The following is a 144,179-nucleotide window of genomic DNA, read 5'->3' as shown; positions in this document are numbered from 1 at the left end:
GAGAGGGAGAAAAAGAAGAGACGATGAGAATTGGACAGAACACTACAGAAACTACATCAGATGACTATTATCATGAATTAATATTACATTAATAAATCACACAGGGATTTGAACAGGGCAGCCAGCCCTGCAATGCATTGATATTCCCTGGCTGAGTCTGCAACCGAGACGCTGTCTATTTCTTTGAAAGCAAAGCAAAGCAAAGTTCTTTGTTTAAAGCTCGAGATGCTTGTTTACAGCCAGACCCTGCTCATAGAACATTTCATGGTAGGGGTTCAATGCCTTGCTCAAGGGCACTTCAGCGGTGGTAATTTGAACGTGCCGGTCCGGGGATTCGAACTGGCGACCTTCCGATAACAAGACCGCTCCGCAAACCGTTCGGCCACCGCTGCCCGCGTAAAGATGTTGAGATGTCTCTCCTGTGAAGCCCTGTAACGACTCACTGAGTCTAGGATGGTTATTTTAAATAAGGCAAGGTGTTTGATGCCAAAAGTTGTGTTTTATTATAGTTTTTTTCTTTAGTGAAACCGTGTTAAATGTTTAGTGCTACAATTAAGTGCTGTTACAGTGAGCAGGGCTGCAGGAACCTAAATCAAAGTAATAAGCAAAATATCCTAAATCTTTAACCTAACTGACTACCTATAACTGTTATTAGCAAAATATAGTGTTAGTGACTAACAGTGAAAATAGAGGAATACCTGCTATACTACCTGCCCTGGAGTGAAGTCTTCAGGGTGGTCAGGTGGACTCAGGTGGAGGAGCCGGTTGGAGAAGCAGGATGAGGAGCAGGCGACCAATGGCGGAGCATCGGGAACGCTTCCCACCAATGGCCGGGCTGACGGATCTGCAGGGACGAATAGACAACGGGGCACGCACATACAACACAGACACATAGCAGACCCACATACCTACAGCCGTAACATAAGCCCTCTGGTTTTATCAATGAGTAGGCTAAACCCTAATGCTCCTCTCTACATAACAAGTACCGGTTTCACCGTCCCTAATGCTCGATTCTCTCTTCAGAACAACTACTCTGGTTTTAACAATGCAAACCCTAATGCTCTCTCTCTTCAAGTACAATTTTTCAATTCAATTCAATTCAAAGGGCTTTATTGGCATGAGAAAACATACGTTTACATTGCCAAAGCAGAAAGCACAATACAAACTATGGTCACTGACTGTCGGGTGCATGGAAACCTTGTATGTCGGATACTTTTCAGGAAGTGGAAAAAAGGAGAACCATGCAGGCCTAGTGTTCCAATGGCTCCACACGATCTTGTTAATACAGATGTTCCGTTTGAGAACTTCACATGTCCTGCCATTGGCAATTCAGTAGATTGTCAGTACATTGTCAGAACATTAATTGTCAGTGTGAAAGTGGGTGGGCATTTGCCAAGGTGTTATATTGTGTTATTCTATTCAGATTCCCTAGATAGAGTTCCTCTGCTGGAAGTATCGAGGAGTGACACTTCTTTTCAGCAGCAAAGCAGTAGCTATAATTAGCAAGGCTAATCAGTGAATGAAACCTGGGGAAAACATGCATCAGAGAGAGAGAGATGACATTCATTTGAACTGCAGCTTGGTGACAGAGGAATCCCTCTCACTCTGCAGAACCTGAGATTCTGAGAGCTGAGAGCGAAATATCACACTCAGCCTGTACTATAACCAAATGTATTAGGCCTACACAGCTTGGTTGAATGCTTGATTCTGATTGGTCAATCGCTGAATTGATCTGTGTGTTATTTGTTGATAATGACCGCTCCTCTGCTCTATAACAGACCGCTGTCTAATCAAAGCCTCAGAGCACCTGGCTGCGCCGCTGCTTGGATTTTATGCCGCATCCAACATGACAGCCATGTAAACAAACACGCCATCGTAGTTGTAAACACGTCATTTACAACTAAGGATGTTTTTGAAAGCATTTGAAGCGAGAAATACGATGCAGTAACCGAAAATGTATTCTATTTGATCAACTCACTTCCTTGTTTTTCCGAGGCGACTGTGCTGCAGCTGGGCAGGCGGCCAGCGCGACACTTACAGTATGGAATACTTTCAAATCATTACCGTAAGCAAGGAAATACCACATGTTGTTGTTACTTTTGGATCAATTTATGCATTTATTAATAAAGTAGCCGTGTAATAAACAAGATAATGTATGATGTGGCGCTAGTTCAGGATGATTAAACACCTCGACTTCGTCTCTGTGTTTAAACATCCTGTCGGTCATTATTTTTCATACATATTGTCATGCATTATCACTTGCATAACAAAGCAGACAGGATGGATGAGGCAGGAGATGGTAACTGAAGACAAATGGACGGTAATACGGAAGGATGGATGTACCGATGTACCGAAGTCTGGTGTGGTGTCAGTATAGCGATGGTGTAGTCTCTGTGTGCTCTCTCTCTACTTTAGACTTTTACCCCTAGCTCATGCTAGTCTTCGGTTCTCTCTCTCTCTCTCTCTCCCTCTCTCCTCTATTCATCTTCCCCTCGTTTCACGTTTCTAACGCTCCCTTGCTCTCCACAAGTCACTGGAGTCACATTTAAAAGCTAGCCTAACTGCAGGAATGGATGCTCTTATGCCCAGAGGAAAGGGAAGTGCTTTCTCTGTGTGTGTGTGTGTGTGTGTGTGTGTGTGTGTGTGTGTGTGTGTGTGTGTGTGTGTGTGTGTGTGTGTGTGTGTGTGTGTGTGTGTGTGCGTGCGTGCGTGCGTGCGTGTCAGAGTGAGTGTGAACAGAGAGACTGAAGAGGACAGGCATCCATGCTGACAGACCGTGCTGAATTGAGCGTGGGTGTACTGTCAAACAAGCTGCAGATATTTAAGACATTTTCATTGCAGGTCGCTGAATGAAGCATATAGATTCCCAACCTGCGGGCCAGGGCCCACTGGTAGGCCATGAGTATAGATTGCAAGTGGGCTCCCAAAATAATTGGCCAAAAGCACGAACATTTTAAAGATAATAATAACATTAATATAACATAAATAATGTAATAAAAACAGTGATATGTATATATTTTCTTTACAACCTTGCAAAAGTGATTTTCCATTGTTATACCGATAAATAGGAGTAAAGTGTACTACTTTAATCGATTTCATCCCAGCCGGAACACAATCGATTGATCATTAAAATAAACATGCTCTGAAACACATAACGCAACACTTGCTATTGATGTGTGAAGCCAGTGGTGTAAAGTAACTAAGTACATTTACTTATAAGTACAATTTTGAGGTATTTGTACTTGAGTATTTCCAATTTCCAATACCTTTACTTCTACTCCACTACATCTCAGATCCAAATATTGTACTTTAATTTACTCCACTACATTCAGTTACTTTGTAGATTTGGATTATTATTACAAAACATAGTACATTACCCACTTCAGCCCTACATTTCGACTTGTATACATTTGAAAACTTGAAACGGGACATTCTGCATAATGAGTATACTTTTACTGTTGGTACATTAAGTACATTTTGATGCCAATACTTGTGTACTTTTAATCAAGAACATTTTGAATTCCGGACTTTTGCTCGTAACAGAGTATTTCTAGATTGCAGTATTGATACAACTCTGCACGTACAGTAACGGGAGTTGACGACAGATTCACCTGCGGAGCTCTGAATCTGTCTTGAGAGATGAGTCCCGACAGACGAGCTATCGGAGAGTGAAAACGGGTCTTCTGCTCTGCTCCAGTTCCCTTAGCAGCCAGTGGAAGAGCAACAATCCATCTGTGTTAGAATATGTATGAAGTGGCCACCAGCTACAGTATACACAGCAGCAGCCTTTAATGTTTTCTTAGCCAACTTTTATTTTTTATTTTTTTTAGCTCAGTGGTTCCCAAACTGAGGCTCGGGGTCACAGACCCCCCTGTTGAAGACCCATGTATTTTATGGGTTGATTTGTGTTCAATTGTGTGAAAAATGTGCCATAAAATACAGAGATAACTCTCAATAGTTACAAATGGATAACATCTATAAAACGTGTGCAATTTATTCTATTGCTGCTTAAAAAAGATTATATTTTTTGTAAAGGGGCACAACCAGGCACACCTCAGGCGATTGCTCCGAATGGCATTGCCATTTTGGAAAAGCATTAGATTATAAAGCATACAATGTAAGCATTAATATTTAATAGGAGGTGATGTCTCTCCCCCCTTGGCTGTTGGCATACTGCCTATGAAAGAGTCAAGCCTGTGTCAAGCGGCCTGCACAAAGGCCAGTCAGTGTAAAAACACATATTTACACACACCGCCCCACACACATTATTCAAGTAGTCATTGGGGAAAGTAGCCTACTAAACAGTTCTACAGTAAGTACTGTGATCTGTTACCCGAGATGTAACTTTGTATGACTTTGTCAAGCCTGTGTTTTCTCTACTACTCTATACTCACCCGCTATTGAAGAGGCTGTGCTACGTAATGCAATTAACAGGTTGTGAGCTTGTAGATCTGCTATCCTATATACAATGCATCTTTAAAAACACACCCGTGTGAAGTGAGGGGCACTCTTATCATCATACATCATAATAGATCATCTAATTCTGGCCAATCATTTTGTGTCCTCACATTTGTCTTGTTTACGCTTGTCAGGCATGCCCAAATATGGAGTCTATGCAGATGTCAGAATTATGTCAGAACAGGCCAGCTCCATATATGGACACTGGGCAGGGGCCCTGTCCAGAACCTGGGCAGAGGCCTTTTTGGGGTGGTTCTGGACAACCGTGGGTCCGGCCGACTCGACACCGGGCACTGCACTCCCTGTGGTGGGGTGGAATGCGTGTGTCGAATTTACGTGGATTACAAATGTACAGACGTACACACAGAGACTTGGTGCATAGTTAGATGTACACTTGACCAATGCCCAAACATGGAGCTCTACACTGAAGTCATCAACAGTCGACGAAGATATAGGCAAGTGATGTATTTTCTTGCTAAACATTGGCCTCATGCCTCTGCCAGGAGCTGTGCAATGGAGAGCCAAGGAGTCGTGTTCACGTTGGCGTACATAGCATTCGCCTTCTGCTTCGTGTTCACTCCCAACGACGAGTTCCAAGTGGGTGTCGTCCAGGGCCTGCTGTCGTCCTGGCTGGGCAGCGAGGGTGCGGGTTTCGTCCAGCACCACGTCAAGAAGACCAGCCTCACCTTACTGGTGCACCATGCACTGCCGCTGCTCTACTACATGGGCATGTGCGTCGCCGCTCCCGAGAACACCCTCCATCAGGTGAGCGCCAGGTGGCGAGCCTTCCTCCTCCTCTCCCTCTGCCTCCTGGCGACCGGCCTGGCACGTGTCGTCCACTGGTCCCGGCACCGCTGGTCCAACCATCCAATCAGTCGGGCACTGCAGGCCCATGCCGCAACCCCCCACTCCGACTGGGGTGGTGTGGCGGCAAGCATCGACGCTGAGTTCAGGCGTGTCGACAAGTTCGCCGCCGGGCCCCCCGGATCGAGGGTCATCATCACCGACACCTGGCTTTTGAAGGCAACGACCTACCACGTCCACGTGGCCCTGCAGAGCGACAGCCACCTGACAGTGACCGAGTCCCGGCGATGCCCGCCGAGCCCGGACCCAGCCTCCCCCACGCAGATGCTGACTCTAAGAGTAGCCAGTAGCAACCCCGCTGTCAAGCCCTTCGACATCCGGCTGAGCTCGACAGAATATGTGGAGGCGCGGGAGAGGCTCCGCGCTCCCGTCAGCAACGCAGCCGACGTGGCGATCCACCAGACCATCAGTGACCTCTTCCTGGAGACCTTCAGGGTCGAGGTGGAGCTCAACCGGCCCTACAGGCTCCCCAGCGGCCAGGAACTGGAGCCTTGCATTGGCTGCATGCAGGTTCCGGCAGCCACCAAACTGGTGAGATGCTGCCACGAGGAAGGCAGTGACAACGGTGAGTGCCAGCAGTGCTTCTGCAGGCCCACGTGGTGCGTACCCTGTCTGGGCAGGTGGTTCGCCAGCCGCCAGGACCAGCGCAGGCCCGAGACCTGGTTGGCCGGCAGAGTCTCCTGTCCCACCTGCAGAGCCAAATTCTGCATATTGGATGTCTGTCTGGTTCACTGACTACAACACGCACGCACACGGACACACACACAGACACACACACACACACACACACACACACACACACACACACACACACACACACACACACACACACACACACACACACACACACACACACACACACACACACTTTTCATTCTACTCACAAAGAAATAACCAGATGTGAAAACTGGAAACTCACCTAACACGTTAAGCTCTTCCATGCTTCGATAGAGGCCTTCCAGCTCCTGCTCAAACTCTGGCTCCTCTGACCAAGTTTCGATGGGTGGCTCTTGGCTCAGGGTCCACTACTGGCTCAGGGTCCTCTTCTTCTCCCGACGTCTTCAGATATTAGCAACTTTAAGCCCTGAACATCCTCACCACATAAATTAGCCAACTCATGCTGCTTCTTGACGGCCATTTTGCTCAACCTTTGAAAGACGGCCTTCTCTCCCCCCCCCCCCCCCCCCCCCCATGCTGTAATATGCTGTTCATAAAATATGCAAAGGATGACAGTTGGGGCTCTCTTCCTCTCAATGCCGTAGCTGGCGTAGCGGCTGCAGCACAGGTGGCAGGCACAGAACTTTTAGAGATGGTGGAGAATATGGATAGCAGGAATGGCGCTAGATTTTTCAGATCTGACTCCAAATGTTCAAAAGAAAAAAGGCTGCAGATCCTCTGTTGATGACCTATTACATCATGCAATCACTGTCATGCTTACAGAGGGTTTTACATTCACTTTCAATTACATCTAGAATCTTAATCTTGACCTCTTCTGCTAGATTGTGATTCAGATTTTTTTTAGCAGCTGTCTTCCATTGATGATTGATGATGTTGGTTACAATCCCAGCCTCTTCTGGCTGGCTAACCTTGGCAACCGTTTTAGAAGGGTATGTGGTGATTACCTGAAAAAATTAAGGAAATATTCCATCAAACATAATCCCAGTATTTCCACCACTAGGCCAGTCAATCTAAGCTAAAAAGGGTCTGACCCAAAATAAATTGCAAAAGTAATCGTTCAAGGCTTTTTATGATCCTTAGGGTCATCTTAATGACATATTAAATAATAGAGTATTATATAAATTGTGGATCATGTTAAAATTCAGGAGCTGGAGTACCATTAGAGACCTATAAGGCAAAAAAAAAACCTAACTTTAATTATGCTTTAGAAGCATGTAATGTGTCAAACTAGGGGTTATTCATGATCTGAATCCATTCCAAGTATTATTTTTGCACGATTTTTAATGATACTCCAACTTTCAACCCCTGAATTTACCATGATCCACAATTTATGTAATAGGCTAATCTATTTTTAATGTTATTTTGATACCCCTAAGGATCATAAAAACCTTGAACGATTACTTTTGCTATTTATTTTGGGTCAAATCTTAGATATTTCTGCATTTGCATTTGTCTTCTGTCTGTTGTTATGCTCTGGACCAAATTACTGTCCACAAGCAGAGCTCAGTGACACACTTTCAGAGTGTCTTTCTGAACTGAACAAAGTGCCTGCAGACTATTGTAATCGCCTGAGCGATCAAAACAGCTCAGGTGATCTCATAGCTCCGCCCTCCCTTTTAAAAGCTCTTGGCTACTAGAGGTCCCACCTCAGAACAGGCAATCGAGAAGAGGGCAGGATTAGGGCCCGGCCAATCAGAAGAGGGCGGGTTTTTGGGCCCGGCCAGAGGGCAGGTTTAGGGCCCGGCCAATCAGCAGAGGGCTGGTTTTTGGGCCCGGCCAATCAGCAGAGGGCAGGTTTTTGGGCCCGGCCAATCAGAAGAGGGAAGGTTTAGGGCCCAGCAAATCAGCAGAGGGCAGGTTTTTGGGCCCGGCCAGAGGGCAGGTCTTTGGGCCCGGCCAATCAGAAGAGGGCAGGTTTTTTGCCCGGCCAATCAGCAGAGGGCTGGTTTTTGGGCCCGGCCAATCAGAAGAGGGCAGGTTTTTGGGTCGGCCCGGCCAATCAGAAGAGGGCAGGTTTTTGGGCCCGGCCAATCAGAAGAGGGCAGGTTTGTCTTGTCTGTATCTTGAACGGTGACGTCATGGACGCAAAACAAATTTCAGTGCAAGCTGACAATAAAGTTGTATTGTATCATATGTTGTCCCTCTACAGTACACCAAACCTCATTCCCTCAGAATAGGGATGCTAGTGTTCCGGCGGAACCCTAGAAATTAAATGGGTAAACAGAACCACACAGCGAGGAAATTTGATGCTTCGCGGGCACGTGTCACTGTTCTAGCGCTCCTTCAGCAGGCTTTGCTTCTAAATGTCAGTGCTCTTGCGGTGATAATTGAGTCTTTTTTCACTTTATCCCTGCCGTTTGGTGCCCCCCAAGGTGCCCTCCTAAAGTCCTTCTGTTAAGCTGGCCCTGTACACCGTCACAGTAGCAGATCCACGAGCTTGGAACCGTGCTTTGAGCTTATCAATGATCTGATACTGTTTTTTTTATTTGAATCCTGAAAAGTAACCGTTTTGGACACCCGACAGCGACAATAATAATTCTTCCCCATTTCGTGGATTTATCTCACTGCTCAGATTCCACCTGAAGCATCACTTTCCATCTCTCCAGAGAAAGATGGAAATCTGAGGCCCCTGTTGACATGCACATGCAGGATGTGACGTGTGTGTATAGTCAGTGAACTAGACCAGGGGTCTTCAAGAGGGGGTCTGGACAGGACCCCTAGACGGTCCTTTTCGTGCAAAAACAAAGGCTTGGAATGGGTTCAGAATCATGAACACCCCCTAGTTTGACCCCTAGTTTGGCCATAGACCCCCTAGTTTGGCCACTTTCCCAAATATGCCCAAATGTGTTGACCTGGTACCCCAACTTTCAGCAGCTGTCAAAAATTCCCCTAGGGTGGTTGAATAGAAACCAATGTGGGATATGTTAGTAGACACCTTTACAAACACATTGGTGAAGAAAGTTCTTGGTAAGAAATGTATTCCCAGATTTGACATTATACTGATAATATTCCCTGACTATTTACATTCTCCGTGTATGAAACAAGTGTTGTGATTGGTCAAAAGAATATCGTATCCGGGGGAAATACATCTGACGGATGTTCCGGCCGACACTTCCGCCGATACTGTCTCTGCCTTAGGTTGTGACCAGGCTTTTCTCTTCCCAGATGAGTATAAGCTTGGGTAGGCTACACACAAACCTGGCCAATTCAATCACAAATGTGGTACACAAACACACAAAGCTGGGCATAGGAGGGGCTAGAGCCCCTCAAAATAATACCTTTGGAAACATTTCCCTGGCACAAGACATCATATCAAGGTGGGGGTCCTTGCCATGAAAATGTTTGAGAACCACTGTTCCAATCCATATATCTGTGCGGCCGCCACAGACGAGACAAGACATACACGGAACTTGACCTTTATGTACTGTAGTAGATAGTGCCTAGTCACTGTAAGAGTTATGGAGCTCAGGTGGTCTCAGGATACAGTGAGACTTCAAAGCAGCAGGCTCGCACAAAAGGTAATAAGAGATAATATCGTGTGGCCGAAAGCCAGCTCAACAAGGCATTCAGAGTTACAATACAGGGCTACTGGGAGAGTCAGACTTATATGCCATATCTCCATTATAGAAATGAGCTAATCATAAAAATGTGACATTGCCGGTGCATACACGTAAGGTCACACGGCATAAAGGCTACTTAACTAAATTGAAAACATGCACAACTGCACAGGTAGCAGCTTTTTTGAAAAAATGCCCGTGTTGGCGTGTTCAGGTCTTTTTTTTGCTGAGCATAGCAGCAATTTTAGAAAGAAATTGACTTCCTTCACAGGTGTTACCATTGATACTAATGAAGGCTCTGTTCCATTCTGGTCAAACAGAGTAAGGGTGCTGATATTGTTCATGTTGTCTCGCTAGTAACACTCTGCTATACACCACACCAGTGGGTCTCAAAGTGGTGTCCAGGGACCCTCATGGTTCCTTGAGGGTTTCCAAATGGCCCCTTACGGGTGTGTATAACTCTGAGAGAGTGCACAAATGGAACCCCTTGCCATTTTTGTATTGTGGCCCACAGGTTCAGCTATTTGAGTGTCCCTGTCTTGTACCTTTCAATCCAGGACAGCATGTGTGTCATTTTAGATGTTACATTATAGGCAACAAAGTCTCATGCACACCTGACAGGCTCTGCAACGGATGCGTAGGCAGGGCTCAATGTATTCAGAAAAAATATGCACAAGACCTGACATGGCGGCATCATGCGTTTGACCGAAACGTTTGCCTAAATAAAGTGTTCGTATTGCAAGTGCAGACGGTGTGCGGGTCTTTGTGCATTTTTTCCAGATGTTATACATTAAAAATGTGTGTGTGTGTGCGTGCGTGTGTGTGCGTGCATGTGTGTGCGTGCACATGTGCGTGCGTGCGTGCATGCATGCGTGCGTCCGTGTGTGCGTGCGTCCGTGCGTGTGTGTGTGTATAACAGTGCTTAAAGACCACTTCACGCATTTTCAACCTGTTTATAATTGGTCCTAAGATGGTACCATGTCTACTCATCTGTGACTCAGAGGAGGGCTGTGGGCAGTTCAGAATCAGAAACCTATACCAGTGACATCATCAGTAGGCTAAGACAGATTGACAGCTTGATCATCCCTTCAGTATCTGTTCCTTATTAACAACAATTCCCAACCTGTGGACTGGTGGGCCCCAGTGTCTTTTCATTGTGATACAGATAAACGTGAACTTAGTATCCTTAGTATAACATCTATCCACAGTGATCCAAGTGGGAATACATGCCATTGATTGATCATTCAAATACGCGTAGCCACTAGTCAGCCCTCATCTGCCTTTGCAATGCATATTGAGAGGGACGAGACTAAGATCCACACAGTGATATTAGCATCGCTACGCGAGGCGAGCTCCACATGATAGTGATAGCAGGGGGAGAAGTGATAGGTAATATACTGACTGAGGTGACAGCTTTCACATAAATCATCCCGTCACTCTTCAGTGTCCCTTCCTGGGGACTATGTGTGGGAGTGGCGAGCGGGGGGAGTCGGACCTCACACATTGATCCACAGTGGCTGACTGCAATATAAAGCACATTTTTAATCTCTCATGTCTCTCTCTCTCTCTCTCTGACCTTGGCTGTCAGCAGCAACTTTTCCTCTTGAACATTAGCATCCCCATGGTGGCTGACGTTCGGCAAAGAAAGCACATCTGCAAGCTCACAGCGCATTACAAGCTATTTCCACGGGAAGACATTCATTTTAGTTTAGAGCAAAGACAGAAGGTGGCATACAGTATAGTGCAGAGCCCCATGGGAATGCGGTCAACTATAGGATTTGTGTGTGTGTGTGTGTGTGTGTGTGTGTGTGTGTGTGTGTGTGTGTGTGTGTGTGTGTGTGTGACGTGTGTGTGTGTGTGTGTGTGTGTGTGTGTGTGTGTGTGTGTGTGTGTGTGTGTGTGTGTGTGTGTGTGTGTGTGTGTGTGTGCTGACATGCTGATGGCATCTGACCACACAAGACGTTCAAGCTCACATCTAGTGAAGTGAATTCATACAGTGGTTCTAAAAATATGGCATCAAAATCATTTAAACCATTTTAACCCTATATACATCTACAAGCTTGAACATCTTCTATTTTCAAAAACTCTTGAAAATAATTGGACAAAATATGTGAAAAATATTAGATTCTTTCCCCCGCACAATAAAAAAACTGTACAAAAAGGTAACATCAATAAAAGAGAAAAAGATGTGCATGTGAGAAAAGAAACCCATAAATGGCTTACGTGGTTCTCACCTAAGATAATAAACAAATAAGTAGACAAAGTAATCAAACATAGGTATGGAAAACAACAAAATACAACAACAAATACACATGGGGGTCAGTGGCCAAAAAAACTAAACATCAACTTGGGGGTCCTTGACATCAAACGTTTGAGTGAAATCAGCTGCTGAGCTGAAACTTTACAAGCAGCCAGCATAGCTGCTTGGCATGCACCGCAGCCCCTGCTACATAAGCCTCTGGGATCAGGCCTGTTAAAGGACTTCACCACCAACTTTTCCAATCACATTTCCCCCGAAATAAACTGAAGGTGATGATCATAGTGTCGCTTTCGGGCAGAAACCTCATATATTGCAACTTTTCACGTGTGTGTGTGTTTCAAGGACTCCCATAACTCTGGGTCTGAGCACACTTTAGATTCCATGCGCAGACAGAAGAAGCTGTGTTTTGCGTAATTTCCGTTTTTTTAGACAGCTGGTGGATGGAAAAGAAGCTCGGAAAAAAACGGAAATGGCGCAAAACACTGCTTCTTCTGTCCGCGCATGGAAGTTCAAGTGTGCCCAGGCTGACTGAAAGTGTACAAATGGAACCAAATGAATTGGGGGAATTAAGTAGGGAAGGGGCCCGGATGCAAGGAAGCTTTGAGAAGGAAAGGACATGGTCACGTGACTCGCCATAACACTTTCATGGATGCTTTCATAGGAGCCAAATACCCGGAAGTTCGGCAGAATGCACTGGAGTCGATGAGAGCTCAGTGACCAGCTCATGAACAAACACTATTTTCTGAATAACTGAGACCTTTTGTAAAGTAATCGCTTCTGGAAAACAACAGAAGATATAACACATTATTGTCTGCTGTGTTGCTTTTCGATGTGTACACTGTGTAATGTTTATAGAGGTATGGTAAAGAGCACAAAGTAGTACCTTTCTGAACGTACCAAGTATCGCGAGACTTCCCACCGTTTCCTGTCTGGCAGCCAAATCTCGCGATACCTCTGAGCCAGAAACGATACCGTTGTTTAGATCCTCAGATACAAATATATACTGTGCACATCGAAAAGCAAGTGATTAGAAAACAACCTGTGATGTCTTCGTTTATATTCCTGACCTGAACGGATTATAATATTTGTTATGAGCTTGTCCAGCCGGCTGCATTCTCTGCCATGTATTCATTGAACTTCCGGTGTGAGTTTGGCTCCCATGAAAGTGTCCATTTCCTTTCCTTCTCTAAGCTTCCTTGCCCGGATGTAGGGAGAGTTATTCTGTATCTACCCAGTCCGATTTGCTACGTTCGTCTTTTTCTCACTTCAATATACTCAGTCTGGCCAGGTTCCTATTTGACTCGTATTTCCATTAAGTAGGCAAGTCAGAAGTGACATGGGTTTTACATTGGACAACACTGGTCCCCCCCAGACCATACAGACCAATCAGAAGCCACGAATCGTGTCCTCTCCTTTGGGCACGGAGGCTTTCCAGACTGTGAAGCGAAGTGAGAAAAGGCTTTTGAGTTTAATTCATATTTCATTCTCAGGCATAAAGACAACAGTCTTTTGGTCTTTTGACAGAAGCACCACAGCATTCAAACAGCACAGCACACAAAACTGAATGGATACATTTTGTTCTGTTTCTCTGTTGTATTCAATCTGCCATCTGTTAACTTTACTTTATGCAGCTGAACTGAATGCTGCAGATGAATAGTTTGGGGGCTGTGGTTTAGGGGTTGCCATGTGCGGTGGTGTGGAGGTAAGGTGTCAAGGCAAGGGGGATTGGGAGGAGATGCAAGGATCGAGACATGTAGACAAACGAGTTGTGCTTTCATGTGAAATGTACCCATTCTTCAAACTGTTAATAAATACAATCAATCAATCAATTAATCGAATTGCAAATTATTTTAACATTTGTTTCACTCACTTTATTCAGGGTGAGAAGACATTACAGGCAAGCTATGTTTATGAAAAACAAAACTGTGAGTGTGTGAGTGTGCGTGTGTGTCTCTACGATGTCATAGAGATATGACTTGTTGGAGAGCCACCATCCAGACACTGATGTTGGAGGTGTGTTATTACGAGCTGCCATAAAATACCTGCAACCGTCGACAGAAGTCATAAGTCATAGCGTTGTTTTGATGTGGCTCGAAGCATAATTCGCTAGGTCTGACAGTGTGCTGTCTGTGTGAATATCATCTGTTTGGGATTTCCACCCAAAAAACATCATTTTAAAAAAAAAATTAAAGGTATATTCAGTGATTTCACTTAATTCAAATATCACTTATTTTTTTGTTTTGTTGTGACAATCCTCCCTACTATAGAGTGTGCTGACCAGGAGGAGTTCCTCCCTGTCCCCAGTTAACCCCTGGGGGTCAAAAAACCTTAGGTTTCGTTTTTGGCTAGGTGGCAAAGCCTTCATCCAATCAGGATAGAGAGGGGCCTTCCGCCAATCATGATCGAGCGGGGGCGGGCCTTGGTGTGTGTGCTGTTGGCCTGTTGTGTGTCACCCCACTGTAGTGTGTGCATGTGCACATCTTGTTAGCGGGGCGGACCGGGGGGTTTGCCAAATCACCCAAATCACTGAATGCGCCTTTAAAATATGGAAATCAAAGACATTTCCTGAATAAATAAATAAAATAAATAATAAAATAATTAGTGATAAATTGATGCGATGTACACATCCGAATATCCGGACCCCCAGGAACGCGCCCAGGGTGCCGACCAGGTTCCGACGAGCCGCCCGGTCCGAACCGGTCGAGAAATGACGGAGTTATCATGTGGGGGTCCGTGTGGGGGTCCCCGGAACATCCAGAGCCCCAGGAACAGCCCAGGGCTCCGTACTGTAGTGTACTCTGTGCCACTTTACTCTGTGCTGTACTGTACTGGCCACTTTAGGTGTTGCAGCTTTCCGTGCTCGGACATACATACAGACACAGGGACAGACATATGGACACACATAGCTCCGTAATGGGGCGGAGGCACCGCTAAAAAAAAAAAAAGGAAAAGAAAAGTGTGTTGCTCAGGTGACACGAACCGGAGATCGTCCGTTTGCCAGGTGGCTTCTCTGCCTACTCTGCAATGGATAATGGTTTTGGTTGGAGTTTCTATAAGACTGACACATACATGTTTTTGATATACTGCAAGTGTATCCTGTGAACACGCCTTGATTGTGATGTGAGGCTGTCGTAAAGTTTGAGATGCAGACCAGCCCAGGCAGGCTCAGCAATGTCAATAAAAATGATGCCTTAGTTGAGGAATACACTCAGAAGCCACATTAGCCCGAGGACTTAATGACAACACAAAATATCTGCAGCGGCATCCTTTCAAATGACAAGATACTGCAATAGAAGACACATCTGAATACAAATGTCTGAATACAAATACAAACACAAACACTGGTAATATTATGCAAACACAGATTCATCTGGGAGGATGAAGCTTATGCTGTGTTCACACAGGCAGATACAAAGATACAGTCTACCGTTATGTATAAAGATACAAAGCTACAATTAGCTTCAATAAAATAAATAATAAATACAATTAACACTGAGGATGTTTGCTCAGCCCCCTGTCTGGACTGTTGGCATCATTAGGAAGATAACAGGAGAGGAGGCCTGCTGCTTTGAAAGCACACGCTGTGGGAGCCCTTTCCTTCTGTTCTCTCTCCTGCAGATCTCAGATGAAATCAGAGATTCTGCTCACACCAGTTTGGATCACCTCTCTCTCTCTCTCTCTCTCTCTCTCTCTCTCTCTCTCTCTCTCTCTGGTGTCGACTGCAGTGACGCTCAGCCTTAGCTGCTCACCTGCAGTACCACGCACACACACACACACAAGTCAAAAGGGAGACATCGAAGAGGAAGGATGGATGGGGAAGGATCAACATATGGAATGTCAGAACCCATAGATCTCCATATATGGAGATCTATGGGTTTGATATTTGAGGTCAGATGTAGAGTTGCTGGCCAATATTGATGACATCAGGGATCTCCATATATGGGTTTAATATTGATGACATCATCCCTGATGTCATCAATATCAGACATCAGATGACATCATCCCTGATGATGTCATGTGATGTCACGAGGCATGACCATATATAGAGCGTAGCAGTCCCGCCCCCTACCAGGGACCAGGAAATGATTCCCCTTTCATTTTCATAGACATATATAAAGGCTAGATGGCTCAAAGCGGAGTCTCTGACGTAGTTCACCCGCGGCCATCTTGCTGAGGGGCTACAGTACAGTATGTTCTATGGCAGCTCAAACAAAAATACTAAATAGTCATAACTCCCTCAAATCTTGACGGATTTACAAACGGGTTAGTTTAATACAAACGTTATCAACATGGCTATGATTCAGGACGCTTATCTGCTTAATTTTATTTTTTTATTAAAATGTCATTTAAAAGCATATGCGGACGTCTCTGACGTTTATAACAAACCAAACCGTTTGAAAATCGGTTGAAAATTAAGCAAGTTATGGTTATTTAAAAAGTATATGCCCATAGACACAATGTTATGCTGCCCCTCTGTAAGATGGCCGCCACGTAGCAACGTCACTCTCATTGGCCAGCAGCGCGAGTGAGCCATCTAGCTTTCTTATATATATCTATGTTCATTTTCCTCATAGACATTTCAAAAAGTATTTATTTAAAGACCTTTTAAGCCTCGTACAAAGCCAACTCGAGTTGTGACAAATCATGACAACAAACACAATTTTTCGGGCCGAACAAATAATTAGAAAGAAGAAGAAAACGGCAGGTTACAACACTTTGTTTGTTGTTTTTCTTCTTTGTAATTATTTGTTCGGCCCAAAATGTTGATTTGTCACAACTCGAGTTGGCTTTTTCCGTGGCGTAATAGTCTTTAAATAAATACTTTTTGAAATGTCTATGGGAAAAATGAATGAGGAATTCACTTCAGCTCCTAGCGTCGTCATGAAAGGGGGCGGGACTGCGACGCTCTATAGTCATGCCTGGGGTGACCAACCAACCAACCAACACACTGACAGGAAATGCACGATTCAATAGTTAACTGCATGCGGTCGCAAAAAACTACTACTATGATTGACAATTAAAATAAATATATATAATAAAAAAGCAAATAGTGACTGCGGCAACCACACTTTGCAATTTTTCAAAATTGTGAATTTTCTAGTTATTATATGCACCCGGGTGCAGTGGTAAAGTCCCTGCCCAATACCACGGAGGTTGTGGGTTCGAATCCACCGTGGCGCATCGGACTTTGTCGAGCGTCTATGTGAACACAATTGGCCTGTGTTCGGGGGAGGCAAGGAGGGTGATATTGGTCATTGCATGTATTCCTACCAGCTGGGGCGGCACCTGTCAGCGGGGAGTGTTGGGCGGGAGGAGTAGAACATAGGCTCTACATCCTCCCGGTGGGGGCTCCTCACTGGCAGGTGAGACAGGAGTGATAAGGAAATGTGTGTGGGAAGGAATAGCAAACTGGGGATTCTTGACCTGATGAAGTTTGAGAGCCAAAGTGTTTGTTTCGTATTAAACAAAAAATAAATAAACTAATAATCGTGTGAGCGTGTTCTTAGCCACGGCTTATCCCTCTGCAGCTCAGACACTGCATTTCCAAAGTCGATAACAACAATGCTGTCTGAACACTGAAGGAAATCAATGTTTTTGTTTGTTTTTCCACAGACCCAGCCAAATTAGTTAACCTGCTGTCTCATTTTATTTTTATTTTCCCCTTCCGCTTTACCGTAGCTATACTTTATATTGTTGTTGCCGGGCAGAAACCTTCTATCACCATTATTTTCTGTGTAAATTAATGTACTGCTTCACAATACGATTACATTTGTACACAAATGTAATACAGAAGATGTTACTGTGACCTGCGATGAACAGTAACTATTAAATGTTCTTGCGTACAGCACTATGTAAGTAAATGTTTTGAGTATCTTCACTACTCCAATACATTTCAAAGACAAATATCGTACCTTTGACTCCACTACATTTACAGTAAATGTACATTGTATTCAAAAATTGGCTAGTGGAAATACTGTAGCACAAGCTCTGTAACACGTTGTGCGCTTGTAGATCTGCTATTTCTGCCACTTTAAGCTTGACACTGGTATTTGTATGATGAAATAGGGCATTAAGTGATGAAAAACACATGGAAAGTTAAAATATGGACATGAGGTTTCTGCCTGACAGCAATAAAATTGACAAATAAACTATATTAAACACAGACTACATGGATCTGTTGTGATTGCAAAACCTGGCCTGCTGTTCCATTTCACACTCTCTCTCTCGCTCTCTCTCTCTCTCTCTCTCTCATTTAGCTAAACACATACTTAGAAAGCCCTGAATCGCTACCATTAAAAAAATATCTCCTGGCGATTCAGGTCTGGTGACTCTGCCTACGGCGGCGAAAATCTGATCGCAGCAGCTGATTGGCCATCAGCCCTGGCCCCCGTCACGTACAGCGTCAAACAACAAACATGGCTGCCCCCAATGCAATGACTCGCGACCGTATCAATCTGGCTATTAAATCTATGATAAATATAGTTTCTTTACAGAAACAACAGGATTTATAAACATCATCATCCGACATATTTTACCGCTTTTGTTTACATCCTAGTAGCACTCGTTGACTGTGTTTGTTTGTTAGCCACATGATTGACAACGTCATTTTTCAACTTTTTCCTACTATTCTGATTGGTTGGTATGAACCAATCGCCGACGAATGCCGCTTTGACACCCATTCCAGAAACTGCTGCCATGGGGAGGGCTTTCAGTCTGAATAATGAAGTGAAACGAAATGAAAATTCAGACTGAGTTCCAGGCTACCTTACTACAGCTGCTGTTGACAATGAATATGTACCACCAACTTAACGATACAGTTTCTCACTGCTCCGCGTGAAACCATTTTTCTATAGCCCATTATAATGATTGTTATGACCCTTGAGTGCCAACTGCCAAGCCGGGAGGCTTTGGGTCGCATTTGATAGTCTTTGGTATGACCCAGCTAGGGAATCGAACTCTGACCTCCCAATCTCAGGGCCGACCCACTAGCCACAAGACCACTGAGCTGGTGTAATTATATATATATAATTACAATACATTATGGAATCATTATAATTAATTTACAGCCTTTGTAATTCAAATTCACTATGGTCCCTGCAACAACAAGAAAGGTGCTGCATATAAGTTATGGAAAGATGACAGCCTCTGGCCTACTGTGTGTGCTGTATGCAAATGGCGGTGATGTCTCACTAGGCAAGTTGACTGATGTCTACAGGGGCTGTGGAGCTCTGCTTCACTGCTTTTGCCGTAATCCCTGTGGTAACACACACACACACACACACACACACACACACACACACACACACACACACACACACACACACACACACACACACACACACACACACACACACACACACACACACACACACACACACACACACACACACACAGACAGTAGACAGCTTCTTGGGGCTTCTTGTGGCTTCTTGGGGCAAAGCACAAAGTCTTCCCAAAGCTCAAACTATAAAGTGCTCTCCATTTGCTCTCTTATGCCACTAAGAGACACTCAAAAGTAACGGAATAGGCTCTGTGTGCATAACTGTAGTCCCGGTCTTCAGGCATACTGTACCCGTATGCTGTACCCATTATGCTTTGTTTGATATTTGGCCCTGCAGCAGATTTGAACGGGAGACATATACGTTCCAGTTCCAGTTCAAATCTGCCGCTGAGCCAATCAAACAAAGCTGTGGGTAAATGAACTGGAATGGGAAACAACAGGTATCAATGTTGATTTTGACGGCAAGTTTTGATTTAGTTTTTGTAGGAGGTCGGACTTATGGGCAGTTCCGCTGAAAACCTGGGACTACAATGCACAGAGCATACAGTAAGACAAACAATACCAAGGCCATCTCCACTTTACTTCCCGCGTCTGTGTGATGTAGGTGGCTGCCTACCAGACCAGAAGTAGATTGTGAGTCCATTCATTTCAATGAGAGAAGAGACACGGCTTCAGACCCATTCTTTAGCATCATGGTCACTGAACTAAATATTGGACCCATTATTCACAAGCCACACATCTTCCGAACATTAAAATAACACTAAAATGACATTTTCAGAGAGCAAATCCAGGAGAAAAACAACTTTGTTATCAACCTTATGTCTACTTTTGGGTGGACTGCGTTTGGTGTAGTTTGCTACAGTATATGGTCCATCTATGCTTTCCTCGGGACGGACTCTTTGATTGATGGAATATTTCATTTACAATTTCTTTAGTACGGCTGTATGAGAAAATAAATAAATAAGTGCAAATGGATGAGACACAAAATAGCCAGAGGCTTGTTTTCACTGTGATCCATTAAACATTCAACACTCAAACAACAGTGCAACAAACAACAATACGAAATAGAAATATCAGAGTCTAACGCTCTTAGATGGCTGGCCTCTTCAGAATTATGGCATGGCGCCATACAAATGTCTTGTGGTTATGGGCAAAATCTCTCTCTCTCTCTCTCTCTCTCTCTAATGCAGGGGTATAGGCAACAACAAAGAAAACTAAACAAAAAACAAAACGAAACAAAAACAAGCTGTATCAGATTTCTGTAATTATAAGGGTTAACGTGATGAATGATGATGCTATACTGTTTCATCTTCAGGGTCTGAAAGGCGACGCAGGCACTAAGGGTGCAGTGGGACCTTTTGGAAAGAGAGGACCTGTAGGACAGACAATCAATCTTCTTGAACTTGAAACCAGTGAGAAGAAACGATCATTTATCTCCGTTAATTGGCGGTGGCGCTGTATGAAATTGTCATAATTTCTTAACAGGGAGATACCGGGGAGCCTGGCATCAACAGTGTCAAGGCAGGATTCAATCACATGCACGTGTGCATGTTCACACACGCACGCGCACACACACACACACACACACACACACACACACACACACACACACACACACACACACACACACACACACACACACACACACACACACCTCTCCCTGGTGGAGACAATAACCCTTCACGCACGCACGCACGCACGCGCACACACATTAATACCAGTAATGTACTTGCATGTGGTGTACTTGATTTGCTTTGAGGAATCAGCAAACAATAAAATGTAATATTGACAGACCAGAAAAATCACATAATTAAAGTTTGCTTTATTAAAGCAAACATATTTTGCGGCTCCAGATAGTAACAATGTTTTGGGCCAAAGATGTCTCTTTTGATAATAAAGGTTGCCTATACCCTGCTCTAATGTAACCAACATGATAATAAAGGTTGCCTATACCCTGCTCTAATGTAACCAACATGATAATAAAGGTTGCCTATACCCTGCTCTAATGTAACCAACATGATAATAAAGGTTGCCTATACAATGCTCTAATGTAACAAACATGACATCTAGAAAGAGGGTGGGGAAATGGAGACACATGAGGGAAAGGAAAAAAGAGGAGAGAGAGACTGTAAGAAAAGAGGTATTATGACAGAGTGGTATTATGAGTGCTTTCAGTCTGTCTGTGGAACACAACTCCTGGCATTTGAACAGTGTGGCCTCTGCCATTAGATACTCCATAGCAGCATGTTACTACAATTTAGCAGACATGTACTCTTAATCCAGAGCGATTTACAATTCAAGGACAATACATGGTAATACATCAAATGCATAGAAAGTCATTTAGGATCATAAGTAAACTAAGAACCTGTCATCCGTCTAACAGTATAAATATCCGTACATTGAAACATTATATAAAACATTATAGGATGCTATAGATCAATCATGACCTGGCATCTGTCTACATAACATGCTATCTAAATTACATATTTTAGCCTTTGCATACGCCTGCAAGGTCATCGAGGCTAGTAGGAAGGAGAGGGGGAAAAAAGAGTCTTGGGTGGCAGCACGAAGTTTGCTAATATCATGAGAGATGATTTCACCATATATGTGTGTGTGTGTGTGTGCGTGCGTGCGTGTAATAATACTATAGTATACTACATCACGAAAACATTGCAATATCATCACCAGACCATCACCTGTACCAGTGGTCCCCAAAACAGAATCCATCCGTCCACCTCAATCTCCATCCCCCCATCGACGCATACATTCATCTATCCACTCTAGTCAGTGATTAGCATAGAAACAAAAACAATAATGTATAAAAATGTCATGGTATTCTTTCTTAGGAGCTTGTAAAATTGGTTGATACCACGTTGTTATATCGATAAATAGGAACTTAAAAGTATACTATGTTAGTTTCAAGCCAGAACACAATCGATCGATTGATCATTAAAAGAAACATATGGTCTGAAAGTCATTTTATGTTTGGTTGCACTCGGATGTTGCGCTCTGAAAATAGCAGATCTACAAGCTCACAACACGTCACGTAGCGATGCGTTGTGAGCTTGTAGATAGACTATTTTCAGCATGCAACCAAGTGTAAAATTAGCCATTACGACACCATTAACGCCCGCCAAAATATTTTTTGTCAACCAAATCAACTGTAGATTCAGTCAACTAAAATCTTATATTTAGTCGACTAAAACTAGACTAAAACTAAAACTTTTCAGATGACAAAAATGACAAAAACTAAATGAAATGTTATTCAAAAGACTGACTAAAACTACTGTGAAAATCAACACTGGAGTGACAGCCATGCTAATGCCTTCCTGTTCTCTGGGGCCAGTTTGATCTGGGTGTCGTCTCCATGTCAGGCCACTGTAATAAAGCAGTGGTGGGAGTGGTACTCACATTTTCGAGCACACATCCACCTGGGTGACGGCAGACTGCTGGGCAAGCGCTGGCGCTTTGGCATGGGGGATTCAACATATAGAATGCATACAGAATGAATACGGGGTCAGATCAGCATATAGGCCTACTATAATTAATTCTGTATAGATACCTTTATTATCCTACGGGGGGAAATCAGTAAATACTGGCCATATATGGAGTGTGTCTTGAGTGTACAGGGTTTGATGAGGTCAGATCAACATATGGAATGTCAGAACAGGAAGGACGGGTGGGGAGGGATCAACATATGGAATGTCAGAACAGGTCTAAGGGTTTGAGGTCAGATGTAGAGTTGCTGGCCGGCTCCATATATGCAGATCTAGGTGATGATCCAGTTTTCTCCATGTATGGTTATCCAGGGTCAGTGTCGTTGAGGTCAGTGTCATGAACTTCATATATCGAGTCACGAGGCGTCATGTCACGAGGTGTGACCATATATGGAGGCGTGAGGTCTACATCACAGCATTGTGAGCTTGTAGATCGGCGTTTTTCAAATGGCCGAAATGTATATAGGGCTGAAGTGGTTAATGCACGTTTTGTAATAATAATCCAAATCTACAAAGTATAGTACATTTTCAAGTACAATATTTGGATCTTTGGAGTAGAAATAAAAGTATTGGACATTGTAAATACTAAAGTAGTTAAAAATACCTAAAAATGTAGCCTACTTAGTTACTTTCCACCACTGTAATCAAGTATTCTTTGGGCTATCGATCGGTTTGTCTGGTTGCATCATTTGAGGTCATGGAGGACAGCCTATAACAGTATCTTTGTGTGTGCGTGAAAGACTGTTTTCATGTTTGTGCCTATGTATACTGTATGTATGCATTTATGTTCACATGCGTGTGTGTGTGTGTATGCGTGCGTGCGTGCATGCATGCGTGTGTGTGTAGGCCTACGCTCACGTGCACCACATCTCCTGTAGTGTCCAGTGAAATCAGTCCTGTCTGGTTCAGTCAGTGTGATGAATGACTTTCCGCGTGTTGCCGCACTTTTTCATCATTTTGCCATCTCCTCGTTCGGCCCCCACTCACCGCTATTCTTTCATCTTTTTAAAAACGTATATCTTCCCCTCGCCCCATCTCACTTCCCATCCTTTAACACTAGTGTGTCTGTGGTCTTTCTGACCCATTTTGAGATTTTGAAGTTGATTATCTTTGCCCGTGAAGCTCTCAGAAGGTTCCGCTTCCATGACTTTTCCTAAATATTCGATTCAAATCATCGGTTATATTTTCATCTGAAACATTTTCTATATATTTAGGCATACTTATACCATCCCTGCCTATTGGTTTTAGGTCATAATGACCCCTGCCACCCTTCCTCCCCCCACGGGAGTGGACTTCACACCTCCGGACAGCTCATTGTTCAAGTTAGAAGACTTACAAAAGCCCCCCCAAGGCAAGGCATCTGGAGAAAGTAGCCAATAACATCACAGGGGGAAAAAAAAAAGTATTTTTGACCTGAATTCAGCTTGTGTGGTAGGTGGCCTTACTTCAGTCATGCATGTGTTAACTCCTGTAATGCCACATTTGTCGTTTTGCTTGTTCCTTTTTCATTTTATTACTGCCTATTAGCAAAGTAAATTATGCATCGTAATGGCATGTAACTCCATGTGCCTATTGGGCAACGTGCAGGTGTTTGTGAGTGCGGCTGTGCGTGCATGTGTGTGCCTGCCTGCTTCATGTATGCTCAGTGGTGTAACATACCTAAGTGCATGTACTCAAGTACTGTACTTGGGTACAATTTTGAGGCATTTATACTTTACTGGAGTATTTCCAATTTTCAATAACAGGCTCTACAACTTCTATACTCCACTACATCTCAGCGGCAAATATTGTACTTGTACGAGCTTGTAGATCAGCAGTTTTTGTTATTCATTTTTTAAAGATTTGTACGCATTTTGAAAAGTTGAAATGGGACGTTCTATATAATGAGTACTTTTACTGCTGTACATTTACCTCCAGTACATTTTGGCCTTTTACTTGTTTCTATACATTGTGATAATGATATCAAGTAAAAATGTTGTACTTCTTCCATCAGTGCATATATTTGAAATCCACCTTTGTCTGCCGACAGACAAAGTATAGAAAAACGTCCCTCTTGGCATCACAATACTCCAGATTTGTTTCATGTTAGTTAATAATGGGACTATTTAGGAAGGTGGACCCCCACAGCACATCAACAAGCATAACCTATTTAGCGCGTCAGTGCTATCGAGAAAGCAGCTTTACACCCTCCAGTCACCGAATAAAGATTACAGTTGAATCCGTTTGGGAAAGCAATGGGTCGGAGTGGAGAGATGAAGCTGATATTTTCAGCGGGATGCAGTATTTGGCAGCAGTGCTCGATCTCTGGCGATGGGCTTTGTGCTGAACAAACTGTGGAACAAATGAGCCTTAAATAAATAAGGTTTATGTTTGCTGAGAAAAATAAAAATAAATCTTATGTTTTACCCTTTATAGGATCTAGATTTAATTAACAAGATAGCGTCTAATAACAGCGTGCAATCTGTAGCTATGGATAGCAAGTTACTAGGTGTGCAGTTTGTGAACAAAGCAGCAGTGATGTGCTAATATGCAAATGTGCTAATGTGAACTTAGCAGGGCGATGGGAGCTGTGAATGGCGTAGCAGTGTCAATAGCCGTCACCCACCCAACAGTCTACTGTGACAGTGTCGGCGGCGCTGCAGTGTACTTCGCTGTGAAGGGTTGCCAAATGTCCCTTAAAATAAGGAATCGTCTCTTATTTGGAAACTAAAATAAGTGTTTCTGGGGTGTCAATCAACAACAAATCATTTCAAAAAAGTAATATTTTGGGTGAACTATCCCTTTAAACCCCCTAGCCTTAGTAAACTGGACCAGAATTGTCTCTATGCTAATGTTTCCCCAAGAATATGGATGGTGATGGGAATTAGCCAAGAAAATCGAAGAAATTAAGCATTAGCTGCCAGCACCTCAGTGGGCCTTAACCGCCTGTGCCCTAGCATCCCTATTCTGGGGGGAACATTTATGAAAAATATAGCTTGTAGATCTGCTATTTTCAGCAAAAAGATTTGGTGAAGAGGGAAGAAAGAGCGCACCAAGTAGGCCTACAGGTCAGTTTTGCTGAGCATAGAGGGTTTACATGTTAATGCATCATTGAATATGGAACAGAGTTGAACGTGGATATAAACTGTATTCATTGCTCATCATTTTCAAATCAACATGATTCTATTTAAGTTTTGTGTTTCATCTCGAGGCGGCCCTGTTCTAACCTGACTCCGCCAGATGGGGCAGCAGAGAGGAGTCAGGTTAGCCCTGTTCATTCAGGTGAATAGAAAAGGCTCAAGGCTTCCTAAGCGGATAAATGATTAACCATGACAAGAGAATGGAGATTTTTATTCATTCTCAATTCTCACAAGGAACCCTCTCTCACTGCAACCTACAATCCCAACCTACAATCACAACGTCAGTCAGAGCTCAGGAAGTGGCACATTTGGTGTACAATTCCACCATCTCCTGGCGGTGTGAAGAACTTCATCTCAGATGCAAATGTTAAAGTCTTCATACATGTGGTTGTAGGGATTATTTGCCCTACCTTTATATAAATGTAAATAAATGTCATAAAAAAATAAATATCCATATACATTCTGTACACGGCTAATAAAAAGCTAACGTTAACCACCAATTACAACTAAGGCTTTGGATGTTTGGCTGGCACCCACATTAAATTACATTAATGTACACTGTTATATTACCACCTTTTACTGTGCAGAATTATGTAGTACTTTGATTGCCTCATTTGTTTTTGTTTCCCTCAGCGGCGCCGCTACCCCAGTTATCTCTTGTCGAGAGTGAATAGCAAAAGCTCATTTTCCACTTGGATTACAGTGCATGCTTTGAGTTGTGGAAACTCTGGAATAGCCTACTTTTCTATTATGGGGGTCCCTGGCACAAAATCGTTTCAGATGGGAGTCTGTGGCCATAAGTGGTTCTCGACATTAAAAGACTTGAGAACCATTTCATTTCTGTTAGTTAATTAACCGTGTTGATTTCGTCGACTAAAACTATGACGAAAAATGTTCGTCGACTACCCTACTGGATCTCTTCTAAGACATGTAATTTTATTTTATGTTTATTTGTGCTCCGGTGTTGCACTCTGAAAATAGCAGATCTATCCACAAGCTTGTAGATGGGACTATTTTCAGCATGCAACAAAAGTGTAAAAAAATGGGGCATTTCGACGCCATAAAGGCCTACCAAAGTACATTTTAGTCAACTAAATCAACTGTAGATTTAGTTGACTAAAATCTTATGATATCGATTTGACTAAAACTAGACTAAAGGTAAAACATTTCAGATAACTAAAATATAACTAAAACTTAAAATAATTTTATTCAAAAGACTATGACAAAAACTAAATCAAAGTTTGCTGTCAAAATTAACACTGGAGCGTAACCACTTAAACCTGCTACTTTGTTGACCGGGGTCATCGGCCCACTCCTTTTTCCAAATGTCTTTGAATCGGAATGTTCGGATATTATGACTTTGGCACAATGATTAAATTGTTGAGAAAAAGGAGTTAAAGGAAAATTGCAGACTTATTGAAGTGTAGCCAATAGGATGTTTTTTTTTTCTTTCTTTCTTTTAATTTGCACTCGCAGAATCGTCTGATTTCCAATGTGGAGTGCTCAGTTAAACAATAAACATAATTATATATATACTTTTTTCATAAACTTATCCATTTGTAAGTCCAGCCATTCAAACCAGCAGCCATGATTAATGCTAAATAGTTAATAGTATTATTAAACGGGTGTGTCTTTTTTGTATACATTTTAGAATAAATAAATTAAAATACATTCCCTAGTCAACAATCTAGTGTAGCTTACCAAGACTTGTGAAACGTCTGTAGAGACTTGAATTAAGTGATGAATCTTTTTGTACAACTAGTCTTTGTTGCACATACTTAAAGGTGATGCTTAATAACTTTGTAAATCTGACTGAATCCAACCTTTCCCAATAGAACACAGTTATACATATGTGTGTCCCTGCATACCGATTCCCTCTAGTGTAATAATAGGCCGGGTCTCGAGTCCATAAATTAAATCCTGTGTCCTTTCTGTCATTATGTAACGAAGGAAAGGACATCTAGGTCTACAGTATTATGGAAGTAGATAACGTTGCACAATTCCCAAGGTTGGAGATTTGCACTCACATTGAAAATTTGAACCCGTTTAACGTGCAGTGTTAATTTTGACAGCAAATTCTGATTTAGTCGTAACTAAGTCTTTTGAATAACACACCATTTAGTTTTAGTTCTATTTAAGTCATCTTCAAATGTTTAGTAAACAGAAAATACATTTTCAGGTGGGTTGCCAATTTCAGCCAAGCAGGAGAGAGCACCCATTTTGTCTCCTCATTTATGCCAATCTATGACAAACCCGGGAAATCTCGGGTTTCTTTAATGTCTATTAACCCAGAATTAATAGTATTTTATTTACTATCCGTTAGCTGTTTATAGCATCCATGGCTAGGTTCTCATGGTGTGACATCATCAAATATCCCAAATCTCCGTGCACGCACACGCAGTGGCGCCATCGGGACGTAAAAGTGGGGGGACAATATTCGAGATGGAGAGTTGAGACTAGAGAGCAAATGCAGTTACTGCAGGTAGGGTAGGCTACAGTATATAGCCAGAATGGTCATTGCAGTGAGAGGCAAGCATGCATCGGCAGCCAATACACGACAATTGGTCATTCCCCAAATAGTGCGGGGACATTCAGACCCAAATGACCCCCTCTACGGCGCCTATGCGCAATTGCGCACGCGGTCTTTAGCAGTTGTAGAGCTCAGATTGAGGTAAAGGAACAATGTTGGAAGTGATGATGGAAGTGATGATGACACAAGGAAATGAGCAGAACACAAAAAGGCGCAGGAAAGTACAGTTCAATACAAGGGCTGCTAAGAGGATTTAAACCCAAGAAAGTCTATATGGCTTCCATTGGGGTCCTTCCGTCCTTCATATTCAATTAGCCCTTTGCTAAACCCCACCCCAAAAAGTGATTGTCAATGCCAATCCATATAGTTTAGCAACTGTTGCTATGCAGGACAAGCTTTCGTCACCTCATAGCTGTCGGTGTTATTTTGCATGGCTGTATTATTGAACACATGTAGGCAGCTTAACGTCAGGAAAGTTACACGACTGACCCACCCTGGTGATGCCAATAATACTAATGACCGTAGTCTTACCGTGCAACATGAAAACTCCTGTCGGGCAGTCATTAATCGTTTACCCGCCAGGAACATAGGAATTTTAAAACGTAGAATCTTGTAGCCTGCCACAAACGGAAAAGCCGTTTTAACAGCGATGTATTCATTAATGCATGTTTTAATACGATCGTATCGAAATCTACCGTCAGTTAGCTTTGTTATGCTTCTGACACAATGGGCGCGGCCATTTTGAAAATGCGCGCGCATCCACTTACATTGCCGGCTCTGGTTTCAGACGGCTTTATCTCACAGAAGCGACATTGCAGAGGACGCTTTGTCCCAGACAAGCGTTTTCAACGGCCTGTAGCAGGCGCTGTGATACTCGCGGTCCACTTTTTCCACCACCGACCGAGAGAACGAGCACCAGCTTCGTCAACACACACGGAATGGTTTCATAGTAAAATGCGATTACGGATATTTGGCTCTTCAAAGTAAGTGTCACGCGTGATTAAACCATGGCAATACGCAATCGAGGGATTAATTAATGGCGGCAGGCTAAGAGTTTTAATGGTGAATACTGTTTCTCCCTCTTAACAAAACATTTGTTTTAAAGGACCACTTCAACACATTTCAACCCACATTCATAAAATTAGTCCTCACTAATGTTCATGATAAAATGTCACAAATCTTTTTCTACTTAGTCTCCGTCTCATGGGAGGGCTGTGGGCAGTTCAGAAACCCACCCATGCAAGCCAATATAGAAACTACAGGCAGGAGAGAAATTGCAATGCGATAATGGAAGCCATCATTCTCAAGAGTTTCCACAATATTTTTAAAACTTAAAAAAAAATAGCCGATCTTGTGCTCTTGTGGTTTGGAAGTATAAAATAGGCTTAAAGTGGTTACATTAATTGTGATGCTATATGAGCATATGATATTTAGCTGGGGACCCTCTGGACCACTGTCTGAGAACCACTGTGGGTAACAACTAATGTAGAGCTGTTCATAGCCTCGGAGACTGCAGGGGTTGTGTTTTAAAAAGCCTAGACGAACGCCTCAGAAAAAGTGGTGTAGGAGCGCTAACCAATAAGTACAGCGGGCGTCGCTCCAAATTTGGTGCTGTCAGTGTTCTCTGCTGTGTTCTACAGGGGAGGGGATGGGGAGGGGGGGCGGGCACATAGGTTGGTGAACCAATAGGGAGCCGGCGTCTGGTTTTAGCGCTAGTTTGTTCCGCCCCTCTATGTCCAGAAAAGCATAGGGCTGTTCATGGTTCATTCAACAGTATACTTACTGTAGTTGGTTGCACAAAATCTAATCTTTAGATCTCTTGCTCCTTGTGATGCCAAATTACCGTAACACTGCATCTTATAGATATGCTTAATTGCCTCGTACTTGTGTGCCTGCAGTGAAAACGTCGTTCCAATTCAGAGTGATTGCTTTGTTTTTTTATTGTATTCTAACGCTTATTATTACTTCTTATCTTAATTTAACCAAAGGTGAATCTGTGGTCACGACAGTCGGGTTTAATTATCCCACAGAGGTGAACTGTGAAGAGGTAATGGTGTGCTCGAGGATTGATCTGTATCGTATACACGGAACATGCAGGGGCTCTAGAAGAAAAAGGGTTAAAAATCATCACATGGAAGATAATTGCAGAGTATATTACATGTTGGAATAAAGGCTTTTTAACTCAAGTGTATATCTTTTTTGTTCCTGCTCTATACAAGAGTGCTCGGTTTATAACGCCAATGTGATTGAATAATCTGATTCCGAGTCCAAGATACTCCACAAACTAGACAAAGCCAAACTAAATTTACAGTTTGAATTTAGACCCTATGATTTAGACCTTTTCAAGCCCTATAATTCTATGGATATCTTACAAATAATGTGACTTTTAACTTTTAAGTCACATTTAATGTAGGCTTTTAAGTTGTTAAGGCCTAATTCATGTTCCGTCGTTCAGCGGTATCACTCTCCGCTCGAGAACAGTCGACCTACAAACTAACGCATCGCATTGTGAGCTTGTACATCGGCTATTCTCAGCATATATACGGTAAATCATTGTGAGCTTGTACATCGGCTATTCTCAGCATATATAAATCATTGTGAGCTTGTACATCGGCTATTCTCAGCGTATATAAATCATTGTGAGCTAAGCTTGTACATCGTCTATTCTCAGCGTATATAAATCAGGCTTCAGAACGCAGAGAAGACCGGGCCCTCCCCTAGAATCACACCACCAGTGTGATTAGTTCAATGTTTGTATTGTAAACGCCATTGACAATGAAGGGAAAATGTACGTCATAATGTGAATCACTACGTCATATTGTCACTTTATTGTTAATGGCGTTTAATGTTTGCGTTGGCACCGTTTGTTTTACATCACCATTACATCACCTAATCAACATTAATATATTAGCGCCCCTCACTTTACACGGGTGTGATTTTTTTTCTTAATACTGAGTGCAATCATCCAATCCACTAAAGCAGCGGTTCCCAAACCTTTTGGCCATGCACCCCCTGCTACCTCCCACCATAGCTGACACCCCCCCCCCCCCCCCCCCCCACATGGAATTTTTTTGCATACGCTATAAATTGCATACGCTATATAGACTACAGAGACATATTTCCTATTTATCCACATATATGCACATGTGAACCTGAATATTAACTGAATATGGCATAAGCAGCATAGGCTATATTCTGCATATACTTGCCATATATTGGCATAATATGTTAATATATTTAAAATAAAACCATATAGCACCACCATAAGGGCCGATTCATACTCCTATTTTAGAGCCGAATAAAAGTCGGTTCGGCTCTGTAGAGCCTACAATGTGACGTCATTTGAAGTCGGCTCTTCGGTGCTATTGAATATTTCTGACGAGCCGAAATCATTTCGGCACTACAGCGCCGAAACAGCGATAAAATAGGAGTATGAATCGGCCCTTAGCCTTTTCATGTCGCACACCCCCTAGAAGGTGCACCAGTTTGGGAACCACTGCACTAAAGCAACTCAAAGCAAGGGTGAATACCAAGATACCAACGTTATGGCATTTTGGCTTTATTTATTTGGGCAGGGAAACAACCCCCCCCCCCCCCTTTTTTTGTGCAACTGAATGGCTGGAAAATGGAAATGAAGAGTTTACATAGTACATGCATAAACTTTCCTTAATGATTATATCTGGTTTCAGTATTCATTTATGATATAATTTCTCTATTATAAGGTTATTTTTGCAGTCAGTTTGTATTGGGGGTGGGGAGGGGGTGTAGGGCGGGGGTCGCGAGACATGGTCAAAGCATTTCCGGGGGTCCCCAGCCAAAAAGGTTGAGAACCCCTGGTTTAAGTTGTACCTTGTTGTAAAGGTGACTAATCAACAATAAAAAACGATATAACAAAATACAATACCAATTGGTATTATTAAAAGGGAGAAATAATCAACCAAAGCTAAGTTTCCGAACTTTTTGTGAGGACCAGAGTTCAGATCATTTCATGATGGTATTGTCATGTGGTATTCTCACGCAGTGTTTTCAGTCATGTGGTGGTGCGATTATGAGCCAGATAACTCACGGGCTTAACTTGTAAGTGTTCTATCTGATTTATACTTGATTACGGGACACTGGAGCACAACCAAGCATAGATCAGGCCTAAACATTGGGCACCCTCCAGTGGTCAAGTCTGAGAATGGTAGCTCCCAGCTGGATAATGACCATATGATAGGGAGCAACATCAGTGTTGATTTTAACAGCACATTTTGATTTAGTTTAGTCAGTCTTTTGAATAAAATTCCATTTAGTTTTAGTCATATGAAATATTATAGTTTTACTCTAGGGAACCATTTGGGGCCCATACGTAGATCAGAAGCATATCTCTCGTTTCATTTCATTAGGCAGCATGATGCACAAGTACACCCCCTGGACATGACACTATAGTGTTGCAGACTTCCCTACAATCAAGCAGGGAGGCATTGGGTTCTTTATTCTTTATAGTTTGTGTTATCAGTCTGCCGGGGATTGAACCCCACATTCCCAATCTCAGGGTGGATATCTAACCATGAGGCAACTGAGCAGGTAATGCCAGATTAGAAGTGTCCTATAAATTATAGTGTGCATTGTTTATTACTGAAAGACAAATTGTATCCCAAACTAATACAATTCTCTGAAAAAGGTGCATTTAATATGAAAAGAATCAACCAGAAACATTTGGTGAAAATATACTGTAACTATAGGTACTTATTTTATTTTTTGCCATAAACCTTGGCTCACAAACTGGTGTAAACACTAACATAAAAAACACAATGTCAACAGATGTTCTCAGACAAACAAACAATTATTCTAATTATAAGGTCCTTGAGTAGCGTGAAGTGCCATCTGCAGAAATGTATTAGTCTTCCCCCACTTCAGAACCTACAGGCTAGCCATTTCTCAAATTGCTACAGTATTTTCCTTTCGTGCTTCTATGCACGAGTACACAAATATCCCCTTCCTTTAAAGTGTTACAAAGAGACTTTGTTTCAGCAATTTTCAACTCCAATTTAAACATGGCAATGCCGCCCCATTAATTAGCCCACTGACTCCACTGAATTGGGCCAATGATGAATAGCCCTCGAGTTATTCTCAGCATTCTACTGTCCCCTTTTCAGTGTCACCATCATTCCCTCCAATTCTTCTTCAGAATATGTACAGCAGTGGTTCTCAAAGTTTCTATGCCAAGGACCACCAAATTAACTGGTTCAGTCCACCCGACGTGCCCACGCGTCATAAGCAATCCAATCGACGGGTTGCAATGACATGTGTACACGTCCTAGCGCATCTTCAAGGATTATCAAACGAGAGAAAAATATTCAGATTTTTTTTCTTTTTTGAGTTGAACTCCAAGGCCGCCATACGCTTCGCTCTTCGTTCATGCGGTCCGGTCACTTCCCTGTTTACCGCTGCAGAAAGAATGCCTCGTATCTCCTAATCTAGGGCGCTCTCCGTGGTTTTGATCTGATGGATATACTAAGCTCTTCATTTCTGACTTCTCACCTGCCTCTCGTTCAAAAATATGAACGCGAGGGATCATCAGCTCGGATTCTTAGCGAGGTAAGCAAGCAAAGAAATCTCAGTTTTTTTCGGGAACAGAAGGGGACTTTACAGAGTAAAAGCGGCCATGTCTTCCCGCCCCCCCAGAGCTTCTATTTTGAAGGAATCCCGGCACTGATTGTGTTAATATGTATACCTGGCTGTGATGTACAGTATGGCTGAGGCAAAGAGGATACAATACACATTAACAGCATTTTCCATTTCCTGAAAAATAACAGTTTTGGACATACAAGGTTTCCACCCGACAGTGACAAAATATGGATGCATATCCGTGAAATGCTTTAGTTTTTAACGTTCCATGATCACAAATTAATTGGCCGATGTTTGACTTGATAGGAATGTATTCATGTGATTATAGTCACCTGTGGATCAACTTCCGCCTGCCACTGACCCGAGTCCACAGGTCCCGCGCGGTGCGGGCGATGGTCCCGCCGCGGGGCAGGCGAAGGCTCCGGAGCGGCTCCCGAATGCACGCCAACACCCCTGGCTCCGAGCCTTGCCCCAGGTGCTCATGGGAAATGTAGTTTATCCTTCTCAGCTGTCTGCTGTAGTAGCTCCTTAGGTCGGAGAGCTCCTCCACCGCCGTCTCGGAGATGACGGAGACCTGGGACGGAGCGCTGACCAACGCGGGCGGCCTCTGCTGGTCGGCGCAGGTAACTGCGACAACCGAGGGTGGAGAAGGAATGTCTGCGGCCGCCGTGTAAGCGTGGGGTTTCCTTCGCTGTCTCTGAGGGGTGGTGGATTTTCTTTTGGAGTTGGCTTTGACTGGCGGCGGTGGCATTTTTTCCCCCATGCTGCCATCTACATTCACTGTGACGTTAACCTCAATGTCTGTGTGTTCCACATTACTGTGGCTTCTGCTTTTAGTGCTTTCCTCATCCGCGTCTGTCCGTCTCTCTGTGCGCTTCGCTAATTGACAAATTGGGTTAGAGTCCTTTTTCTTGGCCAAGTTCCTCTGTTCCTTCATTAGTTTGCGTTTGGATGGTGCCAGGCTGCCACTGCCCACCGTAACAGGGTCAAAGGTCATGCTTACCTCTTTCTCATTGGCATCGACAGATGTTTCCTCCTGGGACAATTAAAAACCAAAGTTCAGTGGTCAATAGCAGGTAAAGTGGTTCAATCAAACATTACTCACACAGCCATTTGCATGCATTGCATATAGAGAAGTGGCTATTTATTAACTTTGTGTACAACTATCTAATTTTTTTAAACCCAAAATAGGGATGCCATGGCTACGGTTAAATTATGATAAGAGATAGTTATAGGATCTCTTGGGTTAAAGGTAGGGCAAGTGATGTTTTTGTTTAATAAACAATTATTTTGTTAAAAGGTTAAAGCACTATATTGTGATAGTAATCATTGCTATAGTGTTTGTTCAGTAACAGGAATCACACTATCTCTCCAGATCTTTAATAAAGAGTATCAGCTTTTGTTGTAGTGGTCCAGTTCAAATTAATTTCTATTAATTTAGTCTTGTCACTTCAAATTCCACTTGTCTATCCTTTATCCTGTGTGAGTTCTCTCTCCTGATTGGATAAAATTGGTATACAAACCTGAAAAGGGCATTTTCTCTTTACTAAAGAGCTTGAGAGACAGGGAGGCCCCTGTTACTGAACACTATTGTATAGCAACGAGTACGATCAGAATATAGAGATATTGAACAAAACATATTCACTTGCTCTACCTTCAACTTGCCAGTAAGAATTTGACCAACATCTCTCTATAAACCCAGTGAGTCATGTTAGTGCGATGCAGTGTTAGTGCGATGCAGTGTTAGTGGACGCATGCTCTCTGATGAAAGATGCATATGCAGTGACAGGACCCATACACAGAGAGCAAGGCATGATGGGACATGGGACCGTGAGCAACAGTTATGCAAAGAGCAGGTTAGGACCAGTGGCACAAATGCCACCATGCATCATTAGAGAATTCATTGTTTTTGTAAAGGAACAAGTATTCTCAATATAGCAAATTTTCCAGGGCCGAACAATCAGCCTAAATGGCCTAATCCAAGTTTAACCACCATCTTCGTCAAAAATAGTCGATCTACAAGCTCACAACGAGCGTTGTGAGCTTATAGATCTGCCATTTCCACCGAATGTTCTCTACGGTTCATGTGGTTAAACATCAGTAAGCGAAGCCCCAGACAACACCATGCCAATAGCTGTAGGACAAAACAAGAGAATTGGGCGACTGTACTTTTTCCAATCTTGTCTTCCGAGTAGGGGAGGGAGGGGGGGCCCTAGGGGAGGTCTGTCTTGACCTTCTTGGCAACAGTGGACACTCCAGAACTCTCAACTGCTCTCTTTCGCACTTTGGCCTTTTTCTGGTCACTCGAACCCAAGGCTTTCACCTGCATGTGATTAACAACAAGTGTTTTGTTTTTGTTTTACCTGGGGCAGCCTGCCTCCTACAGAGCTGAATGGAGTGAGGGAAGCAGCTAGAAAATACCAGCGGGAGAGACGCCACACAGCGGCCATTTTGCCCTTACGTCTTAAACCGCGTGGCATGCCTTTTGCACCAGCAGATTTCAACTAGCCAATGTCAGTGGAAACAGAATACTTAATGAAAACGATGGGTGGTTTTCTAGTGCAAAAGGCATACATACAGTAAGTCAGTGGTTCCCATTAAACGCAAAACTCACGCTCTGAGCTGGGGTGAACTCGTTATGGAGTTCTAGGATATAATAAAAGCCTACTCTGGAATTATCTAATAACGAAGATGTTTGAAGAAAAAAAAATGTTTTTTGAAAAACCTTTCAATTCATTTTATAAAAGGTTTAGGAAAAGGAGAAAAAATGCGATATTACCTTTGACCCAACAAAATGGGTCCGGGACCCAGAAATGGGTGCCAAACCATTAATGGGAACCACTGCTGCAAGACATACTACTTGGGTAAGACTTAAGAACAAAATGGTCAACAGGAGACTGAAGGTGGGCTAAGGATAGTACAACAGTCTGGAGGTCAGAGTAGACAACTAGAGTTGCCAAAAGCATCTTTACACTATGGTCATCTTTCAACAGTAGGACAAATTATTAGACGCAATATCTATGCAATAACGTAATAATAAATATAACTTAGTTTAACAGAAACAGAAATAAAAGATGACATAGTATTGTGATGCCTTTGGGAAACATGTCATCCATGTTGGAAGTACAACTGACATCCAGATGTGAATTGGAGGACAGAAAGAAAGAAAGAAAGAAAGAAAGAAAGAAAGAAAGAAAGAAAGAAAGAAAGAAAGAACACACAACAAGAACACATGAAGAGCTCTTTTTTTAACATGTGTAGATAGAATTGTATTAAATCTACGTGAGCTACAGGGATTCAGTCTAGTCATTTGTTATGGTGCTAATGATTGTTATCAGAGTGTGGTGATAGATTATGATAGCATCTGAAAAGAGAGACACACAATACATCTGTAACAATCTGTAACAGCTTTCATGGACTGATGGATCATGACTCGTCCTTACAGTGTGTAAAGCTTTATACCCTGTATTACATATATAATGTGACATTACACACCGTTTACACAATGCTGTACCCCCTCCAACTGTATACTTTCCCCATTTTCAACTGTACTTAATGATATTTTGACACTTGCTTTGGCAATCAATGTACACATGTTTTCTCATGCCAATGAAGCTCATTTGAATTGTAAAGGTCAAACATCAACATCTTAAGTTAAAACCTTTCAACTGTTCGGTTACTGTACTGGAAGTGGTTCTCAAAGTCGGTCCTTGAAGGTGTCCCACGGGGTCCCCAGTAAGAACCAAATCAATAAATATATGCATTTGGTCCTTACATGAAAATGTTTGAGAACCCATTGCTGTTGACTTACCTTGTTGGAATTGGAAATAATTTTAGTTTTTTTCGAGGGGCACATTTAGAAAATGCGTGAAGAGTAGACATTTTAAAGTTACATGGAGGGAAGACACATTGGAAAAGAAGAGAAACTGGTTAGAGAAAGGTTCACAACGAGAACAGAATGCGGATAGGTGACAAATCACTTCACATATCTCAAATACAACTACACAACTAAGACTAGACAAAGAAATACAAAATAAACAAAGTTTTCCATATTGTTGCTGCCGGGTGGAAACATTGTCCAATTCTTTCCCGAAAATGGAAAAAATAACAAATGGATCCAATGTAGTTATTACGACACCGTAGTCTGTCGAAATAGGGCATTCATTTACGAATATAAACAAAAACTTTAAATAAAAGGTTTCTGTCCGGCAGCAATGAAGAATAGTTTAATTTGGAAAGAGTGCAGTAGTGTCACCTATACCAGGGGTTCTCAACGTTTTTGGCCGGGGACCCCCGGAAATGCTTTGGCAATGTCTCGGGACCCCCGCCCCGCCCCCTCCCGACCCCCAATATAAATTGACTGCTACAATAACCTTAAACCATTTTGGGCGGGAACCCCTTTTGGTGTTTTAAGCATTGTTATAATTTAGCTATTGAAAAATCGTGAAAATAAAATTTCTTTTTAAAAAAAATTTTTTAAATAATTTGGGGACCCCTTAAAATAATTTGGCGACCCCCCGAGGGGTCGCGACCCACGGGTTGAGTACCCCTGACCTATACTATGAGGACAGTCCTCATCTGTTGGTGTTGTACACAGGGATGCACGATTATTAAATATCAGTCGATATCGGACTGTTTCCATGGTCTTATTGACCAATATCGATGTTGCAATCCCAGTTTCCACCAGTAGAGTGTGCCCTATCCAATACAAATACATTTATAATGCATTTTTGAATACCGGTAAGTATTGGCCAATATCAATAATGATGACTGATATCATGTAACCCCTAGTTGTATATTACTCTGTGTGTGTGTGTGTGTGTGTGTGTGTGTGTGTGTGTGTGTGTGTGTGTGTGTGTGTGTGTGTGTGTGTGTGTGTGTGCGTGTGTGTGACTGACCGCGGCAGATTCAGCTCCTGGCTTCCTTTTTGTCATGGACACAGTGTGACTCTGGCTCTTGAGCAGGGGGGCTCTGCGGCCCACCTTCAGGTAGAAGTAGGTGGTGTATGGGGTGAAGCTGAAATCCTCACTGAGACACCGTCAGAAACACAACCGGCATTAAATATGTAGTAGTTCCACTGCATAATGGAAAAAGTGCATTTAAATACTTCACAGCACCACCACCAACTACTGCAGATGTACTTATATTATATTATAAGTGTATTTAAAATGCATTATAATGCACTTAGAAGGCTCCATAACGTTGTTATAAATGTTTATAATTACACATAACTTACAACAAAGACACTCCATAACTGTCATGTCTTATTGCCTATATGGATTTCTTCATAAACAGACAGGCAAATCATTGCAAATATTTTGGAATGTGGAAAAATGTACCTAGTCAATTCAAGCAGGTAATTAGCTAGCTGGAGAGTGACCTAGCTTAAAGTAACATTTAGTGTAACAGAGCCTGTCCAGTAGCCGACATTGACAATAGCAGAATGGAACAGACCCTAATTAGCATCACTTGTAACAATATGGTTACTGTGCATAGAGGCTAACAATAGTGTACTCACGACATAGATGCTGTACATATTCTGAATTGTATTTTTTCCCCAAGATTTTACCAGAATGGACTGTGATGTACAAACGATGTAATCCAGGGGGGCCGTGGATGAACACGTTATTTACAGGGGTGGCCCGAGTCTAGGTTTAAGAACTAGTGACATACGCAGCGGTGTTGATTGGTGTACCTGAAGTAGCCCAGGAGCAGTAGGCGGACGATGATGGCCTGGGCCTCCAGCCGGGACATGGACGTGGTCTGGACCGTCTTCCTCAGCTTGGCGGGGCCTTTCCCCGTCCAGGCATCCACCACCTTCAGAGGGGTCATCTTCTCATCCATGGACGCTGCAGCCTCTACGATCTGCACAACGTCCCGCGCATGCTGCGTGATGTCCACTGTGACGCAGTCTGAAGCGCAGGGACATTTACAGTCAAATAAAATTAATATATATCAAGATCAAATAGTGAGACACACAGTTTAAAAGGGATAGTTCATCCCGATTACCAATAATTTGATGACCAGCAGTGGTTCCCTATGGAGACACACAGAGTCTCCTCGCCTACCGATTAACACCACGAACGCCCGGGGGTATTTAGGACCAATAAATCAGAGCGCCCAGCGATTTACAGCAACGGAGCACATTTAGTGACGCACCAGGCGCTATTCCGGATGTAGCTGAAGTAGCCAAAACACAGAGCTATATATATATATATATATTATTTTTTTTATAAAGCGCTGATTTTAAATGTCTTCTAAATCCTAATAGTTTACTGAAAAACTTATGTTGCTATATGGACCAGTGGTGGTCAAACCTTTGTCAAGGTCACACACACACACACACACACACACACACACACACACACACACACACACACACACACACACACACACACACACACACACACACACACACACACACACACACACACACACACACACACACACACACACACACACACACACACACACACACACACACACACACACACACACACACACACACACACACACACACACACACACACAGGTGGTTGAATGTTTGGCAGCAGAGACGGTGATAAGAGGTGGTATCATGCTTCCAGAGAAGTCCCAGCACCTTGTGCAGTAAACTATGATAATGACTTCACATGAAATGTATTTTTGTTTCCTCATGAACTCATTGAAGATACTGAAGGTTTACAAGCCGAGACCAAAGCAGAGCCCAGAGATATACTGTGGACTGTACACATCTGGCACTTTGTCACTGCACAGAATCAACTCAGCTCAATTCTACCACACACACACCTTTTCCATGACGGCAGGCATCACACATGTCATTGCAGCCCTCGTCGTCCCACACCTCGTCAAAGTGAACCGCCATGAGGGACCGCCGACACCTTCAAGTCAAGAGACGCAGAGACTCACACAAAATTCTGTCTTCACTGTGTGTGTGTGTGTGTGTGTGTGTGTGTGTGTGTGTGTGTGTGTGTGTGTGCAAGAATGGGACAAAATGTCAAAGTAAAACCAAACAAACTTATGGGGACATTTTTCTGGTTCAAAACAGTGGGGTTGCGCACATCCAGTGGGTTGCTGGTGCTGAACACAAGAGTAACAGTTCAAAAGAATAAAAGTCTGCACAGCATTGCTCCGAAAAGTTTTAGTTTTTAGTTTAAGAGAAATGGTTATACAGTATTAGTAATTAGTCAAAGATTTAGGTTGGGGTCAGCGTTAAGATTATGCATTTGGGGTCAGGTTAGGGGTTGGGGATAAGAATTTGCCTTCCCCAGCTAACTCAGTCCACTGTTTTTATTGATTTTATTCATTATTTCTCATTTCCCCCATATAAAGTGTCTTTGGGTATTATACATTTTAGATATTATCATCAAAATGGGGAAAAACAAAAAAGGGTTTAACTGAAACATTGCTTTTGACGACCCCATGTGACATGGTCATGGATGGTAGACAGTGTGTGTGTGTGTGTGTGTGTGTGTGTGTGTGTGTGTGTGTGTGTGTGTGTGTGCACTACCTGTCAACATTCTGGCAGTAGTCGACCATCTGGAGCAGTTTCTTCTGCCCCACGTTCTCCATCACCACCATGGTGCTGATTCTGAAGATGTCGGCGAATCCAAAGTACACGATGCAGTCAGCTGGACAATCGTCTCTGCCTGGACACCCGGGGGGGGGGGGGGTTTGGCATAATGAGATAAGAGATCAGATATATCCATGGTCGCAATAACACATGACAAAGTACATTAATACTTTGTCATAGGACACTTGTCCTGTGCCAAAAATAGACGATATACAAGCTCACGGCGCATTGCGGAAGCAATAGATCCGCTATTTTTCACAGAACATTCTTCATACATAATTGCCTATTACAGATCCACTAGAAGCAACTCGAAATAATCTGTGCCTACCTGCCCGTCCACTTTCCTGGTAATAGTTCTCGATGGACTTGCTGATGGTGTGGTGGATGACAAACCGAACATCCGGCTTGTCGATGCCCATGCCGAACGCCACCGTGGCGACCACCACCTGAAGGACACACAGAGGGAATAACAGGAGCACGTATAGACATGCGTACGCACATACAGAAATTTCATGCATGAAAACCAGACCAACTAGACTTCAGATAACTAAAATATGACCAAATTAAATTTTATTCAAAAGACAATGACTAAAACTAAATAAAATGTTGCTGTACTTTAATCTTGTTGGCGGTCCATTTGCGGTGAACTCGTGACTTGTCTTGAGCTTCCATGTTGCCGTGATATGGATAAGCCGAGATGCCCTGCTTCTGAAGCTCTGACGCCACCAGCTCTGCATCCTTCTGGGAGAACACGTACACAATGCCTGCCACAGTGGGAAAAAGTCCCAAAACGCCAAGAAAATAAAAACACAGCTTTTAGGAAGCATTTTTATGCGACTGTGTGTGATGAACTACAAAACATGGATTGAAATATGGCATTGTGTAAATAAAGTATATAAGATATATTTGAAAGATCTGCTTTTTGATTAGAGCCTTTAGTCCACAGTGTTAGCGAGTTCTCCCTATGCCAAGGACTACGGATTTCCACAGTGTTGTGTAAAATCTACTTTTTTGCCAAAGGCATTGGCCAGTCTCTGGTGTATTTTATTTTTGCTAAAGTATAAACCATGTATAGACATGGTAAACCTGGTCAATAAGTAAATACATATACCCTGGCATAGCGTTGAAGAGAACTCGCCAATGCTATTGACCAGAGCTGCTTTAAGACATAGCACTGCCACAGTACCTGACTGATCCTTGTATCGATTCATGATCAGGGACGAGATGTCACCAATGGCCACATCGTTATTGGAATCTTTTTGTCGAACCTGAGAAACAAAGAAATCTGTGTTGAGCATCAGACATGTAAAAATAACCCGAGTTGGCTGTGTACTTTTTACCCACTGTTTTACCCTCTACACCAGGGGTTCCCAAACGGTGGTGCGTGCACCTCTTGTGGTGCACAAACGCTCTCTAGGGGGTGGCAGCGGTGGCCGAATGGTTTGCGGAGCGGTCTTGATACCGGAAGGTCGCCAGTTCGTATCCCCGGACCGGCACGTTAAAATTACCACCGCTGAAGTGCCCTTGAGCAAGGCATTGAACCACTACCATGAAATGTTCTATGAGCAGGGCCTGGCTGTAAACAAGTATCTGATGCTTAGTCCAGTTACCCTGGGTAAATATAGTAACTTTGGGTGCGTGACATGAAAAGAGTAATGGCGGTTTTATGGCGTTGTTTAGCACAAAGGCCAAAATCCGGTAAACCACTGTTTTAAGGAGATGTATAGAGCAGCTGCGGGACTATACAGCAGCTGCATGTCTTTCAGTGCAGTGACATTCTGTGATTATTTGCCATAATCATATTAAAAAAATTATAATTGTTGGCCAAATACAACGAGACCGAAAAGGTTTGGGGACAACTGCTCTACACCAAATGTATTTGCCGAACATAGCCGATGTCCAAGCTTTGCCTGAGCTTTTTTTTTTTATAGTTGACAATTATGTAAAATTAGTTAACTCTTAGCCTGCCGCCATTAATTAATCCCTCGATTGCGTATTGCCATGGTTTAATCACGCGTGACACTTACTTTGAAGAGCCAAATATCCGTAATCGCATTTTACTATGAAACCATTCCGTGTGTGTTGACGAAGCTGGTGCTCGTTCTCTCGGTCGGTGGTGGAAAAAGTGGACCGCGAGTATCACAGCGCCTGCTACAGGCCGTTGAAAACGCTTGTCTGGGACAAAGCGTCCTCTGCAATGTCGCTTCTGTGAGATAAAGCCGTCTGAAAACAGAGCCGACAATGTTAGTGGATGCGCGCGCATTTTCAAAATGGCCGCGCCCATTGTGTCAGAAGCATAACAAAGCTAACTGACGGTAGATTTCGATACGATCGTATTAAAACATGCATTAATGAATACATCGCTGTTAAAACGGCTTTTCCGTTTGTGGCAGGCTACAAGATTCTACGTTTTAAAATTCCTATGTTCCTGGCGGGTAAACGATTAAGAAGTTTTGCACTAGCAAATCTCCACTTATCAATCAACTATCAATTAATTTAATCGCCAATTTGCATCCTAGTTTAGACCGGTGGTTCTCAATTTGTGGGTCGGGACCCCCAGGGAGGTCCCCACATTATTTTAAGGGGATCCCCAGATGACAGTAAAGTGACAATTTAAGATATATTTAATAGCAATTATCTGTGGAACAGAGTCAAACTGAATGTAATGCCTCAACTCCTCGTGGGTCGCGACCAGAAAAAGGCTGAGAACCACTGTAAAGTTTAGACAGTAGATAGGCAGGCAGGGGGCAGTCAGGCGTGGTGTGTGTGCATTGGACTGCGGCTGCAGCCACAGCGGAGCCCACCTCGTAGTAGAGGTTGGTTCGGTTGAAGGAGGCGGTGATGGTGATCGGCTGAGGCACACACAGGATCTTCTCACAGTCCTTCAGAACGCTGCTGGTGGCCGTGGCCGTCAGGCCCAGCAACGGGACGTTGGGGAACTGTCTCTTCAGGATGCCCAGCAGTTTATAGTCTGGACAAGAACAGAGAATCAACACGTCTATATGGCCTGCGGTTTAAAGTCTGGACAAGAACAGAGAATCAATGCTTCAATATACTATGGCCAGCAGGGAATGAGAGGGAAATCGTTATCGTTTATGGCGATAAGAAAAACTCCCTGCCAAAAATATTTGGCAGGGAACCTATTTTGAGAAACCGGCAACCTCTTTAGGACATTAGTTAATATATAACAGGGGTGAGCAACTTTGACGATGGCGAGGGCCAATATATTTCCACACTCACTCCAGATTGGCCACAGTGCATGTTACTGTCAAAAATAGCCGATCTACAAGCTCAAAACGCGTCGCAGCGCGACGCGTTTTGAGCTTGTAGATCGGCTATTTTTGCTATATTTGACTTGAAAACCTGAATAATCTTTTGCCATTTTTTAATTGGAATCCTGAAAAAGTTACCTTTTTAATGAATTTCAAATGCATTTAGTTATAGTTATGTTAACTTTATGAACTGTTACCATAACTACATTGGACACAAAAAGACAATAACATTTTAATACTATTCATATTAATTAAGTAGGTCTACTAGTCATTTAATACTAGTCATGAAGTAATTAAAGAGTTTGGAATTGTAACAGCTGAAATCAATACTATATCAGTATTCTGATATTAACATGTGGGCCGCATTAAGTGAAGGTGGGGGCCGCATGTGGCCCCCGGGCCGCCAGTTGCCCACCCCTGAAATATAACAAAGACTAGCTGTATCCAGATGGGGAGCTTTTCTGGACAAGAATTTAGTTCTGCATTTCACCTTGCACATGGCCTTAGGTGCCATTAGTTTCACACCCCAGGCTGCAATCTGACAAAAGCCAAGTTAGCCGTTAGCTAGACTTCTTGATACAAAAATATATATATATATATATTTTAGAAACTACAGCCAAGACAGCAGACAACATTTTCATCCAATTTTTCTTTTGTGAAAAACAATGGGCTCACCGAGTGTTATAAGTCCGTTTGAGATAAACAACTGGTTGATGTCTTACATGGTTGCCTCCGCCTTCGCTGTGTGATTAGGTGAAAGTAAAGCACATTGTTGCATAAAGCTGCTATACGAATTTAAACCCATGTTTTAATGCAAAGTACCCCTGAAGAGATGCCTGAGGAAGTTTGCAAGACCGAAACATTGCACTGACATTAAATAAAAAGCTCTTGAACCAGCAAGTGGCAGTGTGCGGGTCTCCCTCCTTCTCCTACACGTTTAATGCAAAATACCAAACATTAAACAAGATAAATCCCCCATGTTGAGTGTGGGAGAATCTAAAAAAAAAGAATACTGTACCAGGTCTAAAGTCATGGCCCCACTGGCTGCAGCAGTGCACCTCGTCCACAGCGATGCGACTCAGGCGGTTTGCGTTGTAGGCCTTCTCCAGCCGAGACATGAGCAGCTTGCTCTTGGCTACCTTCTCCGGAGTCACATACACCAGCTTAAAAGGAGCGTTGGTGTCGGTCATTCCACCCAGGACCATCTTAGCGTGTTCCTGGAACGACACCAATCTACATTTGAAAATCTCTTCCAGTGAAGATAGATAGTTTTTATTAAAGTGTCCTACATCATAAGATGCCCAGCCCGCACGGGCTTACAAGACACTCACAAAATTGACATACACAATGATACACCATAAACAAAATACATAGTTACTTATGGATATATCGTTCTACACCGTAACTGCCATGCCTTCTCTATACATTTTCCTAAAACAAAAATGTCATTGCTGAACAACCAATTTAACATACAACATTCAGACATCCAAAACAAATCTGGGTTCTTATCCTGATTTTTGAGTGGTGTAAACCACTCCTACAACTGGCGTTGTTAGTTTACGTGTCTGTCTGTCTGTCTGTCTGTCTGTACCAAAAATAAAAATCACACCCGTGTGAACTGAGTGGTGTAAGGTAATGAAATCATGTCTGACGTAATGTGTGCAGAGAAAATGAGCATGGTTGCTATGTTCACCCTGTTCACCCGGGTGTGATTTAATTACGTCAGAAATTATTTTGAACATAGCAACCATGCTCATTTTTTCTGCACACAAAAGCCAGTTGTAGGAGTGGTTTACACCACTCAAAAATGAGCATGGTTGCTATGGTCACCCAGTTCACACGGGTGTGATTTCCTTACGTCAGACATTACGTCAGACCACAGGTGATCAGTCTATATAAGACCTTACACCACTCAGTTCACACTTTCAAAATAAAGTGTTTCTTAAATCATGGATCATGGAAAACAAAATTAAACTCATCCTCTACAACTCCCAGGTCACAAAGAACACACAGTTGCTGCTCCTCAGGAATGCCAGTATATCTGCCCACCTCAACTGCCAGAGGTAAAGCACCAGATCTCTGTCCTCTTTTTGAGTGGTGCAACCACTCCAAGGAACAGCAATGTACCAACACCACTCACTTCAGACCGGTCTGATTTTTTAATTAAATGCAACATAAGGCTCTGTGATAGGCTATAGTCCTCTTTGAATTGAATATAATTTCTTAATTTCGCTTTTCAAAATGCCCACCCTCCATTTCTCCTGGTGTTACATTGACAGTTTATATTAAAGCAATAAGCCACGAGAGGTCTCAGGTTACCGGGTATTTTACAATGGCTGGGAGGCGTAGGCCTACTACCCTCTCAGCCATTGTAAAATACCTGGTAAGCTGGGGCCTCGAGTGGCTTATTGCTTTTCTAAAACGGTTACAAACATATAGCAATATTAACCTCATAAAACTATTAAATTCACAAAAGTAGCTACGCTTTGCGCCACCAGAGCGAGCCACACTTCCTTGTTTTGCTTGGCAAGTAGACTATGTGACGGGAGAATAGCGCTTGATGTATTTACGGGGCTGCCTGGAGCCACACATATGAGTGCGGGCGGTGCTTACACGCCCTCACGGCCAGCGTGTGTAAGGCAATCAAGTGCTCCCCTTCCCCAGTTCAGCTACAAGGCTGCATGATGATACAAAAGTGATTGAAGGTGTGGGTTATCGGTGAAATTTACAACAGTCACGTGACGGTAACCAGCCAATCAGAATCAGAAAGTATTGGGACGAACCGTTTTAGAAAAGGGCTTTAACGGTCTGATTTGCTCCAGTGCCTTCCTTCCTCATACATTTGTCCCCATTTGACCTGGTTTTGCCTTCACTTTCAATGGCCGGGTCAAAAGGACCTGAAGACCCTGGGTGTTTTATGTTGATTTGCACATGCTTGAAATTTACCATTTTCATGTCATATGTTTAGCACGGTAAATAAGCCAAGCAGAAGACGTTTCATAGAGAAAAGATACTTTTACATACTTTTAATTCATGTTGAAAATGTAAAACCGGACCCTAGGAGGGTTAAAGATCTGATATTTGGTACAGCACATTTGTATGAGTGTACAAAACAGGGACATTGTAGTATATTTAGATATTTGTCGAGACTCAGGACACCCAGCTTGAAACCAGGGTGTCTGCTCACCGTAGGTTAGTGCAGAGTGCTAGGAACCCGAAATTGATAGATATTAAGATATGCCAGGGACTAGGGAATAGTTTTGAATTTCAAGGGATCCCCAGTTAACACATTTTGTGCCCAAAACGTATGTGGACGTCCTGGGTATTACCGCACGTGCATAGCCCAAGACGTCTGTGGACGTCTTTGAAAAAAAATAAAATAATAATAAATATATATATATATATTCTTTTTTTTTATTAAAAAGAAATCAGAAAAATCAAAACACTTTTTTTTTTTTTTTTTAACACGTGGTGCCAAAGTTTAAATTAAATAACTCAGATACTATAAAACATTTTAAAGTAAAAAGTTCCAGCATGTGTCTCCACAGTCAGCTGAATTATAAAAAATGTGAATGGATTTTCTAGGTGAAAGTGATTTTGGGCAGTTTTGCGTGGGCTCTCAATGTGTTAAATATGCATTAGGCAACGCAACAGATGCCCATTTGATGAATTATTATTATATACTGCTCACCCGGGTGAGCAATATGGGTTAGCGCCCCAGCCTGTGTCCTCCGTGAGGAGGAAGCCCAAAAACAAAAAATGAAGGAAGGGATGTCCGCACACTGATTCTCTGCTCCCAGGAAAATGTATTAAATACGTTTCGACCCTTACGGGTCTTCGTCAGGTATGAGAAGGAAGCCCAAAAACCCTTGGTGAGGCCTTTAGGAGGGCCATCATAATTCACCACTCCTGAATGAAGTGCCTGGTGCTGGGAGTCTGGTGCAACGCACAGGTCCTGGGCCTGGTGAGAGCAGGAGTGGACCTGGTGAGACGTAGGAGGGGCCCGGACAGGAGTCAACCCACAGAGCTAGTCCTTCCACGTGCCAGAATCTGGTTCTCCCAGTCCTGGCAGAGTAGTTCCGGAGCAACAGATTGTGTGGCCCTGGTTTTTCCCTAATGGGACTGATTGAGAGTAGCTACTGGGACGTAAGTCAGGACTTGATCACCCCGGCTGGGTCACCTGAGTGAGGGGTATGATGTTTGAGAGACCTTGGGATACATCACTGAGGATACGTCCCAGGTGCATCCATGCAATGTTTTTTGTTATTATTCTTTTTTAATCTCTGGTAAATGGTAACCCAATCTACAATGTCAAATCCTCAGTGATAATTTGGCTTTGAGAGTGTACAAATGTAACCCATTTGGTTCCATGTGTACACTGTGTACACTGTACACAGAAAGTGGGTCATGTGAACTCCCCAGCTACTAATGCACTATGGCCCAAATACTGATGCCAGTTGTGAAGACACCCTCATGTGGAGCAGATAAAAAGACGGACAGCCAAACATCTGCAAGACAGAGACAGCAACACGCACCCTTGGAGAGGACCCCGATCCAAGCTCCACTCACACACACCCTTCAAGAAGACCCCGGAACCCCAAGCTGACATGCTCCTGATTCCTCAACTCCTATGCTTGCTGGGCCTGGCACTAGGTACAGAAAAATAATGGTTCTTAAATTGTTCTTTAACCCATAAGGGTAAGACCACTTTTTTTAGAGGTTTGGGTTGTTTTCTTACCTTATTATGGGCAGACTAGTCCATTCCATGAGTTATTTCGCTCCGTTGTGTTTTTCTGGTGTCATAAACTGTCAGAATCAGCTTTTGTTGCGTTGGTTCATGTGCTAAAAGACTGACTTTGAGAGCTGTTTCCCTGTTACAATGGAAGTCAATGAGCGACTTTTTTTATTTCTCAAATTTCTAATAAACAACACAACGGAGCGAAATAACTCATGGAATGGACTAGTTTGCCCATAATAAGGTAAGAAAACAACCCAAACCTCTAAAAAAGTGGTCTTACCCTTTAAGGCATGAGGACCCAATTCTACAAATATCGTCTAGATTTTTTTATATACTGTACAGGTTGCTTTAGTTTAGATAGATATCCATCTTTGATTTTTCTTTTGACATTTATTTTTGAGAAGAAAAGGGTCCCGCATACTGTCTTCACGTATAGCAGTAGTTTTATTCAGATGACAACGTTTCGGTCTAAACGACCTTCATCAGGTATCTGGAGGTCGTTTAGACCGAAACGTTGTCATCTGAATAAAACTACTGCTATAAGTGAAGACAGTGTGCGGGACCCTTTTCTTCTCATGATTCGCATTTGGTTGCCGGCTCCGACACACCTGTCCTAAGGTGTGCACAAGGCCTTTTCGCAACATTTTTCTTTTTAACATTTCTTCTTTCTTCTCCTCTTTCTCTCTCTCTGTTGCACCTTTATTTGTCTTGTGTGTAGCAAGCACCATGCATGCCTATCCCGTGTATGAGGCAGGGCTAGAGCGTGGAAACTGTCCAGAATACTGGTCCAGCTTCAACGGCCGCTGCTACAAGTTTGTCTCTTTACCCATGACCTGGTCCGAAGCAGAGATGAACTGCGTGTCTCAAGACGCCAACCTGGTGTCCATCCACAGCGCGGAGGAGCAAGACTATGTCCTGAAAATGATCCGGAAGCACAGTGCGACCAACGAATACAACTGGAATGGACTGAGCGACATTCACAGTGAAGGCACGTGGATGTGGTCCGACGGCTCCAAAGTGAGCCACACCATGTGGTGGCACCAAGATCCAAATGGTGGTACCGCTCACAACTGTGTGGTTACAAACTACACGGATAGATGGGCTGACACAGCATGTTCTAAAACTTATCCTTCTGTGTGTGCACGTCGTACAGTCTGTACTGGGTCTCCATAATAAAAGTGCATTGAACATCTTTACCCGTGCAATGTATTTAATTCACTCTCCTTTGTGAAGAGCATTCATAGACATTCATACTGTATAATAAACTCTATTAACCAGTGGTGGACGAAGTTCTCAACTGCAGTACCTCAAAGTATAGATACTTCTGGTCAATCATGACTCAATTACAAGTGAACGTTGCTCAGTCAACTTTGTACTAAAGAATAAAAAAAGTATTCAAATTACATTTGTTATTATGCATTGCTATATTAATATTTATACATTTTCACAAGCAACTGGCAATAATAGCAAAAATACCATGTGATGCATCGTGAGCTTGTATTTTCACTATATTTGAAATGGAACAAATGGAACTATCCAACTGAGACTGAGGCTGAGGAAACTGAGGCTTTCAGTGTAAATTGTGGTCGGAAAGAAGAAATAAATAAATAAACATCACTCTTAGTGATACTACAGGACATGACAGCATGAATTAATTACTATAAGCAAGGTGTTTAAATCCTATGTAAACATAAGAAGCACCAAGTATGGGCTCCTGAAAACAATGCAGCCATATTTAGATCCTGTGTAAATTCAAGCACAAGTTACAGGCAGCATTTATAGCCTGACATACTGTACCAAGTGCTGAAGCAAGGTATTTAAATCATAACCCTAATATAATGGTACAGTATGTTATTTTTACCCATAAGGGTCCATTTGGACCCTTGATGGGCCCAGCAGCCGACACTGAAAATCAGTGATGTTTTATGTAGACCTTTTGTAACTCAAGGCTCACCTGGGTACGTGTCAACATGGTAATACTAATATGAAATAAATAAATCTAATACTGATATAAAAAATAAAGGAACACTATATAAAAGTATATAAATATCTGGCTGTGAAAAGTTACCTTGCTGCTAGAAGCATTGAGAAAGACGGCCGGCACATTGATGGACGTTAGATACATGAGCTGGTCCTCCATCAGCGACACCAAGGGAGTGACAACCAATGTAAAGCCTGCCTGACACACACACACACACACACACACACACACACACACACACACACACACACACACACACACACACACACACACACACACACACACACACACACACACACACACACACACACACACACACACACACACACACACACACACACACACACACACACACACACACACACACACACACACACACACACACACACACACACACACACACACACACACACACACACACACACACACACACACACACACACAAATCATGGCATATGTTTTCATGATACAATACTAGGCATGTCACTCAGAACTACACCGCCGCTCAGGGGTAAAGTTGCCGGATGGTAACCGCAAGGTTGCCAGTTCGAACCCAGGCTCCCCCAGAGTTAGTGTCGAAGTGTCCTTGAGCAAAACACTGAACCCCTAATTGCTCCTGATGTGCTGGTTGGTGCCTTGCATGGTTTCCGCCGCCATCTGTGTATGAAATGAATGTGTGTGTGTGTGAATGTAATGCACAATCTATGTAAAGCGCCTTGGATAAAGGCGCTATATAAATGCACCATTTAACTCTATGGGTATAGACGCATTTCCAGAAAACGTCACACTGATAAGAACCTCTATGCTTGCGCAGGTCGGGTGCAAAAGAAACCGGCTCATTAGCAATGTAAAAGTGGTCACAGCACTGACATTTACAAATGCATCCCATCAAACTTACAGGTGCCGTTTTCCTCCCAGTGTGGAAGAAGGTGGTTTAGGGTGGATGTTTACTGTGATCTCTCACCAATATATACCTTGGTTTATGTTTATGTCAGTTGTCAACTTGTGTGTAAACAAGAATAGCGATTCTCAAAGCATTTGTCCCCCAAACTCCTTTCCAGAAGCCCCGACATTCTGTTAAAACAGTATACGTTGAACTTGTTATACCTTTCAATCCGGGACCCCATTTCAGTTTTTATTCTTTGAATAAAATTTCAGATTTTTCTGAAAGTTTTCAGAAAACCGACGTCAGGATGTACAGTAGAAGGTGTTTTTAGAAAAAATAGCCGATCTAAATGTCGCAAAGGCTTGCGAGGTTGTAGTTCGGGTATTTTTGCCATTTGCAAAAACATCTTTGAAAGTTCTGAGTTCTGGGTGTTAGGGGCTACTTCCTGAGTAGGTCCCAAATGAGGTTCTAGGTGAACCGTATGTGTAACAGAGCCGCAGCGTATGGAAACAAAGACGCGGTTAACTTAGTTCATGCAGAGGAACAGAGCCATAACAGTGCAGTACCCTCCGAGCAGACAGCGGGGAGTTGGTAACAGAGGCTCTTCCCTCGTCCGGTGGGCATGACAAGGAACAGGTCCCTGCCGTCCATGGTCAGGTTGATGGCCCGCAGCTGGAGGGGGCGGAACTTGGACAGCTGGAAGGAATCCTTCAAATGCTGCTCCAGGTCCTTGGACCAAGCAAAGTCTACAACGTTCAAAATAGAAGCACAGTATGGCTAGAACATTCACAGACCAAAGCTTCAATCAAGTCTATGGGTACTGTTAACTAAACAAATTAATACATTATAGAAAATAATCTTTAAAATTTCATTAAATTATCAATTAATAATGGGTTTTTTTTAATTATTATTATTACCATGTAATGTGTTGGTTTGATGAAATGAAATAAAATTCCTTACAAATAAGTCATAAAACCCTAGCCTGGTTTCCAGCCTGATTCACTGTGGTCCGTGATTTGATTTGTTTTGTTACTTCGCTAAGCAAACAAAAAAATAATCACAGAACGCAGCCTATGAATATCATGAGCATTTCTACTGGTATTCGTGACTTTATAAGTAGAAGAGGTCTGGCCAAAGATACCATTATATTAGGGTTACGATTTAAATACCTTGCTTCAGCACTTGGTACAGTATGTCAGGCTATAAATGGTGCCTGTAACTTATGCTTGAATTTACACAGGATCTAATAATGAATTGCATTTTTATTGCGCTTTTCCGAGTGCTCAAAGCGCTTTACAATGGTTCATTCATTCATATATTGGGAGGTGAATAGTCGACGCCAGCGTCCTCACTTCCCACATTCACACACCAATGGTGGCGAGCTCACACCGACCGACTCATTGGAGGCAATGTGGGGTTCAGTGTCTTGCCCAAGGACACTTCGACATGTGGACAGGAGGAGCCGGGATTCGAACCGCCGACCCAGGGATCATTGGACGACCTGCTCTACCTCCTGAGCCACAGCCGCCCTACAGCCGCCCTATCTAAATATGGCTGCATTGTTTCAGGAGCCCATACTTGGCGCTTCTTATGTTTACATAGGATTTAAACACCTTGCCTCAGTACATAGTAATTCATTCATGCTGTCATGTCCTGTAGTATCCTTCAACTCTACGTAGCCTTTTTTCAGCACTTGTAATGGTGCACTTTTGTTTAAGTCTTTACAGGAATAAAGGCATTTAATTTTGTCATTCTTTACCCGTGATTACATTTATACAGGATGGACTTATTTTTGTAGTGAAATCCTGGAACATGATGCAAAAATAAGTTTGATGACTAACAAAAAGGTGACAGGTGAGAATTTGTAAGTATACAGATTACCCTGGTGTAACTTCCCCCTTCTTTTTTGTTATTTTTTGGGCCATGATGAGCCTTTGACTGTACTGGTACAATGAAAATATAGGACACATGGAGAGAGCAGAAGAGCGACACGCAAACAAAGAAATTATCGATATGGAATATCACAAATTTTGCATGGGGTTCCCTGGCACAAATTATTTTCTGATGGGGGGTCCGTGGTCAAATACATATAAATTTGGGGGTACTCGACATGAAAAAGTTGTAGATGAACCAGTGCTTTATATTACCAGGATTATCATATCGTTTCATCTCTTGCTTGGTCATCGCCGGCTCAGCTCCAGATGACTTCGATGACGAGGCTGAAGAGGCGGACCCTGAGGGCTGGGCAGCATCACAGGCCTCCTCCAGCCTTCGCAGAAGCCTCTTCCTGCGGGCATTCAGTTCAGCCTGTTTCTCTAGGAGCTCTGAGATCTCGATCTCCACAACCTGAAGATCGGCCTCCACCGAGTCCAGCTCCGCCTGCACGTCTAAAACACGGTGTTAACATTTAGAGATAGCAAGACTACAAAAGAGTACAAGTTCAAGTTAATAATGCAAATGTGCCATGGGTTTTTGAACTGCCCACAGCCCTCCTAGGAGACACAGACCGAGTGGGATGCAGACGTTTATCCGACATACTAAAGGTCTGACATGCTGAAATCACCCGTCGCTCCAGACATGCGTTGCGCCGAGCTTGCAGTTAGGGTTAGGTTGGTTTTGGGTTGGGTGTCGGTCTAATGACAGTCGGACCAATAGTATGTCGGAACTAAAGCCTGTACTCCTTTGTTGATGATAGTTGCTACCTATTAGTAATCGGCAGTAATATAAAAATTACACTGATATGCTTAAAGGGCGACTACACCACTATTCAACCTATCTTCATATCCTCACTAATGTTCATGATAAAATAGCACAATTTCTTAGATAGGTTGAAAAGTGGTGTAGTCGTCCTTTAAGCATATCAGTGTAATTTCTGAGCTCTATTTTCATATTACTATACTACTGCCGAGTCCGACTACTAAAATGTAGCAACTATCATCAACAAAGGCGTGTGTGACTGCCAGGCAAGACAAGCACGGGACAGATCTGGTAGCCTAGTTCTATTTAACCTGCTTTCCATCTCTTTCTCTTTGCAGGAGCCTAGGACTTTACTGTAGCTCTCATCCTCACAGAATACCACAGAATAATGGAGCACGCACTGTGGGGAGAAAAAAATCACCCGCTTGCTTTACACCTGAAAAACGGTGTGCCAAATAAAATCGATTCTGATTCTACGAGTAGTTTAAATTTGTGTGGAGCAGGAACTCTCCTCTAGGGGTTTAATGTGATGATCACTATGGTACCCAGAACAGACAGGAGGTAGTCTGACACCTCTGACTACAGGTACTATCCCCTGTGGCTCACAGCTCCACGGCTAATGATCACTTTCTTCCCACATGATACATCCAGTCTCTCTCTCATGCAAGTAAAATGTGCCTGTATGCTCCGATCACACACAAAATACAACAACATTTAATCTAGGGACGAGTATGAACATTCAATCTATCTAATGTGTATGTGAGTTGAACAAGGTGGACCCTCTTGTAAACAAGTGTAAATGCTTTATTGGGTCGTCCACTCACAGTTAAGTCTTTGTATTGAGTTGTGCTTGAAATGTACTGTAATTCTGCAAACTGTACACACACAATCATGTGTGTATGTGTGTGTACACACACACACACACACACCCCGATACCTGTATACATAGTGTATACGAGTGGTTTGAGATAAACTTACCATTATTGCTGTCACCATCCATATTTCAGACAGATTCACAATCACAAGGCACCTTGCATAACATAATCATATGTTCTGGTTCTCCGAGTCCTGCAGGAAAGGTTTTAATCATATAATTCACATATTACGTTTATGAGTTAATGAAGACGAGGATACATTCGTATCTTAACTAACGTTAACCGTTAGTTCGGTGCTTCAGCTGTTTCTGGTAACTAATTAGCATCACCTCTACTGTCTGTCTGACATCATGTAGAATGCGAACGAAAATAAAAGCCTGGGTACCGGCGATTACCGAGGCTAGACATCATGCTTTCATTAAGAGCTAAGCTAGCACGTTTTGGAAGATTGAAAGCAATCATATTAATATAAAGTCAATAATTTAATCATGCTCTTCATAGGTAGCTGTATCAAAGCAAATAGCCTTCAGTAAATGTCACAATAAATACATCACCTTTCTTTTCAGTTTAAAATTCACTCTCCTTTTCTACTTCTTGGCTCTTCTCTTATGTTTATCCAGACCTAAACGAGGTTGCTAGACAGCAGTTGTACTCGCCCGGCAGTGAATGGATATCGCGAGAGCGTCGCAGTCCCGCCCCCTTTCATGGTCAGCCCAGAATTTCCTATTCATTTTCCCCATATAAGAAAGTATTTATTTAAAGACCTTTAAGCCTCAGACAAAGCCTAAGGGCAGGGTACAACACCTTTTAGTTGTATTTCTTCTGAATGATGACTCTGTTTGCCTCAATCTTTTTCTAAAGTACGTAAAACCAAAACTGATGTGCACAATGAATTAGAAAAAAGGTTTGCCCACAGAAAAAGACAAAGTATAAAACACTGGTTTTAATTTAACCAGTAAGACGCCCTGAGGGCGAGGTAAGGTTGCGCTGAAACAACATAGCTTCTTAATACGGCACAGTTAAGAAGCAGAGTTAAACTATTAATCTGGTGTCCCTGAGGTCAGATGTAGAGAGCTGGCCGGCTCCACATATTGAAGGTAGAATCCTGAAGACTGGCAAATGCAGGTATCCAAAAAAGGAGTGGTTTGCCCCCCTGGGTAATAGGATCTGACAGGAAATGTAATGTCTCTTTTCTTTTTCATGTTTGCAGCCATTTTGACAATATGCAAGCTCAAGAAAATATGTTCCTTCTGTGCCATGAATCTTAGCCAATGGATTCATATTGTAGACTGGGTCCGTTCCCCAAAAATATGAACCCCGAAGGCAAATCGTGTTAATTTATTACATACATGTTTTCTAGGGGTATTAAGGTCTGCTGAATCCAAATCTGCTGTATGTATAACAAAAAAATGGCCGCTAAGCCCTCAAAATGGACCATTTACAGATGGCGTCCACCACTGTGCTGAAACATAATAAAACTATATATGTTTGATTAAATAAGGTAGAAAATAGACTGAAATGTCATTTTTTATGTTTTCATATATGGGGAATACATTGACATTCATATTTAAGATCAATTGTGAAGGAACCACTTTTATATCATTTATATTGTGAAAATTGGCCTCTTTAGTAATTAATAATGTTTTTTTTATTATTTGTTATGATGAATAATTGCTTCAAGCCTTAATTTGTGTTTCTGACTTGTATTTGCATGCAGCAGACACATGGACTTAGTCCCAGTCATCCTCAGTGTTCTGGCAGGTGTTGCCAAGTTTCTTGCAACTGCACGCTTCAATGCACTCCATGTGTCCTTTCCTGCAGCCGCAGCGTTGACTGAGACACCCCTTTGTGCAACTGCATGACGTGATCTCCCTGCATGCTTTTGGCATTGGTGGCAGGGAAAGCAGCCGTGGCACCAACTGACCATTCAGGACTCAGTTAAAGATCTATAAGGGTCCATTTGGTTACTCTCTATCATTTAGCTGGGGACCACCTGGAACCCCCTCAAGGACCACTGGTTGAAAACGATCGCTAAAGTGTATCCTGAAGTACTAGAATAGGCTGAGACCAAGTCTCACACAGGAAGAGGTTGAGTTAATTGTTTTTTAATGCAGTATCAAAAAATGTGTCTGACAGAGTGGTAACCAATTCAAGGTTATGGAGTGTGTGTATATATGTATATTTATATATGGCCAAACTACTGTAATGAAGTAATTGTTAATTTTACTAACTGTCCTACGTCAAACTGTGAATATCAGTGCATGATCAAAGGACGGCAGTGAATGGAATGAACTTTTATTGCAGTGAATGCAAAAGTTGGCACGGACGATCATCTTTTAGGTAACTATGTTGCAATACAAAACAATATAAAAGCATAATGAAATGGACACTGTACTTTAATCATCTGCAATAAAAGCCCTTTGACTGCTGATATTCACCGTTTGATGTAGACAGTCAATAAAAAAACCAATTCAACTTTATTAGCAGACTCAGGTCCATAGGGATACATACACGGGGTTAAAACACTTTAATTGCCCGGAGTTATTTAATCCATTACATTATAGCGCCCATTCGATTTATAAACACGGACCCCTTTTCCGGACGGACCGGCGGAAGTGGTTGATGTGTGTGTAGCAGCTAACAATAGCCACACCACTCTAGAGTCGATCGACAACAACGGGAGACGAGAATAAATCTATCGAGACTAGCGACTGGACCGCGGAGCGCCGTCTAACACAGGATATTTTTTCATAAAAAGACGGGATGATCGCGAGTTATGAACGTTTTAAGATTTTCGTTTTCATCAGGGGAGGGAGTTTTTCGATGACGTCTCACTCTTGCGCGTCACTGAGGATTGCCCAGCAGGCGCGCCTGGGCTAGAGCCATGCGATCCGTTCTCATATCAATAATCTTCGTCTTTTGGACAATACTTCGTCCTGGGCGTCGGGCAATAAAAATCATAAAAGAATGTAAAACAAATACATAACTTGCATAACTTAACCCACAGGCAGAACATACAGGCGTTTTAGGCAGTGTACCCTTAACCTTGATGTATAACGTGAACAGCTCACTGAGGGGCTTGAAAGCGCTACAATGATACTGTTTGTTGACACATCCAGCCTTTTCATAAACTTAAACATTGGATTTCTTAGAAGTGCTTTAAAATTCTTCACTTCATTATACTGCACACAGGTGTGCAGTATAAAGCAGTGTGCAATATGCCTTGAACAAGGACACTTTCACTTTAGTGGAACAATGACAGAACTTTCGGGCAATAGTGTTTGCTTGAGCATACAACTTCTGACATTGTCTGTATATATCATCATCATCAGTCATTTGATCCGAACAATTACTTGTTCCATAATACATTTGTTTTGGCCTCGCATTAACTTTATGCACCTCACTGAGACGCTGGACAGACTCACAATTCAATTCATACACAGTATATTCTTTCCTTTTTCTTCTTTTTTCTCCATTAATTTATGATTTCTTACTTTTAATCCATGCTAAATATCTCTGTATTTCAATATTCCGGTAATCATTGCCATAGTGTGTTTATTTCAGTAGCCCACCCAAACGTGCGTCCTGCCCATATATATATATATATATATATATATATATATATATATATACTACTGTAATGAAGTAATTGTTAATTTTATTAACTGTCCTACGTCAAACTGAATATCAGTGCATGGTCAAAGGACGGCAGTGAAGCAAGACTTTTATTGCAGTGAATGGAATGAAGTTGGCACGGACGATCATCTTTTAGGTAACTGTGTTAATCATCTGCAATAAAAGCCCTTTGACTGCTGATATTCACCATTTGATGTGGACAGTCAATAAAAATGAACAATTACTTGATTACAGTATTCCATAATACATTTGTTTTGGCCTCGCATTAACTTTATGCACCTCACTGAGGTGCTGGACAGACTCACAATTCAATTCATACACAGTATATATTCTTTCCTTTTTCTTCTTTTTTCTCCATTCATTTATGATTTCTTACTTTTAGTTTTAATCAATGCTAAATATCTCTGTATTTCAATATTCCGGTAATCATTGCCATAGTGTGGTTATTTCAATAGCAGGGGCCTCCCAGTCTCTCCACCTCCACCAGGGCTGGTTCTAAGGGGACAGGGGTGTGCAGACCCCACCGAAATGTGCGTGACGGTGTGTCCTGCCCACCCAAAAGTTATGGAGAATATTTATTTGTAGCCAATATAAAACATACCACAAAATATCAGTACCATTTACAAAACGGCCTGGCCAATCAGCGGCAGCTAGAGGCGGGATCAAGGCAGCACTGTGTATGCCTTGATCCCGCCTCTAGCTGCCGCTGATTGGCCAGGCCGTTTGGTGGCCGGAGCATCTAGTCTGCCTGAGAGTTCCCAGATGGGAGCAGGAGGGGGGAACCCAGTGTACTCTCTGCTGCACCATCTGGTGGAGTCAGGTTAACTGCCAACAGGATGCAGGTGGAAATTGGGTTACTGTTGGTCAAAGAAGGAGAAGATAGATAGATAATCTGAGATGATAGCATAGTTTTCTATGCATTTCGGGGGATTATTACGCTATGCGGTGCGTGCAGGGATGCCCCCCCATATATTCGTCCTGCCCACCCTAGTGGGCCAGGCTACAGCCGCCCGGCCCCTGGTGTGTGTGTGTGTGTGTGTGTGTGTGTGTGTGTGTGTGTGTGTGTGTGTGTGTGTGTGTGTGTGTGTGTGTCGTAGATTAAATAATCTTCCAAAGATGAAGGAATGTTCTTCAGGGTGAAGTATTGAGAATTTATTAAGAAGATTCAGCAGAGTAACAACATACAGAGAGTGAGGAACAGGCCTCCTTGCCTGTTCCAGCAGTCCCTCCGGGCGCAAGCCTCCCCCAACCCCATTCTCAGACAGTCCTTATAGTCTTGTTTTAACAGAGATTCTATACTGAATGTCCATATAAGGATCTGCGCTAAACATAAGGGCGACACACAAATAACTATACCTTTGCTGACAGCGTGGAGGAGTCAAGTCAGCTGTTAGATTGAGTTGAATTAGACTGAGCACATTGGTGAGCAAAGATACTGAATGGAAGGCAGAGAAATACAGAATAATGCATATATTTGGCAATCTATTTGGCATTCTAGAATATCCATTAGTGTGTGTGTGTGTGTGTGTGTGTATTGTTTCTCTTTTCTGCAGCTGAGCAGCCTTTCTGTGAGGTTCAGCTCCTTCTGAGAGAAGCAGCAAGGTGTTAAGGTCTCCACACACCGGGCGCGAATTCGGATTTTTAAGCGGCGTTTCTCCATCGGTTTTCTGAACAACGCGGCCGGTGTGCAACCACCTTTAGTGGCTGATATTTGAGTTAGGCCATCTGTTAAATACCACATGCTTGCTATATGCTTTTTGAGCAAGTATTATGGAGTTGGTTACCTTTATATAATGACACATTTATGTATACAATAATTGGGAACATATTATACATATTATCGGATAATGTTGAAAAATATTCACCAATAAATGACAATTTTAACAACATATATGAGTTTTACGCAATTTACTCACACTTTATTTGAAATCTGAATATTTAATTGGATTCCCCATATATGAAAACCTAAAAAAATAAGTTTCTATACCTTTTTTGGTCAAAAAGATGCTATGTAATATATTTCAGCACAGTGGTGGCCGCCATCTGTAAATGGTCAATTTTGAGGGCTTAGCATCCATTTTTGAGTTATACATACAGCAGATTTGGATTCAGCAGCCCTTAATACCCCTAGAAAACATGTATGGAATAAATTAACACGATTTGCCTTCTACACTTTAAATAAGCACATTTTCTGAAATCAAGCCTAGTCTATTGCTTGTGTTTGCCAAAACAGTCAACAATCATGGTAGAAATCATGGTAAAGCACTATTTCGGGTAGCCACCATCTTGTAAATATACACAATAAGGGTCCAGACACACCCAATAATGAAAATAGGTATTCCATTGAGTCTCATGGTCAGAAACCATGAAATAGACACCAAGTTTGCATTTCTAGCTCATCTGGTACAGAAGTTAGAGCCAAAACCTATTTTTGTCTCCACCAGGCCGAAGGCATGGGGAGAGAGTATGTTTTGCACTCCGTCCGTCTGTCCGTCCGTCCGAACAGCTAATCTCCAGCACCGTTAAACCGGTCGATGCCAAATTTTGCACACACACTCCCTGGATGCCAACAATGAACCTCTGCCCCAAAATTTCCAGAACGGCCTGTTATAGCGCCACCAGGAGGCCTCTTTGTTCAAAACAAGTTTTTGGACAGTACACCTACAGATTTTGTCCAAACATCACGCAAATTGGTACACAGTCTCTCTAGAGCCATTCAACGAAACGGGTCTTTCAGATTTCTCAGACTCCATCTTGATTGGCTAAGATTGGCTTCCAAAGTTCGCAGGAGTGCTCAGTTTCAAACAAAATGCTGCAAATCATGAACACATCGTGTGATTTCCGTGAAATTGTGCACGCACATTCCCACTAGGCCGAGGAAGAAATGCCACGTGAACATTTTCAACTCAGCCTCATGGTGGCGCTATAACTGGCCGAAAAGTGTTTTTACCTCCAACTGCACGGATTTGTGGATAACTTTGTATGCCAACTCCCTAGAGGCCAAGAAAAAACCTTTGCCTGGAATTTTTCACATCTGCTCTTTATAGCGCCACCAGGAGGCCGACATATGTATAACACATTTTCTAATATTACTCCTTCAGATGTTATCCAAATTTCATGCAAATCGATACACATGCTCTCCATAGTCATGTGATCAAGACGGGTTTGTTTGATTTCTCATAATCCAACTTCATTGCCTACGATTGGCTTCTAAACTTTTCAGGAGTAGCCCGCTTTGTACCTGTTTTGTACAAATCGCCACAACTACTCAACGCAGCGTCCGATTGCGGTGAAATTGTGAATGCATATTCCCACTAGGCTGAGGAAGAAATGCCACTTGACAGTTTTCAAATCAGCCTCATGGTGGCACTACAACAGGCCAAGCCGTGTCTCACACACACACACACACACACACACACACACACACACACGATTATATTACTCCTAAACATTTTGCCAAACATCACACACACTCCTATCCTCCTGGTGGAGACCTGTGCCCAGAAGGGCACTTTTTCTAGTCTTGGTGCTAATATTGTGGTGGCCATATTGGATTTCATGGAAACTTGCAATACAATTATACAATTTTTCGTATTCATATCATTGATCAACCTGAGAAGTTTCGTGGAAATATCTCTCCGTTTAAAATGTTGCCCTATTCACCCCACATTTTAACTAATAGGGGCTAATATTGGGGAGGCCATATTGGACTTTCGCCCAAAAATTGACCGGGTTGTCCATATAGGTTGTGATCCTATGGGTTCATAGATATTATTTCTGGTGGACAACTTTGTATGTTATGACAAATGCAGGTTTCCTAAAAAAAGGATCGCATGGCGTTTTGACCTTTGACCTTTCTAGCGATGAATTGACCTTTGACCTTTTTTTTCGTTTTGACCTTTGACCTTTCTTTTCTTTTGACCTTTGACCTTTCTAGCGATGAAAAAAGCGTATCGTGGCGTTTTGACCTTTGTAGCGATGAATTGACCTTTGACCTTTTTTTCGTTTCGACCTTTGACCTTTCTAGCGATGAAAAAAGCGCATCGTGGCGTTTTGACCTTTCTAGCGATGAAAAAAGCGCATCGTGGCGTTTTGACCTTTCTAGCGATGAATTGACCTTTGACCTTTTTTCGTTTTGAACCTTGACCTTTCTAGCGATGAAAAAAGCGCATCGTGGCGTTTTGACCTTTGACCTTTCTAGCGATGAATTGACCTTTGACCTTTTTTCGTTTTGACCTTTGACCTTTCTAGCGATGAATTGACCTTTGACCTTTTTTCGTTTTGACCTTTGACCTTTCTAGCAATGAAAAAAGCGCATCGTGGCGTTTTGACCTTTCTAGCGATGAAAAAAGCGCATCGTGGCGTTTTGACCTTTCTAGCGATGAAAAAAGCGCATCGTGGCGTTTTGACCTTTGACCTTTCTAGCGATGAATTGACCTTTGACCTTTTTTCGTTTTCACCTTTGACCTTTCTAGCGATGAAAAAAGCGCATTGTGGCGTTTTGACCTTTCTAGCGATGAAAAAAGCGCATCGTGGCGTTTTGACCTTTGACCTTTCTAGCGATGAATTGTCCTTTGACCTTTTTTTTGACCTTTGACCTTTCTAGCGATGAAAAAAGCGCATCGTGGCGTTTTGACCTTTCTAGCGATGAAAAAAGCGCATCGTGGCGTTTTGACCTTTGACCTATCTAGCGATGAATTGACCTTTGACCTTTTTTCGTTTTGACCTTTGACCTTTCTAGCGATGAATTGACCTTTGACCTTTTTCGTTTTGACCTTTCTAGCGATGAAAAAAGCGCATCGTGGCGTTTTGACCTTTCTAGCGATGAAAAAAGCGCATCGTGGCGTTTTGACCTTTCTAGCGATGAAAAAAGCGCATCGTGGCGTTTTGACCTTTGACCTTTCTAGCGATGAATTGACCTTTGACCTTTTTTCGTTTTGACCTTTGACCTTTCTAGCGATGAATTGACCTTTGACCTTTTTTCGTTTTGACCTTTGACCTTTCTAGCGATGAAAAAAGCGCATTGTGGCGTTTTGACCTTTCTAGCAATGAAAAAAGCGCATCGTGGCATTTTGACTTTTGACCTTTCTAGCGATGAATTGACCTTTGACCTTTTTTCGTTTTGACCTTTGACCTTTCTAGCGATGAAAAAAGCGCATCGTGGCGTTTTGACCTTTCTAGCGATGAAAAAAGCGCATCGTGGCGTTTTGACCTTTCTAGCGATGAAAAAAGCGCATCGTGGCGTTTTGACCTTTCTAGCGATGAAAAAAGCGCATCGTGGCGTTTTGACCTTTGACCTTTCTAGCGATTAATTGACCTTTGACCTTTTTTCGTTTTGACCTTTGACCTTTCTAGCGATGAAAAAAGCGCATCGTGGCGTTTTGACCTTTCTAGCGATGAAAAAAGCGCATCGTGGCGTTTTGACCTTTGACCTTTCTAGCGATGAAAAAAGCGCATCGGGGCGTTTTGACCTTTCTAGCGATGAAAAAAGCGCATCGTGGCGTTTTGACCTTTCTAGCGATTAATTGACCTTTGACCTTTTTTCGTTTTGACCTTTGACCTTTCTAGCGATGAAAAAAGCGCATTGTGGCGTTTTGACCTTTCTAGCGATGAAAAAAGCGCATCGTGGCGTTTTGACCTTTCTAGCGATGAAAAAAGCGCATCGTGGCGTTTTGACCTTTCTAGCGATGAAAAAAGCGCATCGTGGCGTTTTGACCTTTGACCTTTCTAGCGATGAATTGACCTTTGACCTTTTTTCGTTTTGACCTTTGACCTTTCTAGCGATGAAAAAAGCGCATTGTGGCGTTTTGACCTTTCTAGCGATGAAAAAAGCGCATCGTGGCGTTTTGACCTTTCTAGCGATGAATTGACCTTTGACCTTTTTTCGTTTCGACTTTTGACCTTTCTAGCGATGAATTGACCTTTGACCTTTTTCGTTTTGACCTTTGACCTTTCTAGCGATGAAAAAAGTGCATCGTGGCGTTTTGACCTTTCTAGCGATGAATTGACCTTTGACCTTTTTTCGTTTTGAACCTTGACCTTTCTAGCGATGAAAAAAGCGCATCGTGGCGTTTTGACCTTTCTAGCGATGAAAAAAGCGCATCGTGGCTGTAACGAAGACTCTGACTAGGACGTTGGGCTATATGATATATGACATGTTTAGTATGACAATCCCTATATTTGGGCCCGAGCCGACCTAGTGCTGATATCGATAGATATGGTAGAACCATATATGGATAGAACCATATATGGATAGATCTAACTGGCTTAGTCATCGTGACAAGCCTGGTCGGAGAATATATACAGGGTCGGCTTCAGGGAGAAGGCAGAAGTCAAAGCATCCTGGTTTAAGTTCTAACCGGACACCACTGCGGGGGTCCTAAGCTAAGTAATCAGCAATACAGCCTTGAGCTATTTTATAATGACACATCTCGCCTCCCCATGAGGAGGATGTTGGGTGTCACAGGGTCGGGATCAGCTACATCCGATGAGGTATAACCTAAAGGTTTGGAGTTCAGAATCCCTTCCACCTCAACCAGAACTGTACGCAGAACCTCTTCTGACACTGTTTGAGCACCCAATGTTACTTGCAAGGCCTGCTTGAGAGATCGGATTTCCCTCTCCCAACAACCTCCGAAATGAGGTGCGCTGGGCGGATTGAATCCAAATTTAATTTGCTGCTTGGCCAACTGTGCCTTAATTTCAGGTTGAAGGGTCATAAATGTTTCCTCCAGCTCACGCACCCCTCCTTTAAAGTTCGTTCCTTGATCGGACAATATTTCGAATGGTTTTCCTCGACGCGCAATGAAACGTCTTAATGCCATCAGATAAGAATCCGTGTCCAGACTGCAGAGAAGATCAATGTGGACTGCACGAGTCGTCATGCATTTGAAGATGATCCCCCAGCGTCGTTCCCTCCTGCGTCCTACTTTAACGAAGTATGGCCCGAAACAATCTACTCCTGTAGAGTAAAATGCTGGTTTGTGGATACGTAATCTTGCAGGAGGTAAATCAGCCATCCTGGGGATGTTTGGAGTCCCTCGCCAAGTGCGACACCCAGTACAACCTCGCTGATATCGTTTAACGGCCTCTCTTCCTCTCAGTATCCAATACTTTCGTCTGATTTCAGCAAACACTCGCTCTGGTCCTGCATGACGCAGTTTCTCGTCGTAGTCCTTGATAATCAACTTGGTAATCGCATGCTTGGGGTCAAGTACGATGGGATGTATCGCGTCTGGGTCCAAAAGTTCACTATGGCGAAGTCGTCCCCCTACCCGAATGAGCTGGGTAGTACTGTCGAACTCCGGACAGAGCGTGATTAGTTTGCTATTCTTAGCTAATGCCTTTCCCGAAACCAGTTGGGTAGTCTCACTGGCGAAACAGTCATCCTGGATCTGCTTAACCAGGGCCAACTCAGCTTTCTGATACTCGTCGGCTGTAGGCTCGGGGGAGGGTGACCCAACTTGTTGCGTCACAGTATCCGAGATGTGTCATTACCGCAAGTTCAATATGATGAGTCAGACATGTTGGGAAGGAAAAGATGGAGACATAGTCAAATACTGGCGGATCACTTCTGGAAACATTTCTTGAGGTATTACCTACCTAACCTTCAGGTACGGCAGAAGTGGCAAAAGGAGACGACGAATATTCAGATTGGAGTTCCGGTGATGATCGTGGATCCACAGCTACCTCGGGCCCTTTGGCCTATTGGAAGGATTTCCCAGACTATTTCTGGTGCGGACGATAGGATTCGAACGGTAGAAGTGAAGGTTGGAGATCGGACCTACCTGCGACCAGTGGCTCGAGTAATCAGTCTTGCTGCCTTCAACTAACTAAATTGAATGGCTTGGGCCCACATCACCGGTGTAGCTGCTGGGGATAGCATAGCGACTGGGGCTACATCTATCTTCCGAGGTATCTCCTGCCGTACAGCCAAACCAAGTCAATAATATTGAGGGAGCATTGATCGCCAAATAGCTTGGATTGTGAGCATACACAGATCGTCAGCAGACTAATGGAGAGAGATTAACATCTTTGAGAGCCTCCCTTGCTGGATAACTACCAGGCCTGGCCTGTTAGAACCTAGCCGAAAGAAAGGACAATTGTCTGAGTCTTCTGGATGCGGTATAGATTTCAACGTGAAATCTGGGGTGGCTGTAACGAAGACTCTGACTAGGACGTTGGGCTATATGATATATGACATGTTTAGTATGACAATCCCTATATTTGGGCCCGAGCCGACCTAGTGCTGATATCGATAGATATGGTAGAACCATATATGGATAGAACCATATATGGATAGATCTAACTGGCTTAGTCATCGTGACAAGCCTGGTCGGAGAATATATACAGGGTCGGCTTCAGGGAGAAGGCAGAAGTCAAAGCATCCTGGTTTAAGTTCTAACCGGACACCACTGCGGGGGTCCTAAGCTAAGTAATCAGCAATACAGCCTTGAGCTATTTTATAGTGGCGTTTTGACCTTTGACCTTTCTAGCGATGAATTGACCTTTGACCTTTTTTCGTTTTGACCTTTGACCTTTCTAGCGATGAATTGACCTTTGACCTTTTTCGTTTTGAACCTTGACCTTTCTAGCGATGAAAAAAGCGCATCGTGGCGTTTTGACCTTTGACCTTTCTAGCGATGAATTGACTTTTTTTCGTTTTGACCTTTGACCTTTCTAGCGATGAATTGACCTTTGACCTTTTTCGTTTTGACCTTTGACCTTTCTAGCGATGAAAAAAGCGCATCGTGGCGTTTTGACCTTTCTAGCGATGAAAAAAGCGCATCGTGGTGTTTTGACCTTTGACCTTTCTAGCGATGAAAAAAGCGCATCGTGGCGTTTTGACCTTTCTAGCGATGAATTGACCTTTGACCTTTTTTTTTTGTTTTGACCTTTGACCTTTCTAGCGATGAATTGACCTTTGACCTTTTTTCGTTTTGACCTTTCTAGCGATGAATTGACCTTTGACCTTTTTTCGTTTTGACCTTTGACCTTTCTAGCGATGAAAAAAGCGTATCGTGGCGTTTTGACCTTTGTAGCGATGAATTGACCTTTGACCTTTTTTCGTTTTGACATTTGACCTTTCTAGCGATGAAAAAAGCGCATATTGGCGTTTTGACCTTTGACCTTTCTAGCGATGAAAAAAGCGCATCGTGGCGTTTTGACCTTTCTAGCGATGAAAAAAGCGCATCGTGGCGTTTTGACCTTTGACCTTTCTAGCGATGAAAAAAGCGCATCGTGGCGTTTTGACCTTTCTAGCGATGAAAAAAGCGCATCGTGGCGGTTTGACCTTTGACCTTTCTAGCGATTAATTGACCTTTTTTCGTTTTGACCTTTGACCTTTCTAGCGATGAAAAAAGCGCATCGTGTCGTTTTGACCTTTGACCTTTCTAGCGATGAATTGACCTTTGACCTTTCTTTCGTTTTGACCTTTGACCTTTCTAGCGATGAAAAAAGCGCATCGTGGCGTTTTGACCTTTGACCTTTCTAGCGATGAATTGACCTTTGACCTTTCTTTCGTTTTGACCTTTGACCTTTCTAGCGATGAAAAAAGCGCATCGTGGCGTTTTGACCTTTCTAGCGATGAAAAAAGCGCATCGTGGCGTTTTGACCTTTCTAGCGATGAAAAAAGCGCATCGTGGCGTTTTGACCTTTGACCTTTCTAGGGATGAATTGACATTTGACCTTTTTTTTCGTTTTGACCTTTGACCTTTCTAGCAATGAAAAAAGCGCATCGTGGCGTTTTGACCTTTCTAGCGATGAATTGACCTTTGACCTTTTTTCGTTTTGACCTTTGACCTTTCTAGCGATGAATTGACCTTTGACCTTTTTTATTTTGACCTTTGACCTTTCTAGCGATGAAAAAAGCGCATCGTGGCGTTTTGACCTTTCTAGCGATGAAAAAAGCGCATCGTGGCGTTTTGACCTTTCTAGCGATGAATTGACCTTTGACCTTTTTTCGTTTTGACCTTTGACCTTTCTAGCGATGAATTGACCTTTGACCTTTTTTCGTTTTGACCTTTGACCTTTCTAGCGATGAAAAAAGCGCATCGTGGCGTTTTGACCTTTCTAGCGATGAAAAAAGCGCATCGTGGCGTTTTGACCTTTCTAGCGATTAATTGACCTTTGACCTTTTTTCGTTTTGAACCTTGACCTTTCTAGCGATGAAAAAAGCGCATCGTGGCGTTTTGACCTTTGACCTTTCTAGCGATGAATTGACCTTTGACCTTTTTTTTCGTTTTGACCTTTGACCTTTCTAGCGATGAAAAAAGCGCATTGTGGCGTTTTGACCTTTCTAGCGATGAAAAAAGCGCATCGTGGCGTTTTGGCCTTTTTAGCGATGAAAAACGCGCATCGTCGCGCTTTGGCCTTTCTAGCGATGAAAAACGTGCATCATACCCAGGGGGCAAAGGGGGTTGACCTGCATTTGTCATAATATACGAAGTTGTCCACCAAAAATAATATCTATGACCCAGTAGGATCACAACCTATATGGACAACCCGGTCAATTTTTGGGCAAAAGTCCAATATGGCCGCCCCAATATTAGCCCCTATTAGTTATAATGAGGGGTGAATAGGGCAAAATTTTAAACTGAGAGATATTTCCACGAAACTTCTCAGGTTGATCAATGATATGAATATGAACATTTTTTGTATTGCAAGTTTCCATGAAATCCAATATGGCCACCACAATATGGCCGCCACAATATTAGCACCAAGAAAATCGGTTTTGGCTCTAACTTCTGAACCAGATGAGCTAGAAATGCAAACTTGGTGTCTATTTCATGGTTTCTGACCATGAGAGACTCAATGGAATACCTATTTTTATTATTGGGTGTGTCTGGACCCTTATTGTGCATATATATAAGATGGTGGCTACCCGAAATAGTGCTTTACCATGATTTCTACCATGACTGTTGACTGTTTTGGCAAACACAAGCAATATTAATCCATTGGCTAAGATTCATGGCACAGAAGGGACATATATTCTTGAGCTTGCATATTGTCAAAATGGCTGCAAACATGAATAAGAAAAGAGACATTACATTTCCTGTCAGATCCTATTACCCAGGGAGGGCAAACCACCCCTTTTTGGATACCTGCATTTGCCATAACATCACAGGTTGTCCACCAGAAATATCTATGACCCAATAGAATCACAACCTATATGGACCTTAGAGTATATATGAATAGAGACGGCACCCGGATGAAACCCTGAGGCGAAATGGACATAGTGGCCGAATTTGATATTGCAGCGTGGGCCCAAACACATGAACGCGCTGGTCCGTTGACTATCATTGTGCACGTTCACGATGACACGTGAACGCTGAATGCCTGCAATGATAGTCAGCGGCAGCGCGTTCATGTGTTTGGGCCCAATCCATCCCAGAATGCACTCTGTTCCTACCCAGAATGCACAGTGAAATCGCCTCATGCGCTTTTGAGCAACTTAATGCAAGTGGATGGGAGGAGAACTCGGGTGCCGTCTCTATTCATATATACTCTAAGATATGGACACACCAGTCAATTTATTTTTCTGGAAATCCATTATGGCCGCCACAATATTAGCCCCCATTAGCCTATAATGCGGGTGAATAGGGCAACATTTATAACTGAGGGATATTTCCACGAAACTTCACAGATTGATCAATGATATGAATACCATAATTGTTTGTATTGGAAGTTTCCATGATATCCAATATGGCCACCATAATACTATCACCCAGAAAATAGGTTTGGCTCTAAATTCTGAACCAGATGAGCTATACATACAAACTCATGGATTCTAACCACGAGAGATATATAAATATTTTAGCCATAATTTCCCTCTATTAAGTATATTATTGTTCTGGGGTGTTTATTTGCAGAAAGACATCCCTCTGGCTGTATTTTGGTTTTGTTCTACTGTTTCTGTTGGCATTTCCTCTGTTTATGTTGACAATCATCCCTGGCAGGGACGTGCATCGCCAAGCCGGACATCCCTTCCTTCACTGAGTATGGATGGTCTATCAGTGATGGGAATGCAGTCCCCTGTCCATCTAGAGCCAGCCTGGCCTATGTCAATGAACAAGACAATATGTAGCTGTATCAAAGGCTGCCAGAAAATCTGTTCATGTGCCAGGGACTGGAGACAAGATGCAGCAGGAGCTTCGCTCCATTCCTGACTGGGGATGCATCACCATTATCTTGGACTCTGGCTGGCATCCTGTCATGAAAGGACGCGATGAGAGAGATCAATGTCCCTTGACAGCCAAACTTGCCAGGGATCTGCCATAGGCCCTCACGATAGACTGTGTGAAAGGCCTTGGTGAGGTCAACAATCACCATAGTGCTCTCTGCACTTTTCTTGCAGCTGGCAAATGGAAAAGATCATGTCACAGGTACCTCTGCCTCTGTGGAAACCACATTGGGATCCAGGGACAACATTCTCAGCATGGCTGATTAGCCGGTTGAGGATGATTCTTGCTAAGATCTTTCCTGTGATGTTCAGGACTCAGGAGGGCTATACCATGATGGTTATCGCAGTATGCCCGGTCCCCTTTCCTCTTGTAAACATGCACTATGGATGCGTCCTTGAAGTCTTGAGGGACTTCCCCCTCTTCCAGATTACCTGGTACAGGTGCCATGCCTCCATTCTTGTAGATGTCTGCAGGCAACCCATCACCTCCTGGTGCCTTTCCAGAAGTGGTTTGTTGGAGTGCTTTCACTGTCTCTGCACTGGTGGGGGGGTCAGCCAGATCAGCTTTGATTGGCAGCTGGGGTATCGTGGCAATATCCTCCTCTGGACTTGAGGACTCTCTGTTTAAGACCTCACTGAAGTGCTCTTCCCAGCGTGCTAGGATGTCACTCTTGTCAGTGAGCAGGACACTTGTCAGAGGAGCGGACTGGAGTTGAGCCAGTGGTTTTGGGCCCATAAAGAGCACACAGAATGGTGATGCATCTGAGCCATTCTCAGTCAGGAATGGAGTGAATTTTGCTGCATTTTGTCTCCAATCCCTGGCACATGAAGAGATTTTCTGGCAGCCTTTGATACAGCTACATGATATCGTCTTGTTCATTGACATAGGCCAGGCTGGCTCTGTAGATGGACAGGGGACTGCATCCCAGTCACTGAGAGACCATCCAGACTCAGTGAAGGAAGGGATATCCGGCTTGGCGATGCACGTCCCTGCCAGGGATGATTGTCAACATAAACAGAGGAAATGCCAACAAACAGTAGAACAAAACCAAAATACAGCCAGAGGGATGTCTTTCTGCAAAGAAACACCCCAGAACAATAATATCTTTCGTGGTTAGAAACCATGAGTTTGTATTTCTAGCTCATCTGGTTCAGAATTTAGAGCCAAACCTATTTTCTGGGTGCTAGTATTGTGGTGGCCATATTGGATATCATGGAAACTTCCAATACAAAAAAATATGGTATTCATATCATTGATCAACCTGTGAAGTTTCATGGAAATATCCCTCAGTTAAAAATGTTGCCCTATTCACCCGCATTATAGGCTAATGGGGGCTAATATTGTGGCGGCCATATTGGATTTCCAGCAAAGAAATTGACCGGTGTGTCCATATAGGTTGTGATTCTATTGGGTTATAGATATTTCTGGTGGACAACCATTGATGTTGAAGAGGTATGCGTCCTAGCTGTCCTGTGGACCTGTGCTGTGACGAGTTTTGAAGGTAGAGTTGAGGTGCATTCATACTGGAAAACTACAACATTACGTCACTCGCCGCGGTGATAACCCATCACTTCACCCTGGAGTATGTATGAGCCTTTGGAGATCTATCATTCTGGACATCAATCATTCTGTTCTCCATATATGGAGATCTAGGGGTTTGATGAGATCAGATCAGCATATGGAATGAATTCTGTACTGGCCATATATGGAGCATGTCTTGAGTGTACAGGGTTTGATGAGGTCAGATCAACATATGGAATGTCAGAACAGGTCAACTCCATATATGGAGATCTAAGGGTTTGATGAGGTCAGATCAACATATGGAATGAATTCTGTACAGGCCATATATGGAGCACGTCTTCAGTGTACAGGGTTTGAGGAGGTCAGATCAACATGGAATCAATATGGAATGAATTCTGTATTGGCCATATATAGTGTGTCATGAGCGTGACTGACGGCGGGAGATGCAGGTTTTCATAGTAAACTGCGACATACTGTCGCAATAACAGTGCAAAATAGGTCAATATCAATTAAGCCATCTGAAAGGTTGCAGCCACTGTGAAGTTTTTAACCATAGTTGTATTGAACGCAACCCAAACAAATACCCGGAAGCAGTGGTGAAGAGTAACTAAGTATGATTTATGACATTTACTCAAGTACTGCATTCTTTACTTTGAGTATTTCCAATTTTCAGTACTTGTACTTCTACTTCACTATATTTCAATGGCAAATATTGTACTTATTTTTTAACCTTTATTTGTATAAATCAAGCCCAAGCATTGGGCACACTCCAGTGATCAAGTCTGAGAATGGCAGCTCCCAGCTGGATAATGGTGACATGTAGCTCTGATCCATAGCCTTTTACGATTCTGCCCTGCAGTATAAGGCTATGGGACTTTCAGTTTTAAATCTCCAATCGAAATCAGACCAGCCTCTCCTCTTTAGCTATTTTAAAAGAACGTTTTTGCTACTCACCAAAACAAAGGCGGGTTGTGTCATTAGAAAGCCTACTTTCCTTAGTGGACGCACTCTGAGCCCCCCACCACACGTATAAACAGTACTTTTTGGCCAAAAAGGGATTTTGTTTCCACCGGGAAAAAAACACTTTTAGTTACTCCGCTGCGCCCTCTACCGATATTGCCCAGAGAACTGCCTCAGAGAATATTTTTCCTCCGGTGAAAAAGAAATCCCTTTCTGGCCAAAAAGTACCGTTTATACGTGAGGTGGGGGGCTCAGAGTAGAAGGCTATGGACCAGCGCTAGGTGACATGGTGCTAAATACAGAGAAGCAAACCTTTGAGACTAGAGAAAAGAGATGCTCCTGCACATTCAATCAGTCACAGGTCACATAATTTATTTGATCATGAAAGCCATAATAGGGAACCAAGTAAGTAGCCGTGGAAATGGAAACCATTTGTGGCCCAAATGTATAGGTCAGGAGGAGCATCTCTCTCGGTTCATTAGCATGCATGATACACAAGTACACGCCCTGGACATGACACTAGTGTCGCAGATTTACCTTCAATCCAACCGTTGTTGCCGAGTGTCAAGCATTGGGTTCCATCTTTATAGTCTTTGTTATCAGTCGGCCGGGGATTGAACCCCAAATTCCCAATCTCAGGGTGGATATCTAACCACGAGGCAAATGAGCAGGTAATGCCAGATTAGAAGTGTCCTATAAATGATATAGTGTGCAGGGGTTAGTATAGCGGCACTGTTTATTGCATCCCAAACTACTACCATTATCTATTATGAAAAAGGTGAATTCAAAGTGGTTCTTAGTTTGAAAAGAATCAACCAGAAACATTTGGGGAAAACATACTGTAACTTTACTATACTTTTTTGCCACAAACCTGGGCTCAGAAACGTTTGTAAAAAGATATTAAAAAATATATATTTTTAATCTTATCAGCATACATCATCATATGTACATCAGCCAATCAAGTCAGCATTCTGTGCTACAAACACACACACAGCTGGTCATAAGAGGGACTATCGACCGTCACAAAAAAAAGAACACACACACACACACACACACACACACACAGTCAGCTGACAATACTGCAACATACACACACAACTAAATGAACGTCTTCAGACAACAATTAAAACAAACACAAACTTGATGAGGTCATTACATTTGGAAAAGTGGCTTTTGCCGCTTTTAGCTCAAGTGTTTTTGTGCAAAAAACATGTTTGCAATGGATTCTGAATAATGAACAAACCCTAGTTTGACCCCTAATTTTGCCTGCATAGGCCTATGGGTTGTTAATGGTTCCCCCAACTTTCAGCAGCTGTCACAAATTCTGCCTTTACAAACACATTGGTAGTTTTAGTTGACTAAATATCATATGATTTTAGTCGACTTAATCTAGTTGTTTTCTGTCGACAAAAATGCTTTTTTGCAGACCTTGATGGCGTCAACTCGTAATACCTTTATTAGCTCACAACGCGTCGTGCTGTGACGCATTGTGAGCTATCAGCTATTTTGAGCCTGCAACCAAGCACACAATGACTTGTCTGTCTGTCACCCGGACATTTTAGTCTAGTTTTTATTTGTTGACGAAATTGTCGGTATATTTAGTCTTAGTCATCGTAGCTTAGTTTTTATTTAGTTTGTCAGTGAAAAAAGGTAGTAGACGATCATTTTTCGTCATAGTTTTAGTCAATGACATCAACACTGGCTGACCAATGCGGGCGACATCTGCTGGTCGGCGCAGGTAACTGCGACAACCAGGGTGGAGAAGGAATGTCCGCGGCCGTGGATTTTCTTTTGGAGTTGGCTTTGACTGGCGGCGGTGGCATTTTTTCCCCCATGCTGCCATCTACATTCACTGTGACGTTAACCTCAATGTCCATGTGTTCCACATTACTGTGGCTTCTGCTTTCCTCATCCACGTCTGTCCGTCTCTCTGTGCGCTTCGCTAATTGACAAATTGGTTTAGAGTCCTTTTTCTTGGCCAAGTTCCTCTGTTCCTTCATTAGTTTGGATGGTGGCGGGCTGCTGCCCACCGTAACAGGGTCAAAGGTCATGCTTACCTCTTTCTCATTGGCCTCGACAGATGTTTCCTCCTGGGACAATTAAAAACCAAAGTCAGTGGTCAACAGCAGGAAAGGTGGTTCATTCAAACATTACTCACACAGCCATTTGCATGCATTGCATATAGAGAAGTTGCTATTTATTACTTTGTTTACCAGTGGCACTATCCCATTTTTTTAACCCAAAATAGGGATGCCATGGCTAAGGTTAAATTATGATAAGAATAAGGTTGTGAATACAAGCTGCCGAAATGAGTTTTCTTCGATGTGTGGCTGGCATCTCCCTAGAGATAGGGTGAGAAGTTCAGTCACGCGAGAGAGACTCGGAGTAGAGTCGCTGCTTCTTCGCCTGGAAAGGAGCCAGCTTAGGTGGTTCGGACATCTGGTTAGGATGCCTCTCGGGCACGTCCCACTGGGGGAGGAGACCCCGGTGCAGACCAAGGCGCAGTTGGAAGAAACACATCGATTCACTGGCCTTGGAACGTCTCAGGATCCCCCAGGAGGAAGTCACTAATGTTTCTCTGGAGAGGGAAGTCTGGAGCTCTCTGGTGGAGCTGTTGCCCCTACGACCTGACTACGGAAAAGCTGGATGGATGGATGTTTACCACTATCCCAATTTCTTTTTTAACCCAAAATAGTGATGCCATGGTTAAGATTAAATTATGACAGGAGATAGTTATATCATCTCTTGGGTAAAAGGTAGGGTAAGTGATTATTATTATTGTTGTTTTGTTAAAAGGTTAAAGCACTATATTGTGATAATAATCATTGTTATATAGTGTTTGTTCAGTAACAGAAGTCTCCCCAGCTCTTTAATAATCAGAAATTAAAATGTCAGGTGTTTGCCAATTTTAGCCAATCTGGTCAAGAGTACCCATTTAGCATCTTAAAATTGATTGTGTTCCACAATCAAGTGGTGTTCCAGTTCAAATAATTTTCTGTTCATTTAGTGTTGTGTTGTCACTTCCAATTTTCAATTGTCTATCTTATATCCTGTGTGAGGTCTCTCTCCTGATTGGATACAATTGGTATCCAGACCAGAAAAGGCATTTTCTCTTTACTAAAGAGCTTGAGAGACAGGGAGACGACCGTTACTGAACTCTACTGTATAGCAACGAGTACGATCAGAATATAAAGCTATCTATAGAAGAATCCATGGAGGGGTGCCCTGTAGGCCATGTGTAGCTAATCAGTGCTGCGGTCTTAAGTTATGCTTAATGGTACACCGCAGCTAAGGCCATGCCCAGGGAACCCCTCCGTGGATTCGTCTATACACCCAGTGAGTCATCATGTGATGCAGTGTTAGTGGACGCACGCATGATCTCTGATGAAAGATGCGTGTGCCGTGTGCAGAGTCAGGACCCATACACAGAGAGGAAGGCATGATGGGACATGGGAACGTGAGCAACAGTTTAGGAGCGGTGGTACGAATGACACCATGCATCGTTAGAGAATTACTCGTTTTCTTAATGGTAAAATAACAAGTATCGTCAATATAGCTGAGCATCCAGCCCCAAACAATCATCTTAAATGGCCTGCCTAATGCAAGTTTAACCACCATCTTTGTCGAAAATAGCCGATCTACGAACTTGTAGAACTGCTATTTTCACAGAATGTTTGCTAGGGTTCATGTGGTTAAACATCAGTACACAAAGCCCCGGACACCATGCCAATAGCTGTAGGACAAAACAAGAGAATTGGGCGACTGACTGTACTTTTTAAAATCTTGTCTTCCGAGTAGGGGAGGGTGGGGCCTCCCCTACTTGACCTTCTTGGCAACAGTGGACGCTCCAGAATTCTCAACTGCTCTCTTTCGCTCTTTGGCTTTTTTCTGGTCACTTGCACCTGAGGCTTTCACCTGTATGTGATTAACAACAAGTATTTTGTTTTTTTCCTGGGGATGGTAAAATGGTTACTTGGTAAAAATAACAAATGGATCCAATGTAGTTATTATTTAGTCACACATTTTTGTAATACTTTTCATTGGTAATTATTTGATAAAACCCACACTTGACCACATTCATTTTAATTTAAGTAGAGAAAAAAAGGAAATCTACAAGCTGCTATGAGTCAAGTATTCAAGTAGTCTGTCAAAATAGGGCATCATTTTAAAATAAACAAAAATAAATATAAAGGTTTCTGCCCGATAGCAACGAAGAATAGTTTAACAACACCACTTTTACACGAGAACAGTGTTCATAGAAAACGGCAAAATAAATTATCGTTTGCTGGGGTCCTAGTCGAGAGCGGCGTTTTCGGGGGTGAAAACGCAACAAAGTGAAAACACCTCCCAGAGTGGAAATCTTTGAAAACGCCGTTTCCTCTTGTCTCCATGTAAACGTGCAAAACGGTGAATCCGCCAGGCCCGGATTGGCCAACGGGAGAACCGGGACATTACCCGATGGCCTGCGCCTCCTACTGGCCTGCCTGCCTGGCTGCAAAAAATATATATATATATATATATATAATTATATGCTACAAAAGGTTCCAAAAAATAATCTCTCCTAGACCAGCCAGGCCAGAAGCCACGGTCCATTTTCAATTCACACAGTGACACAGACAGAGAGAGAGAGAGTTGAGTCTGTCGCTGGCCTGGCTGGGATGCTGGGACACACCCCCTGCCTGTCGCTACTAAAGCAATAGCCTCGGTCCCAGGCTCACTTAACTGCGAAAAAGAAGAGCCTGGTCACAACCTAGGACAAATAAGCTATCTAAGGCAGGACTTCCGCCGTGTAACCCCCCCCCCGGAAGTTAACGTTTTTGACCAATCGCAGCGTTGTGTTCCCGAAAATGTATTCCCGCTGAAATGATCATTGGGTGGGGACTAGTAAACACAGCCGCACCGCGTGACGTAGTTATCTTACACGCAACACTTCCGCCACTTCCGCTGATAGTCTTTTCAGCGTAGGTCTTGGCCAAGGGGGCAGGCAGGCTTTCCAACGTTGAAGCTCTGGGTCCTAGTGGTAGGAGGAGAGACTACAGGCGGACCCGTGGATTCATGACCGGGAAACCCCGTGCAGCTGGGCTTTAACGTTGAGCGCTCGGTTTCCCTACGTCACTCAGGACCTCAAAGTTGAGGTCCTGGGAGGGACTTCCGGCAGTCTTCCGGGTGCTTCAAAACGCCACTGAGCAACTTCCACTGACATGAATAGCTGGGGGGGCGGAGCTTCGCGCCAGTTCAGTCTCTATTATATATATACTCTATGGTCTTGGCCAGGGTGCTAAAGCAACGTGCTATTTCTGCTGCAGTGCTGAGGATTGGTCAAAATGAGAGCCAATCAATTCTTCTTTCAGACGTGATTGGTTGGTTTGGCTTCTGGCCCGCCCGCCCATTCACTGTGAACCGGACCCACACAACAACATTACAGCGTGGTCTCAGTCTGTGTGTGGGGGGAGAGAGAGGAGTGGAGGAGAAATCAACAAATATAATTATCGACATCATGGATCCAAACAAGAGAAAGCGGAAAGGTGGCGCTGAACGTGAGAGGAACAAAAAAAAAAGGGTCCTTGAGAAGAAAGGGGAAAAATGTCACAAAATAACCGAAATATTCGGCAGGCTTCCCCCCCCCCCAGCCAGTTGTCGTCTGAAGAAGTACCGTCAATGTCGTATCTTATGACACGAGACCACACAAACTTAACCAAAACACTGGGAGAGCATTGAGATAATTGTGAGACGGCAGCAGACAGAGTAAGATGTTCCTTGATGTTTATTTCGAAGTACACAGCATAGCATAGCATAGCATAGGCCTGGATGGCCTTGACCAGCCACCAGGTAGTGACTGGCCCGACTGACTGAACTGGTTACATTCAATTGCATGACATTAAGTACAGTTTCCACAGAGGTGAGAATAGAGGCGTGTTCACTGTTCCCCTGAAGTCAACCCCAGCTTACGCATTGATCAGCCATTTGTTGAGTGGCCACTTTGAACCCATGTTTAGCATTTGATGGCCCTAGGTGTGAACCAGGATCTCAGGACTCAAACAAAAGGCACAGTAAAAACAACCCCTGTCCCCAGGTGGTCCTTGAATATCAAAGACAGACCCCAATTAAGCCAGCCAGCTAGTCTGACCAACTAAACAGATCACCATATGCTATGAGCACAGTAGCACACATTATGGATAGAATTATGATTTCCAGATTCCACATAACCCCCCTTATGACATATATGTCATATAAAAAAATATGGAACCATAATTCTTACCAGTTACCACCCCCCTTGATCCTCAGCTTAACAATACACTCAAGATACCAGAATAACCGATTTCCCCAACATGGTTTTCAAACACAGACATTCAAGATTACACAACTCGTCATAAATGAATACATTACAGTAGTTAATACAATTTTGGATCAGTGGAGAATTCTCTTCGCGTTATTTCAAACTCTTATGGCTAAAAATGTTACAGAACAATGAACATGAAAACTGCCGTCACCTCGTCAACTTCGACAAAAGCAAAGACCAATATCTCAGTTTGTACGTCTGCGCACAAACAAAGAAAATCGCATTTTAAGCCCTAGAGAACCACAGAGTAAAATTAAACCCTCTTTAAACACTGTCGGTACTACACGACTACCAATTAATTACCCTGTAATTGAATCACTATCCTGACTTTAACACTGTCGGCACCAAACGACTGCCAATTGCACTATCCTGACAAGTAATCTTAAACAATGGATAATGGAAAATGATTAGTAAGTTACAATTAGCTGACGTTTAAACAAGACATTGCCGCTTTCAGGAAATTTAGGACGTGCCATAACATATCTATACGTTTATAATGCTTTAAATAAAACTCTGCTCCACTAAGGTATATAGAACATACACACCAAATCACATGAAACTCTCTCTTTGGAGTTTCACAGGACCAAAATCAAAATAAGTCTCCAGACCTATCCTGACCATAAACAAATACATTAACAGGCCAGAGTTTAAGCAATATTTAACTAATTAATACTCTCTTCACGTCTCTAGGAAAACACCTATTTGATTCACAATTAGGCTACTTATGAACCAACTTACCTAATTATACGACAAAACATACCAACATGAGGCCTATTTTTTCATGTTGAAACAAACACGACGCACAATTTTGAAAACAGAGAGAAGGAAAGTGCATCTCCCCTCCGTATGAACAAAGGAAATTCTTCTGTATTCTGCATTCCGTTACCTCAAAGTTCGCTTCAGCTGCAGATCAAGTTGAGAAAATGTTCACCGCTGTTCTCGCTGAAAGCTCTCATAATCATCTCATCATCATCTCCCCCCCACCCAGCTCTGAAACAACAGAGATGGGAAAACGAGAGAAAAGCAACATCTTCATCACAGACCCCGTAGGCCCGTGAAGGCCCTCAGCTTGCGTCGTCAGTCGGCCATGGAAAGCCAAGCCACCGCCGCCACGGAGATGTGTCCCTCCTCGGCACGTGTCGTGCGTGCAACGTGTGATCAGCACACCGCATACCACACGGCCGCTGTTTGACACTGTCCCCCTGTCCATTCCGAAACGAATTCCCGAAAGTGGAAACCGCCGCGCCAAGCGTCGAGTGGTCGCCTCTCCCCGTCGTGGACCTCCGCTGGCGTCCCCGTGCCGTGCTGCATCGCTCCTCGTCGACCGCTCCTCTGTCCACCCCGTGCACTGGCTGGACAGTGACGCACGCCGCCGCTGCGCAACACTCCTCATCGCGGTGGTCCGTCGACATCCTCGTCCTCGTTCCGCTGGAACCCGCCGTCGTCGTTCACAAAAACTCGCTGATTAGACTGAATAAAAAAGCCAACTGGTTCTTCCCCTAACTGGCGTAAACACCATGAAGGTCGGGATCGCGCACCATCTGTCGTGTATTTTGGACAGACACGAGACCATACAAACTTAACCAAAACGGGAGAGCGGAGATAATTGTGAGACGGCAGCAGACAGAGTAAGATGTTCCTTGATGTTTATTTCGACAACACAGCATAGCATAGCATAGGCCTGGCTGGCCTTGACCAGCCACCAGGTAGTGACTGGCCAACTGACTGAACTGGTTACATTCAATTGCATGACATTAAGTACAGTTTCCACAGAGGTGAGAATAGAGGCGTGTTCACTGTTCCCCTGAAGTCAACCCCAGCTTACGCATTGATCAGCCATTTGTTGAGTGGCCACTTTGAACCCATGTTTAGCATTTGATGGCCCTAGGTGTGAACCAGGATCTCAGGACTCAAACAAAAGGCACAGTAAAAACAACCCCTGTCCCCAGGTGGTCCTTGAATATCAAAGACAGACCCCAATTAAGCCAGCCAGCTAGTCTGACCAACTAAACAGATCACCATATGCTATGAGCACAGTAGCACACATTATGGATAGAATTATGATTTCCAGATTCCACATCAACAAGTAAGATTAAAGAAATGTAAACACAATATACACACTGCTGCCTGGTGGTGGTAACTGTTTCTTGGTGGTTCTTCAACATACTGGATTAAGTGGATAGTGGATTTGGGAGCATGAGATGCCAGATATATAAATTATTGATTGATATATTATTATTATTGATCAATGATAGAACACTTTGTTTTGTTCCATGGTGTAGGCCTACCTACTCAGTCCACTGTACCCTCAGACTTAGCAACAGCAACAATAACATTACTTTTGCACAATAGCACTCTGGTTGTTGTAAAAAAAGAAGAAGCAGCTTTATTCCACATTGTAGATTTATTTTCTGCAGTGCTCTGGACCTGGTACTAGTGGTACAGACTTACAGTGGTTGTTGTTGTTGTCTGACTGAGTCCTACTACTATGTCAACATAAAAGCTAGTAGGCCTAAGTAGTAAGCTACTACTACTACTTACTGTATATTATTTCCAGCCTTGGATTTGTGGATTATAGGGATCTCATTACCATTAGAGGCCTGGATATAGAGGCCTGGATATAGCTTAATAAAATATATAATTTGTGCTGCTGCTATTTTAATGACACTTGGCAATCGGTTAAGATACTACAATACATAGAGGCTGCTATATGCATGCATGCACTCAGACTACTCTCTACTGTATGTATAATACATTGGAAGCAATTATAATAATTCCTTCCATTCAAGTGCTGGTCATGATTACATTAATGTTTGTCTTTAGTTCAATGTTTGTTTTATAAACGCATTGACAATAAAGGGAACATTTACGTCATGTGTCAACAGTTTCATATATTAGCGCCCCTCACTTCACAAGGGTGTGATTTTTTCAACTTTAAATAGTTTGTCAGTGTGGTGGTGCTGTAAGGGTTGCAGCCAGTTTTATATGCCTGTCTTTGTGTGTCAGTGTGTGTGTGTGTGTGTGTGTGTGTGTGTGTGTGTGTGTGTGTGTGTGTGTGTGTGTGTGTGTGTGTGTGTGTGTGTGTGTGCGCGCATGCGCGCTCTGTTGTAAATTAGAGTACGTTTTAAAATATTTGGCCATATTTCCTACTGAATTTGCAAAGGTGGATTTAATACCAGTGCTGGAGCTTCAGCAGGAGAGCCCAGTGCTAGCTCAGAGGAACAGGCAGTGGCATTATTGCACGCAGTGTGCAATAATACACAGCGTTGCACTTTATTTTGTATTGTTTCAAATATAATAAGTTTGTGGATTTTGACCAGCCTTGTCTGTTTCATTTGATCATTATTACACAAAGTTTGGAAATAGAGAATACTACAGTATATCACTGACCAATAGAGAAAGTAATTAACACATTTTTCCCATTGTTTTTCCATGGTAATGAGACTATTACTAATTTAGTAATAGTTGGTAGGTCTGGCCAAAAATACATCCACAGGACGGTAAAATGGAAATTAATTCATTAATTAACTCAAAACAATTTTTTTGAGTTAATTAATTAATATAGCTCAATTGGCTAATTGGTTAATTGGCTTAATTGGCTTAATTTGCTTAATTGGCTCTAATTAACTCAAAAATTTTGCGTGGCCTGGCTGGTGTATATGATTCCCGGCCTGATCTGGGGCTCCAGTCCGGCCCTGCTTGTGACATCATGGCTCACGTGGGCTCACAACGCAGATGTTTATTACATTGATGATTTGATGCCGTAGGTGATATTTGGAGTTCCTAGAATGAGCAAGCCTCCCCCTCCTCACCTACAAAGCGCCGCTCATCCTACAAACACAAACGTATACTCTAGCGATGATGAATGTAAAACCATGATGTAAACAAAAAGCCTTAGTGATAGGCGGCAGCAGCGTTTATGTAATGTATGTATACAATATCATATCATCCCATGGCGTGATATCTGCATCTGCCTCTGGGCAGCTGGGCTGCCTGCCAGCCTATCATAGTCGATGCGGTTAGAAAGCAGGCAGTTATTAACAAAAAGCTATAGCTCTGTAATGTTTTATAAAATTGAAAAATGTCAATAAATATATTGTTGGAGAAAGAAGGGACACCTGCACACCGCCACTCGTTAGGTTCAGAGCATTTATTTGTTAAAGGAGCAACGTTTCTGTCTTGCGACTTTCCTCAGGCTTGGTCGCAAGACCGAAACGTTGCTCCTATAACAAATAAATGCTCTGTGCAGGTGTCTCTTCTTTCTCCTACGTTGTATGCCTCGTCACCATCGCACCTGCTCCAAATTGCCTACCGGGTGTGCGGAGGTCATCTCTCTATAAATAAAAAGAAAGCAGGCAGAGACGGCGCCGGTCTGGAAGGGGGGAGCTACGCGTCATTCAAAGTCCCGATAGGGTTGCAGGTCTATACGCAACCCTATCAGGGTTTTGAATGACGTGGGAGCTACCCGGTTCTTCTTCTTGTACCGGGTTCTTCTTCTGGCAGCCCATCTAGCGACTTGGCATGCACATTATAGCGTTTTCATAAAGTGTGTGTGTTTGTGTAACAGGACTTTGCCGTTTTCTCTGGCGACTGTTCTCGTGTAAAGGTGGCCTAATTTGGAAGTGTCACTATGAGGACAGTACTCACTTCCACCAGTAGAGTTCGCCCTACACCTTTTATGTGGGCACTGTGCAGATATCTAAAAATAAATGCATTAGGCCAGCTGTTCTGTCCATACCGAAAATTATATAATGCATTTTTGAGTAATTATTGGCCAATATCAATATGATGACCGATATATCATGTAACCCATAGTTGCATATTATCATAGTGTTTAGTTTTTTGAGCGGTGTACACCGCTCCAATAAAGGGCTATGTGTGTCTGTCTCTATGTCTGTTTAGAGTATGTGTACGACCCATTGACCCCTGCAGATGATTGGGGTCGCATTCGGGTCAAACACACACACACAGCCTGAACTGCGTAGTTCACATGGGTGTATTTTTGTATTACTGCGTGCATGCGTGCGTGCGTGTGTGTGTGCGTGCGTGCGTGAGAGAGACTGACCGTGGCAGATTCAGCCGCCGGTTTCCTTGTTGTCATGTGCACGGTGTGACTCTGGCTCTTGAGCAGGGGGACTCTGCATCCCTCCTTCAGGTAGACGTAGGTGGTGTATGGGGTGAAGCTGAAATCCTCACTGAGACACCGTCAGAAACACAACCGGTATTAAAAAGCTATACTAGTTCTTTGAAACTGGGAATTTACTTCAGACTACAGAACTAGCCTGGCATAGCCAGACTAATCACTGCTTTACCCAGGGGGCAAAGGGGGTTGACCTGCATTTGTCATAACATACAAAGTTGTCCACCAGAAATAATATCTATGACCCCATAGGATCACAACCTATATGGACAACTCGGTCAATTTGGTTGCGAAAGTCCAATATGGCCGCCCCCAATATTAGCCCCCATTAGTTATAATGGAGGGTGAATAGGGCAACATTTTAAACTGAGAGATATTTCCACGAAATGTCTCAGGTTGATCTATGATATGAATACGAACATTTTTTGTATTGCAAGTTTCCATGAAATCCAATATGGCCGCCACAATATGGCCGCCACAATATTAGCACCAAGAAAATAGGTTTTGGCTCTAACTTCTGAACCAGATGAGCTAGAAATGCAAACTTGGTGTCTATTTCATGGTTTCTGACCATGAGAGACTCAATGGAATACCTATTTCTATTATTGGGTGTGTCTGGACCCTTATTGTGCATATTTACAAGATGGTGGCTACCCGAAATAGTGCTTTACCATGATTTCTACCATGATTGTTGACTGTTTTGGCAAACACAAGCAATATTAATCCATTGGCTAAGATTCATGGCACAGAATATATTTTCTTGAGCTTGCATATTGTCAAAATGGCTGCAAACATGAAAAAGAAAAGACATTACATTTCCTGTCAGATCCTATTACCCAGGGGGGCAAACCACTCCTTTTTTGGATACCTGCATTTGCCATAACATCAAAGGTTGTCCACCAGAAATATCTATGACCCAATAGAATCACAACCTATGTGGACACACCGGTCAATTTCTTTGCTGGAAATCCAATATGGCCACCACAATATTAGCCCCCATTAGCCTATAATGCGGGTGAATAGGGCAACATTTAACAGCAACATTTTTAACTGAGGGATATTTCCACGAAACTTCACAGGTTGATCAATGATATGAATACCATAATGGTTTGTATTGGAAGTTTCCATGATATCCAATATGGCCACCACAATACTAGCACCCAGAAATAGGTTTGGCTCTAAATTCTGAACCAGATGAGCTATAAATACAAACTCATGGTTTCTAACCACGAGAGATATATAAATATTTTAGCCATAATTTCCCTCTATTAAGTATTATTGTTCTGGGGTGTTTCTTTGCAGAAAGACATCCCTCTGGCTGTATTTTGGTTTTGTTCTACAGTTTGTTGGCATTTCCTCTGTTTATGTTGACAATCATCCCTGGCAGGGATGTGCATCGCCAAGCCGGACATCCCTTCACTGAGTATGGATGGTCTCTCAGTGATGGTCCCCTGTCCATCTAGAGCCAGCCTGGCCTATGCTGCTCTCTGCACTTTTCTTGCAGCTGGCAAATGGAAAAGATCATGTTACAGGTACCTCTGCCTCCGTGGAAACCACATTGGGATCCAGGGACAACATTCTCAGCATGGCTGATTAGCCGGTTGAGGATGATTCTTGCTAAGATCTTTCCTGTGATGTTCAGGACTCAGGAGGGCTATACCATGATGATTATCACATTATGCCCTGTCCCCTTTCCTCTTGTAAACATGCACTATGGATGCGTCCTTGAAGTCTTGAGGGACTTCCCCCTCTTCCAGATTACCTGGTACAGGTGCCATGCCTCCATTCTTGTAGATGTCTGCGGGCAACCCATCACCTCCTGGTGCCTTTCCAGAAGTGCTTTCACTGTCTCTGCACTGGTGGGGGGGGGGTCAGCCAGATCAGCTTTGATTGGCAGCTGGGGTATCGTGGCAATATCCTCTTCGGAAATTGAGGACTCTCTGAAGTGCTCTTCCCAGTGTGCTAGGATGTCACTCTTGTCAGTGAGCAGGACACTTGTCAGAGGAGCGGACTGGAGTTGAGCCAGTGGTTTTGGGCCCATAAAGAGCACACAGAATGATGCATGCATCCGAGACATTCCCAGTCAGGAATGGAGTGAAGCTCCTGCTGCATCTTGTCTCCAGTCCCTGGCACATGAACAGATTTTCTGGCAGCCTTTGATACGCTATATGATATTGTCTTGTTCATTGACATAGGCCAGGCTGGCTCTGTAGATGGACAGGGGACTGCATTCCCGTCACTGAGAGACCATCCAGAATCAGTGAAGGAAGGGATGTCCGGCTTGGCGATGCACGTCCCTGCCAGGGATGATTGTCAACATAAACAGAGGAAATGCCAACAAACATTAGAACAAAACCAAAATACAGCCAGAGGGATGTCTTTCTGCAAAGAAACACCCCAGAACAATAATATCTTTCGTGGTTAGAAACCATGAGTTTGTATTTCTAGCTCATCTGGTTCAGAATTTAGAGCCAAACCTATTTTCTGGGTGCTAGTATTGTGGTGGCCATATTGGATATCATGGAAACTTCCAAAACAAAAAAATATGGTATTCATATCATTGATCAACCTGTGAAGTTTTGTGGAAATATCCCTCAGTTAAAAATGTTGCCCTATTCACCCGCATTATAGGCTAATGGGGGCTAATATTGTGGTGGCCATATTGGATTTCCAGCAAAGAAATTGACCGGTGTGTACATATAGGTTGTGATTCTATTGGGTCATAGATATTTCTGGTGGACAACCTTTGATGTTATGGCAAATGCAGGTATCCAAAAAAGGAGTGGTTTGCCCCCCTGGGTAATAGGATCTGACAGGAAATGTAATGTCTCTTTTCTTTTTCATGTTTGCAGCCATTTTGACAATATGCAAGCTCAAGAAAATATGTTCCTTCTGTGCCATGAATCTTAGCCAATGGATTAATATTGCTTGCGTTTGCCAAAACAGTCAACAATCATGGTAGAAATCATGGTAAAGCACTATTTCGGGTAGCCACCATCTTGTAAATATGCACAATAAGGGTCCAGACACACCCAATAATGAAAATAGGTATTCCATTGAGTCTCTCATGGTCAGAAACCATGAAATAGACACCAAGTTTGCATTTCTAGCTCATCTGGTTCAGAAGTTAGAGCCAAAACCTATTTTTTTGGTGCTAATAATGTGGCGGCCATATTGTGGCGGCCATATTGGATTTCATGGAAACTTGCAATACACATTTTTTTCGTATTCATATCATTGATCAACCTGAGAAGTTTTGTGGAAATATCTCTCAGTTTAAAATTTTGCCCTATTCACCCCCCATTATAACTAATAGGGGCTAATATTGGGGGCGGCCATATTGGACTTTCGCAACAAAATTGACCGAGTTGTCCATATAGGTTGTGATCCTATGGGGTCATAGATATTATTTCTGGTGGACAACTTTGTATGTTATGACAAATGCAGGTTTCCTAAAAAAAGGGTGGTTTGCCCCCTGGGTACTTAGATATTAGTCTGGAACTTCGGTGTGGAAGATTTATTTCCAAGGGGGCGGTTACAAACAGATTCCAACATCACAGTAAAAAAGTCTTTGAATAGTGGGCTTTGATTGGTCACCCACAACTCTGGGGTGAGCGAAATGTAATTCAAACTGAGTGCCAGACCAATCTCCCCAGGGATTTATTTTCCTGTGGCCGATTTGTCTGGTTTCCAGGCTACTACAGCACCACCTCCAACTACTGCAGATGTACAGTACAGTAAAATAAAATCGATTCTTAGTTTAATGTGCCGTTCCACTGAGCTTAAAAAAAGTAGAAATAGCAGATCGCATCACATTGTGACGTGTTGTAAGCTTGTAGATCAGCTATTTCTGCTTTTTTTGTCAGTACTTTCTAAGTATATTTAAGTTATTTGTCATATATGCCATTTGCATTGAATTACGAGGCCTTAAAGGCAATCGGAAATACTCTTTTTATTCAAATGTTGTCCAATGTTCAACGCCAAAAAACACAATGAAATCGTTAATCGCAATTATTTGCAAGACAATTAATCGCCAACTTAAATGTGTAATCGTGACAGCGCCCTACGTCGTACACAGCCGTGTTGATCAGTCGTACCTGAGGTAACCCAGCAGTTGTAGTCGCACAATGACGGCCTGGGCCTCCAGCCGGGACATGGACGTGGTCTGGATCATCTTCCTCAGCTTGATGGGGCCTCTCCCCGTCCAGGCATCCAACATCTTCAGAGGAGTCAGCTTCTCATCCATGGACGCTGCAGCCTCCAAGATCTGCACCACTTGCCGTGCATGCTGCGTGATGTCCACCGTGATGCAGTCTGCAGTGCAGGGACATTTACACGGTCCATTCAATAAAATTAAAGGGATATTTTCACTTTCAAAAGAATGTGGGTGATTTTATCGTCTACTCAGGCTTTCGGGAGCACCCCCCCGACAGTTCTTAACACAAAGTATGCCAAGAATGCGGGACCTCGTTCTTCTCTTCTCAACCCGCCTTTGCCAAGATGAGGAACCTTGTCTTTCTTTAATTTAATATTTTAAAAAAAAAATTTTTTTGAGTGGTGCTAGCCACTCCTATAGACAGCAATGTGTGTCCCTATGTTTATGTGTCCGTGTATGTGTCTGTCTGTCCAAGCATGGAAATAGTGTTTGTTGACCACCAAGTGTCAATGTTGCGCAGCCTAACACACAGGAAAGGGTGGACAGCTTGTTTTTGGTTTTTTGCTTTTACTTTTAGACAGCCTACATACGGATCCGACGTGCACTTGCGTTTATTACTCCTTTTTCTGCTCAAAATGAGACAATATGGTACTATTTTTTGATATCCTTTTTATTATTTCAGTTCAGGGTCAGCAACTCTCATGCACCTCTAGCACCTCTGCTGGAACACTCCATCATCGCAGTTCCTGTTTACACTGCACATGTGCAAACCCCCCGCAGGAGCCCTGGCCGCACCTCTGTGCACATTCCTCTTTAATGTTTCTAGGTTGCCCAGGACCTCTTCTTCTATTTTGGTATTTTGCGCATTTGACTGGCACTGGCCTCACGATCCAGCCTAGTGTAACGGGAGGGAATGTGTTGCTTGATTCAGTATTTAGATATATTGATTTTAGCAGACACGCCCCCTTCCTATACAAACCCATTGTAATGTCAAACTCCATTTTAACCATGATAGATTCATTCAACACCCGTCCTTGGTTCTAGTGACTCATACATACTGCCCTCATAATGTTTTTGCCGTGTTTTTTCAATTACTTTTTTCATTTACTTTTAATAAAATACAACAATACAAGCTCTCCTTCCTGGCCGTGTGTGTGTGTGTGTGTGTGTGTGTGTGTTAGGCTATGCAACAGTGACACTTGGTGGTAAACAAACGCTATTTCCGTGCCTGGACAGACGGACAGAAACGTCGTGGACACGTACGTACACATTAGGGACACACATTGCTGTCTATAGGAGAGTTTCATTCAGTTTCACTCATTTCCCGGCAACAGCGCTGGGTGGTGGGTGGCTCAGAGTGCATCCATTCATTTTAAATGGAGTACACCTTTAGTTTGAAAGCCGGAAACTGCGAGTCAGGAAGTAAAAATCCGCTCCACCCAAAACATACTTTTTGTAAGCAAGACGAAAATGGGCGTTAAAAGGCGCAAATGGCGCCGGCTGAGTTAATGAAGTTCCGTAACAAAAAATACCCATATAAATGTGGACGAAGCCTTAGTTTTAGTCATCATAGCTTATATTGTTTTTGTGAGTGAAAAACAGGTCATCGACAAACATTGTTTGTCATAGTTTTAGTTGACAAAATAAACGTGTCAACACTCAACACCGACTGACACACACACACCATGACGGCAGGCATCACACATGTCACTGCAGCCCTCGTTGTTCCACCCCTCTTTGAAGTGAACCGCCATGAGGGACCGCCGACACCTTTAACACAAGTCAAGAGAGACCCAGACCCTCACACACGTGCGTGCGTGCGTGCGTGCGTGCATTACTATCCGCATGGACACAAAATTAAAATTGTCAAAGTAAAACCAAGCAAACGTATTATACAGACATTTTTCTGGGTCAAAACAGTGGGGTTGAGCACATCCAGTTGGTTGCTGGCAATGGACACAAGGGTGACAGTTCAAAAGAATAAAAGTCTGCACAACAGCATTGCTCCTAAAAGTGTTTAGTATAAAACACAGGAACAAATTGGCCTTCATCATCAGGTTTTTTCTGGTCCCCTTGAGGGAAAGCGTTATTTTCACATGGATTTTTAGAGCAATGGTTATACATAACATACTATGTGTGCGTGTACGCTACCTGTCGAGATTCTGGCAGTAGTCGACCATCTGGAGCAGTTTCTTCTGCCCCACCTTCTCCATCACCACCATGGTGCTGATTCTGAAGATGTCGGCAAAACCAAAGTACACGATGCAGTCAGCTGGACAATCGTCTCTGCCTGGACACCCGGGGGGGGGGGGGGGGGGGGGGATTATTGTAAATGAGCTATACTTTGCCGCACTACTCCTTCCACAATTTTTGCCGCACACACTCGAGCCATATGTCAAATCGACCGGCTTCATCGGGAATCGGGATTTTGCTAAGAGATCCGTTGTACAGTTTAATTGATATTAATTAATTAGTTCTCCATAGACTTATAATGGGAAGATCGAAGACTAATTAAGGCTCCAAGTATTTCTTCCCTCGGAGACCGTAAGCGCCATATTTACAAGACTTGGGGGGAGGTTCATAATATTTATGAAAATTAATTGAAAAGGAATTACATCAGTCGGCCTCATGGTGGCGCTATAACAGCCCACTTTACTTTTTTCCCTATAACTCTTGAACCGTAAGTCATAAAATCAAATTTTCTTTTCATGCCGCGGTTTACCGAATTTCGGTAATACCGTGACAGGAACAGCCACGGTGTTGATACCGTGAGATTTTCGAGCTTACGGTATTTTAATACAGCGTCGGTGGGCGGCGCATGCAGTGCAACTCCACTCGCAGACTAAGGCAAAACATTTATTTTCACCACACAGCTGCAGTAGATTGAAAAGTTGCTTCCTACCTTTGAGTTAGTGTTGCTAAAAGACACCCAGATCCAATTGTATATTCCATATTTCCACATGTACTAAACTAAAAGTGTGAACTGTCAACACGGAGAGGCACACAGTTGTGAGCATGCAGATTGCACTACCTCTGCTCCAGCGTGCAGGGTACAAAACGGCCATTAGGGGGAGCCATAGTACAGTGAAATACAGTGGGGAATAGCTATTGATTCATTGATTGAATACTTTATTGGCAGAAATGTAATCAGTATAGGGTACAGTCAAACACATGTCCAAAGGGATAACTGAAAAAAGTTCTTGCAGTCTTGTTTCCATTCGGTCCTGGGTAATCAATTCATAATCATGACAAGTCACATGACAAATAACACAATTCAAATTATCATAAAAGGTAAAAATAAAAAAATAAGATATGTAGGCCTACAGGTTGGGGAACAAAGAAGGGCTTATAAGGAGGTGGGGGTAGTCACTAGACATAGGTGGGGGGGCAATCTTTTTTATTTTTATTTTAATATAAATACCGTGGAATACCGAGGTATAGGTTATCAATACCGGCACCGTACCGTACTGTAAAATCTCATACCGTGGCATGCCTCCCCATATAGGCCACGCCCATTTCCATCAGGAAAGAATTTCCAACAAATTTGAATTTTCTTCAAAAGACTTTTTGCTCCTCCTCCTACAGATTTTGTCAGAATCTCTAAAAAATTGGTACACATGATCTCCGGACCTATCCGATTAAAACACCACAGGCAACATTTTGGAGTGCGTATTGTTTTTCCGTAATCGGCTTCCGAAGTTAGTGGGAGGGGCCTATTTTACAAAAAATGCCACAAATCATGAACCAAACGTCCTATCCACCCCGAATTTGAATCAGATGTTGCGGATGGTTTAATCAACCAAGAGCTGAATGCAATTCCATTTTCATCCATAGGGGGCGCTGCAAATGCAAAAAATGTAACAGTTTGTTGCAAAAACATGATTTTTGGGGGGTAAATCCCCTCCGAATTACTTACACATGATCACAGGGGTGACTTGACATTGTAATTGGCTAGCAAAATTAGTGGGAGGGGCCTATGTAAGCGATTGCGGCAACCACACTTTGCTATTTTTCAAAATTGCGACTTCTAGTTTTGATATTTCACAGAACATTCTGCATACATAATTGCCTTTAATTGCCACTAGATCCACTAGAAGCAACTCGAAAATACTCTCAGCAATAATGTGTGCCTAGTGCCTACCTGCCCGTCCACTTTCCTGGTAATAGTTCTCGATGGACTTGCTGATGGTGTGGTGGATGACAAACCGAACGTCCGGCTTGTCGATGCCCATGCCAAACGCCACCGTGGCGACCACCACCTGAAGGACACACACACAGACATACGGGAATAATAGGACGTACAGACATGCGTATGCATGCACATACAGTACAGACAGAGATTTCACACATTTACTGTAAGATACCAATACTGTATGCCTGTGTGGTTGCAGAGAGTACTTTGATCCAGTGTTTTGTCGCCTAAAACTATGGCGTCGACTACCTTTTTTCATTGATGAAAACTAAATAAAAACTGAGCTACTGTATGATGACTAAACTAAGACTATATACATTGACAATTAGATCAACAGATAAAACTAGAATAAAATGTTAGGGGGAGACTAGTGGAGAAGAGATCCAGTAGAACTAAAAGATAAGTAATTTTATGTTTGGTTGCACTCTGAAAATAGCAGATCTACAAGATCACGTTGCGCTGCTGTTGTGAGCTCATAGATTAGATATTTTCAGCATGCAACCAAGTGTAAAATCAGGCATTACGACCCCATCAAGGCCCACTAAAATACATTTTGGTCAACTGTAGGTTTAGTCTACTGTAGGTTTAAACTAAACTAAAACCAAAACTTTTCAGATTACTAAATTATGACTAAAACTAAAGTGGAATTGTATTAAAAAGTTAAAACTAAATCCAAATGTGCTGTACTTTGATCTTGTTGGAGGTCCATCTGCGGTGAACTTGTGACCTTTTGGGGGCGTCCATGTTGGCGTGATATGGACAAGCCGAGATACCCTCCTTCTGAAGGTCTGACGACACCAGCTCTGCATCCTTCTCGGAGAACACGTATACGATGCCTGCCACAGTGGAAGAAAAGTCCCAAAACGTCAACAAAGACAGTAAAAACACAGCTTTTAGGAGGCATTTTTATATGACTGTGTAAAACATGGATGGAAGTGTATATTGTGTAGACATGGTAAACCTGGTCAATGAGGGAATACATATACCCTGGCGTAGCGTTGAAGAGAACTCGCCAACGATATTGACCAGAGCTGCTTTAAGACATAGCACTGCCACAGTACCTGACTGATCCTTGTATCGATTCATGATCAGGGACGCGATGTCACCAATGGCCACATCGTTATTGGTATCTTTTTGTCGAACCTGAGAAACAAAGATATGTGTTCAGCATCATGTAAATATTCTAATATTCTTAGTCAAAAGGACCCGAGTTGCCTCTATACTTGGTGCACTCTTTTCACATCTACACCATATCTCTTTGCCGAACCGAGCCGATTATGGGAGCATTTGGTTACATTTGTAAGCTTGCAGAGCTTTTGGGGTCCGTGGCCTAATAATGAATACCATTATCCATGTAATTAAATAGTTTGAGAACGACTGGTTTGGACTAGGGATGTAAACAACATTCCACTGAGTTTACAACTCATTAAAAAAAGATTTATAGTTGACAGTTAATGTGTTAAGACAATTAAGGTGGTTGCACACCGGCCGCGTTTTTCGGAAAACCGATGGAGAAACGCTGCTAAAAATCCGAATTCGCATCCGATTCGCGCCCGGTGTGTGGAGACCTTTACTGCATTAAAGGTAATCAACAAACTGTACTACAAAAACTGGTCAACATTGGCCAAATTGTCATATAATAATAAAAGTATGCACATTTTCACAATATTTATCTGTGGAATGAGGAATCGAGTCAAACTAAATGTCTCAAAACCTACAATTCCATGTGCTTGTCAGGGCAGTTGATCCCCAGTTCATATTTACTTTGGGTTGTCCCCCAGTTCAAATAATGATGATTTTGTGTGGTCCCCCAGTTCAAATAATGATGATTTTGTGTGGTCCCCAGTTCAAATATTATCGCGACCACTGTAAAGTTTAGACAGCAGTTAGTAGTGTGTTTGGTGTGCATCTCATGCAGGGGGCAGTCAGGCGTGGTGTGTGTGCATTGGACTGCGGCTGCAGCCACAGCGGAGCCCACCTCATAGTAGAGGTTGGTTCGGTTGAAGGAGGTGGTGATGGTGATCGGCTGAGGCACACACAGGATCTTCTGACAGTCCTTCAGAACGCTGCTGGTGGCCGTGGCCGTCAGGCCCAGCAACGGGACGTTGGGGAACTGTCTCTTCAGGATGCCCAGCAGTTTATAGTCTGGACAAGAACAGAGAATCAACGCTTCTATATATTATGGCCAGCAGGGAATGGGACGGTAATCGTTGGTGTTGTCGTTTATGGCGATAAGAAAAACTCTCACAATAATCAAATTGCAGAGATTTGTATCGCTGGCATCCCCAATGCCCGGTTTATAATTGGCATTGTGCCAATTGGCATAGGTGAAAATAGCAGATCTACAAGCGCACATGCCCTACATGCCCTCCCTAAGGCACTCAGAGATGCCCCCACCCTCCAAACATTCAAAACCGCCCTCAAGACCCACCTCTTCAATATTGCCTTCCCTAGCTAACCCTTCTCACTGTCTTTCTTTTTAATGTTTTTAGCTTTTAGTGTTTTTCATTTTTCTAATAAAGTTGTTTTTATTTTGTTGTTACCTCTGTAAAGCCCCCCCATGTAAAGCGTCTTTGGGTACTCAGAAAAGCGCTATATAAGTTTGAGATATTATTATTATTATTATTATTACGTGTCGCTAGTCATCATAGCTTAGTTTTTATTTCGTTTTCGTCAGTGGAAGGTAGTCGAACATTTTTGTCATCGTTTTATTCGACGAAATCAACACTGCTGTGGTGGAATCTAAAATAAAAGAATACTGTACCAGGTCTAAAGTCATGGCCCCACTGGCTGCAGCAGTGCACCTCGTCCACAGCGATGCGACTCAGGCAGTTATTTTTGTAGGCGCTCTCCAGCCGAGACATGAACATGCTCTTGCTCTTGGCTACCTTCTCTGGAGTCACATACAGCAGCTTGAAAGAAGGGATTTTGTCGGTCATTCCAGACAGGACCATCTTAGCGTGTTCCTGGAACGATACCAAAAGCGTTTCATCTACATTCAAATTTTTTCTTCCAGTGAAAATCTCTTAGACAGAACATCAGACAAACTCCACACTGACTGTATGTGTTTTGTATCTTGGCTGGGAAATCTTAAAGGTTATGGACATAAAACGATGCTGGAGCAGAGTGTGTGTATTGAATCATAATAATTACACCATAAAGGTAAACAAGGCGGCTTTGATGTTGGATGCCAGAGCCAAGAACAAACATATGGCTGCAAAACAATCTGGCTGTCTGACTGTGTCACTTACAGTATGGTGCTGCTGCAATTACACATTAATGTCCGTTGGACTGCATCTCCTACAGTCTGTACCTGATGACTAGATTGCGTAAAATCTGTTTGTTTACTTACGCATTAAATGTGTGTCTTTCATTGTGAATAGCATGAATCCATTCTTCCAAAGCATAGTATAATCGCAACACCCACTCTCTGTTTGTGGTAAGGTGAACACCATACTGTAGGTGCTAGATTAATGAACAACAAGCACAGCAGTAGAACGGGCAATAGTGTTAAAGCAGGGGTTTTCAACTGATTGTGAATCAAGAGACCACCACCCTGACTAAGATTCAACCCACTGTTGTATTGGGTGGGGATATGAGCTAAGATTAGTGCTTTGGTAAAACTTGCTATGCATGCGTCCAATGACTATGCAACCCGCTGTTCCTCAACCAATGTGCCACGGACTACTAGCGATCCATGGTATAATTAGGCCTGCAGGTGGTCCATGGGAAAATGTTTTAAATTAAATGCCTTTGTTAAATTATTACACTATGTTTAAATAATATTTCAAATGTCCATCAAATGTCATCATCATCGGTTTAAAGTCAAATATGAGAAAACGACTTTGTAAAAGCAACCTTTTATCTATCAATATTTTAACTAGAAAAGTATAATTTTGGGAAATTCTTATATATTTGTCACGTGTATTGAATGAAATTCAAAAAGGCAGATTAAATAAAGGAAGAAGTCCAGACTAAATAAAGGATAAGGGAATATGGCTGTGAAAAGTTACCTTGCTGCTAGAAGCATTGAGAGTGACGGCCGGCACATTGATGGACGTTAGATACATGAGCTGGTCCTCCATCAGCGACACCAAGGGAGTGACAACCAATGTAAAACCTGACACACACACACACACACACACACACACACACACACACACACACACACACACACACACACACACACACACACACACACACACACACACACACACACACACACACACACACACACACACACACACACACACACACACACACACACACACACACACACACACACACACGTTAAATTCCAAGAAAACAGAATGCATGCTTATGAATGAGGACCCTACCCACCAAGTATTACATCAATGGATGGATCACACATTAACGAAGTCAAGGACTCTAAATTAGGGGTGCACGATTACGCAAATTATGTCCAATATCCGATATCCAATTATTTGCAGCGTCATATCTGCCGATACCGATTCTGACCGATTCCGATATTATACAGAGGACCACAATGGGAAAAAGCCTAGGCCCTTGGGGCTTGGCCCAAAGCCTGTTAATAAAGTATTCAACCAATCAATAAATAGCCTATACTCCTATACTCTTTTCCAAGTTTAAATATCTGGGTTCATATAGGCTGACAGCAGAAAGGACTTTTATTGCTAGAAAGGGACAAGCCTAGAACGCCTGCAATAAACTCCTCAGAGTCTGGCAGTCCGGCGTTTCAACCTCCACCAAGGTCTCTTTCTTCTGACACTCAGTACTCTTATTATAGAGTTATTAAGTAACAGCATCTCAGCCATACAGTATGTGGCATCTGCCATCTAAGAATTAATAGACAGATTGAATTAAGGTGACTTGCTTGATTGACATCAAAAAGGGCCTATCAGCTCAAACCCACAATGCAAAACGTTGTTTTCAATAGTGTTGCGTACAATCGTCAGTAGCATTACGAACTTATATACATAAAAAAAACCTACAGTACCAATTCCATTTCCCATTACACAAGTGCGTTTGTCTAATCTGTAACGACAGCGCCGCTATTCCAAAGGCAAGCCCCATCGGGTACATTTTTAAACTATTTTCAGCAATGGGAATGGGATAATATTTATTTTGGTGGGTAGATCGTGTTGAGCTCGTCATTTTCAATGTAGCTCTCAAGTCAAGAAAGGGTGGGCACGCCTGTTGCAGTGGAACAGAGCCATAGAAGTGCAGTACCCTTTGAGCAGACAGCGGGGAGTTGGTAACAGAGGCTCTTCCCTCGTCCGGGAGGCATGACGAGGAACAGGTCCATGCCTTGCATGGTCAGGTTGATGGCCCGCTGCTGGAGGGGGCGGAAGTTGGACAGCTGGAAGGTATTCTTCATATGGTGCTTCAGGTCCTTGGACCAAGCAAAGTCTACACAACAGTGTGAAGCAGATTAACAACAATGTTCAAAATAAAAGCACACTATGGCTAGAACATTCACTTCAGTCAAGTCTAGGGGTGTAAACAGTTAACCGAACGAATTGCATATAGAAATAATATATTTTTGAATTGAATACAATTAACTCTTAAAAATGTATCCCTATGTCTGTTACTATTGGGTGTGCTAAATAGCATACTAAAATGTAGGACAAAATAACCTCTATGGAGTAGTACATAATTGTTTTTTTTTTACATGCCAAAACAAGTCACGAATGGTGATTTCTTACAAGTTCCTCCCCGGCTATAAATGTGTGTGTCCTTGACATGAAAAAGTTGTAGAAGAACCAGTGCTTTATATTACAAGGCTTATCATATCGTTTAATCTCTTGCTTGCTCATCGCCGGCCCGGCTCCAGATGACGATACTGAAGAGGCGGGCCCCGCGAGCTGGGCAGCATCACAGGCCTTCTCCAGCCTGCGCAGAAGCCTCTTCCTGCGGGCATTCAGTTCAGCCTGTTTCTCCACGAGCTCTGAGATTCCAAACTCCACAACCTGAAGATCGGCCTCCACCGAGTCCAGCTCCGCCTGCACGTCTATAGTGCCAAAACAACATTTATAGATCATTTATATCACAGTGTCGCTAGTAAGAATGTTTCGGGTGAATTAAAATAAGATGATCATTGGACACTTTACATAGCCGTTTTTACTGCATCTTTCCACATTTAGTGTCTCGTGTGATTTCAGTGTGTTTAAAGCTGACTGACCTTCACTGGTCTCATCCCACTCATCACTGTCTTCAGTGTCAGATTCTAGTTGAACTTCAATTTCAACTTCATCATCGTCAGGGTCCTCTGGTCTTTGAAGTAACTCCTGCTTTTGCTCTTGAATGCGTGGAGGCTCTGGTTCCGAGTCTGGTTCCTCCTTGATCTTGACCAGACTGGGGCTCCAGTCTGGTTCCTTCTTGCTCTTGACGAGACTGGGGCTCCGGTCTGGTTCCTCCTTGCTCTTGACCAGACTAGGGCTTCCGTCTGGTTCCTCCTTGCTCTTGACCAGACTGGTACTCCAATCTGGTTCCTCCTTGATCTTGACCAGACTGGGGCTCCAGTCTGGTTCCTCCTTGATCTTGACCAGACTAGGGCTTCCGCCTGGTTCCTTCTTGATCTTGACCAGACTAGGGCTTCCGTCTGGTTCCTTCTTGATCTTGACCAGACTAGGGCTTCCGTCTGGTTCCTCCTTGATCTTGCCGAGACTCTCCTGTTCCTCTTCTTTACACACGTGCAGAGTATCTAGGAGCAGAAAAATACCATGATAGTGAACACTGGATTCCTAAAATGTATATAAATGATTTCCATTATTTATTTTGTGTCTCGAGCTAAAGGTTTTGCTAGTAACCACTGATCAAAGGAGTCTTAGTGAAACAGGTGCTTGCTTCATAACGGAAGGAAACACTTTATACTCATCAACAGACATCAGGGAGGCCTATGAGACCCAGAACAGACTGTCTGACACCTCCACAGGTACTGTACTATCCCCTGTGGCTCAGAGGTCCACGGCTAATGATCACTTTCTTCGCACATCCACACTCTCTCTCATGCACAGATACCCCTGCCTCCTCGAGTAATAATGTGTCCGTCCCTATGAAGTGACTTTATGCTCCTCACACACAAAAGACAATATCACAATCTAAGGATGAGTATGAACTACATACATACATACATACATACATACATACATACATACATACATAATATGAGAGTGCAGGGCCATGCAGAGCACTGAGGGGACAGGTGCACAAACATAAATAGCTCGCCAATTTTGGAAGTGGTCTTTTTGTGGGGGTGCCTTGTGCAGCGTCATGCCATTTCACACCAGAAATGTAGTACCCTAATAATATTAAATAACTAACTAAATATCCTAAGAAAACGGGGTCGTATTATAATCAGGGACACTAGACTATTTGACATTCAATGTTCTTTTTCCACAAATGAGTCTTGAAAAATGAGGGTCGTCTTATAATCAGAGTCATCTTATATTCGAGACAATACGGTACATGGATGTCTTATCAATATGCTAATAATGGTGCAAGATGTTCCATGTCATTGGACAGTAATATGAGCAATGCTTTCTCATTACCATGTAAAAAAATTAAAATGTATATTATTTATTATTATTATTTCCTTTTCCTTGATTTTTGTTTGTTTGTTTGTTTTAATGATTTTTTTTGTTTTTTTTGGGGGGGGGACTTAGAAGCCCCCCTGCACGTGCCTGAGAGAGTGATTCGAGATAAACTTACCATTGTTCTTGCTGTAATTATGGTCACCATCCATATTTTAGACAGCTTCACCAAGAGGATGAAGATTCAATGAAGAGGAGGATGGTTCTTCTTGGCTCACATTGGTGCTTCGGCTGTTGGTAACTGAAGCACCATATAACTGACATCATGCTTCGTTCATTTTTATACACGGAACAAGAGATAGATAGCACGTTGTGGAAAACTTACAACAAAGTCAATACTTTAATCATGCTCTTTATGGGCGGCTGTAATTGTATGGAAGCAGCCTTTGCACCATTTCAAATAAGAAAATATCACAATAAATATCATCACCTTTCTTTCAGCTTGAATTCACTCTCCTTTTATTTGTTTGTCCAGAATCCAGACGTAAACCAAAAGCATTTTTTGTTCTTGCTTACTGTAAATCGCTCTGGATTAAGAGCGTCTGCTAAATGCCTATAAATTGTAACTGTGAATTGTAAACAAGGTTGCAGCGTGCACTAGCCCGGGCAGAGGAACATTCAAGAAACAGCGAGCGACCAGATATAGCTTATAGTTTCCTTCTTTATTTTTGTTTGTTTTTATTCTTTAAGTACAATGATAACGGGGACGACAAGTCAAAGAATCAACGAATTTATACTGTAGTACACACTACAGTATAAATAACAAAATAAATCAATCCGCTTGGAATGTTGCATCCACCGTGGAGTTTTTAACCGTAGTTGTATTGAACGCAACCCAAACGGATACCCGGTCGGAAGCAGTGGTGAAAAGTAACTACATTTACTCAAGTACTTGTACTCCACTACATCTCTGAGACACAAAAACTGAGTATTTTCACACTGAAGTATTCTATTGATACTTTCACTTGTGCTTTTCCCCCCCCACCACGGCCCGGAAAACGTCATCTGGAGAAGGCGTGTTTCCGGAAGACGTGGCTTGTTGGTTGCTGGCAGTGTTGCCATGTTGGCTTATTATAAGCGACTTGATTGATTAATATTAATTTATTAACAGATTGGAGAATTACAGTACAACTCAAAATAAAACTGTTAACTGTGGACGACACCATAAAGCATTACACTTGTTTACAATAGGGACCAGACCCATTGCAAGATGCTGTACTCTTGTCATCGACCCTAAGCCATTCCAGCCTGTCAAAGTGGGCAGGGGTGAGGTGGGTTCGGGGGGTGAGGCCAAGTAGGATCCTGACCAGTTTGTTTTGGGAAGTCTGGAGCCTTGTTTTAAGGGCCTTTGAGGTGCTGTGGTACCAAGAGGTGCATGCATAGTCAAATAAACCTTGTACGAGGGCTCCTGTTAGGGTCTTCAAGTGTGTGTGTGTGTGTGTGTGTGTGTGTGTGTGTGTGTGTGTGTGTGTGTGTGTGTGTGTGTGTGTGTGTGTCTGAAGACCCACCTTTTCAGACTCCATCATGGCCCATAGCACTTATCCTACCCCCTTAGATAGCACTTTTTAGACTTAGATAGCATTTGAAACAGACTTATAGCATGTCATGTAGACAGCACAATAATTGCATTGTATGTAGTCATAGCACATCATAGTACATAGTATAGCATAGTATAGTATATATGTATAGTTAATATGTATAGTGTCATTATATAGATATGTTCTAGTTACGTTCTTAGCTTACGCATGTTTCTTGATAAATGCATTTTATATATGTGATGTATTCCCATACTTTTGTTCTTGCCTAATGTAAATCGCTCTGGATTAAGAGCGTCTGCTAAATGCCTAAATTGTAATTGTAAATTGTAAATTGTGTGTGTGTGTGTGTGTGTGTGTGTGTGTGTGTGTGTGTGTGTGTGTGTGTGTGTGTGTGTGTGTATTTTTGTGGAGTGGCTTCTTTTGGGCTTGTTTTCATAGACCTGTTCGCTTATTTCTGCAAAACCTGGCAACACTGGTTGCTGGCTGGCTGCTGCAGCAGAGGCAGCTGTCATCATTACAGAGTCAACCAGGGGGGACTGTTTTAAGAATCTCTTTCATTTAATTATTCTACTTTGTTGTCTTGAGCTGTTGAAGCGCCTGCCAAGATGATTTCTCTAACGGACTCCCAAAGTAAGACGTTTTGATTTGAGTGTGTGTTCTCTGCAAATTAAAATTATTTTAAGGGACCAGCTGTTGCCCAGTAGCCAGTACTTCTCATTTCTAACCGGGCTCTCTCAGCTGATGTGCATCACTGAGCTATGCTAAGCTAACAATGCTAAATACATTTGCCCTGGTCTGGTTTTGTCCATGTCACGATGCCATCCACTGTGACTGACATCATGCCAGTACCTATGGGCTTCTGACTGCCACTCAGCTGCCACTCCATTAGCTGGGTGGGTGGGTGCTTGTGGACTGGAATGGAGCTTATGATAGAAAGTAATGATTGGACTCAGACTATTGCTTCAGACTATTGCCTCATTGCCTCAGACTATTATTTTCAAAATAATTGAGGGATTTAATAACTTGTATGTCCTAAGATTTAGACTCTCGAGTCTCGTAGATGTATTTTATAAAATAAAATTCTACAAGATTCTAAATCTTAGGCTAATAATGTCCAAGAAGTGCAACAAAGCTTCACCTTTTCCTCCCACTATTATACCTGCTGAAGCTAAAATGTTTTTTTCAACCTAGGTTGTGCAGTTTAAGTGAGAGTAAGTGTAACAATGTTGTAACATGTGTCTTGTCTGTGTCCCACAGAGATTGGGATGGGACTAACGGGCTTCGGTGTGTTTTTCCTCTTCTTTGGAATGATCCTGTTCTTCGACAAAGCCCTTCTGGCTATTGGAAATGTGAGTGTCACTGCTGCGATTATCTCTGACACTGAGAAACTCACAGGTGCCTTTCTGTTCCCGCTCTCGTTGTAGTACTAGCGTGACATAGTGTACAGTTAAACTTGAGAGCTTTCCATGTTACTGAGCTGCACTCAACTTCTTTCTTATATCTCAGTGCTTCTTAAAGTGGGGCATATATAGGAACCCTCAGGGTGCCTTGAGGGGTTTCCTAATGGACATTTACAGTTTCGTCACTGTAAAAGTGCACAATTGGAAATATCCGTGCCCTCTCAGAGTCATGGGGAGTCTCTGCCCACTGATCTAAAACTAGAGACTGGTGGAAATGTTTGTATCGGTGGACTTAATCAGAACAACAGCTGTGCTCACACAATTAGACTATAACTGGTTTTGTTACCTTTGTTTTATACCGTGTGTATTGTCTGATTTTGATTCCCTGTACAGTATTTGATTGGTCTTTAGATTATAGTTATTCTATTTAGAAAAGCCTCCTGGGGACAGGTGTTGAACTTGTTCTAGGACACTCAAGCATTACATCTGCATCCGGCCCGTCCAATCCAATGTGATTGTGATGTCCATGTCAAATAAATATGAACATAAACATTGAAATTAAAAACTTTGAGAACCACTGTTTTGTCTCTCTCTGGCTCTCATTCTTACGTATGAGACAGTGATGCTTGCAATTAGCCTGCATCTTTAGACTCACTAAATTGAGAAAGGACGCAATCATGTCACCCTCCGGGGGTCCTGGGATGCTATACTATAATCAGTACTGTACTCTAACATCGTTGAAGTAGGACTGACCGTGTGCCCATCTAAAAGACCACCCCTGGGTCCCGGGACCCATTACATAGAAAACCTATTTACATCACTGAGAGGAAGTTACGCTGAGACAAAGCATTCTCCGATATTGAGTTATCTTTTATCTTTCCCTCCGCCCAGATCCTGTTTGTGGCTGGGCTGGCCTTCGTCATTGGGCTGGAGAGGACCTTCCGCTTCTTCTTCCAGAAGCACAAGATGAAGGCCACCGGTTTCTTCCTGGGAGGGGTGTTGGTGGTGCTGATAGGCTGGCCCATCATTGGTGTTGTGCTGGAGTTCTACGGCTTCTTCCTCTTGTTCAGGTGAGGGAAGACGCAAATCACTTGGTTCATACTAGTGCAGGGGTAGGGGTGGGTGATATGGAAAAAATATGATATCACAATATTCAACCTTTTTTTCAGGCCAAGGACCTGATAGAGAGATGAAGCAGGGATCCCGATTCCCCACCCACAAATCAAATCATCCTTTATTTATATAGCACATTTAACACAACTGAAATTGACCAAAGTGCTTTACAAGAAAGAATAACATTTCGAGCAAATGACATTTGAAGCAATTCAATCAAGTAGAACCAGAAACATAGCAAATGTGGCAAACATGATACATGGACAATAGGAATTATAAAAGAAAATTAAAATCAGATAAGCCAGGGAGAAAAGGTGCGTTTTAAGTCTTGATGGATTGGGCAGCGCTAATATGGGGGGTGTTCCACAACTCTGGGGCCGCCACTGCAAAAGCACGGTCACCTCTTGTTCTGAGGGTTCGGGTTGTTTGCACAGTCAGCAGTGACTGGTCAGCAGATCTCAGAGCTCTGGGAGGGTTGTAGCACTGTATAAGTTCAGCCATATAATGGGGACCAGTCCATTAAGAGATTTCAAAGTAAAAAGTAGGAGCTTAAAATACATTTGTTTTATCGGGAGCCAATGGAGTGATATCAGGACTGGTGTGATGTCAAACTTTTTAGAGACGGTGAGAAGGCGGACAGCAGAATTTTGGAGTCGTCGAGTGAGGATTGGTCGATGCCATAGTATAGGGCGTTACAATAGTCCAGCCTTGAGGAGATGGAGTCAATGACCGTTTCAAATTGTTTGAGGGGGAGGTAGGGTTTAACCTTGGCGAGTAGGCATAGGTGATAAAAGCTTGTTTTGACAATAGCTTATCTGCTTATCGAAAATAACACCATGATTTCTTTATACATATTGTACACATTGTGTTGCAGATTAAACGTTTTCATAGATTTCATAGACTCACGTTCATCTGTATTTACAGATAGTTAAGCACTTAAAGCCTCAATACTTAGTCTGCTCTTTTCATTTCCCCTCTACACCAAACCTCTTAGACGAAAATAGCCAATCTACAAGCTCACATGTGAGCTTCTCAAATTCTCTATTTTCACTTCAGTGCTGCAATGACCAAGTGGACAAAACTCCTACTAAAGTGACACCTGTCCTGTCGCAAAGTTCCATATCTATATCCAGATGGCACCGAGATACATACATACAAGAGTTTTTCCACCATATCTTTTTTTCCCCACGATTTGGGCATCTCATAAATATTATAGGCAAAAATTCTCAAAAGATCTATAATGTATACACAATCATACGGAAGTAGCCTGACACTTTGTTTCACTCCATTCTTCTTTATTTATGGGCATGGCTAGCAATAGTACCACAGACGAAAAACAGTCTAAGTCCAAATTTCATTCTGACCCCTCCACGAAAAGGCCTCGTTGTCCTGAACCCTTATCTTCCACTGCTGGCCTGCTCGCTGGCCTGCTCGCTTTGCCTAAAAAAATGGCAACTAAAAAGTACGGGGAAGCAGCTTTTTGCTTCTACGGGCCGACGGCGTGGAACAAACTCCCACTGTACCTTCGACAGGCAGCCTCTGTAGACATTTTTAAAGCTCAGCTCAAGACCCACTTCTACACCCTTGCTTTTAATTGATTTATTTGTCTTTTTAAAAGAAATGTTATTCATGTCCTCACTGTATTGTTTATGCCCTGCCTTTCTTTTCTTTTATTGTGTAAAGCACTTTGAGCTGCATTTCATGTCATGAAAGGTGCTATACAAATAAAGTTGTATTATTATTATTATTATTATTATTATCTATCATTTATACATTATGGATCAATAGTGTGGACTTAGACTGTTATTCGTCTGTGGCATTCAATTCATGGGCTGGATAATAATATAATTACGTAATAATGCGTAATACGGCTGTGTTGCGTAGTGACAATAGCCGATCTTGCAAGCGTGTCATGAGCTTGCTGTCTGTCAGGGCTAAATGATTAAAAGTGAACTATGTTGCTAAGACCCATAATCTCTCTCTGTCACCTTCTGTCCCATCCAGGGGTTTCTTCCCGGTGGTCGTAGGATTCATCAGAAGAATACCCATCCTTGGCTCCATTCTAAACCTGCCGTTCATCAGTGGAGTGAGTACTGGCTAGCATCGTACCAGCACTCTGTTCCCTATGTTTACATGCAGCCACTCCAAATGAACTGACCTCACGAAAACACCTTAACCAGCCTTGATTAACCAAAACTGACGAGTCGACCACCGTCTTGTTTCCTGAACGGCTGATCTGATGCAATAGTGTGGCTTCTGTACAGTGGGCTGTTAAACCCGTTGCATCCTGCGTGTAAACATGCCCGTCAAAAAGGTGCATTCATTAGACACAAAACCTGAAGAGGAACCAACCATGTTGTGTAATTTCACCATCAAAATGGACAATACCAAAGGTTTTCCAGACCATATACAGGTCTTGTATGAGATAGCCAGTGAGTGGATCTAATGGATTTTAACAGACCTGTGGCTTGGAACGTAACCACCGAAAGTGGCTATTTTAGGTAGCCACTTAAACTGTAGCATTTGCATTGTGCCAATTCTACTGCTATGGTGTAGCCAGCCCCGAACCTTTATTTATTTTTTAAGAAAAAAAAAGTCTGGTTAGTTTTGTGGCTAATGGACATGCTCCCAGTGTGGTGTTGTGTGGAAGGCTTTGTTTTGATGTGAAACGTCTCTCTGTCTTTTTAAAGCCTTCGTAAGGCTGTGAGGACAATCAGCAGTCTTGGTCAGTCGCTGCCGATTTTCCCATGCATGTCAGCAACTCAGCATGTACAAACTGATAACCTGTCTTTCTTAACACATGAAAACAATGTTTCACTTCTAGATGGCTATGTGAGATTAGTTCTGCTTAGAGAGCGCACCAATTCACCCATTGATTTTTTCATAAAACCTAACACTAGGGCTGGGCAACTTTACTGACTACTAAATATATCAAAACTGACATTTAGGACTTAACCTTGCTCATGTAGGTTAATTGAAGGGGAATACCACTCATTTTCAACATTTTATAATGTCATTATTAATAATGATTAATAATAATTATTAATTAATAACACCATAGAGTTGTGTGGAAATAATAATAATGTCCCCCTATTCTGTGTTGCCTAGAACTGGAGGTCTGAAAAAAATCTGTAACAGTACATCTTTGTGATGTCACTGAGATGTACTTCATATTGTTAGATTTTTTTCAGACCTCCAACACAGAATGCGGGGACATTTTTATTATTTCCACACAACAACTCTATGGTGCATTAATGACAAATGAAAATGAGTGGTATTCCCCTTTTAATATACTTTTTTTCCCCAACTAAATTGATTAGTCTGATTTACCACTTAACCCTTGTTTATACTAAGACAAACATTTGAAATGATGGTGCTATTGATTTGAAGTCATGTCGCCCAGCCCTACCTAACACTAGGCCTCTAAAGCATGTTATGCATGTGTTGTATTCAGAGACAAAGGTTTCTGTATGTGCCAAGCCAACATTTTGTTTAGTAATAATCATCCTAATGCAGTTTGACCTATGGCATACTTAGATCAATACCACATTGTATTTGTATTTCATATGTAAGCAGTGTTTGAAATGGAGTGTATGGCGGCGTATTATAACGTTACTTCCTTCTCTCCTTTTCAGTTTGTGGACAAAGTGGGCGAGAGCAATAACATGGTATAATGGTGACTTTTTGTATCCAGTGGAGGCCTGTGTCGGTGCAGTACAGTAGTTTCAAAAAGCAACACGATCTCCCTTCGGTCGCTGCTGGCTGACGCGACAGTTACGGCTATCCATTAAGATTACTTTCCCGTTTGGCAGGCAAAAGACTGCTTTTATACTGTATGCATCTGTAGTTGGTTTACGTAAGCAGTGGAAGGCTCTTCAGGTCCTGTTACCCTTCAGGAGACTGTTACTAAAGGATTTCGTTACCAAGAAGTTCACAGTGGGATATTTCAGACGCCGTTGATCTCTCCGCCGTTGAACGCAACTTTATAATATAGAAGTATATGGAGGACTCTCTGAAAAGATTCCCTGGACTCTATCCATGTGGCTCTTACTCTGTTGGAATTGGAATGTACACAAAAACACTCCTGGCGGCTTGTAAGAAAGATGTATAAGAAAGAATTGTCAGCTCTCCAAAGTCCTTCTGGTATACTTTTTTAATTCACAAAAAGACACGGGCAACACAGGTGTGTTTCTGTGTCGAATTCACTTTGGAGTGCTGACAATTCTTTGTCTCATACATTGAGTCTTGTTGAGCTGTTCACCCGGTTAAACTATTGTTTTAAGGTTTGAGTTGTGCTCGTTTTACTTCTACTTTGCTTGTAAGAAAGAGACATGGAGAGAGAGTTTGTTGTTACATAAAAGCCGGATTTATACTTAAGTCTTACCGTGCACTCACACCAAATGTGTTTTTTTTTAATCGCTGTGTGAAGTCTCAGTCACCAATTGCTAAAAAGCACTTGTGCCAAAAGTGTCAATTCCTCGTTGCTGCGTCTAGCTTTATACTGTATGTGAGGAAGTGGAGTTCTGCAGAGTTTGTATAGAAGCAAGCTAATTGGCTATATACTTATTTAATTAGTACAACCAAAAATAGTTTGACAACATTTTAGGTGAGAAATAGACCTAGTTGTTCAATATTGATTCAATTCACATTAAGCATGCAGTGTGGGAGTAGGTAATTCCCCGCTGTCAGTGTATACTGCATTGCATGTAAAAACAGTATGCGTGTGTGTGTGTATATATATATATATATATATATATATATATATATATATATATATATATATATAGGCTATATGTATGTTTTTATGAATTAACCTACTGTAAGAATAAACCACATTAACAATAATCTACATTTTGCAAAATTCAGGAGCTGTTCTCCTATACTATACTACAATACATCCATCACTAGTGGACACTCGAATCTAGGCGCTGCTCATTCACATGAGATGAGATGTTCTGAGGCCACAAAATTGCAGCAACATTGACACAGGCTTCTTGTCGCTCCAAGTCACTCAGTGTAGTCAGACTCTGTTCCCATTTGAAATTATTGATGACTGCCGGTCACGTTTTGTCGCTTGTAGTCATTTTTTGTGTGAGTGCAGGGTTTAGTTGTATGACGGTGTCCTTGGTGCGGGATGCCGTTATACGACGCAGTAGGCCTATAAATGAGACATTACAGTGCCTGTGCTTTCAACTTTATATGGACTACAATTTCATGTCCGATATTTGTGTCAATTACCGTGTCTTCTCTCTGTCTCTCGTGTGGCTATTTGACTACCGGTTGTGGCAGTTGTTTTCCTACTGTTATCTTTCTGTGTATGACTGGCTAATGGGATTACATAACATTACTACCTTTTTTTTTTTTTTTTTTTTAGGATCAAAGGTTTGACTTTTACCGTGGTAAGGGCAATACTACCCTCCAATTTAAGAATTAATGGTGTTATTCTGAAGTCAAGGGCAGTCTAGTTGTATGTGTGAAAATAAGCTATTCTTTCAAATCCAGAAATAAGTACTTTGGAGTTGCGGGCTCGTATAGTTTGTGCCAAACAGACTATTGTTTTACCAGGTTTAAAGAACCAGGACATGTATGAATCAACAACATCCTTTTATGTAGTATCATTCACCATGTGCAGTTTAATATTCAATGGAGCAACCATACATTTGTCATGATAAATCCTAGCTTTGAAAGAATTATACAGCTCAACATAGGTTGAACTGTCCAAACTCCAGCAATAGCATGCAGACACAAGTTCCTACAATGAGTGGTGTTGCCCTTCAAAGAAAACAAGGTACTGAATTATTACATTTAAAATGACAATGCTTTGACAATATTTCGCTGTATGCCACTTTTTGTAAATATATAAAGAAAGTTGTCCGTGTGTCTTGTCATTTGTTTAGTCCATTAAACTACGTCATGAATTCAAGAAGAATGTCTAGATACTACATCAAAAGCAAACCGTATTCTAGACTTTTATAGATTATCACTGCAGTTTTCAGTCAAAAATGCGTCTTAACATTCAAAACTAACTGAATAGAAGGCATTTTGTAGACCAACTTGTACATTTCCATTACTTACATTCCAGAAGAGGATAAATGAATGCCAGAAATAATTGCCAAATGATTGCAAGGGAAAATTGTGCAATATTAAAGTACCAAATGTTTCAATTCTTTTGGGATGTCATGATTCCTAAATTGGTGAAATGAGGTGACCCAAACACAATTCCTGTCCTATTTCCTGAGGGGAGATGCCGGTTATCAATTAATCGAGAGGATTGGCTATTCATTCATGGGATCCAGACCTCATTTGTCCGTTAACTGCTTCAGTGAGCAAGGCGTAAACATATCAATATCCCAAAGAGAAAATCTCCCCCACTGACAAGTAACCTAAAGCAGTATAAGACTGAATCAAGTCCACTATCCCTCAGTTTATTAATTTTGATTAAAATAAATGTACATGGTCCGTTGCTGCACTATTGCAGTAGGTCTGCCTATGACAGCAATTTCCATTCATTGATATACAGTACAGTCAGCAATGAATGAAAAAGGATTGATTAGTGCCTGGGTCCATTCACAACCCCAACCGCCCCTACTTTATCAAATTGGCGTGACCTATCGCTGTTGACGTCTGTTCACAGCTACGTAGTGCCTTGGGCCATAGAGAGGTTCCCCCCCTCCACCCCACCCCAACAATATAAATAGAGGGTAAGCGATAACGAACCCTGTTAGATTGTCTCTCTTCTACCATTTCAGACCAACCTACTCTTGTCCCTTTAGGAGCTGCCATCACAATGAAAGTAAGTATATTTACTTTATAGTCGAATTACTACACTTGCAAAAATCTTGAATGAAGCCTTGAATTCATGGAGATTTTGGGGGTTTTGTCACATTCCTAATGTGATGCCCGGCGGAGTTTATCTGAGCAGTCACCCAGTCTGAATGATTTATTGGTTTAGGAATGTGTCAAAAAACAAAAAAATCTCTAATTCAAGGCTTCATGGTGTGTGTAATTGATAGAAAATAAAGTATTTTTTTTGGGTGAACTCCTTTAATTTGACCTGAGATCAGATTCTAAAAATGTCTTCTACATCTTGACAGTTTTCTGAAAAAGCTATGTTTCTATGTCTGTTTGTTCTTCGATTTTTCAAAAATAGCAGACCTACAAGCTCGTAGCACACCAGATCTGCTATTTTTCAATAGCTAAAGCTTAACATAATGCTGACACCAAAAGGGGTTCCCGCCCCAAAATGGGTTAATAGGCTACTTCAATAGACCAAGTGATAAACCATGCTTATAAATCAGACTACAGTTCACTGGACAATATTAAATATTCTGTGCTCTAGTGCTAAACTATTTGGCAAATGAATAATGCTGGGGAGAATATTGTGTAATTGGCTTAAATTGTGCAATAAATTATGGATGATGGCACATTGACTATTAGACCAAATATAACTCGCAATATGTTCTCTTTCTGAATCCAATAGGGGTTGAGGACCATTACTTTAGCCTACACACTAACACTTTTACTACTGGCAACCTTTGTCTCACATTCGCTGAGCGCACCGAAGGTAAATATTATTTCTCATTTTAAAAGTTCAGGATTTGCGGTTCATTTACAAGAAATTTATTTTCAAAAATGTCATTGCAAATATTCAAAAAAATAAGCTTGATTCTTTTTATTTCTGCTTCCAAATGAAAGGGCAGTTTCCAGCGGAGAAACTGGACTCCCCAGGCTATGCTGTACTTAAAGGGAACTCGTAAGTACCTGCATCTGTTTAATTTACTGTGATCTTTTGTAGCACACGTCACTTGCTTGGTGACAGAGTAGCCAAAAACTGTACTCAAGTAACAAAAAAATGACAAATAGTACAAATAGTGATCCAAATAATTACTTGCCGAGTTACTGCAAATCATACGATCTAATTTATTATAAATTATAAAATGTATTAAGGATATGCATTAATAAGCTACAAGCTTCTGCCTATGCATTTTCAGTTTAAAAGAAAAAAAAAAGATTGTAAATTTGTCTCACTGAAAAAAGCGTATTGAAAAAAACGAATTCATAAGTGCTTGTCGAGTACAAATAAACAACATTTGGCTGCCATCTCTCCGAGTGAATTAAACAATTGTATTAAAAGTAAAAGTAAATAATATTTTTTTAAAGTAAAAAGTATTTGTTTATCGATATCGCTCCCTGAATAAAACGCTTGTATAACAAATGTATACTCTATAGTCTACTCTATGGCAATACTGTATGTTATGTCATTTCAGAGGGACGAAGGTTTATCTCAGAGGACCGCAAAGAAGGAGATGTGTATGACACCTTACACTTAGGTAACAATGATAATGTAATTTAGATAGCATAATATTTTAACAGGTGCTATAGGTTCATAGTTTACCACCTGTTATGCTATAGTTTCAATGTATAGATTATTATTTTGATGGCATATTCTTGTTTAGACTGATGCTCTTCTTCTTGGTCTACCTGGGATGCTAGTTTTCTGAGGCACTCTACTCTACATCTTATGTATGCGATTACCTTGCTTATTGTAAGTCGCTCTGGATAAGAGTGTCTGCTAAATGCCTAAATGGAAAATGTATTGTAGGTACAATATACCAATTATACAATTGTAAACTCCTACCTGGAAGTCATCCTAATGAAATTGCGATACCATAAAACCCATTGTCCTGAAAATGTATTGTTTCCATAGGTCTCTGTTGAAGAGAAAAATTTTGATGTCACTACTCGTTAAAATAACTGCTTTCTGCCATACTGTAGGCATGTTCATGAACGAACTCAGGTCCATGTTGTGTGGGTCTGTTGTAATTTGCATTTCTTTGCAGAGACCCGTAGTCAGAACACAGAGAGGCTGAGTGTCAATCAGGCCGCAACTGTGCTGCTCAATTTTCTGCAGCAGGTCAAGGAGGAAGGTAAGATGAAGGAACAACTCATAAATCGTTGCACGTTGAAATCTTGTATTTCCATATTCCAACTTTTTCATAGGTCATATATTTGGACATATTGGTTCCACCCAACAGCGAAGAAAGTTATACGCACTCGATACAGAACAGCATCAGTATTGTCTATTCTGTGAATGGATACATGTACTTCTTCTATTACTCAAAGTGCCTCTCTCAGCTTTGAGACACAGATGGCATGCTGATTTAGTTTGAACTTTGAATACTCTTCAAATACTGTTATTAGTAATTAATAAGTATAGAAGTATAGAATAATAAGTATAGAATAATTAGCTTGTGGCTGATATAGTTTTATTTTAGTTCTTTTCAAATGCGATTCAATGTCATTATTACTGTATATGCAGATAGGTTGAAAATCAGTGATGTGGGGTTGCAACATTGCAATAGAGGAATAAAACTATTTTCCTCTCCGTCTCTCTGTGTGTCTCTCTGTGTCCCTCTCTGTCTCTCTCCCTCCCTCTCTCCCTCTAGCTGTTGAGAGTCCTGATCAGGTGTTCTTCCAGGACCTGCCAATATGGAAAAGGTCGTACTTCTGAGAGACTCCATCCATCGTTGTAAAAATCCTCTTCGCTTATGTATGTCAGAGACTCAGCTCCACATTGAAGGGAGAGAAGAAATTTGTTTTGTAAATATCACTTGGCTTGAAATGTATTGCATTGTTTTAATAAAATGGGTTTGAATTCAGGACAGCACCATGTGCCTGAGATTGCTTGATCAAAGAAGAGGACTCATCGGCCGACAGCTTATTTGTACATTTACATTGTTTAAAGTAGTGGGATTCAAATTGGGGTCAAGTGACCCCCAGTGGTCTTTGAGGGGGTTCCAGGGGGTCCCCAGAAAACACTGTTAATATAACATCGACATCAGTTTAACTACTTTAAACCTATACACACATCAGCTATTTAAAATAGCCAATCTGCAAGCTCACAACATGTTGCAATGCCATGTGCTGTGAGCATGTAGATGATATTGTCCCCAAATATTGAATAAATGACTGATTTGACTGACTGTACTCATAAAGTGTTGTGTTTATAATGACATATCAAGCTCTAATGCTATAAAGTATTCCAATACATGTATTTCATTGAAGGACATAATTGTTTACTTTAATTGACTGAATTTCAATCATCCACCATCATACAAAATACTGTCACACAGGGCTGAGTAATCATATCAATCATTTCTCTTCGTAGAAACAAACCATAGCTGAGAGAATGTTAAAACAGATTTTTTTAAGGGACAATGTTGTCAGGCAAGCCATGCAAGCTAGGCATTTGTTTCAAAGGAGAGAGATTGTAGCCTATGGCAGTGCTTTTCAAAGTGGGATCCAGGGTTCCTTGATGGAGTTACAAATGGAGCCTTAAAAAGGTGTTATGGGCGTCCTTGAAATTAAAAGCTTTGAGAACCACTTGTCTATGGCATAGGTTTGTATGTAGGTATCTAGAATCCTAGTACTAGGACTGTTGGAACTGACAAACAACATGATCGCCAGGAATCAGCACTAGAAATGTTCAAAAAGAGAATTTAATTAGAGTAGTTCAATGGGGTGTGTAATTTATATAAAATAAGTCATTGTTTTGGGGTGAAACCTCTATTTAATAGAGGGTATGCGCATGCTTAAAGTGAATGGCACATCGAGTGGCAAAGCAACATGCAAAGTGAGTTTAACATTGTTTAACGTTGTTTAATGCAATCAGACAGGACTTTTCTGTTTGGATGTATGGACTGTCAAGGCCAGAAAGTAGTTTTTTGCCACTCAGTAGGCGTTCCTGCATAACTTCCTGGTTTGATGATGATGTCACGCACATACCCTCTATTAGGACAATTATTATTATTGAGTGAAAAGGCTTATTTTTGTGGCCTGGCTGGGAAGCTGGAAGCGGCTGTGTAAATGGTGCTGTGGTTCAGGAAATGTGTAATTCACGCGGATCCTCACATTGATCCTGCCATCCCAAATGTTTTCATCACAGTAGGGCTCTGTGTGCATACATTGTAGTCCCCTTTTCCAGAAGGCGGCATGAACATTTCCTGTTCCGGTTTTCAGTTTCCCCAAGGCTCCGTTTGATTGGCTCAGATCGGCAGATTTGAACTGGAAAACAACACGCGACATCTTCATAGGTCTTTCCAGTTCCAAATCTGCCTAGAAATCAAGCCATCCAGGATCCTGGTGAATCATGGCCATAAAACTTGAGATTCTGTGAAAAGCAATATTTAATTATACAATACACTATATTTAATAAATAGCCTACCCTTGTTTTGCGGTTATTATTTATTTTATTATTATTTTTATTTTTTGCAATTATTTTTGTTTCACAGAATTAAATGTTTCATGGTCACGATTCACCAGGATCGTGGATGGCTTGATTCTAGGCTTAAAATAATTGATACAAATATTTTTGGAAATCTCTATGGGAACAGTTAGTGGGGTCTGGATCGATGGAACCAGAAAATGGACGCCACTGCTATGGACCTCCTGGAAAAGGGAACTACAATGAATGCACAGAGCCTGAGTACACAGTAAAACCCTCAGTGTTTATTTCACTCTGTGAAGTGTACAAATGGAACCAAATAACCCCTTACGGGTCCATCTGGTTCCATTTGTACACGCCTCAGAGGTACAGTGTGTTCTGCAAAATGCCCAGAGAGATGCAGGTGGGGTGTACGGTACACATGTGTACCTGCCTGGCGTTAATGACTCGACGACTACGGCTCAGTTGCCCGACTCTTCCGGGCAGCTTGTCTTCGTGACGGGAGACTTGATGTTCAGCCTGTCCCTCTCCGCCTCCTCGTCCTCGTCGTAGGACTCATCCTCGTCGTCGCTGTGGTGCGGGGTGGAGTGGACGGAGGCCGAGGGGGAGGGGGGCACAGAGTAGGGCCGGGGGTAGCGGAAGCCCTCCGTCTGTGGACGCAAGAGATTGATTTTCAAGACCTTTATTCAATCTTTTTCCAGTACATGATAAACATGACACAGTCAGATGATTATAGCCACAGGGTGCCTATACAATATTAGAGATTTAAAAACAGTGAAATAACATTTCAGCAAAGGTGCCATCAATAGTGACTGTGCATAATGCCTCTCCTACACACCACACCTGTAGAAACCCCCCAATGTCCCCCACCAGACTGTAATAGGCCTTTTCTACTTTAATGCGAGCTGCCATTATCCCCGTTGCCATCAACAGGGGATCAACTGACCCCAAACCCTGCACCGTATTCCTCCTCGTTTTCCAAATTGCCAACTTAACAGATCTGTATACAAAATTGACCAGTACTACAACAGGTCTTCTGTATTTCGGACCAAAGATAACATTTTCAAGAGAGAGAGAGGAGAGAGAGAGAGAGAGAGAGAGGAGGCACGGTTGCTCATCGCGTACCAGGCATACGTCCTGTGTCACTGTGTGCGTGTGTGTGCACATGCGTGCAAAATAAATAGTAGTTTTAAATAGTCCCACACAAATGCAATATCCCCTAACCCAGGAGTGTCCAAACCTTTTTCAAAGGGGGCCATATTAGAAAATATTAAAACACCCAAGGGCCAACTACATAATTTTGCTTCGGATTTAAACGATTCTATTTAACTATCATCATCAATATTTAATATCAATGGTCTTTTGTCAGGTGTGTGCTGTGAACAAAAAGTGTATCTCAGCCTTATGTCACATTACCAAATGTAACCAAACAAGCAAGGTAAAAAATAATAATACAAGGAATAAGAAACACTGACAAATTATACTCTGGAAAATGCCCAGGTTAAAAAAAACTTTAATGTAATGTCTTTAATGTGAACTGACTTTGATTTCTTATTGTATAAGTGGTAGGATATTGTTAGCATTCTTTTAACTAGGAGTAGATTATAGTCTAGATTATAGTAAACCAGTGGAACGAAATTCCGTTGAATTATGCATTTTATGTTGAATGACAATAAAGATATCTATCTATTCTATCTACTTGTATTACTACGCTTTTGAGGGCCTAATGTCCCCACAAGTATAGTAGAATTTGAGAAACAGACATTGCTCATTGACAACCTCAGTATGAGAGACAACATACTTATCCCCTGCAATGCACAAGTATGAGAGACAACGTATGCATTTCCCCTGCCGTACAGGGATCTGAATCAGAAGTCTGTCACTCATCCAAATGTTACGCTGTCAATTAAAGCCCTGTAATAGGTCAGGGTGATGATGGTTATCGCGGACCCTAATGTAGTTTAGTTTTTTAGTTTTTTTAATAACTAATGTATAAAATAATGGATAAAGTGGTTAAAAGCTAAAGTAACACAGATGCGTTCCACGGCTTACTAGTATAGCGTTGGAGTGGTAACACACTGTGCTCTGTACCGTGTACTGTGTCATGGGAGTGATAACTGGTAACACACTGTGCTCTGTACCGTGTACTGTGTCATGGGAGTGGTAACTGGTAACACACTGTGCTCTGTACCGTGTACTGTGCCATGGGAGTGATAACTGGTAACACACTGTGCTCTGTACCGTGTACTGTGCCATGGGAGTGATAACTGGTAACACAATGTGCTCTGTACCGTGTACTGTGCCATGGGAGTGATAACTGGTAACACACTGTGCTCTGTACCGTGTACTGTGTCGTGGGAGTGATAACTGGTAACACACTGTGCTCTGTACCGTGTACTGTGCCATGGGAGTGATAACTGGTAACACAATGTGCTCTGTACCGTGTACTGTGCCATGGGAGTGATAACTGGTAACACACTGTGCTCTGTACCGTGTACTGTGTCGTGGGAGTGGTAACTGGTAACACACTGTGCTCTGTACCGTGTACTGTGCCATGGGAGTGATAACTGGTAACACACTGTGCTCTGTACCGTGTACTGTGCCATGGGAGTGATAACTGGTAACACAATGTGCTCTGTACCGTGTACTGTGTCATGGGAGTGATAACTGGTAACACACTGTGCTCTGTACCGTGTACTGTGCCATGGGGTCCGTCTTGAACTTGTCTGGGAAAGCTCTGCTGAGGGCCAGGCGGCGGGCGTGTACGTAGAACTGTCAATCACAAGCCGACGGATCAATCATGAAACAACATTGAAAACACAAGCGTTAGACACCAATAAAACCAGGTGTGTCTCATTTATAACCCAATGAATGTACCATTCCCTATTCATTATCCCTTTAAGATAATTTAAAGCTGCAATACGGAACCTATTTTAATGAGTAAAACATCGTAACCAATCTAATACAATATAACTATTAGGCCTGCAGTGGTTGGATGTGGTCTCCATACTCTTCCGTTGAGACATTTAGACCCTGGTGTCTGGGAGAACACCTACTGGTCGACAAGTAGTACTGCCTGACGCTCATGTGAGCAAATATCTCCCTGGGCACTCTTGCATGAGTCATAGAAATTTGGTCTATCATGCGATCCCAGGTAGCACATACAAGTTATGGATTGCAACTTTAAAAGCTGTAAAAAGTTATATTGTTTTTACGCTACCCTATGCTATGATCATGAACACATCACCACAACCGAAAACGTGTTTCCAGAGGGATAAAATCGGCAGCATCGCATTGGAGCAGCAATATTCATTAATCTCATTTCTGGTAGAACAGGACACTTTTGATATTGTTATTGATTATAAGGAATATATTAGCTTGCAGTGGTGGAAATTAACATTTACATTTACTTTGTACTGTACTTACGGTAAGTACAATTTTGTGGTATTTGTCCTTATTTCCAATTCCCAATACTTTTACTTCTACTCCACTACATCTCGGAGGCAAATAATGTACTTTTACTACACTACATTTATTTGACAGTTAGTTACTAGTTACTAGATCATTATTACAAAACCAGCCCTATACATTTTGGTCCATTTGAAAATAGCTGGCTATTTTCAAAAGAGTTTTATACATTTGAAAACGTGAAATGAGACATGCTGCATAATGAGTACTTTCTACTTTTGGTACTTTAAGTACATTTTGTACACTTTACTATTGTACTTTTACTCAAGTACATTTTGAACTCCGGACTTTTACTTGTAACAGAGTATTTCTATATTGCAGTATTGATTGCGACTGTAGGTCGCAGATTACTACGAAACCTGCAAAACCTGTCAGTCAGTCCATCACACCTCCAGTAAGGCGCCCTCAGGGTTAGCTTGTTCTAAATATCTACAGGTTGTACAGACTGTACACATGTCACTTGCCAAAAAACAACTCGATCTACACTAGGCTGTAACATTACATGTTGCAGTAGATCAGTTCTATTTGGTATGCAACAACAACACCGTCGTACTACAGACTGCGGGTCAACCGTCGTGTGTCGTGTACACATGCAGTGGCGCTGGAGTGGCGGCAGATACTGACCCGACCCAGGTATTTCCAGTCCAGCAGGTCGGACAGCCGCTCGGTGCGGTTCCGTTGGATGATCCGCTGGCGCCGAGACTGCTGGCAGAAGCTGAACATGAACTGGGTCAGCTGATTACACGACTCGTCGGCCGAACGGAACCGCCGGTCCACTATGTAAATACCTGTGTGTGTGGGGGGGGGGGGGGGGGGGTATCACGACAAGTGGGAATATACACAGTGATGACATACTGTATGGTAGGTGAAAGCAGTAGGTGACAATTTACAGTTACAATTTGAGGTGTTTATCAGAGATATTGCCTCAAGAAACTAGGATGGCAGGTAAACCAGGAACCTAGCATCTGTCTAAACAATATACTATCTAACAGGAGAGAGACTGTCTGTCTGTCCGTGTGCATACCATAGGCACTGGGATCTGAGACATGCTCCTCCATAAAGCAGCCGAATCCTGAGAGGTTGGTGGTGACACTGGGAATGCCCATCACCGTGCACTCACCTGGGAGAGAAGGACATATAAAATGTACATTAACTATGTGTGTGTGTGTGTGTGCGTGTGCGTGTGTGTGTGTGTTGTGTATCAATCAATACATGATCTACAGTATCTCTGAGTCTGGGACACCAACCCACACTGTAAAACCATCGTTGTAAGGAGGCATTTGGTTCCCAGGTATCAATCATTTAGCTCAGTGGTTTTCAACCCTTTTCACATCAAGGTCCATTATTTATTCGGCATTTGAGCCACAGACATGCTGTATTGATGAGGCACCATAGGAGAGATAACAGGCAAACGATCAAAATAATAATTATTCAACAGATGTTTAACAATAATTTAACTCTTTGGAGCGTAAAATTAAACCAAAATTTGGTTTCAATGTACACTGGTGGTCCCCCATGTTGAATGCATGGGACCCGAATGGATGCGACGGTAGCATCCATTCGGGGAAGGGATGCGACGGTAGCTAGGGGCCGTAGCTATGCTACGCAGGACAGCGTGTGGATGTTTGTTTACAAATCAGATAGTCGTCCAGCTTTACCAGTTTACTCTTATGTGGCTTATTTCTACCCTATAATGTTTTCAGATACATTTTTTAGCGTGATGATTAAGTTGAAACCGAGTAATACACTCCCTGGATGTTATCTTGAATGGGAATAAAAACGGACCGTCTTGTTTCGGTGCTATCATTTTGGATCAATGTGCTTTGACTGTACCATGTACTGTTTTGCATTTGTTATTGTCTAATACAAATAAATAAAAAAATAAAAAATAATGAAGCAGGACTTTTCTGTTTGAAATATCAAAGTCGCACTACTTACAAATGTCCCCTATAATGATTTCAGATACATTTTTTAGCGTGATGATTAAGTTGAAACCGAGTAATACACTCCCTGGATGTTATCTTGAATGGGAATAAAAACGGACCGTCTTGTTTCGGTGCTATCATTTTGGATCAATGTGCTTTGACTGTACCATGTACTGTTTTGCATTTGTTATTGTCTAATACAAATAAATAAAAAAATAAAAAATAATGAAGCAGGACTTTTCTGTTTGAAATATCAAAGTCGCACTACTTACAAATGTCATCGACCTGGTGTACAAAGTATGTAGACTCTACTGTCCTAATATTTGGAAGACGTTTGGTTGTGTACATAACATAAATACACTGTACTGTAAAAATGGTCTTCATGGACAGAAAGGCAGACCACTACAGTAAAATACTGCTCCGTTTCAGCTGTGACACATACAGTAGCCTAGCTGTGGAAGACGAGGTGCCGTCAGTACGCTTAAAAGCTACAATATTATGTTAATAATAAAAAGTATGCCAGTGCCCAATGGGCACCGCTCTAGTAATTAAAAATATCATATGGGTTTGGTCGCGATTTATAAAATAAATGTAAATTTAAAATAAGATTTACCATATAAACTGCTTTAAGCTCATTTGTTGTCCACCTGTTGTGGTATTCGACTCACTTCTCATTGGAACATCATTTGTGGTTTCAAATAAAACATTGAAATGTGTTGTTGTCTCTCACTCTGCCTGTGGATCTGTGCTAGGGCCAACAAGCTGGGGGAAGGCATAGTGCATGTCGTTGTTGTCAGACAAATCTCCATATTTCAACCTAAATTAAATGACTAAATATCACAAGATTTTAGGTGACTAAATCTACAGTTGATTTAGTCGACTAAAATGTATTTTGGCGCGTCATATTGGCGTTGAAATGCCTGCTTTATACTCAAGAACTCCAAAAATAGCAGATCTGCAAGATCACAAAACGTGTGAGTTGTGTGGTTTGTCGGGTAACAGGCCACCTGGTGTGTATCCCCAGGGCTCATAGTAGGAAGGGAACACTCCGAGATGGCAGCCGCGGACAAACTCCTCGTAGTCCATGGGCAGCAGGGGGCTAGTGGAGGACAGGAACTCAGGGTGGAAGATGATCTAAAAGAGGAGAGGAGATGATTTCGTCGACGGAAACGAAAAATGTTTGTCGACTACCTTTTTTCACTGACGAACACGAAATAAAAACTAAGCTAAATGTATCGACAATTTTGTCAACAAATAAAAACTAGACTAAAGACAAGTCACATTTTATGTTTGGTTGCGCTCCGGTGTTGTGCTCTTAAAATAGCATATCTACAAGCTTGCAACGCGTTGTGTGCTTGTCGACTGTCATTTGAAATGTTTTCGTTTTAGTCTAGTCGACTAAATACCATAAGATTTTAGTTGACTAAATCTACAATTGATTTAGTTTGGCGGGCCTTGATGGTGTTGAGGTTGTAAATCGGCTATTTTATTGTGAAAAAAGGTAGTCGACGAACATTTTTGGTCATAGTTGTAGTCGACGAAATCAGAACTGCAAGTGCTACTAAAATGCATACACAAGAACATAGCCATAGGGTTACGTGACACCATCATATGAAGAAGTATAAATCAGGCTTATGAGGGAACGTGAATGATGATCAGACAACCCAATCATGATGAATAGTCACAGCGGGGGCTCTGCATGTGTATGGTACCTTAACGCGGTCCGTCCTTGCGTTGAAGAGGCCGATGCGTCGCACATTGGCCAGGATGGGGTCGGTCGAGTCCTCCAACATGTTATGAGTGGTCACTGGAGGAAGACTGTGTCTCTGTGCGTGCGTGCGTAAAGAGAAAGAGACGAGTGAGTTACGTGGTGAATATTTGTACCTTTATTGGAACTCCCTGGGCCAATGCACAATAAAATCCAGGGTGTTCATTAAATTCTTTAAAAAAAAGGAAAAATGGACCCTAACTGGTGAACTTTTATACTTTCAGAGTCAAATGAATTATCAGGCGAATGAATTGGTGAAATGTTAGGCGTTGTGTGTCCAGCTCGTGGATATATAGACTGGGCGAGCAGAGTTTCAAACCGACAACCTTGCCAATTCCAGGACGGCCTCTCTGGCCAAGCCACCACTGCATTTACCTAAAGCTCATACCAAAGGATGTTATGAATCCTTAACCACTGATCCATGACTAGCAACCTTGTATAGCTTTGTTGATCAGCTTTGTTGATCTAATGATATTTGATTGATTTCTCCCCCTTCCAATCCCTCTTCCACTGGCATGGAGGTCTCGAGTATTAAAACTCATGCAATTTAGGCAAAATATATTTTAGTGTCAGACGTGAACTTCAGGCTCACTTGATTCACTGGACATTTGGCCGTCCTAAAAAGAAGCAGACCCAGCACTTGCAAGTCAAGCCTACAAACACTGCTTTTGTATTGTCAAATACGTACCGTATTGTCCCGAATATAAGACGACTCTGATTATAAGACGACCCCCATTTTTCAAGACTCATTTGTGGAAAAAGAACATTAGTCCGGCAGTCGGAGTTGCCGGACTAGTGCCCCCTAGTTTGACATGTCACTGCTCCTTATGCTACTTAAAGCATAAGGAACGTTTGACATTTTTGCCTTATATAGGATGTTAATGGTAGGGTCACATATATACCCCTATAAAGAAATTGCTCAGTGCTGACAGCCGGTCAGCAAGTGGATTCATGAATGTATGTATATAGACCAGACTACCAAATTTTGCACTTTAAACAAAAGAAGCCTGTTGGCGGCCAGACTACATTGAATGTCAAATAGTCTAGTCCCCGATTATAATACGACCCTCCAATGTCTCCACTGTACTGTCGCAGTTTATAACCCTATTTTATACTTTGCTGTATGACAATGTCACGCGAAAATAACCGTTCTGCAAGCTCACAACTCTGCTATTTTAGTAACATTTTAAATGGTGTCATGCCCAGAAAAGCGACGCCAGGGTGAAAGTAGGCAAGTTATTCATACGACGCGTCCTCTGTAGACAGGAATTCAGCTCCAAAGCCATTTGTCACCGCAGTTGTAATGTGAGGAAGAACTTTTGCGGGGTGAGTGCAATTTCCCATTGGTCATTAAACGGCGTGTGAAATAAACAAGGCTTTTCAGCGTGAGACACTAATGGAAATAGAAATAACGGGGGACGCAATTGAAAAATGACAAAGAGGGGGGGGGGGGGGGTAGCTAGAGTTTTTCCCCACCAATCAGACTCTTACAGAACCCTGCTCTCTCTCCCCTACACACTTGTGGTCAATATCACTCAGCCCTCCATTTCCGACCTCTGAAATATCGGCGTCTGCATAATTTCATCTCATGAAAAGAGCGTCCGCTTCATTGGGCGCACTTGCTCACGAGGCCGCTATTAAACACAAGAGTGCATACATCACTCCCCAACAACGCTCCCAATCTATTGACCCATGGTCTGGTGCTGAAGACGTTAAATAACTCACCCTGAGCTCGGACACATCTCTGACGTCCATTCAAGAGGGAATCCCCCCCATCATCCCATTCACAATTTATCACCACTAAGAGCCACATTGATCCTGCAGTGCATTGATTCTCCATTCACAAAAATAGGAGCCGATATGGGAGTACTGTACGTGCCAGAGGCCTCTTCTTCTCGTTTTGGGATATTGTTTTTCTCGTTCCATTTCATTGACCATTGATCTACAACTGCAGGTCAGTTATCCTCAACTACTGAAGAAGATTCTACACAGTCAGTCAATAAGTACGGCTCGTTAATGTGATTTGCTTCTTTTTAGCATGTAATAAAGCTAATCTATTTTAAGCCCAAACTTCACCAATGCAACTCCTTGCAACTGCCATTGGGGATAATGGTTGCAACTTAGTTGCATGTTGCAAGGATTTGCATGGCGAATCATTAGTAAGGTTTGGTTTGGGCTTTACAGTTATCTCACACATACGAAGCTATCCCCATTTTTTCCCCTTTGTTAAGTGTTTTGTATTGATTATATAGTGAGGACCCTCTCAAAAATGAGATACTATGGGCTCCAATTTCGAATTACGAAATTACGAATATAGACCCAGACCCACAGGAACGCACCCAGGGTGCCGGCCCGGTTCTGGCGAGCCACCCCGCGTCCGAAACGGTAGAGAAATGACAGTTACCATGTGGGGGTCCCCGGGGGTGGGGACAGTACAATACAGTACACTCTACTGTATTGTACTGTCACTTTACTGTACTGGCACATCCGAAATCATCATATATACAGTTAATATGTGCGTTTGTGTGTGTGTTAGGTTGCGCACAGGTGGTGAAAAACAACCATGCTGTTTTCGTGCTCATACCCAGCCAAGCAGGCACCCACCCAGCCAGCCAGCCACCCACCCACCCACACACACACACATAGGATAGCTCTGTAAGGGAGTGGTTGCACCACTCAAAAAGATGGCTAAAGAGGTGGAGTTAGCTGGTTTGGCAGATAGTTTGAGGATCCAATGGAGTTAAGATTTTCACCGAAGCACCTTTTAATACTTTCCATTGGTTCAATATTTTAGATATTAATATTTCAAGAATGTTCTGGAAATTCACCAGGACTTTTTGGACCTTTGCAACTGTGTGTTCATGCTTGGCTGTTTTATGTGGTTCATAGTTAGCCTGGTTAATAAACCAGACCGAATCAGCCGTTGGCAAAAAAAAGTTGCCTACCAGCGGATTACGGTCTGGCGAGGCTCAGTAGCACGCCTCTTTCCTACAGCAGAGAACAGGTCGGACCAATCGGGACACGGTATGCAATATAGGCGGGCTTTGGTACAGTGACGTTCAATGCTTGAGACTTTTGACTGACAGTAGCTCTGACCAATTGCGTCAAAGAGAAAATGTTCCCCGGGAAATGAAATCCAAGTGGAGCCAGCCCAGACTGATATACCGCGACAGTGTTGTGTGATATTAGTCTGGCTTATTAGCCAGGCTAGTTCATAGTAGGAGTGTTGTCCTGTACCTGAGTGGCGTAGATGGCTCTTTTCATAATGGTGAAATCATCTCGGTCCAGAATGGTGTTCATATCAGGGATGTCTCCTCTGAAGACAGGACAAACAATACATACAGTTAAACTGTAGACCAGGCCCAGGCGGTGGCGTAACCGTCTGGGCACCCGACTGGTAATCCAGTCGCAGTGTGCCGCGGGTTCGACTCCCGAGCCCGACACGGCCTTTACTGCATGTCTTCCCCCATCTCTCTCCCGTTTCCTGTCAGCCTACTGTCTGTCCCTTCAAAAACCAATAAAAAAAAAACTGTAGACCACACCTATTTATATTACAGTATGACAGCAAATTTAGTTTGTCATATTTTAGTTATCTGAAATGTTTTAATTTTAGTCTAGTTTTAGCTGTGTGATTTTATATGCTTTTATGTTTTTGATATGAATGATTTTAGTTGTCTAAATGTACAGTTGATTTTGTATTGTACAGTTTTTTTGTTTTCTTTGGCGGGCCTTGGTGGCGACATAATGGTTGTAATGGTTGCATGCTGAAAATAGCTCACAATAGCTATTACTATATACAAGCTGTGAGCTTGTAGATCTGCTATTTTCAGAGCGCAACATCCGAGCGCAATTAAACATAAAGGCCTGGACCGCTGGCGTATAGTGGTTCAGGCACCTAGTAGCCTGACGTCGCGGGTTCGAGTTCGAGTGTTCGAGTGTCATCTATAATGAAGGCATAAAAATTCCCCAAATAAATAAATAAAACACTTGTCCTTTTCTATTCTCCACTAGTCGCTCCCTTTTTCCACCACTGTATATTTGTCATATTGACACTTTATTGTTGCCCTACTTAGCTGCAGCCACTAGGAGGCTCTACTAAGAACCGGTCATGCAGGGCCTGGGATCAGTCCGTGAATTTGAGTACAATGATACTGTATAAAATACTTAGTTTAACAATGCATCATACATCCTTTTCCATGATACTGTATAAAATACTTACTTTAACAATGCATCATACAGCCTTTTCCCGAACTTATCCTTCACAGTGTGAGCTGTATCGCTGTGAGTGACAGAAAGACAATTCACCTCACATAATATAATACAGTATCATATGTTTTACACAAGAACTGTGTCTACAGTATACTACAAGCTGTGAGCTTTACTAGTGCTTCTAAAACCGTGGCCATTTCAAGTCTGTACTCTCTCTGCCTAAAACATGTTACAGTGAAACTGCGTTCCCCATGGCTCTGTTACGTACAACAGTTGTTTGCGTACTGCCTGTCCCTTCAGTGTCTCCACATTAAAGTTGTTGGTTTTCGCAGGCATGATGAAGAATACTACCACTGTCACATCACTCCTATGCACCTGAAAGACAAGTCAGTTCGTTAGTTATAGTGTCTTGGCATTTTGTATCTCGTATTCTAAGTGATTACTTGGCCTTTTTACTGTTGTTTTTTCTCTCTTGTTTGTACAGTAATGTTTATATGCGCCACAGTGCTCTTTTTGTTTTGTTGCCCGTTTTCTGTTTGGGGACTACGGATGGAAATTAGCATCCTTGCTAAATCTGACATATTTGCATTGCATTGTATGTGTAGTTAATTAATGTGCGCAAAAATAATTAAGGGAGGCTGACAGAGTAACAAAACAACCAAAGTTATTTTGATGGAAAAGGTGTGTGTGTGCCATTCTAACAGTGTGCAAAACTACTGATTTAGAAGGAATTTGTACAATCTACCTCGGGTTAAGGTTAAAACAAAAAGAAAAGGAGTTGATGCTTAGTTTTTAGTGTAAAACTTCAGGTGTAAAATGCGGATGGAAGCCAGGGCTCTTCTTACCCTGAGCAGGTAGTTGAGTCTGGACAGTGACTCTAGGAAAAGATCGGCTCCCTTGTTGGAGAACTCATAACGTCCAGCAATGAAGAAGTAGAGGGTTTTCTCCAGGTCGAAGTCCAGGTGGCTACAGGACAAACCTCACCGGTTAGAGACCCATTACAACCGCAAATGCATCTGAGAGCTATGTTATACTTTGGCTATTCACAAATAGCAGATATATAATCTTGTAGATCTGTTTTTTTCATAGAGAATATTTTGCAAATCTTTGAATATAATATATCGTTTTTTATTTCTTTGCATTAATCAGTGCTATTGAACACCCTTTACATATGTGTGTTGGTTAAAGAAATATTGAACCAATGAAAAGTAGTAAAAAGCGCTTCGGACAAAACCTCTTAACTCCATTGGAGTAACTAGAACTAACTCCACCACCTCTCCCCCTCTCACGCAAGTAATTGACAATATAAAGTCACAGCACCAACTTTGATGAGGCAATATTGATTTGTTTTCAAAATAAAAGGTTTTCTTCATTTCCTGAAAAAATATTATTTTTAATTCCCTTTAAAATGAACATTTTGGAGTTAGGTGGTTTCTTCCCGACAGTATAGATATGTTTTGTTAAAGCTAATATTTTTAACCCAAATCTTTTTTGTTGTTTTTGTCTCTTCCGGCCTCCTCCTGGAGGAGGTTCTTTTCCAAAATAATTATTAAAAATAAATAAGAACAGTAAATGAAAGATCACGGCCCCCTCAAGTATTGTATTGGACACTACTTTTGTATAGGAAGGGGGCGGGGCAGCTAAATGAATATCAAATATCTAATTACTGAATCAAGTAACTTAAAAAAACGTCTGGGGTGTTCATTTAAAAGTGAAATTTCAGATGACTAAAATATGGCTAAAAGTAAATGAAATTTGATTCAAAAGACTACGACTAACTAAACTAAACTAACAAAATGTAAACACTCATACAGTATAAGCCCCATGCACTGACCCGTAGAAGTGTCCTCTGATGAACTCCTGGATGTGGTTCTTGTTGGTGGAGTGGAGGTTCTGGAACTCGTGCACAGCTGAGAACTTCTTCACGTTCAGCCCGTTGGGGGTTACTACATCTGGAGCATTCACACAGCCAGGGAACATACTTAATGACAGTGTAGTGGACGGGTTACAATATTGCCATTGTGTATTCTATATACCAGTGCCCAGTGGTTCTCTAAAACCCTTTCTCTTTGTTAAGGACCCCCAAATTAATATGTATTTTTCCACAGGCCCCCCTTTTTCTTTTTCAAATATAGGCTTTATTCTCTGCTTGATTTTATTATTTTCTTTTTTTTTTAAATAGTAGTAGTACAAGTAGTATAATAGTAGTACAAGCCTACAGCTTGTATTTCGATTTTAAAATAGCCTGCAGCATGCACAGCAGTGCTCGTCCCTAAAACTATGACGAGAAACGTTGTCAATGATCAGACTTTCTAGTCTAGTCACGTGGTCTAGTCGCCATGCAGTGGCGACATTTTCATGATTGGCTGGCGTCTAAGCCAATGGGAGACTAGCCCTATACGGCCAATGGGATATTTCTAGCAGAAGCCCTTGATGGCTGATTTCACCCTTCTGCTGGGAGACTATAGAGCGTCGCAGTCCCGCCCCCTACCATGGACCAGGAAATGATTCTCCGTTCATTTTCCTCATAGACATTTCAGAAAGTATTTATTTAAAGACGTTTACGCCGCGGACAAAGCCAACTCGAGTCGTGACAAATCATGACAACAAACACCATTTTTTGGGCCGAACAAATAATTAGAAAGAAGAAAAAAACACTTTTTTTGTTGTTTTTCTTCTTTGTAATTATTTGTTTGGTCCAAAATATTGTTTGTGTTGTCATGAGTTGTCACGACTCAAGTTGGCTTTGTCCGCGGCGTAACCGTCTTTAAATAAATACTTTTTGAAATGTCTATGGGAAAAATGCATTGGGATTCATTTCCTGGTCCATGGTAGGGGGCGGGACTGCGACGCTCTATAGGCCCCACAGCCAATGGGACACTAAGCCCGCTCTCCTGTCCCCCACCGCTCCATGACTAGTTCCAGTTTTTATCATCTGAGGCTGCTTGTGGAAATCAAGTCCTATCCTATCCTGTGCTATCCTTTAGTGATTTTAAGTGGGTCATCCATGCCTTCATTTCTACGCGGTTGGACTACTGTAACACACTTTATGTTGGTTTAAACCAAGCATCCCTTGCTTGACTTCAGCTAGTCCAAACGCTGCCGCACATTTACCATATTACACCTGTTCTGGGCTCCCTTCACTGGCTCCCTGTTCGTTTTAGAGTTGATTTTAAGATTTTATTGTTTGTTTAAATCAATTAATGGTTTGGCACCTCAGTATCTTTCTGAACGTATTAAAGTTTATACTCCTCCAAGGTCACTGCGGTCTGAGGGCCAGCTAAATCTCAGGGTCACAAAGAAGACCTGCTTAAAGACCAGACGTGACCGAGCCTTCTCTGTCGTAGCCTCCACATTATGGAAGACCCACCTTTATACCGTGGCTTTTAACTCCGCTTGAGAGCTTCTTCGGTCCATGTTAATATGCAAGAGAATGGAATGTAAGCATATATGACTTGAGTCATTTCTTATTTATTTTATTGAATACTGACAATTTCGTCAACAAATGAAAAATAGACCAATATGTTAGGGAGGGACTAGTGGAGAAGAGATCCAGTAGAACACCGGCTTCCCTGATTGGCCAATCCATCAGCTTCACTGACTGGCTGAGCAGCCAAGTTTGCGTCACGTTTGCGCCATTACCCAATATGAGTGGCCGTGTGTACAATAAACAAATATAAACAAAGAGCTCTCGCTCTCTGGTACGAGAGCTGAGCTCATGTAGGAATGAAGGCAAACACACAGAGCTGGCAACGGGCACGACCAGCACGTCAGATAACAGGAGCGTTGCACAACAGGTGGGGCCTAGCTGTGTTCCCAACTCACATCATGGGTTGTCACGATTACATTGACGATTTATTGTCACACAAATAATTGCGAATTAACAATTGAATTGTGTTTTTTGTATTGAACATTAGAACGTTACAATTTGCCTTTTAGTAGTTGCCTTGTTTTTCTTGTAAATGGTTCCCCACGTACCTGCCTTCATAGATCTATTAAAAGAAATAGATGCCTCATTGGCCGCTGCAGTTCGTTGGAGCCATGTTTTGTTTTTTTAATAAATTAGTAAGTACATTTTTAATACAACAGACCATTTCTACAATAGGGTAGTGATACTTTTACTTAAGTAAAAAACTGAGAGTACTTCTTCCATCACTGCTCATTATACAGCTAAGTGGAAAGAAGCTTCCTCTGAATCAGTGGTTCTCAGTCTCAAGTGGTGTCAAAGTGTGTGTGTGTGTGTGTGTGTGGGGGGGGGGGGGGGGGGGGGATCTGAAACTGAGAGTTGTCTGTACAAATGGAACCAAATGGATTACAGGTCCATTTGGTTGCATTTGTACACTCTCTGAATTACATTAGGGTCCATTGGGAACCTCCCTCAAGCAACCCTGGTCCCTGGACCCCACTTTGAGAACCTCTAGAGCTGAGGAACAAAACACTTGTTTAACCAACTATTTCATGTCAACATAGTTGTTGTGAAAAGAGTCTATTCTTTTTAATACAAAGAATCGCTCATGGCCAGAATGTGTGTGGCACTCAAATGGTTCCCCACATACCTGCCTTCCTGTGCAGCATGTGTGTGGCCTCCACGGCAGTGATCTGCGACACGGTGGTGAAGACGTGTGCACAATGGACGGCCGCTCTCTCCAGACAGTAGCGATGGTAGATCTGCCTCTCGCCCGCTTCCTTGTCAACGTTGAACTGTAAAACACACCACCAGTGTTCATTTTGACAGCACATTTCTGTTTCAGTTTTGTCATAGTCTTTTGAATGAAATTGAATTTAGTCATCTGAAAGGTTTTAGTTTTAGTCAACAAAAATAAGTTTTTCAAAAATAGTAGATAAGGTACCGTTTTTGGACATACAAGGTGTCTGCCCGACAAGCGGTCGGAAATCGAAACTCGGACTGCAATGACACGAGAGTGTGAATAAATAGAACCGATGGCATCGATTCATCTGGACACGGATGCTTGTTACACTCCTACGAGGTCCGGCTCCATGCAGCTGCCAATCACTCATCCAGCCACAGTGTGTAACCTTTAGATGTAACCTTTAGGCTATGAGGCGGAGGAGGAGGCCCAATTACAAATATAACAGCAAATATGGAAACGACTTGACCGAGCCTTCCTAATGCAACACTTTACTGTGTTAATGAGGCTTTAACCACCCTCTGCTTTGTTTTCTTGGTGTGGTGTAAAGTCCCTCCCTGGCTACAAGTAGTAACAACTACTTGGTATTTAACTAGTGAGTTACTGAATTCTGTTGCACCTATTCACGGCATTACTTAGCTATGCCCATGGTGGATTTGTCGATTGGACTTTCTTGAAGCAGGTCTATCGCGTAAATGTCAACATATAGCCTACACAGCCAGGTGCAATAATATAGTGCTATCTCGCAAAGTGCGTTAGCGAGGATGCGGGCAGGTTGGTTGCAGTGTTGATTTTAAGGCAAATTCTGATTTAGTTTTAGTGAAAGTCCTTTGAATAAAATTCCATTTAGTTTTAGCCATATTTTAGTCATCTGAAAAGTCTTAGTTTTAGGCCGATTGTATACTTGGTTGCATGCTGACAATGCATCGCAGCGCGACATGTTGTGAGTTTGTAGATCTGCTTCGTCATATGGCACTAGTGTAGAGTAAAATCGGTGAATATTGCCGGTGATATTTTCAGTAGAAAGATTTTGTGAGTGAAAGTGGTTAAGTACAGTTCAGTTCAGTTTTATTTTCGGAATGGTGGACATACAGTTCATACATAAAACACATTTCCATTTTTTTCTTTTTCTTTTTTCCTCTACTTCTTTTGAGTGTCCGTTGCTTATGTCCTGTCCAATATCCGAAAAAGGGCTAGGGAGAAGCCATAGGCTTGTTGGGCCCTATACCCCTGGAGTTCATTTGCATATTTAAGTGCACGTGTTGTAGACTGATGGATATCCGTCTACCTGCACAGTGCATACATTCATGTTGTACACATATTCATATATATATTATAAACATACATATAAATGAGCATATAAACATACATAAACAACATACACACAGCTACTTACATACACAACAATATACATCACATCAACACAATGATTCCTGCTGTGTAGAGTCAATACCTTTCATTGTGTTATGGTTTACAAATGATTGATTGATTAGGCCAAGGTGGCAAAGAGCATCCCGAAGTACATTGTTGGCAGATTATTATATAAGGGTTATTATTTAGGGGATATATAATATATATGATACATGGTATGGTTTACATAATAATAATAATAATAATAATAATAATAATAATAATAATAATAATAATAATAATAATAATAATAATAATAATAATAATAATAATATACATGATATGGTTTACTATACTTATATAGTACATAATATGTGTTGTGATTTACTAATAATGGTTTACTAATAATATATGATATAGTACCATTGAATTATTAGGAATATTGAACAAATGAAAAGTATTGACAAGAGCTTGTGACTAAATACTAGCTGGATTACCAGCCTAGGTGCCCGGACCGCTAGGCTGGCCCGGGCCGAAAAGGTGGTCATCTCATCACCTAAAACTGGAGTATGAATGGGCCTTCCGTCCTCACCTTGTCCAGGTTGTTGTAGAAGTCCACGTTCCCGGCACAGATGTAGCGCCCCAGCAGCGTGGCGTGGGTGGTGAACACCGTGGCCATGGGGATCTTGCGCGAGCGGCAGAAGATGAGCCCTGCGCCCGCCTGCCACTCGTGGAAGTGGCCGATGACGTTGGGGCTGTCCCCGAGCTGGTCCGTTAGCTGGGAACAGAAAGTCGATGGAGTGGTGGGAAAAGTGCTCGCATTTTTGTTTTGTTTTTTTAATAAATTAGTAAGTACATTTTGAATACAACAGACCATTTCTACAATAGGGTAGTGATACTTTTACTTAAGTAAAAAACTGAGAGTACTTCTTCCATCACTGCTCATTATACAGCTTAAGTGGAAAGAAGCTTCCTCTGAATCAGTGGTTCTCAGTCTCAAGTGGCGTCAAAGTGTGTGTGTGTGGGGGGGGGGCACATGGACCCTACATGTGCTAGAGCACATGTAGGGTCCATGTGCTATGTCCATGTGCTAGGGTCCATGTGCTCTCAAACAGCAGATCTGAAACTGAGAGTTGTCTGTACAAATGGAACCAAATGGATTACAGGTCCATTTGGTTGCATTTGTACACTCTCTGAATTACATTAGGGTCCATTGGGAACCTCCCTCAAGCAACCCTGGTCCCTGGACCCCACTTTGAGAACCTCTAGAAGATAGCTGAGGAACAAAACACTTGTTTAACCAACTATTTCATGTCAACATAGTTATTGTGAACTGGCATGAAATTGGGGCCATTAATTGAAATGTATAGCCATTTCATGCCAATATGGCTGCCATGCGTAGAGCCTAAAATTACAGCTGACCTCTTTGAAGAACCAGGCCACCAGGGAACCCAGAATGAGTGAGTCGCTGGCCTCCCGGTCGTGGAAAGGCAGTCCGATGCCACAAGTCTCCCACAGGTCCCCTTTCCAGCGGTCCAGGTTCCAGGCTGCTGAGCCGAGGTCAAACAGAATCACATAGGGGCTGCCTTCAATGAGCCAGCGGCCACAATGGACCTGCAACACAAACAAACCATTCAGTAGCTACTCATGTTATCCATTCGATAGGCGGCATAGGCCTATCATTTTCTTTTCCACTTTCTTCTGTTAAACAAAACGTCCAAAACATACAGTTCAGTAAGTTGTAGACAACTTGACTTTTGACTTGTTTTCATGAAATCCCTCAACGGTTCGTGGCTGCCATCTTGTGGCTAAATTGAGTAATAGCCTGCTATCTGTTCTGTTCCATTTAGTGTAGCAGAGCCACAAGTCATGCAGTGAGCCAACATGCACAATCAGCACCCTGACTGTTTAAACTGAATGGAAGCACAACCAAACAAGCATGCAGACCTCATAATATAATTAAAATTGTCCTTCAAATCTAACAATCAAACCTAAAAGCTTCTCTGACAGTACTTCCTTCCCCATTGGACCTCTCCCACCAGCTAACCTAAACCAGGTCACAGCACCAATGGAACGCCTGATATTCCACCGCCAGACCCAAGAGGAAATCCCTCAACGTTTGGGCTCTCTGCTACGCGCATGACGACATGCACACATACAGTACAATACCTGGCATCCGTTGTCGATGAGTGCATCCATGGCCTTTCTGATGGCAGGGTTGGGTGGCTCACAGGCCTCCACCTGGGTCTTGAAGTTGTGTTCGAAGTACGGCCCCATCATGTAGTAATTCTCCCCCCATTCGTCCACTGTTATCTTGGCCTTGGTCTGAATCACTGTGTAGATTCCCCCAACTGAAACACACACCCCGGTGCTCTGTAAAATCCTCATTGTTATATTGATCATGAGAGTTCCATTTGTTCACTCTCAGACTTACAAATGGATAAAAGGCAAGAATTACAGCGCAGCCTACTGTCATACTATAATGAATATTCCATTTAAGTTTCCTTTGAACATATTTTCTAATATATATATTTCTCTGATAAATATAAAGAAAAGCCTCGTCATTTTGAAGAGCATCAGTGGCTACTATATAGGTGACTAAGGTGAGAGATTGCAGATTGGTTGGTAGGACGGCTTCATAACAAAATTCATAATGAAAATTATGTCTTCTGCAAATTACCACCATCAGATTTGAAATTGCTTCGCCTAAATATATCCCTGAGGCCTGGTAATGATGAATGTTTTAAAAACATTAGTGAAAGCAAGGTTCACACAAATTTGAAAAGAGCAAAAATTGAATCTAAAAAAGGAACAATTGAATCTGTATAGTGTAGTGTCATATGCTAATTTGATGCTTTGTCACCAAAGCATAAATCAGGCTTTAGGCAAAGGATGGTAGCGGTCAGCATGATGCCAAATGGAAGGTGGAATAACCTACTCTTGTGTCACAGTCGCATCGGTGTAGCTGTCAGTCTGACGCTACATGGGATGTGACTAAGACACACTGATTACTGTCATTAACTGTCCCACCGTCCATTGTGACAACAACAGCACATGGTTCAGTGACCAGTCTACACGGTACAATCCTCATTGTTCATTACGTGTCCATTTGGTTCCATTTGCACACTTGTGTGGTTCCGTTTGGTTCCTAAACTATCAATCAAATTAATGCTGAGGATTTTATTGTGTACTGCAACTATAGACTCTACACATTGAAGTTATTGAACACTATTTGTATTCCAATATCCCAGTACTGAACATGTTTTTGGATTCATTTACATCCATTCGCCCTCCTTGTTAGGAGGCATGCAGTACTTTACTAGTGTTTTGTATACAAATTGTGATTGGCCAGAATGTGATGATGTATGATGACTTCACACGGGTGTGATTTTAATTTTTTTATTTAACCAGTAAAAACCACATTGAGACTCTTTTACAAGTGTGAACTTGCCAAGAGAAGAGGCAAAACAAGTAACAATGCCAGTAACAATACAAGACAATAACAAGGACAGACATATAACATTCATAAACACAGTAACCACTACCTGCACATACTGAACATATCTATGCATTTGTACTAAAGCATTGACTGTATATCATGTTGTGTAGTTTGTGATACTCTTGCGAACCCAGATTCGGCACAAACAAGGGACTAAATTCTTTTCGCTCCTATGCCACCAAAATGTGGAACGCCCTACCAACTGTCATTAAGACATGCGAATCCCTTGACTCCTTCAAAACCGCTCTCAAAGGGCACCTACGGATGGCTGCAATTCGAAACTGGCCCCCGTAAAATCTGAATCCCCCCCCCCCGCCCCCCCCTTTTTTCCCCTCACTGTATATATTTCTTTTCCCTTTTTACCTCCTTTATGATGAATTCCTGTTCTGTCTATAGAAGTGTCTATTTGTACGTCTCTAAATGTTTTGATGATTTGAACATGGTGGACCCTATTGGAAACAAGTGTAATGCTTAATTGGGTCGTCCACTCACAGTTAACAGCCTTTGTATCGAGTTTGTGCTTGAAATGTACTGTAATTCTGCAAACTGTTAATAAATTCTTCAATCAATCAATCAATATTAAGTCTTGGGCAAAATACATTGAAAATGTATTTTGTTACAAAATACAAATACTGGGTCACAGAATGTATTTAAATACAAAATACAAATACTGGTCTGAGAAATGTATTTGAGATACAAATACGTATTTTGAAAATACATTTTCATTAAAATGTATATAATGATAAGTAAATTCATAATGAATTGCCAAATATTAAATGAATGACCTGTCAGAATGTCTAATACATTGAAGGTTATTAAGAATGATACACTTCATATTTTAAGCAAATCAATGTGCTATAACTGTATCAAACAGGATCCACAAAGGAATGGATTGGCCATCTGATTCATCACTGTCACTCCTCTTTGACTTCTACCTCAAGAAAAATGTAGAAAGAGATTGATTGATTGATTGATTGATTGATTGATTGATTGATTAGGCCTACCACCAATTTACATTTAAACCAACAATAAAAAACAAGATAAGTAAACAAGATACTAATGACTAAGATGAATAGATTATCAATTAAAGGAGCATTCAGTGATTTGGAAAACCCCCCGGTCTTCCCCGGTAACAAGATGTGCACATGCACGCACTACAGTGGGGAGAAACGCAACAGGCTGTAACAGCACACACACCAAGCCCCGTTCGATCATGATTGGTGGAAGGCCCCTCTCTATCCTGATTGGATGAAGGCTGGGCCACCTAGCCAAAAACGAAACCTAGGGTCTCCCCCCCCCCCCCTAGGGATGAACAGGGAGGACCTCCTTATATGGTCAGCACACTCTATAGTAGGGAGGATTATCACAACAAAACAAAAGGAGTGATATTTGAATTAAGTGAAATCACTGAATATACCTTTAATTACCATTAATAATTTAACCTGAACTGCATGATGTCACAACAAAAGGGCACTTCATTATAATAAAGGCTAAAAGGAACAGTGAGGCTACTAAGGATAAATGAAAGCTGATTTACTATAAACTCATAAAAGTGGTGACTCATCTAAAATGTAAATGGTCTAGTTTAAAGTATGAATCACCATTTAAGTTCAAAGAGGGCATGGGCAGGTTTTATATTGAACTGCTGTTTAAAACAAACAGCAGTTGTGCCACTAGGTGGCAACTGTTAATTTTTAATGAGATTAATTGTAGGGGTGTGCTGAAATATCGATATTGCGATATATATCGATACGTCATCCTGCGATAAATAATCGATATCGATTATTAAGATATCAATATTTTTTTTATTTATTTTTTATTTGAAATAAAATAATCTTGTTCATAATGAAGTGATGAACAACATGTTTAGAAAAGGAGGAAATGACAGCTAAAATAAAGCAAATCCCACTCATTCCACAGCAACCAGAAGTACTGAATTACTGGATGGTGATTTGTCCAAACAGCTTTGTGGGAATACAAAATGCAGAATGCAGTTCCCCAGCAGTGGACAAGTCCACTGACACCAGTGATAATGGTCAGTTGGTGGTGTTTGTGAGGTATTATAATGATACCAGTGATAATGGTCAGTTGGTAGTGTTTGTGAGGCATTATGATGAGGGTATGAGTCAAAAGGGGAGTTTATTGAGTATTAATTTAGTGTTTGAGTGGTGCAACCACTCCTATAGACAGCTATGTGTGTGTCCCTCCCTGTGTCCGAGCACGAGAATAGCGTTTTTTGCAGTTCCAAGTATTTTGTAGTTTCAGATATTGTGATATATCGTTGATGAAATTTCATACAATATATCGATATATCGCAATATATCGAATATCGTGTTATTATCGTTATCGAGGGCCTACTATCGCGATATATATCGTATCGTGAGGTACCCATATCGTCCCACCCCTAATTAATTGCAGTCAGGTGTGTTTTTTGTGACTGATCCAGCCAAACAAAACACCAAAAATAGAATTATACACCCACACTGTGTTGAAATAGTACTGCACCTGCACATTTAGGCTCTACACAGTAGAACAAACATATTTATTATAACATGTTGGTTGTTTGGTGTGCCCTGTTCTGTTCAGTTCCATGTGTCCACATGTTCTGCTTGTCCACAGTCAGACATGCCCAGCTCTAAAGCCTCCCTCCACCTTCCACTAATTTACTAATATTTAAATATGTCCTGTTGTAAGCTTGCCTTAGCTTGCAATATCCAATAATCATGTTTAGATTAATACACCTTTTATCTCTGGGGAACAAGTAATCATTTAGTTGCAACTTGGAGATGTGAGGTAAAGTCTCAACTCAAGGCCCGTCCTACTCTGCCTCTCATTTGTGGTTCAATGAGTGTAAGCCAATCAGAAGTGACATCACACATTGTGTTGTGTTGTGTGTGGGCCTAAGCACACTTTAGATTCCATGCGCGGACAGAAGAAGCTGTATTTTACGTAATTTCCGAGTTTTTAGACAGCCGGTGGATGGAAAAGAAGCTCCACCCCCTCGGCTGACTGCCGCGGAGGAGAGCGTTTCCGGGAATCTGTCAGTCGAGGCCTTAGAGTATATATGAATAGAGACGGCACCCGAGTTCTCCTCCCATCCACTTGCATTAAGTTGCTCAAAAGCGCATGAGGCGATTTCACTGTGCATTCTGGGTAGGAACAGAGTGCATTCTGGGATGGATTGGGCCCAAACACATGAACGCGCTGCCGCTGACTATCATTGCAGGCATTCAGCGTTCACGTGTCATCGTGAACGTGCACAATGATAGTCAACGGACCAGCGCGTTCATGTGTTTGGGCCCACGCTGCAATATCAAATTCGGCCACTATGTCCATTTCGCCTCAGGGTTTCATCCGGGCGCCGTCTCTATTCATATATACTCTAAGGTCGAGACAGTCAGCCGCGGGGGTGGAGCTTCTTTTCCATCCACCAGCTGTCTAAAACTCCGGAAAGACGTCGTCAGTCAGCTTCCTTTGGCCGCGCCTGTCGGCTCAAAAGTGCCCACGGTGTGTGTGGGTGCATGTGTTTTGCCCCTACAGTTTAAACCTGAGGCTGTGTAAAATGACATTAAAAAGTATTTGATGTATTTGAAATACAGAAAATACTAGATCTGAAAGTATTTAGATACAAAATACATCTCATTTCTTCCATCCCAGCAAATATGTACATATCCCGTACAGTATGTAATAGTTGAAAGCCAAGAGCAAACATCCAGAGAAGAAGATAAGCTCTGGGCCTGTCCACAACCAATGACCAAATATAACAATAACAACCATAGAGTTTTCCATCCACGGCACCCCTGAATTATAGCACCTTACATACGTCAAAATAATCTGTTTTCAACTCAAATGTTGAGTGATATTTTTTGGTTAATACAAAATGTGTTTGTTGAAGGTTAAACCACTATATTCTGATAGTAATCATTGTTATGTTTGTTCAGTAAAGGGGGTCTCCCTGTCTCTCCAGCTCTTCAATGAACAGAAAATAGACCCTACAGAAAAACGTGGGCAAAAGTCCTTGATTATGCGCGTTAAAATCCTTGATTTTGCGGCTAGGGTTTGGAAGCAGTCGTTTTCATTAACGCATTGTGCTGCTGCTTCCTGCAGTGTGAGCATATTTGAAACAGGTCGTACGCAGGGCGTTGAGTGACTTCCGACGAGTGCTTCCAAACTTAATTTAATACAAGCAGTTCAGATTTTTCTGTTTGGATGAATGGATTGTCAATGGCTGGTGTTGCAACTCTAGATTCAACCCATTATAAAAACAAATCTAGTGTTGCAAATTGCGGCTATTTCAAGCATGTATTAATCCACAAATGAATAGGATTATGATCATTATTATGATGGTTATTATAATTATTATTATGTTTGATAAAGCATGCCACTTATTAGTATCTGAATAAGTAGACATGACAGCTAATACTCTCCAGGTCCTGTAGGCCTACTTATCTTTAGCTTAATATTTAACTCTTCAGATGGCACGATACTGTCTTCACTTACCTTGCATTTCAATATTTGCTCATTTAGGGGCAAAGACTCACAGCATTGCACAAAAAATAGCAGTGCTTAAATATCCCTAACTTTCATGTTGCAAAGTCTGTTCACATAATATAACATGAGAGTGCATAGAAACATATACCACTATACAGTTCTATAGAATAAACATGCTAGGCCACAAGCCACCATACTCTGAGAGATGGCTAACTAACTGTTGCTCTTCATTGCGTTATGATTTTGGTTTAAGCACAGATGAAAAACATGAGTGAAAAAAAGCCACTGGAAGATAAGCACGTTCAAATTCCATAAGGCCGCTTGCAAGAAAAAAATCCAAAATGTCATCATTGATGCTTTAGAACAGTAAAATACTCAACTGTGTCACCGAAACACCAAAACAAAACTACTAACAGAAGACTGAATTTATAGTGAAGCAGGATCACTATAAATCAGTGGTTCTCAAACCAGTTTGATATGCATTAGGCCATGGACCCACATTTCACTTCCCCAAGCTACTTTACATAGTAAAATATTCAGATTTATTTAGTTCTTAGAGTTACAGAGTCACTCTCAGAGTCACAGACTCTTAATTAACCCATTTTGAGCGGGAACCCCTTTTGGTGTTTTAAAGCATTATGTTATACTTTAGCTATTGAAAAATAGCAGATCGTTACGAGCTTGTAGGTCTGCTATTTTTGAAAAGTCGTGAAAATGCGGCACAAATCTTTGAATATAATTATATTCTTTCAGAAGACTTTTTTTTTATTTTTTCGACGTCAGGCCTAAATGGGTTAAGGGTCAATTTGGATCCTAGACTATCAATCACTTGACTGGGGGCCCCCTCAAGGACCCCTGGGGGTCCCAGGACGGACCCCACTTTGAGAACCACTGGTATAAATAATAAAGGAAAGCTAACCTTTGTTGGTGACCTCCCAGGCCACCTCAAACAGCAACAGGTCGTCAACAGGCAGCTCATCCTCCTCCCACTGGGGCAGCACCCCACTCAGTGACGTCATGGATAAGGAACGGGACAGGGGCATCTTGAGATGTTGGCAGCAGTTCCCAATGCACAGCTCAGACGATCCTATTCTCCAGCAAAAGCTTTTTAAAAACGGCTCTGGGGCTGTGCTTAAAAAAAAGAAATAGATGACACTATTTGGCTGCTGAGGGACGGTATAGGTGGTTTGGGGCCGGGTGGGGGATGGGACCGGGGATCCACTCCGCCTACTGTGTGCCAAAGAAGGTGCAATAAGGCAGCAGGAGGGGTCATGTATGCTCTGACAGCACCAGGCTGAAGTCCAAAGAGGTCGAGGTGAGAGATTTGGGAGAGCCATTTACGCTCACGGTTGGGAGAGCACATTGGTAAACTGCATGACATGTGTAGACACATATTGTGAAATGCTCGTGACCTCAGGGCCTGTCGGGAGTCGGGACAAGGGAAATCATTGAGAGACACACACACACATACACAAAATAACATTATTCATTTGAGTTGTGTCCTGTCAGGCTGGCCACTCAGCTAACCAGTTCCACCTGTGGAGACAGCGTTGCAGTTTGGTAATCATGAGGGGCAGGTGCAATGTGGGTAACATGAAGGAGTGTTTAAGTGCAATATATGTGATGTTATATTGTTAACTTTTGACTGAATGTTTAACAATGACCTGTTGTGTGTTTCAGACTGGGCTGGAAATAAAAACGTCTGGGTTTCCGAGGCTATAGTCAGGATAGCAGAAGGGGGCGTGATATGCTTTTGTGATTGCTAATGCATGTTGTAGTGTGAAGAAGGAAGTTCAAGTATTATATAACTTGTGTAGTTCATGGAGACTTGTATTATTGATAGGTATGTAGTTATTGTATGTTCATGTATTTATGGTATGCTCAAATACACCCCTGAGAATGGTACAGTCCAGACGCATTAGTTCAGAAGAGCATAAAAGGCTGCAACAGTGCACTGAAGTATGGGC

At 42.2% G+C, this 144,179-nt stretch overlaps 6 protein-coding genes across 11 annotated transcripts; 3 read left to right on the top strand and 3 right to left on the bottom strand.

Moving 5' to 3' along the window:
* Positions 1-4,971: 4,971 nt before the first annotated feature.
* On the top strand, positions 4,972-6,057 carry LOC306916118 (E3 ubiquitin-protein ligase TM129-like; the record flags this gene model as incomplete). The annotated part of the gene is made up of 1 exon (XM_079493858.1): positions 4,972-6,057. One exon carries the CDS (start codon positions 4,972-4,974, stop codon positions 6,055-6,057), a length of 1,086 nt encoding a protein of 361 aa, XP_079349984.1.
* Positions 6,058-32,895: 26,838 nt separating this feature from the next.
* Positions 32,896-56,539, bottom strand: recql (RecQ helicase-like). 3 transcript variants are annotated; one of them, XM_079493812.1, is made up of 16 exons: positions 56,432-56,539; positions 55,981-56,070; positions 54,453-54,692; positions 52,872-53,051; positions 51,507-51,613; positions 45,719-45,917; positions 44,233-44,399; positions 42,615-42,696; positions 42,044-42,192; positions 41,757-41,874; positions 41,366-41,504; positions 40,645-40,736; positions 39,551-39,767; positions 38,752-38,883; positions 36,025-36,161; positions 34,751-34,891 (listed from the first exon to the last, which is right to left on the bottom strand). In XM_079493812.1, exons 2-15 carry the CDS (start codon positions 56,000-56,002, stop codon positions 36,068-36,070), a joined length of 1,938 nt encoding a protein of 645 aa, XP_079349938.1. In that variant the 5' UTR covers positions 56,003-56,070; positions 56,432-56,539; the 3' UTR covers positions 34,751-34,891; positions 36,025-36,067. The 3 variants fall into 3 exon arrangements, with proteins under 3 accessions (XP_079349936.1, XP_079349938.1, XP_079349937.1); XM_079493811.1 differs by having other exon boundaries at positions 36,025-36,178; positions 38,754-38,883; XM_079493810.1 differs by lacking the exon at positions 36,025-36,161 and having other exon boundaries at positions 32,896-34,891; positions 38,754-38,883.
* Positions 56,540-75,206: 18,667 nt separating this feature from the next.
* On the bottom strand, positions 75,207-102,133 carry LOC306916409 (ATP-dependent DNA helicase Q1-like). 2 transcript variants are annotated; one of them, XM_079494249.1, is made up of 17 exons: positions 102,009-102,133; positions 101,697-101,819; positions 100,168-100,689; positions 99,766-99,996; positions 99,216-99,395; positions 98,018-98,124; positions 96,769-96,970; positions 95,983-96,149; positions 95,066-95,147; positions 94,692-94,840; positions 93,954-94,071; positions 91,964-92,102; positions 91,491-91,582; positions 89,754-89,970; positions 85,582-85,711; positions 77,949-78,091; positions 75,207-76,266 (listed from the first exon to the last, which is right to left on the bottom strand). In XM_079494249.1, the coding sequence occupies exons 2-16, from the start codon at positions 101,728-101,730 to the stop codon at positions 77,993-77,995; spliced, it is 2,469 nt and encodes an 822-aa protein (XP_079350375.1). In that variant the 5' UTR covers positions 101,731-101,819; positions 102,009-102,133; the 3' UTR covers positions 75,207-76,266; positions 77,949-77,992. The 2 variants fall into 2 exon arrangements, with proteins under 2 accessions (XP_079350375.1, XP_079350376.1); XM_079494250.1 differs by lacking the exon at positions 99,766-99,996.
* Positions 102,134-103,596: 1,463 nt separating this feature from the next.
* golt1ba (golgi transport 1Ba) lies at positions 103,597-111,501 on the top strand. The gene is made up of 5 exons (XM_079494561.1): positions 103,597-103,746; positions 104,374-104,465; positions 105,408-105,586; positions 107,634-107,715; positions 109,265-111,501. The coding sequence occupies exons 1-5, from the start codon at positions 103,722-103,724 to the stop codon at positions 109,301-109,303; spliced, it is 417 nt and encodes a 138-aa protein (XP_079350687.1). The 5' UTR covers positions 103,597-103,721; the 3' UTR covers positions 109,304-111,501.
* An 888-nt stretch (positions 111,502-112,389) lies between these two features.
* Positions 112,390-115,214, top strand: spx (spexin hormone). The gene is made up of 6 exons (XM_079494600.1): positions 112,390-112,422; positions 113,110-113,193; positions 113,325-113,382; positions 113,897-113,959; positions 114,470-114,556; positions 115,076-115,214. Exons 1-6 carry the CDS (start codon positions 112,417-112,419, stop codon positions 115,138-115,140), a joined length of 363 nt encoding a protein of 120 aa, XP_079350726.1. The 5' UTR covers positions 112,390-112,416; the 3' UTR covers positions 115,141-115,214.
* A 268-nt stretch (positions 115,215-115,482) lies between these two features.
* Positions 115,483-143,722, bottom strand: gys2 (glycogen synthase 2). 3 transcript variants are annotated; one of them, XR_013789008.1, is made up of 17 exons: positions 143,132-143,722; positions 136,392-136,573; positions 135,645-135,836; positions 134,815-135,000; positions 132,780-132,924; positions 130,058-130,175; positions 129,069-129,189; positions 128,492-128,598; positions 128,234-128,293; positions 127,252-127,330; positions 123,959-124,072; positions 123,254-123,380; positions 121,346-121,441; positions 120,946-121,109; positions 119,545-119,625; positions 116,411-117,503; positions 115,483-116,193 (listed from the first exon to the last, which is right to left on the bottom strand). XR_013789008.1 is itself a non-coding variant. In XM_079494592.1 (17 exons), exons 1-16 carry the CDS (start codon positions 143,547-143,549, stop codon positions 117,315-117,317), a joined length of 2,379 nt encoding a protein of 792 aa, XP_079350718.1. In that variant the 5' UTR covers positions 143,550-143,722; the 3' UTR covers positions 115,483-116,799; positions 117,283-117,314. The 3 variants fall into 3 exon arrangements, 2 of the variants coding, with proteins under 2 accessions (XP_079350718.1, XP_079350717.1); XM_079494592.1 differs by having other exon boundaries at positions 115,483-116,799; positions 117,283-117,503; XM_079494591.1 differs by having other exon boundaries at positions 115,483-117,503.
* Between the last annotated feature and the right edge of the window lie 457 nt (positions 143,723-144,179).

This window comes from Electrona antarctica, assembly GCF_951216825.1.
Source record: "Electrona antarctica genome assembly, chromosome: 23".
NCBI classification, from domain to species: Eukaryota; Metazoa; Chordata; class Actinopteri; order Myctophiformes; family Myctophidae; genus Electrona; species Electrona antarctica.
Note: the sequence above shows the minus strand (reverse complement) of the source record. Positions and strands in the feature narration are given on the sequence as shown.

Bases quoted from the DNA above. Each gene is read 5' to 3' on its own strand.
- LOC306916409 (XM_079494249.1), bottom strand. From the start codon at position 101,730: ATGGATGGTGACCATAATTACAGCAAGAACAATG. The intron at 99,997-100,167 runs GTCAGTCAGCTT...TTGGCACTATAG, and splicing joins GTGGGATGAGACCAGTGAAG to ACGTGCAGGCGGAGCTGGAC. The intron at 92,103-93,953 runs GTAGGCACTAGG...CCGGGTGTCCAG, and splicing joins CCAGGAAAGTGGACGGGCAG to GCAGAGACGATTGTCCAGCT.
- recql (XM_079493810.1), bottom strand. From the start codon at position 56,002: ATGGATGGTGACAGCAATAATG. The intron at 41,875-42,043 runs GTACAGCAACAT...TGTGTCCTTCAG, and splicing joins GGACCGCCAACAAGATTAAA to GTGGTGGTCGCCACGGTGGC. The intron at 39,768-40,644 runs GTGTGTGTGTGG...CCTGCGCTTCAG, and splicing joins TGCCTGCCGTCATGGAAAAG to ACTGCGTCACAGTGGACATC.
- golt1ba (XM_079494561.1), top strand. From the start codon at position 103,722: ATGATTTCTCTAACGGACTCCCAAA. The intron at 104,466-105,407 runs GTGAGTGTCACT...CCCTCCGCCCAG, and splicing joins CCCTTCTGGCTATTGGAAAT to ATCCTGTTTGTGGCTGGGCT. The intron at 105,587-107,633 runs GTGAGGGAAGAC...TGTCCCATCCAG, and splicing joins GGCTTCTTCCTCTTGTTCAG to GGGTTTCTTCCCGGTGGTCG.
- gys2 (XM_079494591.1), bottom strand. From the start codon at position 143,549: ATGGCTCTCCCAAATCTCTCACCTCGACCTCTTTGGACTTCAGCCTGG. The intron at 128,599-129,068 runs GTAAGAAGAGCC...CTTGTCTTTCAG, and splicing joins GACTCAACTACCTGCTCAGG to GTGCATAGGAGTGATGTGAC. The intron at 124,073-127,251 runs GTACAGGACAAC...ACGCACGCACAG, and splicing joins GAGCCATCTACGCCACTCAG to AGACACAGTCTTCCTCCAGT.
- spx (XM_079494600.1), top strand. The intron at 113,194-113,324 runs GTAAATATTATT...TCCAAATGAAAG, and splicing joins ATTCGCTGAGCGCACCGAAG to GGCAGTTTCCAGCGGAGAAA. The intron at 113,383-113,896 runs GTAAGTACCTGC...ATGTCATTTCAG, and splicing joins GCTGTACTTAAAGGGAACTC to AGGGACGAAGGTTTATCTCA.